At 37.6% G+C, this 128,778-nt stretch overlaps 1 protein-coding gene and 1 pseudogene across 2 annotated transcripts; both read left to right on the top strand.

The window, feature by feature from the left end:
• Nucleotides 1–14,566: 14,566 nt before the first annotated feature.
• Nucleotides 14,567–91,519, top strand: CYTIP (cytohesin 1 interacting protein). 2 transcript variants are annotated; one of them, XM_063595377.1, is made up of 10 exons: nt 14,567–14,664; nt 15,545–15,646; nt 16,146–16,248; nt 68,815–68,864; nt 69,136–69,190; nt 72,599–72,701; nt 72,909–73,002; nt 76,140–76,209; nt 84,977–85,043; nt 87,424–91,519. In XM_063595377.1, exons 3-10 carry the CDS (start codon nt 16,246–16,248, stop codon nt 87,888–87,890), a joined length of 909 nt encoding a protein of 302 aa, XP_063451447.1. In that variant the 5' UTR covers nt 14,567–14,664; nt 15,545–15,646; nt 16,146–16,245; the 3' UTR covers nt 87,891–91,519. The 2 variants fall into 2 exon arrangements, with proteins under 2 accessions (XP_063451447.1, XP_003832757.1); XM_003832709.6 differs by lacking the exons at nt 14,567–14,664; nt 15,545–15,646; nt 16,146–16,248 and adding an exon at nt 59,460–59,755.
• A 31,525-nt stretch (nt 91,520–123,044) lies between these two features.
• Nucleotides 123,045–125,089, top strand: LOC103784026 (protein FAM133B-like; annotated as a pseudogene).
• The last annotated feature ends 3,689 nt before the right edge of the window (nt 125,090–128,778 follow it).

The following is a 128,778-nucleotide window of genomic DNA, read 5'->3' as shown; positions in this document are numbered from 1 at the left end:
GAGTTCGAGAACAGCCTAGCCAACATGGTGAAACCCTGTCTGTACTAAATAAATTCAAAAATGAGCTGGGTGTGTCGATGTGTGCCTGTAATTCCCATTAATCGGGAGGCTGAGGCACGAGAATCTCTTGAACCCAGGAAGCAGAGGTTGCAGTGAGCCGAGATCATACCACTGCACTTTAGCCTGGGTGACAGAGCGAGACTCTGTCTCCAGAAAAAAAAAAAGTATTATAACCTGATAAAGATATAAACACATTTTGTACTAAACAATGTTAACAGCCCCCATCCGAATCTCTGGCTCCATTTCCAGTCAATACAGAGTTGTCCAATTTATTACATTCTCTTTGGATTTATTACACTGAATTTTCATTTTGTTCTAATGTTCTATCTTACAATAATTAAACGTAAGATTTTTATCATAGTAACCTCCCATTTTCTGGTTCCCTTTGACCACTGAGCCCTCTGTCCAGGAGTCATGTCTTCATTAATGTCACCGTGTGGTATCAGTACCTCCCTAGTCTCAAACTTTTCACTATGTCCGGCTATGTATCAGAAGTTTCTGGGCAGCTTGAAAATTTCTAAGGCCCGGCTGGGCGCAGTGGCTCACGCCTGTAATCCCAGCACTTTGGGAGGCCGAGGTGGGAGGATCATGAGGTCAGGAGATTGAGACCTTCCTGGCTAACACGGTGAAACCCCGTTTCTACTAAAAAATAGAAAAAATTAGCCGGGCGTGGTGGCAGGCGCCTGTAGTCCCAGCTACTCGGGAGGTTGAGGCAGGAGAATGGCGTGAACCCGGGAGGCGGAGCTTGCAGTGAGCCGAGATCGCACACTGCACTCCAGCCTGGGCAACAGAGCAAGACTCTGTCTCAAAAAAAACAAAAAAACAAAAAAACTTCTAAGGCCTAACCAGAGCTACTGTACCATAATGCTTTCATTTCTGTTCCTTCCTTTTCTTTCTCATTACCATAACCCGAGAAAAAAAACACCAGAGCTTCCTCTCTCTGCCATACAGCAAGATACAGCAAGAAGACAGCCATCTGCAAACCAGGAAGAGGGTCTTCACTAGATACTTGATATGGTTTGGTTCTGTGTCATCACCCAAATCTGATGTTGAATTGTAATCTTCAGTGTTGGAGGTGGGGTCTGATGGGAGGCGACTGGATCACGGGGGTGGTTTCTAATGGTTTAGTACCATCTCCCTAGTGCTGTCTTGTGACAGAGTTCTTATGAGATCTGGTTGTATGAAAGTGTGTGACACCTCCTTCTTTGTTCTCTCTTCCTCTTGCTCCAGCCCTGTAGGATGAGCCTTCTTCCTCTTCACCTTCTGCCATGACTGTGAGTTTTCTGAGGCCTCCCCACTCATGCTTCTTATACAGCCTGTGGAACTGTGAGCCAATTAAACCTCTTTTTTTAAAAATAAATTACCCAGTCTCAGGTAATGCGAGACTTTACAGCAATGCGAGAATGAACTAATACAATATTGAATCTTCTAGTACCTTAATCTTGGACTTCCCAGTATATCTTAAAGAGTGTGTTTCTTTAAGAGGGAAACAAATGCCTATTCAGAAAACCTTCCAGTGAGGTACTTTATTCTTTGCCATTTCTACTTCATGACCTTCCACTGCACAGCACAGAGACATGCTCTGTGTGTTAGCATTAAACAAACTGGAGGAAAGTCATTCTGCCATAGTTAAAGAAACAACATAATTGTCCTTTTCTCTCCCCACCTCACCAGTTTATTACATTCTATGTGATGATTATAGCAAAGTGACTTTGACTCTTCACTCTGCCACTGTTTGCTTCCCATTTTTATCATAGTAATTTCTCATTTTCTTTAGGCTCAATCTGGTTCCCTTTGACCACTGATCCAGTGGTCTAATCTTCATCTAGATCCAAGTCTAAATCTTCATTTCCTGGGTTGTTGTGATTATCTATTAACTGATGTCTCCAACTAGTATCTTGTCTCCCCATCTCTGGCAAAGAATGCCTTTGCCAGATTAATCTTTCTGAAATAATACCTTACACATGCGGTCCTCAAGTTCAGTAATTGTTAATTGTATCCGTATCGTCCCTGTAGTCCTCAGAAATACAGTCAATTATCCCTTAGTTTGGCATGCAAGACATCTACAACTTAGCATCTGCATACTTTTTCAACATTCTTCAGTTTTTATCTCATTTGACCTCCTACTATAACAAAAGTTTGGTGAATACTTCTGTGTTAGTTTGGGCTGCTGTAACAAGATACTATAGACTAGGAGGTTTAAACAACAATTTATTTCTCACAGCTCTAGAGCCTGGAAAGTCCACGATTAAGGTACTAGAAGATTCCGTATTTGGTGAGGGCCCTCTTCCTGGTTTGCAGACAGCTGTCTTCTTGCTGTACGTTCACACTGCAGAGAAAGGAAGCTGTGGTGTCTTTTTCTCTTCTTATAAGGGGACTCATTTTATCACTAGGCTCTACCCTCATGACCTCATCTAAACTTAATTACCTTTCAAAAGCCCCACTTAATACCATCTCATTCAGGGTTAGGGCTTCAACATATGAATCTAGGAAGGACACAAACATTCAGTCTACAAGGCTCTCCTGATTAAAGTGCTTTCTTTCTATATTTCTTTAATGTCATACATTCTCTCTCTCTCTCTTTTTTTTTTTTTTACCAAACTTTATGTTGAAATAATTTCAGACTTACAGAAAAGTTGCTAGTATAAAGAATTCCTAATTACCCTTCACTCAGATTCCCCATATGTTAACATTTTACCACATTTGCTATATCATTCTCTCTCTCCATATAGATATGTATGTGTGTGTATATATATACACATATATATGTGTGTGTGTGTGTGTGTATATATATATATATATATATACACACATATATATATCTCTGATATGATGCTTCTTTACTTCTCCCTACTTCAGTATGCATCTCCTAAACATAAGAATATTCTACTGGATAACCACATGGCAATTATCAAATAGGAAATTAACAATGACACAATTCTATCGTTTAATCTACAGAAAGAGGAACTGCAAGGCACCAAACAGGAAAAAAATACTGGCCAAAATCTATATCTGCAAAAGTGTTGCAATGAGAATATAAACAGAACTCTTATAATCCAATTATAAGAAAATAAATGCCCTCTTCCCCATTGGGCCACAGACTGGAACATCTCACAAAAGAAGATTGACAAATGGTCAGTAAGCACATAGGAATGTACTCAATATTTGAAATGGAGGTTAAAACCACAATGAGACACTACTGTATTCAGTAGAATACCTAATATTATAAAGACAACATAACAACCCCCAATATTGGCAACAATGTGGAGCAACTGAAACTCTCACACTTACATAACATTGTTCGACCACTTTGCAAAACTGTTTGAAAGTTTCTTATAAAGATAAAGATACATTTTCCCCATGACCCATAATTCCACTCCTCTTTAATTATCCCCCCAAATGAAAATGTATACCTACAGAACGATTGTGCAAGAATATTCATAACATCTTTGTGTATAAAAGCAAATAATTAGAAACCACCCTAATGACCATGAGTAGAAGAGATGAACTGTGGTGTACTCATATAATGCAATAGTACAGTAAAAAGAGACAAACTACTGAAAAAACTATATCATGAATCTTATAGACATGATATTGAGAGCAAGATGCAAGAAACAATAGAATAAAAACTATACAATTCAATTTATAAAAGTTTAAAATCTGCAAACGTAATCTGTGGTGATAGAAACCAGAATAGTGTTTGCCACAGCAGAGAGTGTATTGATTGGAGAGGGGCATGAGAAAAGTTACTGGTAAGATGGAAGTGTTCCATATCTTGATTAGAATGTGCATTTTCCCGGTGCATATATTTGTTAAAGTTGATTGGTTTATATGCATTTCACTATGTCAATTTCACCTTAATAATAAATGTAAAACAAAAGTCGTTCATAGAGTACAACTACACTACAGGGATAATGCAGGAACCCAGGTCTAAAAGCAGTGGAACTGCTAATATCTCTAGACAGAAGGGAATGGGTGGAAGAAGAGATATTCAAAATTCACGAGAGGCAATACTTTTCACTAGGCCACTGAATTGACTTCAATTAGCGATACAAATAATTCTTGATGAATTTGCAAGGATGAAACAAGTAAAATAAATAACTGTAACTCAATTTTTCTCTATTCCTCTTATTTCCTGCCGGGGTTCTCCATTGTTTGAACCATTTGAATGACAGAGGGCATAAGGCTCTGTTGGTGTAATCCTTATAAGATCAGCTTCCCAGAACATAGAATGGGGAAAAGAAGGGACATTTAATCATCAGGGGGAAATAAAAGGTATCTGGTATACATCTTGTTTTTATACCACTCTAAAGGGCACCATTTAATCATAATAATGGTGGCTTGGCCAAGGGATTGTACAAATTAAGAGAGGTCTGAGTGAGTTGATAATATATGAAAGAGAGTGATTGCAATGATTGATTATATAATTTAAGCTGTCTAGTAATGAAAATGAGGCTATGATGAGATGAGGGGCAGTGCAATTGTGGTAGAATCAGTGGGATATAGATCGTGATAGAATCAAAGGATTGCTTGAATTGGGGTACTAGAATGGATGTTTGCAAATGAAATTATGGAGGGATTTCAGTTAATGGTAGTGGAAGGTCAAGGGTATGTCTGTGGGAATCAGTGGCTAAGATGACATAGAACACAAAATGATTGTAAGAGGAAATCAAGGAACTAAGCAACTGGGGTAATGGAAGGAGTATCTGCATATATATTGAAATCATCAAGAATCATGGCAGCATAGAGAGAATGACAGAGAGCAGGAAGCTAAAAGCTCCAAAAGAATGAGGAGGAGTAAAGAGGAGAGGACCTGGGATGACTGCAAGGAGAAGTGGGTGGTGTAGTCTGTTAACCTGAGTCATCCTTGATACATTTCTCTCTCAGCCCCCAGAGTCTCAACCAATCATTAAGTCCTGTCAGTCTATTGCTTTTCTCAATATTAGCACCACTCTGGTCGCCAAGTAGGATTTTTAAAAAATCATGTTTCTGTGCTTCAGCACATTTGTCCTCTAATTGGTCTTCCACTAGCCACTTTTGCCAGTCTTTTGTGCGTGTGTGTGTGTGTGCTGCAGCCCCAGTGAACTTTTCTCAATAAATCTGACAATGTCACACAAGCCCACTTCTTCTCTAGTCTAGCACTTAATTTTTTCAGTGGGTTTCCAGTGCTTTTAAAATTGAGACCAAAATGCTTCAGGCCTAAAAGAGCTGGGGTGATCTGGCCTCAGGTCTACCTTTCTGGTCTTATTTAGCAACATATTTCACCATAATCTCTATGTGCACGAGGCACACCAGCCCCGCTGCAGGGCCATTGCCCGTACTGCTTGCTGTGTCTGGAATGTGCTCTCCTCTACCCACTGTGTTTCACCAGGTTAAGTCATAGTCATCAGTTAAAAAGGAGTTCAAATGTCACCTGCCTGAGGAAACCATTCCCAGCATTTCCCAGACTGGGTCTATGTCAGCCCCTTTATATACGAAATAGTATGAGTCCTTCTTAAGGGAGTCACTCAAAAGACTACCTCCTGTGGGAGATATTCAAAATATATGTTGACTTCTTTTTTTAGGATTATGCTCAGCTGGTTGCTGGGACAGAAGGGACCAATTGACATGAATAAGACAGTATCCTTAAAGAGGAGTCTGGTTTAATGTGAAATAGGTTCCACTGGATTTAAAACGGCAGAGCACTATAGCATTAAGAAAAGCCCTGTGCCTTCAAGTAGCAGGACAGCGACACCATATGGTAGTGAAAAGCATCAGCAATAATGACCTTGTTTAGTCACCTTAATCTCTCGACTATCATTAGAATCACATGGAGAGTTTTGAAAAGATAACAATACTGGTAATGCTTGCACAGCTGTATAAATTAACTTTAACGTTATTGAATCTTACGCTTAGAGTGAATTTATAGTATGTAAATTACATCTCAACAAAGGGGTACGAATTTAAAAAATAATACTAATGCCCAGCCTTTGTCCAATTATATTGGAATCTCTGGGGTGCAGCTTGGACATTAACAGCTATTAAAAGCCCCTAGAAAAATTTAGCAATAACTAACAAAAGTATACATGCATTTACCTTTTGACCCATTAATCCTATTTCTAGGAAGTTATTCCGAAAGCACAGCTCCAGCAATACAACTAAATACATGTGCACACTGTTATTCACTGAAGCACTGTTTGTAAATGCAAGTTATGGAAAAACACCAGAATGTCCATACTTAGGGGGAATGGTTGAATAAACTATGGCACATCCACACCATAGAGAGTATTATGGTGTTGTAAAAATGAGTGAAGAATCTCTGGACTGATATTATACTGGTATCCAGAATAAATTTTTTTTTTTTTTAAGACGGGTCTCGCTCTGTCACCCAGGCTGGAGTGCAGTGGTGCGATCTCGGCTCACTGCAACCTCCGCCTCCTGTGTTCAAGCAATTCTCCTGCCTCAGCCTCCCGAGTAGCTGGGACTACAGGTGCGCACCGCCATGCCCAACTAATTTTTGTATTTTTAGTAGAGATGGGGTTTCACCATGTTGGCCAGGATGGTCTTGATCTCGTGACCTCGTGATCTGCCCGCCTTGGCCTCCCAAAGTGCTGGGGTTACAGGTGTAAGCCACTGCGCCTGGCCTAGGATATACTTTTAAGTGAAAAAAGTAAAGTGCACATATATCTATAGTATGGTACCATTAGATGAGAAAGAAAGAGATATAAGAAAATACACGTATATTTTCTCATCTGCACAAAAAGAAATATAGGAGGGTAAAAGTAGAAACTACTGTGATTGGTTATTTACAGAGATCAGTGGGAATGGGGTGGAAAGAATAGGGGAATGGGAATGGTTAGAAGGAATGAGGTGGGACATTTCTGCAAGTACATCTTCTGGAATGTTTCTAACTTCTTGAACCAAGTAGTGTTTCACATATTTAAAAAACTAATTTATATTAACCAGGATGTGTGGGAAACCAAAATAGAACACAAACAGTAACCAATGCATATAACGCAAAATTAATACCACAACCATAATAAATGGGATAAAAAAGAATGAATCTAAGTAATACTGAAAAACAGCCTTTTAAATATATTCTATAAGGGCAAAGATAAAAAAAACTGCACAAAAATATTGTACCCTTCTCAGGAAATTCATTTTTCACAGGAAAATGTGTTAGTAATTCTAAAACTATATGTATTCTAAGATTGAACAAATAAGTAAACAAATTGTGAATAATGAGAGCCAGTTTCTCCCTATCAGACAAAAGAGTTACAGATGAGGAAACGGGGAAGGTGAGAATGACCCCTATGGATTAGATTCACATATATCAGTTTGAACTACTGTTTCTGTATATACTGGTTCTGAATACACACACACACACACACACACACACACACACACTCACAGAGAGAGAGAGAGAAAGAGAGTGAGAAAGAGAGAAAGAGAGAGGAGATAGTTACAGAAATACTTATAGATGTGCATGTATTTTTGTGTATATACGCTTGTCCCTAGGTATCCACAGGGAACTGGTTCCAGGGCACCCCACAGATGCTCAAGTCCCTTTTATAAAATGGCATAGTATTTGCACATAACCTATGCACATCTTGTATGCTTTAAATCATCTCTAGATATTACAATGCTTAATATAGTATAAATGCTATGAAATAATTGTACTATATTAATTTTTATCTTCTTTGAATTATTTTTGATCTGAGGCTGGAATCTGCAGATATAGAGCGCCAACTGTATATACATATATTTCTTAGCTCTGTTCACTTAGGACTAGAAGCAATGACACCCCAGCAGCAATGAGTATCCTAGTACTCAGAACTTGAATTCTAAGTACCATTTTTCAGTTAAATGGCTAATCTGAAGGCTGGGATGCAGAAAGTAAAAGATATGCCTGAACCTATCTATCTATCTATCTATCTATCTATCTATCTATCTATCTATCTATCTACCTACCTACCTATCTATTTACTTTTGAGAGCGTCTCACTCTGTTGCCTAGGCTGGAGTGCAGTGGTGCCATCACTGCTTACTGTAACCTCAACCTCTTGGCCTCAAGCGATTCTCCTGCCTCAGTCTCCCGAGTAGCCCGAGTAACTAGGACTACAAGTGCACCCAGCTAATTTTTTTTTTAAGAGATTGGGTCTCACTTTTTTGCCCAGGCTGGTCTCGAACTCCTGGGCTCAAGTGATTCTTCCCCCTCGGCCTCCCAAAGTGCTGGCATTACAGGCCTGAGACACTGCGCTTAGCCTTGAATCATCTTGTGATGCCAGAATGTGAATGCTCAAAAATGATGGGAGCATATTGAAAGGACTGGAAGCCAACCTAAAGGAGCTCTTGAAGGCTAAAACTGGGACAATATGGGCCAAAAAATAAATGAATTATAATCCATTGAATAAAATAAATATCTACTAATTCATACTGATGAAAACAAATAAATAAATAAATAAATGAGGGAGAAAGGAGGTGTCTTCCTTACAGTAGAATTCCAAAGAGTAAATATAGAAGAAGTGGTGGAAATATAAAGTTGCCATTTGGTTAATGGCACAGTAATAATTGTTTTAAGGACAATTCAATTGGTGTTAAAACTAGTGTGCAAAAATATAATTAGAAATAAGATATTTACACAGTTTCAGACTATCTTCACTAGCTAATTACAAGGGGAAATATTATCTTTATTGTGGAGAAACTTGGCAGACTAACTTAACTAAGCGATCAAAGTTAACATCATCAAAATGTGACACTTTGACAACATGGACTCCTGATATGATGCACTGAGAAGAGTATGGTATCATTTCTGGGGTATTCTTGCCAAAAATACATGAGTTTTATTTAATCATAAGGAAATATTAGACAAACAGATTGAAGAATATTCTATTAAACAGCTGACCATACTCTTCAAAAGTGTCAAGGTCATGAAAAAGAAAAGACTAAGAAACTGTCCCAGATTGCAGAAGACTGAGTAGACATGACAAATAAATGCAACTTGAGATCCTGGATGACATTCTGCATTGAGGGTGGAGAAAGGCCTAAAGAGAGCCAGGCTGGACTTTATGCAATTGGGACAACTAGATGTTTGAATAATTAATTAGACATGGCTGAAAGAATAATCTGGGAGGTGGTGCTGAGCATAGAATTTAATAACTCCCTTGTAGAACATTGTACTTCTCCAGTGTAACTTTTCTCAAATGATAATGACATGTCCATATCTTTTACTAGAATGTAAGCTCCATGAACACAGAGAGTTGTCACATCTATCCGGTTCGTCACTCTGTCCAAGCGCTCAATGCCTTGCCAATAAACGTGGTTTAAAACATAACCTTAATCTGTGGCTGGTTAAGTTCATGCAAGCAACTTTGCCCCTCACCTCTGCTCTGGGTGGCTTTGCTGGTTGGGTGACTCTTTTTACCTAAGAATGACTAAGGGGTTCATCCCTTTATTTAATGACTCCTTATCTTTCAGGCTCAATATAAGCCTCATCGTTTAGTCAAAAGTGTTAGGCTTTAGAGGCTAGATGGAATTCAAATTCCAGTTCCCTCACTGATCAGCCTACAGCTTAGTTTGGTCTTTCCTCCTCTCCAGGAATGGCTTCCTCAACAGTGAAGAAAGGCCTTTGAATTTTAGAGCAGTGATTTTTAAGCTGTTTTTTTTTTAAATTTGTTTTGTTGTTGTTGTGATTATTGTGGGTGGATTGTTTGCTTACTTGCAGATCTGCTTTCTTTAAAGGAAGTCTTTATGTAGTATCCAGAGGTGTACATAAATAATACAGGTTAAAATGGCATTGTTTTCATCTGGTTGGAGGTGGGGGGAAGTGAGGGTAGGGAAGTGGTTTTGGGGGTGGTACAAAGCCTGTCCAACTACCCATCCCTTCCCCTAATGCCACCTCGCCCTGGGAGCCTTTGAGGTCCTAATGACAAACTTCTAGTCCATAGTTTGAAAAATCTAGAAGTTTGCTACAATTATTCTGCCACCTTCAGAAGCACTGTTCTCTCCTGTGAACTGTGGCATTTATCCTTGCTGTTTTCCATGTTACATTTACCATGCTACTATCTGGACTGGAAGGAATGGGATATATCTTTTTAGACCCAAGCTCTAGTACAAAACCTTCACCCAATAGTTCGCTTACTGTGAAAGTTAATTACACACATTGATTTATTATTGTCATACTGAACTAAATAAGATTCAAGGGGTAAGGGAGAAAATGACTGGGGGCACATAACACCTACCCCAAGAATTGTCCACATGCCCAGTTGCTGAAACAACCTGCTGAGACTCTTAAGATTAATTTTACCTACCACCGTCACTCACCAATCAGAGCTTGCCAGTCCCCCAAAACTTTGCTAGTGCCAATGAGTTTTCTTTCAAGATAACATAACATTTCTCTTTCCAATAAAACTTCCAACCTTCTCTTTGTTCTTCAGACATACTGAAGACCACCTGTGTGTGTGTGTATAACTCAAATTGCAATTCTGTGATTCCCAAATGAAACAGTGAGTTTAAAGATTCTTCTTTATATTTCATTTGACTTTGACATTGGCAAATGTTTCTTGATGATGACCACTGGTTCAAGGACCTCCAGCAACTTCCTGGAGGAGGTGGCCCGTAAGTCAGGCTTGGGGAGAAGTTGAATTAGTGGGCAGGAGGTCATTGTTCTTGATTAGTGAGGGTTATGCAGGGATGACAGACAGAGGAGGCCATGCAATGGGTAGCTCTTAAGAGTTGTTAGGGACACAGGGAGATAGAAGGTGTGGGAGTGAGGCATGGAGCCCAATAGTGGAGTAGCTCGGCTATGACCTAAGATGGCCTAAAGCCAGAAACAGAAACTATCATGGTATATCTTAAATTAATTCCATAGTGTAGCATCCTCGGCAAGCTATTCCAGGAAGGTAATTGGAACTGGCTAGTTTCCAGGTATCTTTAGCTCAAACAAAATGTGAGCAGCCTCTAAGGCAAAACTTTTGTGGACATTTCCAAGGGTGCATTCCACATTCCCTATTTTCAGCACAAGCCTGCACTGTATTTCGGATCCAGGTGAGAAGATGATGATTGCTCCAGTGCAGGAACACTGCACCAGGCAACTGCACTGGCTTGGCTAGAGGCACTAGCCAGCTGCTGACTGTTGGTGGGAGTATCCTGCCCTCTGCTGGATTTGGCGGGAAACATGAATTTGCATTGCCTGCTAAAGAATTAAGGCTGAAAGCTTTTAGAACTGAAAATAAATATCTGCTTGTGTGTTGATGAGGTTTAATTAACTTGGGAATGCATTCCTTAAATGACATTGGGATTCTCAGGTAATTTCCAGGTGTCAAGGAAAAAAATCGTTTTATATCATATACAGACCTCCTGTTCAGTAAATTTGGGTGCATAATATAAAGTGCCAGCATTTTGTTCTGTAAAGAATAAAAGTTGCATCTATAATAATTCTTAAAGTGTTCACATAGTGTTGTAATTTGATGAAAGAATACCAAGAGTGCAGTTAGACTGTTGGGGTTTATATATTAATTCTGCAAGATACTGAATCTCTCTGAGACTCGGTCTCTCTATCTGTAAAAAGATGCCATACTCACCTTGAAGGGTTACTGTGAGGATCAAGTGAACTAAGAATATTTACAGGAGCACTTTACTATGCCCACTAAAAGTATGTGGTTTTAAATATACATGCTATTCACAGGTTAAATTATTGATTTCCCTGTTTATTTTGAGGAAAACTGAAAAACAGACATCAATGTTTCAAATCTCGATAATGACAGGACTCTTCCTAAAATACTGAAAGAGATCAGCAGCCCCTAATTTTTGCAAGAGCCTTTGAAGATGGGACAACTTTTTACTAAGTAGTATTTATCTCCAACTGCTGGTCATTCTGTTCTGTGCAATCAAGAGAAATGTCTCTATTTCTCACTTTCATAAAGAGAAAAATGGCAGAACCTAATTCTAAGGATAATGTTTTCCAGCAGCCATTCCCTTGGTTTCCTCTCCTCCTTTTCTCTTTTTGATCCTTCCCTATCCCTTTATTCTGTTCTCTTCCTATGTAAGTTGAAATCAGAAATAAGCAGTTTCAGCTGGCATTGTCATTGCTGTTGATGTTTAGCTGTTTCTCATCCTCCTGTAGAAGTTCCACAGGCATATAGTTTTCCCTTCAGTGCTATTATATTTGGAGTAGATAGAACATGGCCCAGGCTCTGAAGTTTTTTGCCATCTAAGGTGTGAGAAGCTGAGTAATAATGGTATTATTAATGTAGCACCTCCCTAATAAAAATAATAGATCTGTTTTCAACTTAATAATTTATTTAATTGATTTTATTCTCTTCATTAACAGCTCTGCTTAATAAAAAGATTTTTTAAAATCCAATTTGTGCAACCAGCTGAAGAGTAAACCCAAGTAATTGATCACCTTGCCAGCCTCAGTAAATGCTATATTGATGTGTTTTAGGAAATCCACGTTCAACAAAGATTTATACTAATTGCTGAAGATAAGAAGGAATAAGATGTGATCTCTATACATGATATATTTTGGGAAGAAATTGGCTAAGAAGATATCATGTGCTCTTGAAGAATGAAGTTTTTTAGGTAGAAAATGTGGGTGTGTGTGTGTGTGTGTGTGTGTGTGTCTGTGTCTGTCTGTCTGTCTGTCTATTGAAGCTGGGTGGGGGCAGGCTTCAAGACAGAGGGTACCAGGTAAGCATCACATACTGTTATGAAAACCTATGCTGTGGCCAGAGTGATAAGGAGGATGAAGATGAGGCTGAGGCTGGAAAGGTACTTTGGGGCCAAAGGAAGGTGCTACTTAACTGCTAAGATGTGGAGCTTGAATTTCATGGGGTATGTGTGTTAACCAATGCATTTGAATGTTGGATCAATATTATACCTCCATCATATTCTGGTTCGTCAGAGAAGTATTTTTTAGGGAGGAATGTTGGGTTTTAAGTGGCATTATAATTCCCTACAACTTTAAAAATATATGTAAATTTCTGAGTGAGAACCACAACAGCCTCTATGTTCAGTCCAAACTAGGGTGGGTTAGTGACTCCCTGTGTAACCCAGGGTGCCAGGTTTTTGGATATGCACTGTGAGGAAATCCCCACTTGTGTCTGTTGTATCTTGAGTTCTTATTTCAAAAATCTCTGGGAAGAAGCTCAGCCCTGGAAAAACTAAAACTGGCTGGATCCAGAGATGCCTGAGTTGGAGAGGAACTTTGGTCAACTCTCCTCATTAACCATAGTAACAAACCTTGCTCAGGGAGAAGTTTATTTGCCATTTTCTGTACATGCAATGTATGTAGAAGCATGATCAGCAGGCGACTGCACTGCCTTTATGCCACTTCCACATACAATGACTCAGCTAACCAGCCTAGTACAAGTCCTGCTTTTACTGTTGTTCCTGGAGGCACTGCTTTGGGGAACTATCCCAGATGTCCTCCTTCCTTGTTGCAAATAATAACATCTCCCTCTTAAATATTCCATGGTTGTGCTCATTGGACTGTCTCCTGCCTAGCAGTTTAACCCACCTGTTGTGTGGGTAACACCTGAACAGACTAGAATCCTTAGCTTGCATCTTTAAAAGACAACAGCTTGAGTCCCTTTCAATTCATCAAAAAGCCATGCATTTTTTAAAAGCAGCCACCAGCCTCTTTCGTCCAGTTAGTCTTAGACAACCATATACTCTAAAATATCTGGAGTCCAATGCCTAAAGAATAATTTAGAAACGGCATCAACCACTTTCTATATCTGACCTGCCATTTTGTCACATCAAATAAAAGGGAGATCATAAAAAGACACATAGATAAAGGCTCTCTGCATCACCAAACATGCTTGCTCATCTAATTAATGATTTAAAAAATACAGATTATTTATATAAACTATTCGGCACCATATTACTGATCTTAACTCCCCTTATTCACTATAGCAATTCCACAAACTTGAAAGAGACAAAGATTGCACACACTAAAGCTTGTTTATGGCACCTTAAAAGACAGCACTTTGAATTGCTATTCCCCAGTTCCTAAAGTGGTAATGAGATTTATAGGTAACTTTAAAAGTTTTTTCTTTTGTGTGTTTGCTTAGCACTTAGCACATTATAGGCATTCTGAAGAATGGAGCACATTGCACATTCCATTAAACAATTTGGGCAAAAATAAAGTGTAAATAAACATAATACCTAGTGTAGCCAAGTGCTTAGGGCCCCTGACTGGGTTGGCAAAAGAGCATGGAGTAGTGTGAGAGCCCATTGGAGCTCCTCCACCTCCAGTGCCCAGCACATAGTAGGCATTCAATAAATAGCTGAGGAATAATGAAACAATGAATGCATTCTTTTTTTTCTAGTCACTTTGCTTGCAGTGGTTATCTTAAGGGTGTAATAAAGTAATAATTGCTTCGTGACTATGTGGGCTCATAAGTTAATGTTTGCAAAGTGCTTTGAACTTCTTGGGAAAAGGGATGGTGTTTTTGTTGGCACTGTGTATTGTTTGCAGTGGCACACAAATTCCTCCTCCTCCTCTTCCTCCAGCTGCCAGCACTGTGCCCTCCCCCAGCTCTGTGCAGGGCCAATATCTCCCACAGGGCAGCCTCATGGCCTTTACTGCCTCTCTCCAGCCAGCTCCAGCACTACAGGACAGGTAGGGACAAAGCAAACATGGGAAAGATTTCTTTAAGGCCACCGAGGAGAAATGAAACTTGGGTCGATACTAATGATTCTTACAGGGATTGGTGTTTAGAGGGTTGCAGATGCTTGGCCACCCGTGGAAGTAGCTATTGGACAGACACACTCATCCGTGAGGACACATCAAGCTAGATCCTGAAGGGGAGATAGAAGTGTCATATAGGCAAACGGGGGTATGTGTGGAAGCAGCTGTTTTTTCAGTTTTATGTGGCCCATATACATAATACAAAACCTTGGCTAGTAACTGGCAACAAAATGTTACATAGTTCTGTTAGTAGGAACCCATAAGACAAGCCAGATTTATGAGTACAATTTTCCACTGCTATGATTTCTTTCCTCATTATTTTCTTTATATTTGATGATGGCAAATAACGGAGTTCTGTCTCACATACGGTTAGCCAAGACTGCAATAGTTTCCAATGCATTTGTTACTATTTTTTAAATTGCCATCATTGTTAGGAACTTCATAATTAAACAACTCACATGTGATTTGGAAAGCAAAAGCTATGTTTTCTGTTAAGAATGGATGTCCTTTGTGAACAAATTCAAGCAAAAGAGTTTTTTTTCTTTTGTGTTACACCAGGTTAACTTTCAACTGATCACACATGATAAATATCTCAAAATAAAACAGGGAGAGGCAGTTACAGGTTCAGAATAACTAGAATGACTATGGGAGGCGGATCTTGCCTTAAAGGCAAGAACACCTTCAGTTTTCCACAAGTTGGAAGTGACTTGTTTTCTAGACCACATCATGAGCTTTTCTTTGTGTGTGGAAGGTTTTTCATGTTAATTGCTGTACATGTGGCAAATTTACTCTCTCTACAAATTATTTCTAGAGATTGGAATTAAATGTCACGTGGAAAAAAGCCAACATGGCATTCTGTTAAGAAGATAGACAACCTAAGTGATGTCTATCCTGCTTCAAAGAAAAAACTCAGGTAAGTCTGACTTTAGTTGAACCACATGAAGTTAACCAAGAGCAAGGCTTAGGTTTTGTTTTTAAAAAAATATATAGAAGGAAAACTCCTTCCAACTAAAATACATTCATTATTTACCTGAAAACAAAAGTAGGTGGAGCTGAATTTGTAGTTAGATTACAGTAAGTAGCATTTGAAACTCTGAAAGCTTAGACTCCACATAAAAGCCACAAGTACAACATTTATATGGGAGTAACTCCAGATGAGAAATGGTTTCTTTTGTCACTTGATTCAGTATAAGATGAATTTTTTATTTGTACAGAGCTTGAGAATCACATAGGCATCGCTGAATTTTTCTTTTTTTTCCAATCTCTATTTGTGAGTATTTGATACTAGACAGTTTGTCCATGTCCTGAAATAAATGGATGAGAACTCATTTCAGGGAAGATAAGGTGAGCAGTCTGAATTAGGGGGAGGCTGTATTTCCTTTTCATTATGTTAATGACCTGTTGCATTTCAGGAGGCTGTACATTCATTTAGAGCAGAGTAGACGAAACCTCCTATGCTCTGGCTTGGGAACCAGGAGGAATCACTGACTGAGATTTGCCAACCAGACCTCTATGGTAAGTTTGAATTTGAAATGTGTGGGTTGATTTTCATTATTCATTATTTCTTTTGATCTTGGGGAGGGGAAGAAATTAACAAATTTTAATGCAGTGTTATATATTCAAATAAATATCATATTGAGGAAATTATTGCTGGAAATTTTTTATTCAAGTGTTTAATGAGTAAGCTGACTGACTTGTCATCCAAGTATTTTGGACTTCTTGTTGATACTAGGTTTCGCCTATTTTTTCTTATATGATCAGTGGATTTGCTATGGGGATATCTTATGTCAAGGCAGATGTCGAGTTTATGACATTTAGACATCTATTTTTGATAATGGAAGGGTTCAATAAATACAAGAGTGTGACATCAACACAAGGAGAAGGAAAGAGACAAGAGATTGGTCTAGGAAGTTGAAGGTTCTTATTAAGAAAAAAGAAAGGAGGGAGATGGTGAAAAGCCAATTTTACATTGGTTAAGCACTAGAACTCAAACATGATATTCTAATGATGAAGACAGGTTGAGTGGGCTCATGGGAGTGTGTGTGTGAAACAGAAAGAGAGGGAGGGAGGAAGGGAGGGGCAGAGAGAAAAACAGAGAGAGAGAGAGAGAGAGAGAATTGATTATTTTCTTATCTGTATCCACTCTAGCCTTTCTCAGGACAGGAACCCTGTCCTTTCACCTCTGTATTATCTGCAAAGAATAGATAATCAACAAACAGTTTGATTGAATAGGGTATCTCTTTTTGTGGCTGCTACAGAAAAGATCAGCAAACTAGTTGCTTTTATGTGCTTTCTGTGACATAGGGCTCAGAGCTCAGCCAGAGGCAGCTGAAACTTCATCAAATAAATAGCCAAAAGGTGAGCTTTGAGTGTTTCCCAAAGTATTCTGTCAAATTCAGATCATATCAGAGTTACGTTTTAGGGCTAGACCACCAGGAGTCAGGGCGTTGTCTCTGGGAAGACTTTGTTCAGTACACTTTAGGTGTCCTGTAAGAAAGACACAGGGCAGAAGATCTCAACTTTTAAGCACGTAACCCCCCCGGACAGTATTCAAGCACTGGTTCGTGGGTCTCGCTTCTTGTGATCTGATTCAGTAAGTATGAGATGGGGGGATGTGTGTCCCTGGGAACCTATATTTTGTAAAGGATGCTGGTGTTGAAGGATCTCAATTTTGAGAAACATTTCTGGGGTTTCTCTAGCTTGTTTATCTCATTAAAGGCTTATGAGCGCAGAACACATCAGGAACCTGGCTCTGAGACAGACTCAGGGCAGCTGGGATGAGAGGCACTGCCTGTGTCTCAGGGACTTGTGTTTGAACACACTGTGGCGTTGGAAAAGGCACCTTTCTCTTTCCAAGGTTCAAGTATTTTCTTTTTGAAAGAGGAGAACAGTATTGTCTACCTCGTGGGATTTGAAGAAATCGTGCATGCAAAGTGGGTTAGCAGAGTGACTGACACGTAATGAATTAGTAATTGTTAGCTCTTGCAGTGGGAAGAGAAGAGGGATGCCAGTAACAGGCCCTCTGTGGCCAGGAAAAATGGTTTGGGGCAGACAGACCCAAGGCATCACAATAGAGGAGGCTAGCTGTGGGATCTTGAGCATGCAGGGCCAGTGTCTAAAGGTAAATTCTAGACCTAACGATGAATAAACATGAGGATAGGAGACACACTTTCTCACTCTAACAAGTTTTTTCCAAGAGTGGTAATGAGCAACCCAGATGGCACAGCTAATTGGAATCATAATTGATCCCACAATGGTATTTAAGTCAATAGTTTAATTGATTTTCCTCAGGACAACCATTATGAGAACTTCTAAAGAGAACAAAGTGAAATGCATCAAATACTGTGACTGGTTCATATTTGCTACCCCCGGGCGGGTGTGGTGGCTCACGCCTGTAATCCCAGCACTTTAGGAGGCCCAGGCAGGCAGATCACCTGAGGTCAGGAGTTCGAGACCAGCCTGGCTAACATGGCAAAACCTCACTTCCACTACAAATACAAAAAATTAGCCAGGTGTGGTGGCGCGCGCCTGTAATCTCAGCTACTTGGGAGGCGGAGGAAGGAGAATCGCTTGAACCTGGGAGGTGGATGTTGCATTGAGCTGAGACAGTGCCATTGCACTCCAGCTTGGGCAACAAGAGCAAAACTCTGTCTCAAAAAACAACAACAACAACAACAACAACAACAAAAAAACATATTTGCTACATGCTGTGCGTGGAAGGAAGAATGAATAAAGAGAATAATGGTCAAAGAGGGGAGGGGATACAGGGATCACAAATCAAACAGACTGTCATGAGTCAAATACTTGTCTGGTCATTCAGTGCAATGTTAGGTGGTATTGAACCAGATGGTGAGGCCAAGTACTCCCCCGAAATAAAGTACCAAGAGCAGAGGAACCAATACTGGTATCTTAGGTGCCTTCCTTAAATGGCAAAGATGAAATTTGGTGGCACATAAATGTATGATATGATAGAGACAGCCAGCAAACAAACAGATGGGGCATACGAAGGATGAATGGAGATGAGGTATGATCAGATGTCTCTGAGCATATCATGTAGCCTCCTTTGGCCTAAATGTTCCCTCTGAGTGCCCTTCCAGTCCTGATAAAATGTTATAAGGCATATAGCATGGGAGAAAACCCATCACTTTATGTTTTTCTTACCTGCAGAGTAGTCCGTAAACTAGGGCACCTAAGTTATTGTGAAATGCTAGCTACTTTGAGGAATTTTGTTTACCCTGAATTATGATTTTTTTCCATAAGCCAAAATTTCCACTTAAATATATTTTTACCAGTACTGTTATGACTCTGGATGTAACTGATATCTTTTCAGTAAATAATCACCCTAATAGGTGGTAATTACGAATAAATGATGAAAAAAATGCTAACAACAGTAGCCACTGTTTTTCAAGTGCCTATCATCTGCTAGGTCGTATTTCATCATTAATCCTTTCAGTAACCCTGTTAGAAGGCATTATTGTGGCCATTTCCCATGTGGATTCTCAGAGGTCACAGAGGTAGTAAATACATCAGGACTTTTTTTAGATGGAATAATTTTTTATTACAACACCAATTTATTCCAAGTTAATATTACAGAATGTTAAAAATGTAATGGAATGACAATAAAATTAGGAATCCAAATAATCTGGATTTGACTTTTCATGTAGTGTTTATACTGAGGGATCTAGTAAAAGTCATTATTTATGCCTCAATTAATTTTATTAGTGAAAATAAGATGATGACACTTACTTCATAGTTATGTTTCAGAATAGAATACAATATTTTTGAAAAGATTTTAAAATCTGCTGGGTGATGGCTTTATAGCATCTTTATGCCAAGCTATGGGTTCCTATTCCTAATATATTCCTTCCTCTGCCTCTTTGCCCAATATATAAAGTTTCAACCTCTCTAGTTAGCAATATTTTCCTGTCTTGCAAAGCCTAGCTCAAATTCTTCCTGCTCAATTAATATTTCTTGATGACATTAGACATCGTCATGGCTTTTAAAAATTATCTAAACCATACTATCACGTTATTGTACTAGTCTATCATATATGTCCATATAATCTATTTATTGTTTCCATCTTCTCAGATGAGAAAATAATGCCCATGAAAAGTGTCATTGATATGGGGTAAAATGTGTGATATAATATGTTGAAAAAATACAATTTCAAAATTGTTTGAAGAAAATACTTTCAATTATGTTAAAATACAGTTCTGTGCTAGCCTTTCCAGTAATTTATGGCTTCAATCGAATTCATGACAAAACATCAGATAAAACCAAATTGAGGGCCATTCATCAGAATACTTGACTGAATCCAGGTCTTTCTTATTCGTAGCCCATGTTACTACTACTATAATGCGCTGTAAATCGGCTATACTGAGTGCCATCATTATTAATCTTGTATAGTTTGCTCTTTGATTTGAAGTCTCCTAATTATTATTAAAAATACAATATGGAGTGTATGTTTAGTGTCCTACTCCTTAATTTCTCACTTGTGATCACTTTAATGAAGTACTTCTCTTCCTAATGGTAATATCATATTATTTTGTTTACTTTTAGTAATGAGTTTGCTGAATATTCTGAATTTCCCTGGGGCATATATATGAAAGTAACTTTTTTTTTCAATTAAGCTTTGTCAAATTTCTCTTTTACTTGGGCAGATCCCATGATCTTTTGGTTAGGCTTCTATAAAAAAAAACAAAACCATAACAATTCAGTGTTAGAAAAGCTTCAATCTCAATCTAATTTAGAGCTATTGCCTCCAACATCACAGATCAGATATAAGGTGTCGGGAATAGAAGACGTGGGTGTGGTCTGCCTTCGGGATACTATCTCCCCTTCCCTCTTCTAGGGTTCCGCAGTTTGTGGTGATTTGGGAAAGAAAAGAAAGGACAAGTCTCTCACATTTAATAGTGCAGCTGAAGTTTGTCCTCTGTAAAATTTTGACTGTTTATCTGGTTAATGTGGACTGGGAGGCAGAGGTCTATATCTGGGAGTTTTCAGAAGCCCCTTAGGGACCTCACCACTGCACAGTCATTGATATCTCATACATGGAACACTCCCCAGCTCCTGCTGCTGAGGTGTGCTTTCAATGGCCAATCCTTGTGGGTAGAATTTGTCAAGATAACACAAACCTAGCTACTTCCCCCAAGTTCACATGGCCTATGGAGATACACATGTGGGTTGCCCCAGAGCTGTGCTCTCTCCCTTTTCTAAGTCACTTTTTTTTCCCCTCAGTTCAGGTAGGTACAGTGGCTTGATTGGCAAGGCCACTGTAGGTGCAGATGTCAAAGCTAGAAATGTAATTCTGGCCTTCTCTTCCTATAGGCACTCCTTCCAGGCTTTAAGAGTGGTTCTCATGGCAGCCCCGAACTTGGTTCAGTGGTGAGAGGCATGTCTTGGTGGAATAGATAGAAAACTGAAGCATTACTCCCTTCCCACCCCTACCAAAGCCACCTTACACCTCTAATCATTTCCTTCTTCTCTGTTCCCACCTCAGTCTTCCTTTCAGACTTGACTGGAGAGGGAGAAGGTCCAGTTTGGGGTGATGATTTAGAGCAGCAGAGCCTTTACCTGGTTGTGTCTTCGTAAGCCTTAAAGAAGGTGGTTAGCTCCAGTTGTTCTCAGTTCTCCAACTTCTCTATTTTAATATTGTGGCCTTAACTGCCAATTTTGGGATAACAGAAAAACTTGTACTCAGTAGCCTGTTACATTTGTGCACTTTGGGGAACAAAAATTGATATAAAATTGAAAACTTCTCATCTGCAACTGAAGCTGCCAAGAGAATGAAAAGGCAAGTCACAGACAGGGATACAATAATTACAAAAGATGCATCTGATAAAGGACTGTTATCCACAATATGCACAGAAATTGTAAAACTCAACAATAAGAACACAAACAACCTGATTAATAAGCGCGCAAAAGATTTGAACACACTTCACCAAAGAAGAACGAAAGATGGCAAATAAGCATATGAAAAGATACACAACATCATATCTCATTAGGAAATGCAAATTATTAAATGCCTAAGGTAGTCTTCTTTGGGTTAAATCTGCTTGGTGTTCTATAATCTTTTTTGGATTTGGATATTCATATCTTCCTCTAGGTTTGGGAAATTCTCTGTTATCCCTTTGAATGAACTTTCTACCTCTGTCTTTCTCTACCTCCTCTTTAAGGCCAGTAACTCTTAGATTTGCCCTTTTAAGGCTATTTTCTAGATCTTGTAGGCATGCTTCATTGTTTTTCATTCTTTTTTTCTTTTGTCTCCTTTCACTGTGTATTTACAAATAGCATGTCTTCAAGTTCACTAATTCTTTCTTCTGCTTGGTCAATTCTGTTATTAAAAGACTGATGCATTTTTTAGTATGCCAATTGCATTTTTCAGTTCCGGATTTTCTGTTTGATTCTTTTAAATTATTTCAACCTCTTTGTTAAATTTATCTGATAGAATTCTGAATTCCTTTTCTGTGTTCTCTTGAATTTCTTTGAGTTTCCTCAAAATAGCTATTTTAAATTTTCTGTCTGAAAGGTCACATATCTCTGTTTCTCCAAGACTGGTCCCTGGTGCCTTATTAGGTTCATTTAATGAGGTCATGTTTTCCTGGGTCGTCTCAATATTTGTAGATGTTCATCTGTGTCTGGGTATTTATCGTAGTCTTTGCAGTCTGGTGTTTGTACTGGTCCTTCTTGGGAAGGCTTTCCAGATATTTGATAGGACTTGGATGTTGTGATCTAAGCTGTATCTGCTTCAAGAGGTACCTCAAGCTCAGTAACACTGTGGTTATTGCATACTTGTAGAGGTACTGCCTTGATGGTCTTAGACAAGATCTGGGAAAATTTTTTGTATTATCAGACAGGGACTCTTTTTCTCTTCCCTTAGTTTCTCTTAAACAAATGGAGCCTCTCTTTCTATTCTGAGCCACCCAAAGCTGGGGGTGGAGTGATACAAGCTCCCTTGTGGCAATCACCACTATGACTGTTCTCAGTCAGACCTGAAGCCAGCACAGTACTGGATTTCACCCAAGGCCTGATGCAACCACTCCCTGGCTACTGCCTATGTTCTCTGCAATCAGCAAGTGGCAAAGACAGCCAGGCCCGTGTCCTTTCCTTCAGGGCAGCAAGTTCCCCCAGGCTCCAGGCAGGTCCAGAGGTGCCACCCAGGAGCCTGGGATTAGAGTCAAAACCCTTAGAAGTCTATTATACTGCAGCTGAGCTGGCATTCAAACTACAAGCTACAGTCCATCTCACTCTTCTCTCACCTTTTCAAAGGCAGAGGAGCCTCACCTCTTGGCCACCGTCACCACAGGCCTACAGGGAGTACTACCAGACTACCACCAATGTTCCCTTAAGGCACAAAGTCTCTTCAGTCAGCTTGTGGTGAATGCTGCCTGGGTTGGGACTCACCCTTTAGGGCAGCGTGCTCCCTTCAGGCCCAGGGCAGGTCCAGAAATGCCATCCAAGAGCCAAGTCCTGGAACTGAGGACCCCAAGAGGCCTGCTTTGTGCTTTACACCCCTGTGGCCAAGGTGCATGGCAAAGTCCCCTTTGCTTTTCCTTTCACTTTTTTCAAGCAGAAGTCTCACCCATAGCCATCATGGCTGGGAATGTGCTGAGTCACCCAAAGCCAGCAAGTTTCAGAGTCTCCCCCAAGACCCTCAATGTAGTACCTGCATATTGCTGCTGGTTTTTCAGGACCTAAGGGCTCTTCACTTAGCAGGTGATGAATGCTGCCAGGAATGCGTCCTTTCTTTCAAAGCGATGGGTTCCCTTCTGGCCCAGGGTATGTCTGGAAATGTCATCTAGGATCTAGGGCCTGCGAAGGGGGCCTCATGACTCCAATTGGTGTCCTATCCCGCTGTGGCTGAGCTGGTATCTAAGATGCAAGACAAATTCATCCTCACTCTTTCCTCTCCTCTCCTCAAGTGGAAGGAAAAGGTCTCTTGTGGAGCTGTGAGCTATGCAGCCTGGGGTTAGGGAAGTGTTAATAGCAGCCCTGCCTTAGGTGCTGCAGTGTCTCAGTAGGTCACATGTCCCTCCAGTCAACTGTCTCTGAGCCCAGTTTAGCCCTAGGACTCACCGAGGAATTGTAGTCCTTGTGACCTAGAATGCCTTTCGAGTTTATTTAGAGCCCCAGAGCACTTTAGACCATGGTGGTGAGGCTTGTGGGAACTCAAGTTCTTACCACTGGGATTGATGAGAACTTAGCTGATGCTCCTTCCTTGGGTGGGTGATCAGCTAAGTTTGGACTGGTTTTCCTTTCTGTTATAACAACAGCACTGAGTTTAATGCCTCACAATTGCTGCACTCTCCCTCCCCCAGTTCATGGACAAGCTTTCTGTACCATACCACTGCTGCTGGGGTGGGGAGGTGGAGGGGAAGGGTTATGTCTTTTTTTCTACTTTTTCAGTGCCCCTTTCAGCAATACAAAGTTAAAACCAAGTACTACGAGTGCTCACCTGATTATGGGTTCTTATGAAGATGGTTTTTTTGTGGGTAGATAGTTGTTAAATTGGAGTCCTTGGGGTTTGGGAGGGGAGCGATTGGTAGAGTCTTCTATTCTTGATCTACCTACCAGGAAATGTAAATTAAAGTGACAGGATACTACTATAGGCCTATGGGAGTGGCAAAAATCCAAAACACTGACAACACCAAATGCTGATGAGAATGTAGAGCAACGGGAACCCTCATTCATTGTTGGTGGAAATGCAAAATGGTACAGCCACTTTGGAAGACAGCTTTGCAGTTTAATGTAAAACTAAACATACTCATACCATAGAATCCAGGAATTGGTCTGCTTGGTATTCTCCCAAATAAGTTGAAAATTTAAGCCCACACAAAAACCTATACATGGATGTTTATAGCAGCTTTTTTCATAATTGCCAAAACTTAGAAGCAACTAAGACGTCCTTCAATAGGTAAACAGATAAAGAGACTGTGGTATATTTATATGATGGAATATTATTCAATATTAAAAAGAAATGAGCTATCAAGTCACGAAAAGACATGGAAGAACTTTAAATGTATATTAGTAAGTGAGAAAAGCCAATGTGGAAATGTTACATACTGTATGATTCCCATTATACGACATTCTGGTGAAAACAAACTGTAGAGACAGTAAAAAGCTCAGGGATTAGGTGGGAGGAAGCAATAAATAAGTGGAGCACAAGGCCGGGCGTGATGGCTCACTCCTGTAGTCCCAGCACTTTGGGAGGCCGACGCGGGCAGATCACGAGGTCAGGAGATCGAGACCATTCTGGCTAACATGGTGAAACCACATCTCTACTAAAAATACAAAAAATTAGCCAGGTGTGGTGGTGGGCGCCTGTAGTCTGGGAGGCTGAGGCAGAAGAATGGCGTGAACCCAGGAGGTGGAGCTTGCAGTGAGCCCAGATCGTGCCACTGCACTCCAGTTCGGGCGACAGAGCAAGACTCCGTCTCAAAAAAAAAAAAAAAAAAGGAGGGGGAGCACACAGGATACTTAGGGCAATGAAACTATTCTGTATGATATCACAATGCTGGACGTATCATTATACATTTGTCAAAACCCATAGAATATACAACACCATGAGTGAACCTAATGTAAACATGGGTTACATTTGGGTAAAAGTGATTGCTTGTATTTGGGTAAAAATGATTGGCTATATAGGTTCATTAAATATCTTCATATCAGTATCATGAAGGAAGTAATATTGGTATGCCCATTTCACAGGTAAGGAAAATGAGTCATAGAGGGGCTGTAACAAATGTCTCACTCTGGTGCCTAATGCTGATAGTGGGGGAGGCTGTGCAAATGTGGAGGCAGGGGATATATGAGAACTCTCTGCACTTTCCACTTAATTTTGTTATGAACCTACAACTGCTCTAAAAATAAAATATATTGAAGATTAATTGATAATAAAAATATTAGAGTCACAGGTAACCAAAGCAGAGAAATTGGCTTTCTAAATAGATGACAGATTTCCTCACCTTTGCATGGGACAGAATAAATTTTTTTAACTTTTATTTGAGGTTTGGGGTACGTGTAAAGATTTGTCACATAGGTAAACACATGTCACAGGGTCTTGTACATATTGTTTCATCACCCAGGTATTAAGCCCTGTACATGTTTTGTTTTATGACTCCATCCCTTGGACAGAAAATGTCTAGTGCATCATAGATGCAGTTGAGCCTTCTACCTTCTCTCTGCATTTTATTTTCATAGCTACTGATATGGAGCAGCTATTTCATAGCTACTAGGGAGCAGCAAAGGTGGATGAGAAGAGACTGCCTCTTCCTGGAAGGCTTACCCTTGATAGTGAATCTACTTCCAATGTTGCAGAGAACTATGTGTCACTGTTATTGTTCTGAATGATGCAACTCTATGGAGACTCTTTATTACCTAGAAAAACAGCAGTCTCTGAAAGTTGAGATTCTGTTTTCTTAGAATACTGTTTTTGGTGTTCACAGCTTTAGTTAGTCATGAAACCAGGTTATGAGAAATAGGAGCTGGCAAGTTGGACATGGCATAGCTGTAAGAAATGTCTTCAGCAAACTGATATTTGCCTACAATGTTATTCTTTCACATTTAGCTACATACATTCATTCTGTGCCTTGGTTTCTCAGACTTTTCTCTGTAACACGAGAGATTTTGCACAACTAACTCATTTAATCTTCATTGCAACCTCATGAGGAAAGTTAATATTGGTATGCCAATTCCACAGATGAAGAAACTGAGTCACAGAGAGGCCATAACTGGCCTAGTGTGAGATAGCTAGTAAGGGGTAGAGTTGAGATCTGAGTAAAAGCATCCTTGCTTCAAAGTAGGGTTCTTAATCACTCTACTGGGTTGCAAAAAGCCACAATAATAAAAACAACATGAAACTGGTTAAAAATTAGAACTATTTATGTAACAAAAATAAATAGATTGGAGGTAGAAACTAGGGTATAGTTTCATTATAAAATTATCGAACCCAACAAGGGTTGCTATTTGGAGAAATTGGTTATTTGGATTGAAAAGTCCAGTTTAGGCAATCCCCCCTTAAAGATAATTACCCATTTTATTCCAAGTGGATTAAAGAGTTAAATATAAAGAGTTAAACCAAAATAACTTGGAAGAAATATAGATGAATATTTATCTTATCTCTGGATAGAAAATGATTTTCTAAACATAAAAGCAATTAAGAAAATCACAGAGGAAAGACTGATGAATGAAATGAAATATTTCTGTATATCATAAACAAAATGAAGACAAATAACCAACACATGTAAGAAACTGTGATTTTCATATACATTTGAAGAAAATAACAAAAGAGAAAGCGGAGGTGCTTAAAATATGAGCAAAGTATGAAAAATACTCTTTTTTTGTAAAATATGAAGGGCAAATTTTTAAAAATGGAAAATCAAAATTAGCATTTTCCACAGAGCACATTTTATCAAAGACTTTTAACTGGTAATAATTAAAGCTGTTGGGAGTTCTGCAAGATCAGTAACTTCATGTACAATCTTTCTGCCAATAATTTAGCAATATCCATCAAGAGACTTAAAAATAGTTATATTTTTCAGACCCCTATTTTTTTAACTTTTAGTTCTGAGGGTACATATGAAGGTTCATTTACATAGATAAACACGTGTCATGGGGGTTTGTTGTACATATTATTTCATCATCCAGGTTTTAAGCCCAGTACTCAATAGTTATCTTGTGTGCTCCTCTCCCTCCTCCCCGTCTCCACCCTCAACTAGACCTAAGTGTCTGTTGTTTCCTTCTTTGCGTTCATAAGTTCTTATCATTTAAAAATGGGAACATGCAGTTTTTGGTTTTCTGTTCCTGCATTAGTTTGCTAAGGATAATAGCCTCTAGCTCCATTCATGTTCCCACAAAAGACGTGATCTTATTCTTTTTTCATGGTTGCATAGTATTCCATGGTGTATATGGACCACATTGCCTTTATCCAGTCTGTCATTGATGTCGTTTGGCCTGATTCCATGTCTTTGCTATCATTAATAGTGCTGCAATGAACATTCGCATACATGTGTCTTTATGGTAGAATGATTTATAGTCATCTGAGTATATACCCAGTAATGGGATTGCCGGGTTGAATGGTGGTTCTGCTTTTAGCTCTTTGAGGAATTGCCATACTGCTTTCCACAATGGTTGAACTAATTTACACTCCCACCAACAGTGTATTAGTGTTCTCTTTTCTCTGCAAACTGGCCAGCATCTGTTACTTTTTTGAATTTTTAACAACAGCCATTCTGACTGGTGCGAGATGGTACCTCATCATGGTTTTGATTTGCATTTTTCCAGTGATCAGTGATATTAAGCTTTTTTTCATATCCTTGTTGGCCACATATATCTCTTCTTTTGAGAAGTGTCTGTTCATGTCCTTTGCCTACTTTTCAATGGGGTTTAAACCACTATTTTTTAATGTAAGGATTTATACTAATAGTTATATGGACAAAGATTTATGTTCAAATTTGATCACATTATTATTTCTAACTGAACTATCAGAAATAACAATATTTAATAAAATTAGATTACTATCAAACTAGAAAATTATGGTTCTGCTATAGTATGGACTGTCATATCACTATTAAAATCATGTTGTGATTAGTTATTAGTGATAAAAGAAAATTATAGCGGGTAGTGTTAGTGTTTAAGTGTAACAAAATAGTGTTTTAAGATATACTATTTAAGTGTAATAAGAGAGTATACATAGTTATTTATGCATAATTATCTCATCTGGTTAAAATCAATAATAAAAAAGGACTAGGGAGGTTAAGACAAATGTTCATGATGATTTTTGGTGGTAGTGGGATCCTCTCTACTTTACAAATTATCCACAACAGAGAGATAATCATGGGAAAAATGTATTTAAATAAGGAAAAGAAACACATACAAAAGGAAATACCGAGACAAATAAAAAAGGGCAGATCATTAGAAATGGTGAGAGGCTCACGGATATGACTACAAATCTGAAGTGAAGGCAGAGTTGGAATGGAGTTTAGAGCAAATAGAAATATTGGAGTAATTCGTGCTCATGGCCAGCTCCTTCAAAGCACTGAAGTGTATAGAACGGCTGCAAGGAAAGACCTGAGCTTCTCTGTCTTGTGATGAAAGTGAGTTTTGTTTTTCTAAAACAAACCAGTTCTCTGCCCAAATTTACATTTTTATAGATGCCACATATATTTTCAACCTCTAAAATATTTTGGTTAAGATGTTTTCAAAATAATAAATCTTCAAAATCAGTCTCTATTTTCTCCTTATTTTGTTTAAGTCCATGACCTTTCCAATTTATGCAATATTTTAATTTTGGGGGAGGGGGGCAGCAAAAGTAGATGTAATTTGTCTATTAGCTATTACTTTGATTTTTATAGTCTAAATATGTGGAAGTTTCCAACTTTCTTATCTTTATTGCAGTTAGACTTTCTAAAATGCCTTAGAGGAGTTTGAAGGTCTCATTATTTTCTTCAAACACTTTATTTCCCAGGAAGGTAGATATTTGTATCTCTTGCCTGTAGAATCTGCTCTATGGCTAGGAGAATTTATGTCCCTATTTTTTAGTTCTCACTTGGATTTTTTGATACTGAAAAAAGCCTCCTGAACTCAGGCCTTTACATACTTGTTCTCAGCATAATGGATGCCTGGTCCACACACTCATGTTCATTTCTTCAGTTTCTCCCTCCCTCTTCAAATTACCCTGGGGCCTTGATCGTGTCTTCTCTTGCTATAGCCTGTCTACCACTACCTAATCTCATATTCCAGCAGTGAGTGATCACTTATGTAGGCCGAGAGGAAAAAAATGTTGTTTTCCTGAATTTCTTTTTAGGAAATAGCAGTATATTTTTGTTAAAACATAAACATAATTGCTTATGCCCAATAAACTTTTACAGAAATAAAATATACTTAAAACTGTGTTTTCCATTGAATTGTCACTACAACATTTCTTTCCTCTAGAACATTTCTTTGCATTTAGTCTTAGTAAGATTGCATTGGGTTCTCCGTCAGTCCAAGGTATGAGATGCTGGTTGTTGGATCTGCAAAGCATGACTGAGTCCCAGGGCATTAATCATCATGGCATATGCATTATTTTGCTGCTGTGCTCTGCTGAGCCAAGGAGATGATGCATATGTATTCACACTCCTCCACTCTCACTTTCTTCTTCCATCTATACTTTCTCTCTGAAGGCAGTTTTGGCTGCCACCAAGTACTGTACCCCAAATGCCACATTTTCAAATGCAAATGCCTGTTTACAGGAACATCTTGTCCCTTGGCCCAGTTCATCTCTCTGTGGTACATACCTACCGGTAGTACAGCTATAACTTTGGCTGCTGCTTTGTAAGTATAAAGTCACAACCAGAATTGTAACATGCAAATTTAAAACTGGAATGTCTACAAGTAGGCTCAAATACCTTTGGAGTCACTAAGTTTGTTTAGAGGCATGGAGCTATATTAGCCTGGGACTTGACTTCATGTCCCATAAACCCCTCTGTTCCCTCTTGGAATCTGTTGCCATTAACCTGTGATGTATGTACTCTGCCACCATTCCCTCTAGCTCTAGCACTCATCCATTCATATGGCAAATATAGAGAGAGCACCAACCATTGCTAGGCACTCTGCTAGGTGCTAGACATGCACAGTGGAAAACAGGAAAGAGCCTGTACCATGTGAGAGCTTACGATCTAGTGGAAATTCAGACAAGAGAGCTAATTAAAATATGCAGTGTTAAGAAAAATCCTCTGTGCTGTAATGGAACCCAGTCCACAGGAAGGACACTCAGATCACCCTTTAAAAGGAGTGATGAAGGAAAGTTTCCCAGAGAAGTAATCCAGAACCCAAAAAAGCAAGGCTTAAAGCTGTGGGTCTCATGCTTCCAGGTCTCCCCCAAAGGATACACTGGGATTCCAGGAGTGCCAGGGTGACAAAGCAGTCAATCATCCAAACCAAGCTTGGACAGGCTATGGCAAGCAATGGGGACATACAAATCTTTAATCTCTGTTTGCTGTTGGTGATGATGGCATCACTGAAATTTTTGAGGTGTATTCTCAGGGTTATTTAACACACATTAAAAAGAAAAATGTATTAAAACTGATTTTTTTTCATGAAGAAAAATCTTGAAGATGTTTCCCTGGATTGAAGAACTCTTCTGGGGTCTGACCACAGGTCTAACTTCTCTGGAGGTTGATTTGAGACCCACTGGAGTGACCTCTGAGAATGGACCCCACTAGTGAATAGCCTCATTAGAGAGGATGTGGGTGGAGAAGGCTGAAGTGATGCTGCCATTTCTCCAGGATGCCTTCTGTAGATTCATCTCTGCTCTCCTGGGAAGCAGACTTCACTGACTCAATTTTTTTTTTTTTTATATTTTAAATTTTAAGTTAGGGTCTCACTCTGTCACCCAAGCTGTAGTGCAGTAGTGCAAACTTGGCTCCCTGCAGCCTTGACCTCCCAGGCTCAAGCGATCCTCCCTCCTCAGCCTCCTGTGTAGCTGAGACCACAGGCACCCGCCACCATGCCCAGCTAATTTTTTTTTTTTTTTTTTTAGTTTTTGTAGAGATGGGGTTCTGCCATGTTGCCCAGGCTGGTCTCAAACTCCTGGGCTCAAGTGATCTTCCCACCTTGGCCTCCCAAAGTGCTGGGATTACAAGTGTGAGCCACTGTGCTGGCCTTCAAACTTCTTGAACTTTAGCATTCTCATCTTGCCACAATTGTTCTTCAGAGCTTGATTGGTCAGTGATATGCTGGGTCTCAGCTTGTTTCCCCCTTCTCATCATTGTTCTAATATCATTCCAGATATCTTTATTAATGTTACTGCTACTTCTAACTACTACTACTATTACAACGACTACTACTAAGGGTTTTGTTTTGTTTGTTTTTTGTTTTTTGTTGTGTTTTTTTTTCTTTTTTTTTTTTGAGATGGATTCTCACTCTGTCACCTAGGTTGGGGTGCAGTGGTGCGATCTTGGCTCATTGCAACCTCCACCTTCTGGGTTCAAGCCATTCTCCCACCTCAGCCTCCCAAGTAGCTGGGAATACAGGTGCACACCACCATGGCTGTCTACTTTTTGTATTTTTAGTAGAGACAGGGTTTCACTATACTGGCCAGGCTGTTCTCGAGCTCTTGACCTCGTGATCCACTGGCCTCGGCCTCCCAAAGTGCTGGAATTACAGGTGTGAGCCACTGTGCCCAGCCAGGATTTTTTTTTTTGAGTGACTATATAGTAGCCAATGTCCTAGGCATTTTTTTTCACATCTTCAGAACAACCCTGCAAAAATAAATATTATTATCTTCATTTTGTGGTTTAGGTGACTGAGGTTCAGAGAGTTTAAGAAACTTCAGTTTATTGAATAGTATTCTCAGCATACGGAACAAATATAAAACTTAATATACCATTGTTAACACCAGAATTCCACTGAGCACAAACAGTGCTCAGTACCCTTGATGCAGGAAACCTGTGCTGCCGTGCTTCCTGTTACGGGGACCACTGGCAGCAATTTGACTGGAACAGCCAGATGGGCCCTGTGGCTTTGACGGTTATTGCAGGTTTCAAGGCAAGAAAAGGGTCTTCTTGAGGGCAAACAGGCCCATTGGAGGGAAGCAAGGGTGTCAGACTCCAGAGTCAGCAAGCAGCAGGGAGGCCTGACCACTCCATCCAAGGGCAGAAGAGTCACTAGGTGCTGACTTTGGTTTCATTTTTGTTTGTACTGACTGCTGGATGTCAGTCATTATGGGCTTAGGGGTGTTAATTCTTGGCAAAAAATGATCTGAAATTCTGTAGTTGAAACCACCCTTCTTGGGGACAGGGAGAGAAATGCTTGGATTATCAAATCAAAATTAACATCAGCAACCCCTTTTTTTTACCCTGCCAATACAACGACCCTTTGGTATGCTGTAGAAGCTTTATTATTTGAAAAAAAATTTATAACAAAAAAAGTTTACTTATGTTTTTTTCTCTTTGCTGCAAAATTAGAATTGCTTATTCTAGCTTTCCAGATGTTTAGATCCTGAATAAGCAGGGTTTTCGTGTACTAATAAGCTTCCATTGTGTGGGCAGATACCATTACTGAAGGAAAGTTAGAGACCTCTGAAGTTCTCCACTGCATCCCAGGCTGTAGACACTAAGTTAAATTGACGAGCATACATGGCCCATACAAATGAGCAGGAAATAATGCATAAAAATAGAAGTTTAAATTTTTACCCTCTACCCTAGGTAAGAGGCTGTGAACTGGTGTGTGTGCTTTGGCAGATAGGTAAGAAAGTGTGGAATTCCTTACCTAGAGGGAATGAAGTTAGAGTAGGTGTCCCGTTGTTTCTCATCAGAGCATTGAAGAGATGGTTTCAGTGGTGGAGTAAGAGACGGACCCTGGGAGGCTAAGAATAGAAGCTGTGGTTAGCCCCAGACTATGGGCTAATGGGGCTGTATTTCTTGTTGTTTTGAAGTAATGTGAACCTCAGTGGCCTTTCTGTTGAAGCAGTCTGTGTGCTAATTACTTGTGATAAAAGGGTGCTTACAAGATATCAACAAGAGTCCTTGGCTTGTTATCTGAAGATGGTTTCCTTTTCCAAAATGAGGGGGAAATGGTCTGGAAGACCTGGAGCTGACTATGTTTTATCAACATGAGTTGACTGTGTAAATCCTACGTACAGCTTGTTTGCTGGTGATTTAAACCAGCGTTTAAAAGTCCCAGATAACGGTTGTCACAGAATTCTTGTAGGTGATTTTTTTCCTCTTTCAAGAACTTCATATAGAGTTAATTAGGAACTCTTCATGCCCTTATACAATTCAATTTAACGTATCAATAAGAACTTCAAGTATGCAATTTGTATAGCCCACTCTTCATATTCATTAAAATTCACATACACATTTGTTCATATTCACTGCACAGTGATGGAATCAGAGAGATTTTGTTATTTAGTCACTCTCTTGGTTTATTTAATCTCACCGAGTTTATGCCAAAAGGGATTTAAAGTGGCTAAATTAATAAAATTCAACAAAGTATTCCTGACCACACAGCATTTCTCTATTTTTTGGAAGGTTTTTCCTTCTAAAAAATTGTGGAGGTAAAGAGTTTTCTTATATTTTGAGTAGGTGAAATCATCCTCAAGTTGAAGAAAAGAAAACAAAAATTTTTTCCTGAAATGCCAGAAATTTGCATGGGGCAAAACACCTGGTTCGTAAGAAAAAAAAAAAAATCAAGCCCAGACTTCCTTACCAAGCTGAAACAATATTTCATGTTTCTAAGATACTTGGGTGAGTTAAACCAAACAGGAAGCAGCAACAGAAGTCCCTGAATCAGAGAGGAACTGATCATTACTCATTTGACTTTGCAAGCAGAATGATGACGCCATTACCCTGAAATCTAAAAAACTTAAAATAACTCCTTGTCAATTATGAAAATACTTATGGTTATGGTCTTCTGTCACGTAATCTCATGGGCAATTTCAACTTCTCCCTATCCCTTAGACTACTCCAACCCTTCATACTTCTAGAACTAGATCATGTTTTTGCAAACTTTTTAGAACGTGGAACACTTTGGGGGAGAAGAAGGCTGAATCACCCCACTCGATCTTTTAAGTGACTTAGCCCACCCTAAATAACTTGAATGCGAAACCTACACAGGAAAACAAATGAAAAAATTGGTAATTCTTTTACATAATTGAGATAATGTCTAGTTTCTTAAAATACAGGGAGAAGCTAAACATTAGATGTCAAACTATCGTAAACACAATTTCCTTGGCCACCTATGGATGACAGTCATCTGTAATACACAGACAACTTGTCACGCCCAGTGAACACCCTGAAGAAGGAGAAGCAGAATGGGGAAGTGGGATGGAGGTTTTAATTTCATGGTCTTTTGTGTTTTGGAAAATGTAAGTCAATGTGGCATTTGCAGAAGTTATCACATTGTTATCAGAGCCAAATTACACCTTCCCTTGCCATTGTATCTAAAATGCTGGCTCCTTTTTATTCTTTGATATAAGGAGAACAAAAGGTATTTCTCCTTAAAGTAACAGTCGAATTTTGCCACTTGGGGCCCTGTGTTCATATGCCATGCCAGTGCTCAGCAGCTCCAGGTTTCTTAGATATTTTTATTAATTTTTATTGAGTGCTTACTATTGTGTCAGGTAGTCCTACAGAACTTTAATTTCCACAAAAATCCTATGAGGTTGGCACTATTTTTTACATAGATGTGAAACTGAGACACAGAGATAAAATGCAGCTTTTCCCAACAACTTGGTTGCCTACTGTTCTCAAGGGGTATCTAACGTGTAGTACTCATGGGGTGCCTATAGGACTTGTTTAGCCTTTTTTCTCTTATTTTACCATTATTTTGAAACTTTAAACTGTTTTTGAAGTTATGAAGTAAGTACGTGTATAAAACCAGGATTAGAACATACGAAGAGACAAATAAAAAGAAGTCTTCCTTCCCTAACAACCCAGGACTACTCCACAGAGGTAACTATTTTTAATTTTATGTATTAGAAATTTTCTATGCCTAAACTAGATATGCATATGCATACACATTCATTTTTATGTATGGATCAATTAAGGTACATATGTCGTACCTTGACATGGTTGAGGCATCTGTGAACATGCTTGTCTCCCTGAATTCACTGTAAATTCTGAAGTCATACTATGTGTACCATTCTGGTTATCTGCTGTTAAGTAACAAATGATCCCAACACTCAGTGGCTGAAATTAACATTTATTTTGCCCACAGACCTGCAGTTTGAACAGGTCTTTGCTGGAAAACCTCATCTTTGGTACACTCGAGATCAGCTGGGGTGGTGCAGGGATTAAGGGCTGGAATCGTATGAAGGCTCAGTTGCTCACATGTGTGGTGTTTGATGCTGGCTTTCAGTTAAGTCCACAGGTGACCCTGTGGCTAGAACACCTTCATGTGGTCTTTCCATGGAGCTGCTTGGCTTTCTCAGAGTATGGTGGCTGGGTTCCCATCAGACGCCCATCAGAGCAGGGCCTGAACAACTGGTATCATTGATGTTGGCCCTCTGACGTTGAAACTAGGCCTGAGAACACATCTGAGCAAGCATAGCAAAGTAGGCTGTGCATATGAGAGATGTGGAGACAGGGTGGAAGGTCATACTCATGGATTTGTTTTGGAACTCATCCTGGTTATGTCTTATTTTGTCTTTCTTATTCCTCTGTATTCTCCTCTATAATGTCCTTCTTACTGTCACACTCAGTTTCCAAGTCAGCTCTCAGCCTCCTCCATTCCCTGGATATTGATACACGTGTTCTCTCCTGGCATCACATCACTTTAACTGATAGCCTGGAATCAGCCCAACCTGGCCCCTGGCAATACATCAATTCCCAGCATCACACACATGCATTCCCTTGTAGGTCTTCCCTCATGGCGGTCTTCATTTGGCCATTCAAGCTCCAAGGGTTCTACTCTCCTTCCGAGTTTGGCTCCAATAGTGTTAGAGTAAACAATAGGTAATAATGTGTTTACAAGGGCTTAGAATCAGAGACACTATTGAAGAAGACCTTCTTCTGCTCATCTTTAAGTGTATTTGAAAAACAATTATCAGAGGGCCAAGGCCAATATTGTTAGCTAAATATTTCCGGCTACTTATAGGAGATGTCTGCCATGCTACCTACACTATTTTCTTCACTCAAGTGGGTATCCATAGCATTGACTAACTCCATTTTCCTTTTAATATAGTTTATGATTATTTTTATAGCTTAGACTATTCTAAACCATTCCTTTGAACAGATCCTTAAAGGCTCACCTCCAGCTGCCTCACCATTGCCATCCAAGCACTTCTCCTACTCATAAGATTCAGTGGTAGAGTATGACTTCATGGTAACCACGGGGGGGTTGCCCGATAGAGGAAGATGAAGCAATTGAAACGAATTTCGTGACAGCCTTTTGATGTTCAGGCCAGATTCCCTGAGGGGACATTGGTCTGAAGAGATGGTCAGACCTTCCATTTTCTAGTTGAGCTCAAGATGAGTATTTTGCTTCGCTTTCAGAATGATTGTTTTTGGAAAGCTATGAAATGTTGTTATTTATTAACCTTCCATTGCCCATGGCTTCTGTAGTGTGAAATAAAGAAAAAATTAGATTTCCCAATGTGGCAAGGTTTTCATGAGTTAATTTTTGGGCCTCAGAAGTTGAACACTGTTTGGAAGAGCTTGGCTGTAGTGGTAGTAATGAAATTGGGTCACATAACAGAGCAAAATTCTTAGGTTCCCTGCCATCACTGCTTGTGATAGCATCATCCTCCCTGGTACCCAGGATGGTTCAGAGTTGCAAGTCCCTCTCCCATTGCTCCTTATGCCTAGGATTCACAACTTGCTTATCCTTCTGCAGTGTTTCTTTCTTCTACTCTGTCCATTTCTTATCCACGGACACTGCTGTAGCACAAACTTTTTTTTTTTTAGACAGTTTCCCTCTGTCTCCCAGCCTGGAGTACAATAGCACAATCTCGGCTCACTGCAACTTCTGCCTCCCAGGTTCAAGGGATTCTCCTGACTCAGCCTCCGAAGTAGCTGGGATTACAGGCATGTACCACCGCACCCGGCTAATTTTTGTATTTTTAGTAGAGTCGGGGTTTCGCCATGTTGGTCAGGCTGGTCTCCGACTCCTCACCTCAAATGATGCACCGGCCTTGCCCCTCAAAGTGCTGGGATTACAAGCGTAAGCCATCCTGCCTGGCCTCTAGTACAAGCTTTAATTGACTATTTTTAAGATGGTGGCACTAATTGAACTGGTCTTTAGCTTTCTTCCTTCCAATTATCTTATAAGCCACTGTCTTATCAATTTTCCTAAAATCCCCATTTAGTAACGTATGCCTTTACTCAGAAAGATTGGCGATTCCTTTTTGATAACTGAATCAAGTTCAGTGTATTCATTACACCAGTGAGGTGCTCGGTAGTTCTGTCTTACGCAGCTGCCCACGTTCCTGCCATACCAGCTTTGTTGCCAATCTCTGATAGCTCTCCCAGTTTTCTCCTCTTGATGACTCTCCTTATCTTCTCATTCACATGTGAAATGCTGGTTCTTCCCTGGTACCATTTCTGACTTGAAATTGTGCTGATTCTCTAAATTTGTCTTTCACCTTCAAAGGCAACCTCGGCTCCCTTCTGAAGAGGAGATGAATTTCTCTGTTGTGTCCTTTGAATGGCTTTGTGCTGTTTTCTGTCTTGTACTCTGTAGAGGTGGGCATGTTGAGTTATTTTGCTAGACTCAAGGCTCGTGCAGGGCAGAAGCTAGGCTTTGCTCACTTCAGCATCACGTTCTCCCACACTTAGAGCCAGACATGTTGTAGGCCTTTGCTAAATGCTGTTGATTTGAACAGAATATTCGCAGATTCTCTCCAGGAAATGGTTGAGTTTAATCTAGACCATCAACTCAAGTTTTTGTGTCTATAAAATGTGTAAAGCAAATATGATAAGAAAGTAGGTATGATTAATTTGATGTCAAGTTACTCTGATCATATTTCCTAAATCAAGACATCAAAACGTGATTTCATAAAGGATGTTTAAAACCTATAATTGACAGAGGACAATAGGACAGTTTCCTCCAAATTGGATATATTAAATTTGATTCCTTTTATATGTTAGCACATAACAACTAATGACTCTTATAGCTGCAAAAATATATAGTAATGCCAATGGTTGTTTACTCAATATGCTGTCATGGGAAGACTTTAAATATTTTGGTATATGTATCTTTTTAGTTTTTTAAAGAAAGCATACTTACATTTGCCTTTATAAAAACTTGTATAAATGTAAGGGGTACAAGTGCAGTTTTGTTACATGGTATATATATCTTATGCCTTTATTTTCCTCATCTCTTTTTAGAAGTGAGCTCTATCACATGGTACGTTTATGAGAAGAGGAACCAGCAATGTTTCCTTCCATCTTCAACTATACTAACAAGATCCATCTGATGTGTAAGCTAGTCTGGGAATTAGGGGCACAGAAAATTGCATATTAAAGTCATACAACGTTGTTTTTTAAGAAAAGCTCTTTCTGTGATTTGTTGCTCCAAATCTTTCTTCTCTTGTATTAAAAACTATAATGTTGAGAAATGATTCTCTTTGCACCTGGTAACAATATTTTAGTAAGCCTCTTTTCAGTTTTGAATAGTTTGTCATTTTTCCATGAGTACCTTCAGGTCATACATACTTGGCTTTTCAATTTTTTTTTGGAATGCTATTGTAATGGGCCTGCTGTTCAGTCCCACCACACACTTAGCTACTTCTTTTGGGTGCTTGGGTGCAGATTTTCCTTTGAAGCCAGTGGGAGCTACATGCACAGATGAAACGTGTGGCAGGAAGGGGACATTTCCCACCTTCTCCTCTCTTGGGCCCTTTCATCTCTGTGTGATAATGTTTTCCACTCCTCTGTAGATAAGAATCTTTTTGTAAATTTCCTATATTTAACACCAAGACTAAATGCTGTTAAGCAACATCAGTCATTCTCACCACATCCACTGAGATTAAAAGTGAGTCAGACAATTAGGTTACTCTGGCAGGAACTGTGGCCCCACAAACTGATGATTTTTGATAGTGTCTTCCAGCATGTTCTCTACTGCAAATGCTAGGATTCAGGCTAGGGCAATTTCCATTTTGCCTCCCCCTTTAAAAAAAAAGAGAGAGAGAATAAGATATATATTTTAATCTATTCTGGATACTTTCTCTGCTTTTTTAGGGCCAGATGGATGCTCAATGATACTGCTCAGTTCTTACGTGTGGTCACTGGATTTCATCTAACCCTCTTCCCCAGAGGTCTTGCTTAACACTGAAAAACTAAAAACTTAAGAAGAAGACTATCTTCCCCACCCCCCCCCCCACACACACACAAAATGGAATCTTGCTCTGTCACCCAGGCCGGAGTGCAGTGGTGCGATCTTGGCTCACTGCAGCCTCCGCCTCCCGGGTTGAAGCAATTCTTCTGCCTCAGCCTCCCAAGTAGCTGGGATTACAGGCATGCACCACCACGCCCAGCTAAATTTTGTATTTTTAGTAGAGACAGGGTTTTGCCATGTTGGCCAGGCTGGTCTTGACCTCGTGATCGGCCTGCCCCGGCCTCCCAAAGTGCTGGGATTACAGGTGTGAGCCACCGTGTCTGGCCCAGAAGAAGACTATCTACAAATTCCCTTGATAATCCATAGCAATAATGAATGGTCTTTCCTTTCAGGAAAGTGCCACCTTAAGTGATTGCTTGAAGAGAAATAACCAGTTGGTTCTTCTCTGAGGGTCTGAAGAGTGCCAGGTCTGCCATGTCCTGCACTCCTTTAGATCATCAGAAGACTTCACAGGCCAGTCCTCGTGCTGACCTGACCATTCCAGACCCTGTAACTGAGGTCTTCGCTTCTTCTTGGTTTCTTTCTCAGAATTATCTTCCAGATCTCTACAACCTAGGAAAGGCTAAAACTGGGGCTTTCTTTACCCTAAAATTATTTCCCACATTTAAGTTTCTCCTACACGAAGTAAACTCAGTGGAGGAAGCTTGCTTTTCACCAACCAGCTCCACTCCAGCTCTTTCAGTTCTGAAATTTAAGGATCTGGAAGGGACAGTCCAGAGATGTTTTAACGAAAGGAAACTAAACTTTTGACTAAAGGACATTATTTGCTTTTAACTAAAGGAAATTCTTAATTTTAACTAAACGAAATTCTTAGTGTTCCAACATGTGTGTTTTCATATATGCTTGGGGTTGAACATTGAGGGCAAGTGAAAAATGTTCTTTAAATATTCAGATATAAACTACATTTACTATTAAACTAATCTAAAGGACTCGCCTGCACCACCAAGAGTAATTTTCTTTTAGAATAAACAAAACAAAATTTTGTTTGGAATAAATTGCCAACCAGTAATTTACGTTTACTAACTTATTTAGGATAATTTTCCACGTGTTCTTCAGCAAACTGAATACTCTGTTACTAGGTAAGTTTCCTTATCTGTAAAATTAAGCAGAGGAAGTAGATTGTCCCAAAGATGTTTTTAACTATAATCATATTTTTTGATTTTGTGATCCTAGAAAAACTTCAGTGTTTATCCTAGATAAACTTCAGTATTTTCAGTGTGGATAGAAAGGTGATTAGAAGGGACAGCTGGGCAGAAAGACATAAAGTACAGAGTTCAAAGTAATTTGGGAGTCAAATTGGATCCTCTGTCTTCCTCTGAGGAAGTGTTTGAATGACTCAGGAAGAGCCTCCAACCTTCTCCCCTCCTGCTACTTTTTCTTCTTTCTCTTCTTCTTTGTCCTCTTGTTTTCCTCTTTGTTCCCCTTATGCTCCTCTATTTTCTTCATTCTTTCCTTTTTTTTTTTTGAGGCAGGATCTCGCTCTTTCACCCGGGCTGGAGTGCAGTGGCATAATCACGGCTGTCTGCAGCCTCAACCCCTGGGCTCAAGCAATCCTCCCATCTCAGCCTCCTGAGTAGCTGGGACTAAAGGCACAAGCCACCACACCTGGCTAATTTTTAATATTGTGTAGAGATGGGGTCTCAATATGTTGCCCTGGCTGGTCTTGAACTCCTGGAGGCAAGTGATCCTCCTGTCTCAGCCTCCCAAAGTGCTGGGATTACAGGTGTGAGCCACTGTGCCCAGTCAATGCAATGGATTTTTACTGGTTTGATATACGTATTTTATTTTTCAATGAAAGTCCAGTTACCATGATTAAGCCTATATTCTATCTGCTTTGCTACCCCATCCCACACAACTAAGCACCAAAGTTGTCTTAGATTTATTTGATTTCAAAGAACAGGAAAAAGGAAATCAGTAGTTCATTTAGTGATGTTTTCCCTTGGACATTTTCCATGTACCTGAAGAATGATTTTTCCACGTATGTGAAGAGTGATGACCTATTTTTTTTGTTGTTGCTTACCTAGAATTATGTTTTAATATTGATTTTTTTTTTGTCAGAGAAGATTTCAAGCAATTTGGAAAAGGTTTTAAAGTCATTCAGTCTTTAGAAAATTTGTCCTGTCAATACTATGAAATACATCTCTATATATTCATTTTTGAATTGATGGACAGATGACAGGAAGTAGGCAGCAGGATTCAGTATTAAACAATTCTTGTGTTAGGCTTCAGAAAGCTTAGCAATCTGATCTGTAGTACGTGAAAATAAGCTGGAAAAGAGCAAAAACAGATATATGCATGAGAATTTGGTCTCAAGTCAGAAAATAGCAAACAAGTACTTCTATTAGAATTTTTTTTTAAAAGTAAAGCTAGAAAGTGGGAATGTTTGATACCATTATGAACAAATGAGCTAATTATTTTATGTTTTATTGAAAAGTTATCTGTTGCCTTATGCCATGTTGAAAATTTTAGAGATTAGTTGAAAGGGAATAAGAATGATTAAAAGTTTGGAAGGCTGAATTTATGAGGAAAAATTTTAAAAAGGCAAAGTTCTAATCAAGATCTTCCAGTAAAAGGTAGTGTGGTTTGGTGGGAAGGGCAACAGTTTGGGAAACAGAAGATCAGTGCCTGACCGCAGCTACTCCCAATGGCCCCCTGTGTCAAATTGTCCATATTTGTCAAATGAGGGCACTGTATTGCGTGATTTTTTAAAAGTCCTCCCAGCTCAAACTTTATAATGGCCTTTCCTCTACCAAGAATATAAAACAAAAAGAAATATGCAGAGTGTATTGAGTTAGCCTTGTTAAGGGGGAAGAAAAAAAGATACAGCATTTTTAAAGCTAGGGATGAAACACTCATAGAATTTAGGAAATTTTATTCCATTTATAATCTTGGCATTTGGGTTCAGTGCTTATCTTCTTTTCTTTCCCTTCGCAAAGCCCATTGTGTCTTGCTTATTCTTGGCAGTGTTCAAACACAAGCTCTAGGAAAGAAAAAAAAGAATAAAAATAGAAAAATTAATGCAAGTACAATTTCTTCTGGGGAGTCCACTGGTTTCCTCTCAGCTTGCCCTACTTTTTCTCAAACCTGGCTTGCATACCAATGTGTTGTGTTTCTCTGCAAATCTTGTTAGAGTTTTTGCACAACAACAACAAAAGTTTAAAAAAAGAACGAGAATTACAAAACTAAATCAAACTGACAGGCTACCAGTACTTAAAAGCAGAATAAGAGCAAATTCCCCTCTGCAACCAAGTCCTTCAGGAACTCATGGAAATAAGTAAATAATTAACTACTTTTACTTGAAGTATGATAAAGAGGGCCTCTGGGTTTGTTGAGCAAGCACTAGATGATCTTCAGTGTCCTATGTGGTCCAAAGTTTCCATAACATGATTTCTGCCCTCAGGGAAATCACATTTCAAAAGTGGGGAAAAGGGAAGTTTAGACTAAGCTAGCATGGCTCATTTGAAAAATGACAAAAACTATTTTACCTCTGAGTGTGTCTCTAAACACCTCTGGCATTCCATACAAATACAATTATTTTCTCCCCTGGGGAGTTCACTGGTTTAGGTGGGTTTTTGTTTTCTAGTTGCTTGGGAGAGTGAGTCATGTTTCAAAAGCTAAACCATTAAGCAAAGAATAGCAAGCCATAAGCAAAGGACACAGTGTAGAGTGAAAAATCTATAATGGTCTATGCGCTTATGAACTATTTCGTATTTAAGAGAAGTTTTACTTTTTGAAAAATTCAAAGGCATAAATATAATATTATCAGTTTTCAGTAGTTGGAAAACAAATCAAAGTTAATTGTAATGAACACTTATTGATCGTGGAATCCTTGCACTTTAGAAAGGATTTCAAAGGCATCTATTATTTAAAAAAAAAAAATCTCTAAAATCCAGCTAATAAACTGACTCGCTAATCCAGGGAAAGAGGGGCATCAATACTTGGCAAAAAAAAAAAAAAAAAAAAAAAAAAAAAAAAATCACTCTGCTTGTTCTGGGTATAAGGCTTTGGGTCTGTTTTCCAGGGTGAAGAGAGAAGGAAACATTCCCTATGTGATTATGCATTTGTGTGTATTGTATACAGAATTTTTTTGTGAGGTGTTATAAATCAGACAAAAGAGAAAACGCATTTTACCCAGAAATAGCAATTACTTAGGGGGATAAAATACAGCAGCATAAGAAAGACTAGGAACTATTAACAATCTGCTTATCACCGAATGAAAGTGTTGTCCTACACACTGATTGTGGAGTTGAATATCATATCATAGATAGAAGTGACAGATCCATACAATCTGGCTTTTCCTTCATTCAGTTTCTTAACTTGTGGCTAGAAGCCAGTGATATATTTTGCTGTCTTTGTTCCTCCCTCCACACGTGCTCTGGTGAGCAGCTGTTATGTTTTCCTTTCCTTGCTTAGCCATGATCAGTGTACTTTTTTGAGGTCCTAGTAAGAATTTTAATCAGTCCTGGCCAGTAATTACTCTCTTTCCAGATGTAAATCTCTTACGCATACTTCATTTTTATTCTTCTCCAGTGTTACGAAGAAGGGTGAAATTCTGTTACAGAGCTTGTTGTACCATTAGCAGGAAGGGCATAAGTTGCTTCCCTCAGTCCTCCTGTGAAATGGGTGAGGGCGTCGTTTTCTGATACTGCTAATCTAAAACAGAGGTATTTTGGTGATTGCATATGCTTTGGTTTTTCTCCTTCCCTGAACCCAAGAATGTTCAGTGTTTTATTATTTCCACATTGTGCAGGTTCTACCTAGTTTAAAGAAGACAAATTTTTCAGGAACAATAGCTGTTGTATCTCTCAATGCATTCTCAACATGCCCAACGTACATCTACAAAACTTTTGAGTGTTTCACCCAGTGAGGGTATGAAATAGTTTAGAATAAGATTTTTAATTTTGGCCATTTTTATCAGCTTTGACTTTCTCCATATTATCTCAGAAACCATTATGTGACATTCAATTAACTGAATTATCTGCTCCAAATATTTTATTTATTTGACTTATATTTATGCAATTTTTACATATCATAGATATATGTAAAATGAGGTTCTTGTCCTAATAGAAGAATGCCTTGCAAACAAATAACTGCGGTATATGCTGATGTGTCAAGATCTATGTGAGTAGGGCAAAAACTAAATCTTATAGGAGTCCAGAAGTGGTAACGAGACATTTCTGGTTGCTTCCATCAGGGAATACTTCAAAGATTAGGTGGCATTTAAACTCAGCTCCTAAGTGAAAAAAATTTTAACAAAGATGGGGTGGAGTATATATTGGTCAAAGGATCCAAAATTTCAGTTACACAGGAGGAATAAGTTCAATAGACCTATTGTACAACACAATGACTATAGTTAATGGCAATGCATTATATACTTGAAAACTGTCAAAATGGTAGATATTAAGTATTCTCACCACAGAATAATATGTGTGATAATGCATGTTAGTTTGATTTAGCTATTCCGCAATGTATATATATTTTAAAACATCATGCTGTACACCATACATATATACAATTTTTATTTGTCAATTTAAAAAATCAAAATCAAGGGGGTAAAAAATAGAAATGGGGAGAATGGGGAGGGGTTTTAGAAAGAGAGCTGTTTAAACAAAGATACAGAGATATGATAATGCTAGATGAATTATCAGGAGGAAGGCTATCATATCTTGCAGCAGGAAGCCAATATATTTAGACTAAAAGCTAAGACTGAAAAATTAGGTACAAATTAGATTGTAGACGATTTTGAATGCAAGGCTAAGAAGTTTAAATCTAAATCAACAGTTATGGGAACTTGGCACTATTAGATAGGAATAGTTTGTTTGGGAAGACCATTTACGGGAGACCAGTTGCCATCTATTGTGTTGTGTTGAGGACTGAACTTTGGGCCTCAACTAGGAAGCTGCTGGTGGTCATGGAAAAGAAGAGAGAGATATCAGACATTCCAGAGGCAGAAGTAACAAAATGAGAAGTCTAACTGAAAAGAAAAAGAGAAGTCTGAGACAAATGAGATGGGAGCTGTGTTCCCTACAGGATTGTCCTGGTGAATCTTGTTCTTTCTCTACTTCAATGTGTGCATATCTTGGAGCATGGAGTGGGCTGTGCAAAGCACACTCTTCATTCTGAATGCTCATCTTCCCCAACTTTACATTTCTGAAATTAGGATACGTCTTACCATCTATGGATGTGTTTAATATGGAAATTTTTCTTGAAAGGCAGTTAGTAAATCAACAGTACATATTTTAATTGATGGTACCTTATCATCAAAGAAATAAAGTGTACATTATTGCTGTGTTTGGGTTTTGCTTTCAAAACAAAGTTATTGTTTTGGGTTTTGTTTTTCAAACAAAATTATTCTATAGTCTTACAATTAAGCCAAACAGCCTAGAATGCATAAATTACATTTAAATATTAAAGACACAGTAAACATTATCCAACAAACACCTACATTGCCCAAAGTAAAGAATCACTGCAAAAATAAGTCTACTGTCAGAGCTTTGGGCAGATTATGAATGTATTCATCAAATGTTTACTGATGAGCTCTTATGAAAAAGCCACTCTTCTAGGTGCTAGAGGGACAGAAAATAAATGAGAAAAGAATTCTGTCTTGGAGGTGGAGCTCCCAAGAAGAAAAAACAGGTATACATAATTTTAACAAGGCAAAATGTGATTTATCATAAGAGAGATCCCCAAGTTGTGCTTTGGATTATTTGAAGAGGGGATGCTCATGTTTGCTTGGGAATATCAGATGAGACTTCAGGGAAGATGTGGCATTTAAGTTGGGCTAGGAGAGTGGGGAGAATTTCTGTAGCTAGAGGTCAGAACCTGGAAAGGACCATGTTTCTTCAGGGAACACAGCAGTCCAGAGTAGTTGGAGTGTAAACCATAAGCAATAACAGTGATAACTGTAGGAAGCATTTGCTGAGAAATTACTATGTACCAGGCACTGTTGTGTTTTACTTTGTGATATGCAGTGTTATTGGTCCCATTTTACAGATGAGGACACAGAAGCACAGTTAAATAACTTGTGCAAGGGGCTAAGAGCCCAAGCATCGCCAGTAGGCTTTACTTCTTTCGTAAGCACGACGCATGTAAGAGCACGCACACAGTGATGTTCAGCTATGAAAGAATGCTGAACACAGGTCAGGGGAGGTGTTGCAAACTTATGTTAAAGAGTTTGGAGTTTATTCTATAGCCAAAGTGACAGCATTATCTAGATTTGGAACACTATGTCACTATCATCATGGTGTGTATAGTAGAATTGAACCATAATGGTCTTTAGTAATATGGTACCAGGGAAGTGTAGAATTGAACCATAATGGTCTTCAGCAATATAGTACCAGGGAAGTGTAAATTGTGTGTCAAATTCTAGCATCTTTCAGGGGACATTTAAACTCCTAAATTTTCATAAGACTTTGCATTCTCAAAGACCTTTTCTATTGCCTATGTCATTTATTTTGATTCTCATAATGATGTGACATTTCTTCCTGCATTGGTTATAAGGGGAAATGTACCCCAAACTGGCACTGATTTTCTCAAAGCTCTATGGCTGACAGGTGGTGGAGCCAGGGAAAGAAACAAGGTATCTGGAGCCTGGATAATTGCTACTGTCTTCTGTTTAGTCCTTGGCACTTTCTTCTTTTTACTGGTTTTGTCTCAACAATCCCCCTTTTTACAATCAGAGGTGTAAATGAGCATGTGTATGAGAACTGATAGGTTTGCTTGACACTGCAAGTCAGTTCTCCTAAGCAGAAGATAGTATTCTTACCAAGCAAGAGAAGTGGACCATTCTCTGGCTGACATTAGCAGAAGCAGGAGGTCAGGTGTTTGCCCTGTAGCTTCTGTACATTTCTGTTGATGAGTAGGGAGCAGTCCTAGCTGGCTACCTCTGGAAACTCAGTGTCTGGCTAACATGGTGAAACCCCAAAATTTATTTTCTTACAGTTCCAAAGGTTAGAAGTTAGAAATGGAGGTGTCACCAGGGCATGCTCCCTCTGAGACTCTGCACAGAAGCCTTGATTCCCTCTTCTCTGCTTCTTGTGGTGGCTGTCAATTCTTGGTGCTTTTTGACTTGCAGCTACAAAGTTTACAATCCCAAATCTGCCTCTATCATCACATGGGGTTCTTCCTGTGTGTCCATCTTCACATGGCATTTTAATCTTCTTATAGGACACCAGTCATATTGGATTAGGGCCTACCCTAATGACTTCACCTTAAAAAGACCCCATTTCTAAATGAGGTTACTCTTACAGGTACCAAAGGTAAGGATGTCAACATATCTTTTTAGGGGGACACAATTCAGTCCATAAAAGATAGAACCAATAATTGACAATCTTCCTTTTATTAAGGTTAGCTATATACTTGTCATATCACTTTCTCAAGATTGTAAACTTCTTAGGCATATGAGCTGAGCTCTAATAGAAGAAATACTTTGATCCTCTTTGGTAAATCCATAGTATTGTTAGAATTATTGTTTTAATTGTAATCACACAAAACCTTTTTTGTCAGTCTCTATCTTTCCTACTTGATTTTTTTCCCCATGAGGGCAGGGATCTGGCTCATTTTTACATTCTCACAGGGTTAGCACAATTAACAGGAGACAGTATTGCAGAGTGGCTAACCTTCTCATGTTTGGAAAATGATGATATGGTTTCTAATTCTGGCTGTTCTGGGTCTTAGCTGTTAACCTTAGGCAAGTATGTTGGCTTCAGAATCCTCATCTGAAAAGAATGATAAATATCATACTCTTCTTACGGTTTGTATGAAATTAGAAACATTTTGCATATTGCCTGTTATTATAATTATATACTCAGTAAGTGCTTGCAGAATTGAATTCAAGGAGGCCAAGCAGTCTAGTCATAGTTCTGCCATTAAATTACTCTATTCCTTTGGGCAAGACTGCCATCTTTTCTGAGCCTTCATTTGTTTACCTGCAAACTAAGGGAGTAGATGAGATGACTCTAAGATCCCTTCCAGTCTGTAAATTCAGCTAGTGTCTTCTTAGGACTTCAATAATACATATACACACTTATATATACATATATGTATATACATATACATATATACACATACATATACAGAAATAAATAAATATATGAGATATATATATATATATGCAGTCAGTCCTCTGTATCCATGGGTTCCACATCTGTGAATTCAATCAACAATGGATTGAAAATATTAGAAAATAAAAATGGATGGTTGTAGCTGTATTGAACATGTACAGACTTTATTTTCTTGTTATTACTTCCTAAACAATACAACTATTTGCATAGCATTTACATTGTATTAGGTATTATGAGTAATCTAGAGAGGATCTGAAGTATATGGGAGGATACGCATAGATTATATACAAGTACTACATTATTTTATATAAGGGACTTGAGCATGTGTGGATTTTGGTATCTGCAGGGATCTTGGAACCAATCCCCCACAGATATCAAGGGATGACTGGAGATATACAGATGGAGAGAGAGAGAGAGAGAGAAAGAAAGAGAAATATATATATGTATTTGATATATATAGCAAACCAATATATACTCGATTCTATTCTTTACTGAGGAGTCTAACAAATAGTATGGATTTATTAGAGGGCTATATTGTTATTGGTTTCTCTCCTGTGCTTACTACCCTGAACTGTATATATTTGACTTATGTCAATTAAATAAAATTTGAGAAATGTTTATGGCTGCCTATTATAAGTCAGGCTCTGTGCTAGGTTATGGGCACCCAAAAATGACTGGTATACTATTCCCTGTGTTACATTTGAATCTCAAAACAATTGAGATTTCATATCTTTTTTTTACAAATTGTAAACAGTCAGGAAAAGAAATAAAATAGAGGATTCTGGTTTTCTAAGAAGTTACCTTACTGCTCTTCTGTAGTTCCTTCTGCTACACACACACACACACACACACACACACACACACACACACACATAACTTTCTAGACTCTGAAAACAAAAGTGGAGAAGGTGAGGAACATTCCAACTGTTGCTTTCTGTTGGCCTTTCTCTGCCGATCCACTTACCATTCTCAAAGACAAGTCCCCTATAGGGAGCAGAGCGAATCCAGGCAGCTCCAGAAGGTAAGCAGAGTGGAGGAGTGTCTATTTGGGGAACACTAAGGTGAAAGTTCTCCCTAGAGCTCGTCCATCCACATCTGGATGTGACTTATCACCTTTATTCAATGGGTTGAGTTGGGACCTCCCTAGTCGGTAATATTTGAACTGGGATTTGCAGAGAGAGAGAGAGAAGACAAATGAAACAGGCCAAGGGGAGCAGTGTTTTGGGCAGAAGAAGCAGTGAGTGCAAAAGCCCTCAGGAGGAACTGCTTCCTGCTGGAGGAACAGAAGGAAGGCCAGCGTGACCAGGGTGATATGAAGTTGTAGGATCTGCTAGAACATGCAGGACCTTGAAGGATAGGGTAAGGAGTCTGGATTTTATTTGAAGCCCTGGGGAAAATCACCTAGATTTCATGCTGGTGTTTTGTTGTTCCAAGTATTACACAAAATTCCAGTCCCCAAACAGGTTTCTTGCTTTCTAAGAAGTTACTTTCTACAGCCCTGAAGCCCTTGCCGATTCTGTGGGGCTGCCTGTCCACGCCCATTGGGCACAAGTTAAGATTAAGTAAAAGCCAAGCCCTGAGTGTGACGCAGGATGCTAAGTAAGGGAAGAGGAAGGAACTCTGTCACTTGTTTACCTTGAATTTTGACAGAAGATTTGGATTTCGAAATGGAACTGTGTGTGTGGTAGAGAAGGGTGGGGGTAATAAGTGAATTAGACACTAGAAAACTGCCACTTTAGAAACAGTGGATTTCAAAAGAACACACCAATGCCCTTTACCATCACAAAAATTAATGGCTACTCTCTGCTACTACATTATTTTGTGGAGACTTCAGTAGATCTTTTTGAGGAGGAAAAAAAAGACAAAGAAATATGAAAGAATTGCCTAAAAGAATGAAAACAAAATCACATTAAGCAAAATAAAATCTTAGCCTGTAAACCAACACCAAACAGCCATTGGATAAACCAATAATTCTCATTGGCAAGCATAAACAGAGGTACGAGGACCTTTAAAACCATAAGACATTATGAACTAAATGTGATTTGCTTTTTAAAATTCTTTGTGAATTGTTGATATTTTTAAAGTTGACCAAATAATATATGAATGTGTACTTACTATAAAAGATTCAAGCCATATATGGCATACACTTTGAACTTTCCTACCCATCTTCTCCCACAATGGTTCAAGAAGTAACCACTATTCTATTAACAGGCTGGTATATATCTTACTAGTCTTTTTTTTAATGTCTGTACATGTTAGTGTACATATATGTATGTGAACTTTAAGAAAAAAGTATAAATGAGATCACACCATACCTATTATTCTACCGTTTTCTCCACTTTGTCTTAAAACTCTTTATCAGCATATGAATGTTTATTGTATACTTTTCAATAGGTGCACAGTATTCCATTGAATTAAATTACCATAAATTATTTAACCAGTTCCCTATTAATGTAAATTTAAAACTCCGGTTTTTTGCAATCACAAACAATGCCACAAGAATCATTCTTGAATTGTTTTTTGCACATATGGAAGTATTTCCATAGGGTCAATTCTCTCTCTTTTTTTTTTTTCTTGAGACAGGGTCTTGCTCCATCACCCAGGCTGGAGTGCAGTGGCTCCACCATGGCTCACTGCAACCTCTGCCTCCTGGGTCCAAACCATTCTCCTGCCTCAGCCTCCCGAGTAGCTGGGATTACAGGCACCTGCCACCACGCCTGGCTAACTTTTGTATTTTTAGTGGAAATGGGGTTTCACCATGTTGGCAAAGCTGGTCTCGAACTCGTGACCTCAGGTGATCCACCCAACTCGGCCTCCCAAAGTGCTGGGATTACAGGCGTGAGGCCCTGCACCCTGCCCTAAGGGTCAATTCTTAAAAGAAGATTCACTACCATTAACTGTCAAAAGTGTAACACATTACATGTTGTACATTTAAAATTTTGATACTGTCAAATTACCCCACTGTTATTATGTCTTTATTGATTTGTATTCCTACCAGAAGTGTTTAAGTGCTCACTTACTTGCAATTTTGCCAATACTGGATTTCACTAACCTTTATTATTTTTGTTTATTTGGTGAGCAAAAAGTAGTATCTATTTCAGTTTTTGCTTTCCTGATTACTAATTAGGGTGAGTTCCTTTAATAAATCTATTGACAATTTGTATTTCACCTGTAAATTATCTGTTCCTAGCCTTTGCTATTTAAAAATACTTTGTTGAGAAGTATAATTTTAAGAACTCTATTACAACCATTGAGCAATTTTCTGTCACAAATAATTTCTTGCTATCTTTCACTTAGCTTTCACCTATGAACATTATAGCTTTCATTGAACAGAAGTTTTTCATCTTTACATTGCTAATGCTTTCTGGGCTCTTATGTATTGTTAGGAAAAGCATTCCCAACCTAATTATATTAAATATTCTATATTTTCTGCTATTCTTTTATAGATTTTAAATTATTTTTACTTTTCTAACTCCTTAAGCTGCCTGGAAATTACTATTATATTATCATAAAAAGCTAAGATTTAATTTTTTTCAAATGGGTTCCAGTCTTATTTATTGGAAGATATATTCTTTTCCTAAGGCATTGAAATAACTTCTTGGAAATATAAATTTCTACATATGCATGTGTATGTTTGGGGCGTCTCTATTCTTTGGTAATATTGTATTTATAGACATTCTTTTTATTGACCTTTCCTGTTTGACAATACAGTTCTAACCCATATAATATTAAAGATAGATTTCCCAATGTCCATCCTTACCTCTATCTCTTACCTCTTTTATTTTCAGATTTTTCTTGGCTAGTCTTGTGCACTTTCTCTTTCAGATGAGTGTGAGAACGTGTGTCAAACTTTATAAACAAACAAGCAAGCAAACACACAAAACCTACAGAGATTTTGACTTGCAGTGAACTATTTTAGAACATTTGGGGATAATAAACGTATTTACAAGATGGGCTCTTCTCATATGAGAACATGGCATACCTTTCCTTAGTCTGGACTCTAGAATTTTCTTCATAACATCTTAAGAATGCTTGCTAAATTCATTTCTGTTTTATGACTTTTTGGCTATTTTGATGTGTCTTTCTCCCATTCTTATAAGTTCTTTTGTAATAAGATAATATTATAGTATAATATATTAACAAATATATAACATAACTGTTATTGTATAAGAAGCTTGTTTCTTTATATTTGTATGTTGTCTTTTGAATGCTATACTTCAGAAAAATTCTCACCAGGTTTTTGTTCTTCATGAATTGTCCTGGATAATCTAGTTATGAAGCCATATAATCAACAAACTTGACAGTTTCATTGTGTTTCTTTATAAATTCAATATCTTTTGTTTGTGATATACTGTAAAATTGTGAAGAGTGATGATGGTTATGGTCATCGTGGTCTGCCTTTTTACAATAATGAAAACATTTACATTTCAATATTAAGGTTAATGTTGGGTGGGTATTTCTGGTAGATACTCTTCATTATGGTAAGGTATTTTTCCTTCTATCCCCAGCTTACTTGGAATTTTTAAAAGCAAAAATCAATCTTAATAGCTGTGACATCTATTACATTGAATTTAATTTCTTTTTAATGCAGAAATTTAGTGATTTTATTTTATTGCCTAAGGTCATGCTCTTTGCCTCAAATAGATTTGAATGAACTCATTTCAGTAAACTATTCCTGCCAGGCGCAGTGGCTCACACCTGTAATCCCAGCACTTTGGGAGGCCGAGGCGGGTGGATTACAAGGTCAGGAGATCGAGACCATCCTGGCTAACAAGGTGAAATCCCGTCTCTACTAAAAATACAAAAAAATTAGCTGGGCGTGGTGGCGGGCGCCTGTAGTCCCAGCTACTCGGGAGGCTGAGGCAGGAGAATGGCGTGAACCTGGGAGGCGGAGCTTGCAGTGAGCCGAGATCGCACCATTGCCCTCCAGCCTCGCCGACAGAGCAAGACTCCGTCTCAAATAAATAAATAAATAAAATAAAATAAAATAAATTATTCCTATATTCAAATAGAAACAGCCCTCTTCACTGAAGCCAATTTCTATTGGGTGTGGTGAATACAATTCATTTATTTCATGGTTGTTATGGCAGCAAGATAAAGATATATATGCATCAGGTTAAAAATAAAACTAAATGAAAATTATCTATCCATTTCTCTATATAGACAGGTAGATCTCTATATGCCTCTATATCTTGATCTTGACGTTTATACTTGATTGGACATATTCTTAAATATTTTATTAATCAAGTAACTTTAAAATAAAAATAGCTACTTTTTAAAAAATACAATAGTCCTCAAAGAAGGAAAATACTCCGGGTAATAAGTGGTCAACCAATTATATATTTCTCTTAAAGCTTTAATCTTTCTTGGAAAGACATCTTCATATTATAGAACAATTCCCTTAGTACAAAAATGTTGTTCATTCCGGTTGAGTTAAACCCTTTCTACCTTTGTCTTAATAGGTTAATGAACAAAAGTTTGTTTTGAATGAATTTTAAACAAATCCAGAATTAGGGTTCCTTTAACTATTGGTTATCCTGGTTACTTTGTGTTTCTTTTTAAAGGGATTTTTGCTGTTAGGGCTTTATCTCTCCAAAAAGGTGACAGTCTGTAGAAATTGGGGAACTCATTAGAGGGCTGACGCTTTTTTTTTTTTTTTTACAGAGGGATTCAATAGTCTACTGTTCTTCACACTCTATGTGAAGAGTCTTTTCTGTTTTCTATAAGCCTGTATTTTCATTCAGTTTTATTTTTTAACCCGATTAAATTATGTGGTATGAATGGGAACACAATATAAAGCAAAGCAATTACAACTACAATGGTTGATGTCAGGGCTGAAAGTCTCAGAATCCCCCTCTCATACCTTTCTCTTTTTCTTCTTCTTCCCTTATTTCCCAGGACATTCAAAGGATCTCCTTACATTTTCATGAGTACAGTTTTAAAATCATTGCATAGACTACCTCTTAAGACTCAAAACAACCCGCATTCACAGAGCATTTTGTATAGATATATGGATAAGTCCACAGGAGAAGCTGCCTTTTAAAACCTATGCACATCCTGACTGCTTCCAAGTGGCCCCAATACTACTGTGTACCTTCAGCATGGACCCTTCAACATGAAGCCATCTCTGCCATATGCCCAACATGCTCAAAGTACTCCCCCTAAACCTGAAATAGATAAAGTTGCAAAAGGAATATTTAAAAGTGCAGTTAATGATGTTTCTAGGTGATAAGTGCACCAAATGAATGTGTCTACTTTTATATCTAAAAGAGTGTTGGAATTATCTTACTGAGTTATTTCATGAAACACTGATCTAGATAATCTATTTAAAGCCCCAATTGAATTTAGTGGCTTAATCCCTTGAATGATATTGCAATCTACCCATAGCTTCATGATTTGATTGAATTAAACTTGAATAAATCAGAAAATTATTTCCTTGCACTTGTATTAAAAACATAGTAGATTTGATGTATTGCTAGCTATTATTTATATTAGGTTTAAAGTTTTTCTTTGTGTTGTTTTAAACATGCATGTCACAACTCTAAGCCAATATTTGGCTTATATCACACTAGGATTTCTAATATAGGGTCTTTATGACCTTTGTTTCTGTTATTTTCCTTTCCTGAGCTGCCTATTTTTCAGGGCTTGTCCTAGTTACAAATTTTTAGTTTATCCTTTTCTGAAGAAGGCTATTACTCTCTGGGGAGTAGTGTTCATAATTCCAGTGATCCACACTGAGTTGGATGAGGACATCTGTCTACCCAGCTCCATCACTCAAATAAGGTGATACATAGGACAGAGCAGTTTTCACATTTAGTGGATCCTCATATATGAGAGTAACTTTACTAAATCAAATTTACCTTATATAAATTCAAAGGCACAATATTCAAATATTGTCTATGTGACTTTAACACATCTCCTACATCATTCCAGAGACCCAAATAAAAACTTCCCTTCCAAATGAAGGCAAAAGGCCAAAATAAAACAAATTAGCAAACCAAACCACAACAAAACAAAATCCTGTGATGTTCCAGGAAGCCAGATAAAATCTTCTTGTGCAAATAAAGGCAAATAGCAAAAATAAAACAAACAAAAAACTCAACAACTATCTTAAGATCAGAAAGGCATAGAGGAAGTCTCATTTTTTAAGCAACCAGTTACTCTTCTTCTGTGTCTTACAATAATCCAGAAATTTCACACATTGGCTCTGATAATGGTTTTCAAACACATCTTGATATTCGATGGTAAGGAATTCACATGTATTGTGTAGCCTTTAGACTTCTTCAGGGTGAGCAAGGGCATCCTTGCTGCACATAGAGGCACTTAGTAATGAATAGGGCTATTCATATAGAATTCATGTTATATCCTTTTTTAGCTTTTCCTTTTGAAGGCTTGTTACTTAAAGCAAAATTCAGTAGATATAGCTAACTTTATACCATGTGCTATTCATGGGCTATTCTGTCTATTTTTTCCTGCAAATTTTTGTTTTAGATATGTGAACACTAAAGTTTAGAGAGTGTATTAGTCAGTTCAAGCCACCATAACCAATACCATAGCATAACAAATACCATAGACTGGGTGGCTTTAAACAATAGAAATTTATTTTCTCACAGTTTTAGATGCTGGGAAGTCCAAGATTGAGGTGCTGGCAGATTCAGTTCCTGGTGAGGGCTCTCTTCCTGGCTTGCAGGAGGCTGCCTTCTTGCTGTGTCCTCATATGGTGGAGAGAGAGTCCTCTGCTACCTCTTCCTATGAGGGCACTAATCTTATCAGATCTGAACCTTACCCTTATGACTTCGTTTAACCTTAAATGATTCATTAACCTCCTTATAGGCCCTATCTCTAAATACAGACACATTGAAGCTCAGGGCTTTAATGTATGAATTTTTGGGGGATACAACTCAGTCCATAGCCTTTAAAGCAGCAGAGCTAGGACTTGAATCTAAGTAGTGTGACACTGGAACCCTGTTGTCAACCCTCTTACAGCTGCCTAAGATTTTCATGGATGATTGTAAGGTTGGCTCAGTTTGTCTTGCAAACCTTTCCACCTTTCTTTCTCTGTTCCGTGCTTTAGGTATATTCCTCTCACCTGACTCTACCAAATCTCCATGTTGTAGGCCCTCAGTGTTCATCTCATTTGTACTAAAGATTAATTCCTTCCAAGGGTATTTGCATATTTATGAACAAAATGTTCCAAATAAGAGCTTTGCCCCACATAACAAATATTAGCTTTTAGAGCATAAGGCAGATGAGACGTATTTTTAAGAGACTCTGTCCTCATCTCTCAGATCACCCCTTAGTGAAAATTGTAGCACTTTGGAATATGGGCTTGTAGTACATACATTTCCTACCAAATTAATTTTTTTCCTTATTAATACCACAGAACACTATTGTTTAATCATTTTGTTTAATACCTACCTTTCTCTTTTTATTAACATTTATTGAACAATTTTTGTATGTAGGACATAAAGTATACATTTAAAGATAAAAGATGTTCCTTGCTTTCAAGGAAATTGGACATTAGCAGAGAAACAGATTTGTATACAATTAACTATTGCCCTAACTAGAATATATTAAGTCTCAAAAGAAGAATCTAAAAAAATGATATGACATTTCAGAGAATGAAATCAGGCAATATAAAATAATTTTTATTTTATTTTATTTTTTTGTGAACAGTGAGATACTCCTGAAATCTTTTGAGTACCTAGGTAGCTTGATCCAATTCATTTCCAGAATCACCTCTCTAAAATAAACGGGAGGCTGAAGGGGAAGAGAGTCTGGTCTATTATAATTTTCCTAAGGTAAATCCTAAAAGAAAAGAGACGTTCTAAACAGTAGAACACCTTTGTAAGTCAAGGATTTGTTGTTTGGAAGTCACATTCCCCTTAAAAGATTACTGTTTCTCCACCCTTTATCACAAGGGACACTTTTGATCATGATATTAGTGACTGGCATGACACAGGCACTGACAGAACAGGGAAATGACCAATAAAAATAGACTAGGTCAAAAATTTGTAATTAACAGGTGTGACCACATTGATATGGGCTGGCTGGATGTCAGAGGTACTTTTGACCCTTGTTTTGTATCCAGGTATCCCATTATTTGAAAAATTTTACTTGTTAACACATTTCATGAGTTAAGTAATAAGTATTTTCCAGTTTCTTAATTGAATGATGATCTATGATTTACATCAGCTTAAGGTCAGTATTACAATGAATTGGTACAATTTTAGTAGTCATTTATAAAAATGGGTGAGTCAGTTGGCCTGAGTGGGTGGCCTTATATTAAGCAAATGTATAATTTCCATTTGGCATTTTAAAATATTAAGAATAAAAATTAAAAATATTTACCTAACTTTATCAGATTCCTAGGGTACAGTGGACTGCTGTCGTCCATTAATAGTGTTGATTTAATTTATGTGCCTCTTAGCCTGAAAATGTTTTTAAAATCAATCTCTCTCTCTGTCTTCCTAATACACACACACACACACACACACACACACACACACGCACACCCCACATATACCTGTATACATATCTGTACATATCTATAAATATAGATTTTATGTGAATATCTTTATAATTGGTGTATTCTTTAGTTGCCAAGGTATTTACCACTCCCTTTTGCCTTACACATTTATGTTACTTACCTGGCTTCTGAAAACGTATGTGTTTTTAATTCCTGATTTAGACCGTTATATGTTTGTGGTGATATCACTTTGTCCATGTCAAAATTCAATTCCAGTATAATGAGTCATGCTGTGATAGAGTTTTTAAAATCTATAATTGGCTTCAACTTTTGAAGCACTATTAATTCAGATTTTACTATTTATATTTGGCAATTTCTACTTGAGTTGAATTCATCTTCACTTCCAGTACACACACATTTCATTTTAGTTCAAAGATTTGCTAACTCTTTCAAATGCTAGTATTGATCTTCAGAGATTTTAAAAAGCACATTTGACTTTTTGTGCCATATAAAACTTCTCTTTTTGACTTTTGTTTCGATTCTTCCTTTTACTTGCCTCCCCTACTCCTCCACTGAAACCAGTTCTCTCAAAACTACCTGCCCCCAACCTCAGTCAAAGGAAAAAAAAAAAAAGCATCTGATCTTGAGTACTTGGTGATGGTGCCCTTGACCCATATGCACATGCAGGGACCAACAGGCAATGTTCTTGGTGCCACCTTGGTTTGCCTGTTACCTTCCTGCCCACTCCTTTCCTCCCCTGGGACCACTTGCTGATGCTGCCGCAAAGTCTCGTCTAAGAAATGGCAACATTGTGCCCTAAATGTGCTGGCTTTCCCTTCCCATTGTACTTTGTAAAGATCATGGGTAATTTTTGTAAGGACAAAGTAGTAAAAGGACAACCAGAAGAATACTGAATGGTTACAACCTCAGTGGCAGATATAATGTCTTTTTGATGAACATTAATGATCTAGGGTATACTTCAGGGAAAGTACAGTATTACAAGGACTTCGAGAGAGAACATTATGACCGGCACCTGTAATTCTTGCCCATATTCACAAGAACTGAATGTCCTCGTGTGCTGACTTCTGCATTGCATTGCTAATGTTAAGTAAGAGAATGGATGGGAAACAAATGGTAGCACTTGGGGACATTTTTCTTTCTTCTCTAAAGAAAAAAATGGCAAATGGTGGTGTGAATGCAACTTGCCACAGAACATAAAAGCGTAAGAATTCTGGCTGTTTGAGGTGAAAAAATAAGTTGATTTTTCTTTAAATTGTAAAAATTAGCTCCAGGTTCTCTCAGGAGCTTAAAGAAAAAAAGCTTTGAGAAATGGGAGTGAATAGCAAGATAGGGTTTGTGTAACAAGTTCCTCAAACCACAGAGGTCACATGGGCTCTTTCTGCTTTGCTACTTTTGATTACTTGTCAGAGTTGTACTTTTAGCTTCCCCCATCCTGCAAGGCCACTCAACCATGTGCTAGCTGGAGTGATCTTTATTCACAATGTCTTTACAAAGGCTCCTGCAACACAGCAGCAATGGCAATTTGGCGGACTTCTGCGCTGGGCCAGCGTATAGCTCTTACTCCACACTCACAGGCAGCCTTACAATGGACGATAATAGAAGGATTCAAATGCTAGCAGACACGGTGGCTACTCTGCCTCGGGGACGAAAGCAGGTATGATTGCTATTTTGTACCCTTTAGAGTGTTCACATTCTCTTGAGGGCAGAGTGATATGTTTGTCTGACTTCATACTAATGGTGATATTTTAGAGGCTTTGGAATTACTGGCTGATTATTATGGGTGAAGGAGGTGAGATGCTCAGGGAGCTAGGTGAACCAGTCCAAAGATTTGAGACCACAATCAAACTTTTTTTTCAAGGGAAAAATTAAGATTGTTTTTCTTATTTGAAGAAGTGCTCAGGTAAAATAAACATCATTAAGCATTAAAAACTTGAAGATGGTTTATACAGATACAACCAGTATGAGAATTAATGCTCTTTTCCCCATTGTGTCTCCACTGATTCTTTCCCTTCCATCCTTACTTGCAGTCCTTGATGGTCATTTCAGTTCATAATCAAATAAGAAATACTTTTTCTGAGGACAAATTTTGTTGACTAATTATCTTCAGCTCTGGGTTGCTGGCACATACCTCAGGCTATTGGAAAGTAAGATTTTTTTTTTTTGGATAGATGAGTGCCAGATTGAATATCAGCTCACCACTTAGTGTCTGTGGGATCTTGAGCAAGCCACTTGCCTCTCTAAGCTTCAGTTTTGTTTTTTCTAAAATGGAGTTAATAATAGAACCACCCTTATTGGGTTCTTATGTCGGTTAAATAAGGAACTGTGCAGTGCCTAACACAGTGACTGGCATTCAGTGTGTGTTTATTAAATGCTAGATTATGCCATTTTAATATTTTTATTGCAAAGTTTGTCTCTAGGGATGAAAACTCATTTGGAAAAATCTATGTCTAACTGAATTTATTTTGATTTTTTCGTTCTTCAATTTCTAACATGTAAAAATTTTTTTTTTAACCATAATACCTCCTCAGGATTTTTTTTAAACAACTTGCTCTAAATCCCCAGGTACATATTTGAATTTCGATGTAGCATTTCTACAGAAAATATTTAGAATTGCCCTAGAGCAAGAATTTTTGCGCTTAAGTCTTGCATGTACAATCATGTGCTTCTCTTAAGCCTTCTAAATTCAGGATTAGAGAGGTATGGCATAGTGGGAGAGACATGATCTTTTTTCAGTGATGTATATAGCTGATTCCTTGGTATTTTTCAGAGTGAAGATAAGGGCACAATTTTCCATGATTTGGATTATTGATTGTTCTCAATCTAAAGTGCTTTTATGATACAAAGTTTAATGTAATGATGAACATTTTATCAATCTACAACCTGTCTGAAGATAAAGCAACATGAGAAATGCTGACATCTTTTTTCAGTTTTCAGATATAAAGCAGTCAGATTTTCTTTATATTTGCCATGACACTATCACACCAACTATGGTTCACTTGATTAGGCTATGATTTTTTTTTTTTTTTGCTGGAGACTGTGGGTACTTTTTCAATCAGGGTGGGAACTTTCCACCCTCTATGTCCTCCATACCTGCAACCTTACTCATTTGATCTACTCTCTAGCCCATGCAATTCAATGCAACACATGGTTTCTGAGCACCTACAAGGAGACAGACATCATGCTAAGTGTAGGAGGTAAAAAGACGAGAAGGGAATGTTTCCTACCCATATACTGTTTACAATTCAGTAAGCAGAAAGAATGGGTTTTCTGCAAAGTAAAACAACATGAATACTCTCATCGAAGTGAAACATCTGTAAATATAGCCTTGGAAATAGATATTCGAGACATTGAAGGGTATTCCAGATATTGAAGGGTATTCCAGAGCAAGGGAGAAATTGAAGCTGAGGCATAGATCCTGGTGCCTGGAGGACTTTTTTGTGTAACAACACAATATTAAGTGTGTCAGGAGAACCTGGTTAGTGTGTAGGAGGTGAGAGGAGATCTCAGCGCTGGGCTGCTTTACAGAACACTTGGACAACTTCCCCTGAAAAAGCCGGCACGAGGGCCACTGAACGTGTTTGAGAAGTAGAGGATTTCAGGAACCTTATTGTAGAAATGTAGTGGATTAGTGAGTAGAGACTAGTGGTGAGGGAGGAACTTTTGCAGTAGTTGGAGAAAGAGGAAATGGGGGAACAGAAAGGAGACTGAAAGGCTTTAATATGAAAGGGACTGAAGACAGAGGAGTCACATCTGGTTTTAAGCCAGAGTGAAGATAGCGTGAACTGAAAGAAGGCAATCAGTAGGAGAGGCTGATTATCAGAGGAGGATAAAGAGAGGGATTTTGGCATATGAAATACACGTGTGTGTGTGTGTGTGTATGTGCATATGTACATGTACACATATGCACACAGGCATACACACATCCCCATACTAATTAATTTATGCAGATGTTCTCATCTTTTCTAGGTCTTCTCATTCCCCTTCTCTCAAATTCTTTCATGTGGTAGACTTTCCATATTCAAACAGCTTTTTCTTACTGTTGTGAGAATTGCTTTAAAAAATAGCAAAACAAAACTTCTTGTACATGATAGTTCTGATTCCGTACAATTATCATCAATGAGACTTGATGCAAGTTTATCCCAACATTTCACAATCTTCCAAATGGATGTTCATTTCCTTTAACTGGTTTTTAGAGAATAATCACCCATTTGGCACTGACTAAATTGCAGGCAACAAGATCCTTGTGAGGCAATCACATGAGCAGGTGTTTCTCTGCCTACTGTTATTTTCAACACTTTCAGGGCTGACGTCAACAGCTCATACTTCTTGTTGTTGTTGGCTTTGGTTTCTGCAAAGCTATATCTGGTTAGCTTGTAGTTTCAAATTAGTCTTCAGAATCTATTGGGTGTTTACATTCAGAATTATTTAAAAATAGATTTCTCTGTGTGCATATTATCTCACTACCTGTACTGATAGGAAGTGTCAGACACCCCAGTATGGCTTCTACTTGTGAACATAGTTTTAGGGCAAAAGAAAAAAAATCTTTGCAATGGAAAGCTCGGTAGGAAGGAGACAGGAGGAATTAAGGACAGTCTCTATCAATGATGTCAAAGAAGTAGTGATTGTCTTACCACCCACTCTCATAACTGTAGTACGTTGCTTTTGGAAAGCAGTTTTTACAGAATGCTATAGTGAGAACCAGGGACCTGACAAACAAGTCCACAAACTTCAGTGGTACCACAGACTGACTCTCTTTTCCTAATTTTCTTTTAGTTATCACATTATTGCTAAATAGGCAACTTCTGGCAGGCTGATTTCATCTATAAGTTCAGATAGGGAATGTGTGCTCTGCTCTGGGATGTGTACACTGCTGGGCTGGGCTCTGCCCTGCAGGAGCTTTCACGGTGTGTCCGGCAGCACACCCATCAGGTGCCGTAACTCCCAATTGTCCTGAACTACACCAGAGGATTTTAATCACCTCATGACAATTTTAGGTAGAAAACTGTGCTAATTTCACTACAAAAGACTTTGAAAATTATTCTTTAATCTGTATTGTGGCATGCATGGTCAATATCCAATAATTTTTCTTGAAGAGTCTGTGAGCCCACAATCAGACCTTACTTGGAAATGGCGGTATTGTATTTCGGTTTCTCCGGGCACTTAACGTCAGGAAATTAAGTTCAGCTCCATTATTTTGTTGCATCTTTGAATAGTCTGTGGAGCGTTGATATCCTAATGCTCCTTATTTAAAAGTGGGTGGGAGTTGCATGGAAGAATTGGGGAGTGAGGCAGGGGACTGGAAAGGGAGCAGAGCACATAATTTTGGGGCCTTTGAAACAAGTAACAGTGACAAAAAACCTCACTCTCGAATCGGTAACCTCTCCCCAGCACCCTCCCCAACACTTTCAGGAGATGAGTATATAGAGTGGGGACCAGGAGGAAGTAACCTCTGTAACCCAGAAGTGCCTAAAGTGTTGAACTTTGAGCTTCTCTAAGGAGAGCTGGCTATCTGGCTGAGCTGCCAGTTACTCCTGTCTTTCAGAAATTGACAGCTGAAGTATTTGGTCTTGGTTTCCCACTGAAGAGGAATGTGTGGAATCACTGCAGAGCAGAAGAAATTAAATTTTGAATATTAATGCCTGATCTTTTAAGTCATCTGACTAAAAACAGAAGAGTGATCGTAAGCCCAACCCTAGGTATCAGTGTATTATGGCTAGCAAGGAGTTAAGAAGCTTTGTCTATTCAGCAGTCATAATTGAATGTGTAGTTTGCAAGCCTGCCAAATTGCTAAACCTAGATTTCTCATATTAGATAATGTGTAATAAAAGACAGCTGTTGCCAGCATATGCTGTGAATTGCACACCAGTTCCTCATTCATGATTTTTGGTGCCATCACTACAACCCTTAGAAAAGGCTCTGACTGGAGGGCTGTCTGGGGAACGTAGACCCCACTGGTCAGATCCTTGAATAAGGCTGCTCGCCCTAGGGAAAGGGGGGCAGGAAAGACTTTTTTTTTTTTTCAAAGTGCAAAACCCTTGATAAGACCTTAGACACACTTCATTTCACTTTAGGCAGGTAGTTTGGTGTGTGAGCTAGTTTCGAACCCTGGGAACATTCCTTTCCACATCGCCTGAGTCTGACAGCCCAGATCAAAAACAAGTAGGCTTTGTGTCAAGACGTGGCACGTGTCAGAGAATTTGACGGTACTTAATTTATTTAAATTGTTTTTTGTTTAAGCGTTAGGTGCTTGAAACAGCCTCTTAGCTAATACCGAATGGAAACTAATTTGTAATTTGACTTAATCTGACTTTTGGTGTTGCTGATAACCCAAATTAGTCAGTCCACAGGAACTGAAAATCTGCTATGCTTCTCATGTTGTGCTAGACAAATATTTTCATCTTTAACTAGTCAATTAGCTAGATAGAAAGGTTAGAAGTAGAGTGGTGGGGGAAATATCTATAGAGGCTTCAGGTCTGTCCTGTGGTTTAAAAGATTTTACATTTGAATCTATCCAGAATGACTTTTGATTCAAAAGACCGATTGGATGAAATCTTGAAGTTCCTAATAGATGCACTGATTTCTGGCATACTAAAAGGGTATTTAAAATTGACAAGGCTCAAAATTTTACTAATAATTTATTAATTCTTGCCACCATTCATCCACTTAGCAGCTATGTACTAAGGCACTACTATCTTTGTTTTCTGTTAGTACTTTTTTTGCATTTCTTGTTTCGGATTGAATTTTTTTTTTTGTTCTTGTCTGTTTTCTTTCATTTAAAATTTTTTGATTTTTAAAATTTGTATTTATTCAGTTGATATATAATCATACATACTCATGGTATACATAGTGATGTTTTGATACATGGAATGTACAGTGATCAGATCAGAGTAATTAACATATCCATCACCTCCCTCACACAATGATCATTTCTTCGTTTTGGGACTGTTGAATATCCTCCTTCTAACTATTTGAAACTAGTACATGATATACTATTGTTAACTATAGTTAGCCTACAGTATAGAGCACTAGAACTTATTCTTCCTATCTAGCTGTAATTTTTTATCCTTTAACAAATGTGTCCCTATCCATTTCTTCCCCCAACCCTTCCCAGCCTCTAGTATCCTCTGTTCTACTTTTTACTTCTATGAGATCAACTTTTTTTAGCTTCCACATATGAGTGAGAACATGTGGTGTTTAACTTTCTATTCCTGGCTTATCTCACTTAACATAATGTCTTCCAGTTCAATCCATGTTGCTGTGAATGACAGGATTTCATTCTTTTTTATGGCTGAATTGTATTCCATGGTGTATATATGCCACATTTTCTTTATCCATTCATCTGTTGTTGGACACCTAGGCTGATGCCATCTCTTGGCTATTGTGAATAGTGCTGTAATAAACATGGGAGTGCAGATGTCTCTTCGATATAATGATTTCCTTTCCTTTGGATGAATTCCCAGTAGTGGGATTGCGGGATCATATGGTAGTTCTATTTGTAGTTGTTTGAGGGACCTCCATACTGTTCTCCATAGTGGCTGTACTAATTTACATTCCCACTAACAGTGTATGAAAGTTCCTTTTTCTCCTTATCCTCACCAGCATTTATTATTTATTGTCATTTTGATAATAGCTATCCTAACTGGTGTGAGATGATACCTCATTGTGGTTTTAATTTCCATTACCCCAATGATGAGTGATATTGAGCATTTTTTCATATATTTGTTAGCCATTTGTATGTCTTCTTTTTCTTTCTTTCTTTTTTCTTTTTTTTTTTTGAGATGGAGTCTCACTCTGTCGCCAGGCTGGAGTGCAATGGCATGATCTCAGCTCACTGCAACCTCCGCCGCCCGGGTTGAAGCGATTCTTCCAACTCAGCTTCCCTAGTATCTGGGATTACAGGCATCTGCCATCATGCCTGGCTAATTTTTGTATTTTTGTAGAGACGGGGTTTCACCATGTTGGCCAGGCTGGTCTTGAACTCCTGAGCTCAGTTGATCCACCCTCCTTGGCTTCCCAAAGTGCTGGGATTACAGGTGTGAGCCACCATACCCAGTCTTGTGTGGCTTCCTTTGAGGAACATCTGTTCAGATCATTTGCCCATTTTTAAATTTTTTTTTTCTGTTGAGGTATTTTAGTTCATTATATATTCTGGATATATAAATGAGTAGTTTGCAAATATTTCCTTCCATTCCACAGGTAGTCTTTTCACTCTGTTGATTGTTTGCTGTGCAGAATCTTTTTAGTTTAATATAACCCCATTAGTTTATTTTTGCTTTTGTTGCCTGTTTTTTGAAGGTCTTATTCATAAAATTTTTTCCCAATCCAATATGCTGAAGCATTTCCCCTATGTTTTATTCCAGTAGTTTTATTGTCTCAGGTTTTACATGAAGGTTTTGATCCATTTACTTATTCTCAGTTGATTTCTGTATAGAGTGAGAGGTATGGTCTAGTTTCTTTCTTCTGCATATGGATATACAGTTGTCTGTTTTCTTTCATTTTTAAAGCTTGCTACATATTTAAGATTTTTAAATTTTACTTTATGTATTTTAGTGATTATCCTTGAGTTTTTCCTATGATATTGAATTTAATAAAGGACAATGTTGAAGACTATCTTTACATATTTCTCCTGAACGTGAATATTTAATGTGGCTCTTCAACCACGTCAGTTGCTTCCATTTTCGTTTAGTAGTTTATTTATTTTTATCTATTTCTCTATTTTTAAGTTTCCATTCTATTCCAGGCCCTGTGCTGGGCATTGGGGCAGAAAGTAAAACAAATAACATTCCCCAAGAGGTCCAAATCACACAGATGATTATGTACAGATGTGAAGTATTTGATCCAGTATGCATTTCATATAAATATATACATATATGTATACACATATATATAGCTCTCTCTATATGGATATATGAATAATATGATGAATACTGATAGCAAGAGTAATACTTTAAAAATATAAGCCCTTATTTATAGAGGTATAAGAAACTTTTATAAAAAGAATAAAAAAGCCCTAGTTATCATTATGTAATTTGGCTTAAGGGCGGAAAACAAGCAGCTGAAGATAATAAAAATAGATTAAGAAAATATGAGTACAATATAAGGGAGAGACTGAGAATGCTTGGAAATATCAAGTTTGTGGCTCTTTTCTGCAAGGAAGCCCACTAACATAGATGAATAGTCCTTATCCTTGGTAACGGTACATACGAGGTACAAAATCAGGTTACAACAAACCATACCAATCCTTGTAGGCATTCCACAGTTAGTGCTTATAAATTGAAAAGAGATACTTTTTAGCAAGACTAGAGAATCTTTTTGGGTCTGAGCAATTTATTTCAGTCTCCATTGCGATATAAGTGAGTTGAAGCCCAGAACTAACAAAAGAGGAAAATATAATTAATTTACAGCAAATTGGTAAGAAGAGACCACCTCTCCATTACGTTAAGTTTATGGACTGGTGGCTGAATTCTTAACACTGGTCCATTCCAGGAAATTTGTGAAAATGCTGGCATTTGGTACCTGGTAATTCAAAATTCCTACAGTTATGTAGGCTTCACTCCTAATGAATGTCTTAATAAGCATTTCATTTGTGTAACTTGTCACATAAGCATTAATATCTCCTACATATTTTCCCCCTTCTAGTTTTCGTCCTTTACTTATTTTATTTTGCTTTGTCTGGACTGACTATGCATTGATCTCTTGATATTTTATGTGTTCATTTATATATGACAACCATTTCAGGTTGACAATTAAAAACCATGGGTTAGCTAGTAGCTTATGTTTTGGGCCCTTGAAGCAACATTTGAGAATAGGGCTAATAAACATTTCCTGAACAAAGAAACAAACCAACCAAAAAAACACAAAAACCTTCTGCAATTTTCCTAAAAAATAAGTTGTCACCTTTTGTTGATGCTGCTTCTGTTTACAGTGGTAGAATGTGTCCTGAAAGCTTATGTTTATATGATCTTTTCCAAAAGTGCAGAGGAATGAAGGTGATATTATTTATACCATTGACACTATTCTGAGGTTTCTTTCCTTTCTTGGCTGGAAATTTCACGTTAGTCTTCCAAAACTATTACAAAAATAAATCATAAGCAGAAATGAGGTTTTGAGTTCCTGGTTTTACCTGAATTGTGTGTGTGAGTTGGTTGTTTAGAGATTATTTTATCCTACTAAAAACAGTAACGTATTGAATTATTATAGTAAACACAGTCATTTCATCATCATCTCCAAAAACTATAAAGTATTTGGGTTTCATATGCCATTCTAAGTATGCTATTTTTCTTTGGATTTCAGTGTGATTACAAATTGCTATGGTTAATCTTTCAGAGGCTGTTTTAAATACAGACCAGAGAGGAAGTTCTCTTTGGAAGCTTTGGAGTTTTGCCACATTATTTTAACTCTTTTGCCACATTGTATTACTGTCTAAACCTCTTTCAATCTTTTAATTGGAATGCCTAGAATCCTGTCTCCCTACTCTCCTCTGCTATCACTAGAGAATGTAGAGAATGGAAATGGCTGCCTTTATGCAACAATTTCCCAGGAGCTGAGCCAAAGAAGGTGGTAAAGAACAGGTTTTGTGTGTGTGTGTGTGTGTGTGTGTGTGTGTGTGTATGTGTGTATGTGTGTGTGTGTGAGAGAGAGAGAGAGATTTAGAACATTTTACAGTGTATCTTGAAGACCCTGGGATAACTATATGCTTTTTGTGTTTTTCAGCTTGCTTTGACCAGATCAAGTTCTTTAAGTGACTTTTCCTGGTCTCAAAGGTAAAGAGATTGAATTATTTTTTGTCTCTCCCAAAATATTTAGGAACATAGCTCTCCAGACTGTTTTTTCCTCTCTCTCCCTCTCTCTCTCTCTCTCTCTACGCACACACACAGACGCACACATACAGACACACACACAGAATCTTACATACTACAATTTACATAAATGTCAGTTATTTTTAATTGTGACAGTTATTTTTAATGATAGATCTGTGCCAAATGTGATACTTTAATTTTCACGCAGTTTCTTTTTTAAACATTTTTATTACAGAAAGCTTGTTACTGTGGAGAAGCAGGATAATGAAACATTTGGATTTGAAATTCAGGTGGGCAGTTTTCACATTTTCTAGACTTCCAAGGAAGAAAGTGGCATTGGTAGTGTCATGTTATGTGCAAAGAAAAAATGAAGTTAGGATTAGAGAATGATGGAGCCTATGACTTTTATTCAGTGTGTGGCTGTTTGGGGGTAGTTTTTCAGTGTGTTGAGTACTATTAAGGAAAGAAAACATTGAAGATGATAACAAAACCTCTGCGATATGCTCAGCAGTTTGTGCTTAGTTGCTTCAGTCTTCCCTTACGTCCCAGACTGATCAGAAATGGTTGGTATCAGCTAGGTCTTAGATAAGAGAGTGAAATACATTTTACAGATGTGTACTTGATATATTTGCATGTGTTTTGTATAATCATATTGTTATACTGTGTATCAGATTTTAAGTATTTACTTTGGCATTCAAGAGACACTCGAAAGACTATACATCTGTGTATATAGAATGCATATATTCATGGATAGCTCCTGGTATGTTTTGCTACTAGAGTTCATATTGTACATAATGAGCAATCTGTAGCTTTTTTTCCTAATGACAATGCTTTATAATTGTTATTTGAAACACTTGAGAACATTTGGCTCTACTTGCAGATTGCCTCATGCTGTAGGAAATTTTTAAGTCTTTGTAAGTTTCAGCATAATTGCCTAAGAATTTCATTGCTTATTAGCTGTCTGCTTTTTCATAAGCACATTTGTAAAATGGGTGAGGTAGGTCAAATGAAGTCTAACCCAATTAAGTGCAACAGTAGTAGCTTAAGCATTTCTGTTTTTTTTTTCCATAGTACGTTTGCATGTCTTTTGGATGTGTTTTGCATAATCATATTCTTACACTCTATATCAGATTTTAGATCTTAGCTTTACTGCTGCTTTCAGAAAACTTTGGTGTGATATCAGCCCCACAATTGGAAAGTCAGTGTTTATTTTAAGATTAGGAACAGGAAACTGCTAAGAAAAACATGTTTTATGAGTAAAGAAACAAAATGGAACTTTAGCTGCAATGAAGACAGAGAAGGCACTTTGAAAAGAGGATCACTTCTACTTTCCTAACTCTTGTACTTTTAAATTTGGAGAAATCTGTAATTCACCACAGTAATTGGTGAAATCTATAGGTTTTAGAAGCATAGTACTCCCTCTTACTCCCCGGTCATATGAACTACTCCCTATTCTGTTGTAGAGACACTGCTTTTTGTCACTGCTTCTTTTTAAAGGAGAATTATCCTCAAGGATGTGCAGCAGTGGCTACTGAAAACTGGATAAACGACTACTCACCTTTCTTTATTTTTCTTATACTGCCATAATAATGTCACTACTTTCTTAAGTTTTTCTCCCATACCATAAACACTTATTCTCCATGGAGCAAGAGTCAAAACTATGTCAGGCCACAACACCACTGAACTTTTGTAGATCAACATGAACTAATGGCACCTCTAAATGGCAGCATGTAGGTGTTATCTCAGTGATGCAGGAACCCACACTCCTGTAAATTCCCTCTGGTATATGCTCTCCATTGTCAAATACACACCATAATCTATTCCCTAGTACTCATCAGATTTGCAGCAGTTAACAAATAGGAGACATGCTGCTGGGAACTTTTTGAAAATCAGATAGAACCTCATGTACCCATATTGTGCATGCAGTGTGAGTACATGTTTGGGATGTGGCCTACTAGAGGAATGACACTTTGGAAGAGACCAGATCCATGGTTCTCCATGGGAGCTAGTTTTATGCTGCTTATCAGAATCGTGCAGCCCGATAGGCATGCAGACTTTGGACTCATGCACACCTGAATTCATATCCTCCTAATGCCTTATGGGGTCCTTAGGAGTTTTAAATGAAACAATACATGCAATGTACCTAGTGATGTGCCTTACCAATAGAAGATCCACAAATGACTGGTGTTAGAATGAATGTCACTGGGCATGAGAAAGGACAATGAGATCTTCGTGTCTCTAAGAAATGCAGGTGATCATTGTGTCACTGATCCCTTAATGGGAGCTAGAAGACTGGGTAAGAGAAAAAAGCATCCAATTAATACTTTCTGTAGCTTTGGGGTTTCTGTTTTTTTCTATTTCTAACTACCATATTTTACACCCAATGTGAACATATATGGAGGAGCCAGCTACATAAATCAACATGTTTCCACTGCACTGTACTCACTTTGATCTCTGGGAATGGAGGGTAGGGTCTCACTGCTAATGAGAATTGTTAGAACAGTGGTTTCCCAAAGGAGTGTCAGTTATATATTTTATTCATGTACCACATGAACTAGATCAGTCTTTCATCTCCAGAAGGGTCTAGGCTATACTGAGAAGACCCCTGGCAGGAAAGCTGTCAATGAAGTTTCTGACATAGATGGGAACATAGTGCATGATCTTTTAAAGTCCCTTCTACCTTTAAGATATGGGGATTCTAAGTGCCTTATAGATTAGATAGAAGTCCTTTAGAGGTGAACAGACCCAAGTTTCTAGAAGTTGCTTGCACGTGGCTGACTTGTGGTGCCTCAGGGATTATTGAATAAGAAAGAATGAACATCAGACATCAATTTTTTCACACGGAAGTACTACTTTAATGTAGCTTAATTTTAGGAATCAGATGTTTAAAAGATGTACTCTACTCAGAACACTGATTTTGCTTCTAAGTGGAACTAGACTTCATAATTTAAATGTGTGAAAAAAAGAAAATTATATTTGTTATAGGTCATTGGGACACTATATCTAGCAAACATTTATTCAGTGTTTTGGTATAATTAAAAATAAAAAAACCCACCACCACCAAACTACTTGTGCCTAATTGAGGCAAGGGTTGAAGCTTAACTTTTTCTAATTTAGTTGGGTGACTAATGAACCGGTGAGGATTCAGGACAGGCATACCAGAGGGTGCTCAGAAATGAAGGTAATTGAGTCAATTATAGTACTTTTGAATAAATGCAGGGCAGATTGTCATTATGTGCAGAACTCTGATTTAAAATAATCATTGTTGGCATGTCTCCTTGCTGCATGTGTACAATTTCATACTCCTATAATGAGTGTTTTAGCTTGGGAGAACCACTTAGGGATTTTTCTCATTGCACTTGGCCATCGTTGTTTTATCCCATTGGGAAATGAGAAACTCAATTTTTAAAAATAAATCGTGACAGCATCAGGTGATATCTTGGGCTTGAAAATATAAAATCTTGAGCCACTCTCATTTCACTTTCTTTCTCATGACAGATGTCTTTATGAATGGAGTTGGCTACAGATTGTCTGGTAGAATTGCAAAATTGATACCTTGATTTAGTTTATAGTGGAAATCCTTTGTCCTTTGAACTCACCTATTATACTGCTTAATGATAATTGACATCATTTTAAATTTTGGCAAATAGATGTTGAGGTTGTTAAATAGTAACTATATATCATCTTAATTTTTACAGTCTTACAGGCCCCAGAATCAGAATGCCTGCTCCTCGGAAATGTTCACTTTGATATGCAAAATACAGGAGGACAGCCCAGCTCACTGTGCTGGCCTGCAAGCTGGTAACTTAAATTTTTGCTCATGTTAGGAATCATTTAAATGGAAAGAAAATAAAATGTTTTGAGAGTGAAGGTCAGGATGTATTTGTTGCTTTGAGTTTTCTTGGCTCCTTTATGTTTTTAAGACTTGGAGCTGCTTGTTTCATTTGCATGTCAGGAGGGATTATTTAACTAACCAACATAACACTCATTTTTCTTGGCATCTCCCAGGTGATGTCCTTGCAAATATCAATGGTGTGAGCACAGAAGGTTTTACCTACAAACAAGTCGTTGACCTGATCAGATCGTCCGGAAACCTGCTAACGTAACTATCTGTCTAGTTCCCGTGGGGCTTCAAAATGTTATGTTTTCTCATAATGCCTGATGAGTGAATAAATAGGCCTTTTGTTCAGCATTACAAGACGGAGTGAGGCAGTGCACCGGAGCTTTAGAGTGGGGTACAAACATTATCAGTTCCTTTTGTTTCTCAAGATTCCTCACACTTGAACATACTGTCAACATCTGAAGTCAGAGGACATCAATAGCCCAAACGTCTGTGTGGGAAGGATGGCCTTTAAAAATGTATTTTTTTAATGTCAAATTCAATTAAACTGGCACACATTCTCTTTAAACTGGGAAGAACTGATCCAATTTTCATGGTTGATATAATCCTGTAGCTAAAACAAATCAAAGGTCAGAAGGGCTGAGTTTTTCCTCTTATGTGACAAGCCACCTGTTTTTCTCTTCTAGTGTTCCATTTGGAAGGAAGAATAGTCTGTTCAACCCTCCCCACCCTGAAACACACATACTCACACCACATGTTCCAAATATTCCAAACTTCTTTTTTTTTTTTTTTGAGATGGAGTCTCGCTCTGTCGCCCTGGATGGAGTGCAGTGGCGCGATCTTGGCTCACTGCAAGCTCTGTCTCCCAGGTTCACGCCATTCTCCTGCCTCAGCCTCCCTAGTAGCTGGGACTACAGGCGCCTGCCACCATGCCCGGCTAATTTTTTGTATTTTTAGTAGAGACGGGGTTTCATCGTGTTAGCCAGGATGGTCTCAATCTCCTGACCTCATGATCCACCCGCCTCCACCTCCCAAAGTGCTGGGATTACAGGCGTGAGCCACCGCGCCTGGCCCCAAACTTCTTGATAGAACACTGGCTTTCCCAATTAGAGGTTTGACTGATTTTTCTACCATAACAATACTAGCACCTAATAAAATCTTATTAGGATAGTTAAATGATGAAATTCGCTCATTCATTAAAATCATATTTATTGAGCAAATACTATGTTTCCAGCTCTGTGATAGGCTCAGGAGAGACGAAGATAAAGACTCTCATAGTACGTTAATAGTTATGGAAGGAAATGGCTCAGAAAAGCCTGAAATTTAAGTAATGTGTATATTTCAGTTATTGATAACTACTATGAGAAAAGTGCAAAACAGCAATGGCCTGTCATGCTAGGTAAGAAGGCTGCTAGTTTGGCTTAGATGTGTAAAGTGGTCTTTTCTAGGGAGGCGATATTTGAGTTGAGATCTAAATGAAGAGAAGGATGGTCAAATGAACTCCTCGTAAGAGCACTTCAGGCAAAGAGAGAGGTCTCTGAGTGCTCACAATGGGCTTGGCATGTACAAGGGAAAGAGAAAAAGACAGTATAATTGGTATTTGATGGATTAGAGAGAGTATAATAAGAAATGAAGCCAGAGAGTTGGCCTGGGGGCAGACCATGGATCTCTTTGGACATGCCAACAAGTTTGGGTTTTATTCTGATTGAGGTGGGTCATATATTGTCTCATTTATTCTTCACAGCCACCCATGAGGTTAATTTTATTCATATTTATAGATGAAGTGCCTGAAGCCTAGAGGGGGCTTAGTTAAGGTCACGTAACTGGTAAGTGATAGGGCTGGGGTTTGACCACCTGCTCTGGATGCCAGGATCTGTCCTTTTCAGCTACAGCTGCTCCTTGGAAGCTGCCAGTAGAAAATCTGCTGGATGCTCTTCAGTGATTCTGGTCTAAAACTTCAAAGGATGCTTTGGGTGTTTGTGAGAGCAGATTTGAAAGACGGTGGTGGTAACAAATTGATCCAACTCTATAGGTCCTGTGAGTTCAGGGTAAAGGATGAGGTGCTCTTGCTCTAGAGAACCCTGGATCCAAAGGAGAGGAACCGTGCAGAGTCTGAGGGGAACTGCTGGTAGTTAGAGTCAGAAAGCATGTTCCACATGGGTGAAGAGGGTAGACCACAGGTAAATAGGGGTTGTAGATGGAGGTAACTGTTGGAAATCCAGGAAAATGGGAGACAGTCTGTACAAACACTGAGGAAAATGGCCAAATCAATGGTTGCAGTTTTGCCCATACACATCTATTGCTTCAGCAGGTCAAACTGACATTCAATCCCAATGAAACAGATTCATATGGATTCCCACTATTTCTCAGAGAGTCAAGATCACCTTAAGGAGAAAACAGACAGTATATAGCTTGCTACCACCTGATTATTCCTGGCATGATGCTATTAGAAGTAGAAGAAGACTGATCTCCACATTTAATGCTTTTACCATGCCTTGAAAAATTCCTTGCATCTTTATAGAGAGGTACAGCTTAATTACAAGAAGGAACTTGAACCAACACTTTAAAAATTGGTGTGTGATTCACAAATGAAATTTTTAAATCATATTCAGATTGACGGTTTAGTAGTCAAAATAAAAGCCTTTAACTTGAACACACAGAACAAATCAAATCACTCAGAATAGAACAAGTATTTTATTTTTAGAAATGTGTGTGGTGTGGGAAGAACAGAACACTGGTAAGTTGATAATTCTAGGATTAGAGTTTGTAAACTGAATGTTTTGAGATAAAGAATCATATGAAGGTTATTATCTCATAGTAGTTGTACTTCTGTTTCTTCTAGTACCAAAATTATAAGGCGATTTACAGAGGTAAAGCCTCCTAGAATCCTATGGAGGAAAGGATTTCTCCCTCTTTCAAGAAGTAGCATGTTAATTCCATGGTTGTGAAAGCCCCTAGTGCCTATTATTTCTGTTGTTGTGCCCCTTGTGTTCAGCATGGTTTCTAGAATCCAGGTACATAGTAGATGCCCAATAAATATTTACCAAATGAGTGAGGTCATTCAGCCCATCCCCACAAGAACAGATTCTAGTAGAGAGCAGCCATCATTGTCACATAGTGACTTCTATAAAATAAGCTATAGTTTACAAATTAACTAGGATCCTTTCTTTTAGCCACCTTCTCAAGGGGAGTTTTCCCCCATTTTCTTTCTCTGTTATCAGAAGATTTGGCTTTGGTCCAGCTACTCGAAGTGCCATGAGAACTGTAACATTTATATTTCGTTTTTAGTATAGTATGTGCTCAAAGTGTAGTACTCTGTAGTATGGTACTTATTTAAATGAATCACTCATGTTACTCACTCCCCACCTTCCTCTTTTTTTTTTTTTTTCTTAAAACAGGATAGAGACTCTTAATGGAACAATGATTCTGAAAAGAACGGAGCTTGAAGCAAAGCTGCAGGTTTTAAAGGTAATTTAATTTAATGCAGTGAGGCACATTTTTCATCCTTGAATGTGTGAGTGGTAAAATAAAGATCTATTTGAGGAACTGAGATAGCCCTTGAAAAAGAAATGTCGTGATGAATCTAAACTGCTGAATTATCAAGAGCCGCACAATTACCTTTGGAGGAATATCAAATTCTGCAAACCAGTGTAAATCACTTTCTTTCTTCCTCCTTCTGTGTGTCTATGAGGCTCAGAAAGGCAACAGGAAGGCACGCCACTTGAAGAACTCTTCATTAGTGCACCTGTGATCTCTATTGATTTACATTTTGTTTGGAATTAAAACGAAAAAGGTCATTATTTTCCCAAGTGTGTTGGAGGGCCTGGGTTTTTCACTTTTTCCGGGTCCTCTTTTGGTGTCCTTCTCTTCTGCCTCATCCTTAAAACAAAAACCTTATCCGTCTAATCCTGTGACTGTCCTTGAATCTGCTTTCATTGGCAAATACACTAGCAAATTCAAAGGAGGAAGAAATTAGCGTCCAAGAGATAGTAAATAATGCAGGAGGTCCAGTGAAAATTCCCTGGGATGGTTTTTTGAGGCTTTTAAAAATCTCAGTTTTCTGGGCTGATGAGGGTCTCCTAAGCCATGAAGTCCAGACCCTCACTCATGCATCTGAGTCATAGTTCTAAAGACCTCTCTGTTTGTCTCAGTGACCTCTGCATCCCAATCTCCCCCTTGCAGAGCAACCAGGTAGCCAATCTGAGCAGAGATTGTAGTTTACTATAAGCAGGTTGCTTACTTCAGCTTTATTTAGAAATAGCTGCCATTTGTTAGTTTTCTTCATGAAATATGAGCTTATTAATTATTGAGCCCAAGAGAGTGGATTTTATTTTGTATCTTTTTCTTCCTCCACATCCAACTCATCAACAAGTCTTGCTTTCTTTGTCAACATTGGTTTGGATACTCTTGCCACTGTGCTTATCTCTGTGCTTTGTTAAATCAATTTATAAAATCCCTTGAAAAAACCTCTGCTCAAATTTTGATAGGAATTGAATTGTATTTATGAAATAAATGAGAGCAATTAAAATCTTTATGGCTTTCACTTTTCTCACTTTGAATTCAGGATCTCAATCTTTTTATTCAGATCTTTTATGGACTTAAAAAATATTTTGTAATTATCTTCCTATATTTTTACATATCATTTATTATATTCATTCTTGTTTACTTCCTCATTGTTCTTGCTATATTAATCTTTTAAATTTTCAGCCACTTATTGCTAATGATTTTGTTTAAATTTTAAAAATCCAGTTTTGTTGAACTCCCTTTATTCTAATAATAATTTTTATAGATTTCCTTATATTTTCTATATAGATTTCTTATCATTTGCAGATAATAAAATTTTTTGCCCCTTTAGCTCAATTATTGAAACTAATTTATTTTTCCTCTCCTATAGCATTGGCTAGGATCATCAATATACTGTAAATAATGGTAATCTTATGGTTGACTCTAAAGAAAACATTTCTAACATTTTTGTTGCTACATTTTTATGAGGGGTAAACAGTGGTTCATATTGTACTTGAATTTAAAGTTAATTTGTTTTTGCAAAAGAAAGATAATCTTAGTGAACATCTTTTTTAAAAAGTTTAACTTTTTCACCTTTTCTTAGAAAAAAGAAATATTGAAAACAAGAATGAAAAATAGGGCTATATTCTATGGAATAAAGTACTAACTTGCACAAATCATTATTTGATGCCTTGAAGCAATTTCTATTCTTTGCATGTTTTTGCCTTAAGTTTTAATGTACATACTTACCAATGTATGAATTTTTCAGTATCTCCATCCTCTTCCAGAACATCACGAGCACCATACAATGTTTAAAATGCCCATTGAAGACCCTATATTCCTTATTATACTTACTTTAGAGAATTTGCATCAATTTTTTTAAAGCACAAAATACAGATTTTTGTTCTATAGCTGGTAGTGAAGAAATACACCAACTTGTTCGTTTTGATATGTTTGCTGTTGTTTGTTGCATTGTACTCCTTACCTCTAGGTTTACTTTCTTTCTTGCTATAGTCCTTCCTTCTGTGGGGATAAGTAGATTTTTGTGGAAAAATGTTTTTATTTCACTGCTACTATTGGAAGAGAGTTTTGATAGGTAATTGAATTATTCTAAGTAGGTGTTTAGCTCCCTTAGAACTTTGAATATATTACTCCTTTAATATTTTTGTTTATGAGAGAGCTCCTAATTATTTTTGGCAGGTAATCTATATTTTCTGCTAAAGCTTTTTAACATTTTTCCTTTTTCCTTTAAGTCCTTAATTCATCCAGAATAAATTTTTATATATATTATGAGGTATGGGGAAAATTCCAATTTAATTTTTTTCCATATGAATAACCAGTTCTTCCAGTACCATTTATTTTGTAGTCCCCCTTTCCCCTTCAACTGACTTGCAGTAAAACCTCTATTTTTAAGCAAGTTCCACATATGCATGGATTTGCTTATAGGCTTTCTAATATGATCCATGGGTCAATTTGTTTATCCCAAACTGTTTATAATGAATCTTGATATCACATTGGGCACAGTTATTCTTGGTCCTTTGATCATCTATATAAATTATAAAATCAGATTATATGTAAATAAATGTTGGTGTTTTGATTGACTTCAAATTTTATTTATCTATTTTTGGAGACAGGGTCTCGCTCTATTGCCCTTGCTGGAGTGCAGCAACGTGATCATAGCTTACTATAGTCTCAAACTCTGGGCTCAAGCAGTTCTCCTATCTCAGCCTCCTGAATTCCTGGGATTACAGGCCTGAGCCACCATTCCTGGCTCTGATTGCACATTATATATATATATATATATATCAATTTGAGGAAACAACATCATATGGTATTCTGTTTTTTTATTGATAGATGATCTTACCATTTTTTGTTGTTTTCTTTAAAGTCTTTCTAATAAAGTTATAATTTTATGCATATAGGTCTTATACATCTTCTGTTAGACTTAGTCCTCTGTACCTTATGTTTTTTGTTCTTATTATCGTTTCTTTACAAAAATGAATGCTTTGATTGACGTTAATAGACATGTGAAATAAATTTTTCTGTGCTGTGACTATATTCAAACACTTTGCTAAATTATAGAATAGTAATATCTATTCTAATAACTCTAATGAATTATCTGTAGATTATTTTGGATTTACTGTAGAGATAATAACTATCTGTTATGAATGAGTTTTGGTTCTTTTTCTTACTTTACTTCACAGCTTAGGCGCTACCATACAACAATGAATAGAAATTATGGTTGTAGGCATCCTTGTTTTATTCTTGATTTTAAAGGAAATTCTTCCTAATTTCTTTTCCACTAGGAATGAGCTATCTTTCAGATTAAGGAGACTCCCTTCTATACGAAGTTTGCTGGTAGTGTTTATAGTGCTTGTCCATTAAACTTTATCAAATACTTTTTTATGCATCTGTTAAGCTGGTCTTCTCATTTATTCATTTGAAAAAATTCTGTCAATATGTGAATGAAATTTAAATATATTCTAATATAAAGCTACCATTTCATTTCTATGATAAACCCAACCTGGCTTATTCTTGAAATTTATAATTTGTAAATGTAATTACAGGTTCGATTTGCTAATATTGTATTTAGGATTTTGAAAGAGTTTCATTTTTCAGGTAGACTGGCCTGTAATTTTATTTTCTTAGATTATCTTTTTAAGTTTTGGTATCAAGTTTACTAGACTCTTAGCATGACCTGGGGACTGTTTTCCTCTTCTTATTTTCTGGCAGAATTTTAATAATACCATCTGAATCATTTTGTTTTAGGATTCTTTTTTGATGGGAATACTGTTAATGTACTGTTTCAATTACTTTATTAGTTGTGAGACTACTCAGGATTTCTGGTTTTTTTAAAGACAGTTTTAGCGACTTATGTTTTTGTTAACAAAGTTTTTAAATTTATTAACTGAGTTGACAGTAAAATATTATTCTGATGTTTTAAATTTTTGTCAAAAATTGTTTGAGTGTGCCCCCATTTTTTTCTTGCAGTTTGTACCACTTTTTATGCTTCTTTTTTTTTCTTGATAACTCTTTCTCTACGGGATTTTCTATTTTTGGATCTTCTAGAAAACCAGTATTTGTGGCCATCTTTAATCCTTTTTCTGGTTGCTTTAAGATATTCTTTTGTCCTTATTGATCTACGGTTTTACTACAATGCAATTAGTTCTGGATTCATTTCTAAATTTATACTATGTAGATCTTATAGTGCTCTTTCTGTTTAAAGACTTTCTTTAGCTTTGGAAAACTATCAACTCAATCTTTTTGGAATATACCTTCTACACCACTCTTGTATTATCTTCTGGAATTCATGTTAGGCATAGTTTCTTGATTTATCTTTCATGCTTCCTAATGACTATTTCATAGGTCTTTATTTATATTTTTGTGTTATATTCTTTCTGAATTCTTTAGTAACATCTCCAGAAATGTTATTGCTAGCTGTTCTGTACAGAATGTGTTCTTTCTATTGAGTTATAAAAATTACTTTCTTATTATCTTGTAGTTCTTTTTCATGTCTATCTGTTCTTGTTTTGTCATTTCAAATTTCTTGTTCTTATAAACATTGATCTCTCAGAGGATTATATCTCTCAGAGGATTATAAAAATTCTTATTTTAAAGTCTTTTTTGGACACTTTTCTTTTTTCTTTTTTTTTTTTTTGAGACAGAGTTTTGCCCTTGTCACCCAGGCTGGAGTGCAGTGGCATGATCTCGGCTCACTGCAACCTCCACCTCCCGGGTTCAAGGGATTCTCCTGCCTCAGCCTCCTGAGTAGCTGGGATTACAGGCGCCTGCCACCATGCCTGGCTAATTTTTTGTATTTTTAGTAGAGAGGATTTTCACCATGTTGGGCAGGCTGGTCGCGAACTCCTGCCCTCAGGTGATCTGCTCGCTTAGGCCTCCCAAAGTGCTGGGATTACAGGTGTGAGTCACCGCACCTGGCCTTGAACACTTTTCTATTTTCATTTTGTTTAGAGAGAATCTATGCACAAATTATCAATTTTATTATCTTTTTTATCATTAAACATCTGTGTTTGGAGGTTTAGATTGCCTACTTCTCTTGCATGGCATATAGCCTCTCCCTTCAGCACAATGTGATAATTGGATGCTTGCCTCCACTTGGCACTTCAAGGCTATCAATCCAGAGCCAGGTCTGGGGGCTTCCGTGCCTTTCCTGAAGACTCAGTGAGCTGTTTGGCTCAGGTCATGAGGCTGTGTTTAGGTATTCCTGCCTTTCAACATACAAGCTCTACATGAGCCATAGCCAGCAGCATCAGCTTTTCTCAGCCCCCTTTCCCAGTGATGGAGCTTCAGCCAATGTTTTTTTCTTAAGCAGAAAACCTGTCTCAGACCTGTGTTTCAGATAGGTGTATTTAAACCATATATTGCCATAGAATTTATTTCTGCTTCTCCATATCCAGAAGACTTTAAGTTTCATTCTGTTTTCTATCTTGCATGTCTGTCCTGTTTCTAATCTTGAAATTATGAGACTCCGTTTAACTCTTGAGCCAAAAATGTCTTGGTCTGACCCATAGCCAAGGTCAGGCTGGTTTCCCCTCCAAACAGTGACATTTATTTTGTGCATCCTGTGTAAGTGAGCTTTCTTTCCCTCAAAGACTCTTCATTGCGCCAGGGGCTCTTCTTTAGAAACAGTGGTCCTTTCTGATCCACATTTTCAGGGATTCCCTTTCTTCTGACCTATGATTCAAATGTTCAACATGAAAACAGCACATCTAGTGGGCTAGCTGGGAAAGCTAGTTTGTAATCTACTTCTGCTATTTACTGGGTTTATATTGCTTGGGAAATATTTTGTTACATTGAATATTCATTTTCGAATCTGTAACTTTTTAGGGAAGTTATGAAAATTAAGTATCATGTTATCAGTTAAAACACAATTGAAGTACTAAAGTGCCATGGAAATGTTCAGCTGTATGTCTCCTGTAGATTGAAAGCATTGGAAACTTCTTTGGAAGCAATGTGTGATAGCTGAGAGTTGTTTTAGGAAGCCATTATTTTCACGTATTCATTCAACCATTATTTACTGAGCAGCTGCTATGTAGCTGGCACTGAACTAGGCACAGTGAGGTGATGCTGCCCAGTGGGGTTAGATCTCACTTGTGCTTTAGTTCTCATCTAATGAGAGCTCAGATATGTCTAAATAAACAATTGTGATGTCAGTAACACAGGCAGAAACAGACCCAAAGGAAAATAGGGAAGCTTGGTTACAGTTGAAAAACCCTTAGTCACTTTGACACATCTGCTCTTTACACTGGTATTTTCTTGGTTTAAGTGATGACATACCGAAATGACTGGGTCAAATCAACAACTCAGATATTGCAAAACCAGTATTTTTCCAAAAATTGACTGTATATATAAAGTCAGCCAGTGCTGACTTCGTATTTTTAGATAGTAAGTGCAGAAATATAACTTCCTCTTCTTTCTGTCTCTAGTTTTTACTGTTGACCTATCCCTATGCTCCTCAACTGGACGCTAGTCTCTTGTAGGAAATAAATCTCTTTAAGAAAGATGAAAGAGGTTGGTATGTATGCCAGGCACTTGCTAGCCTTATACTCCCTACGTCCCTAATTTTGACCTTCATATAACCACAGATTTACACAGTTAAAAGCTGGGAATAAGGCAGCATAGCAGTCCTTTTTTTTTTTTTTTTTTTTTTTTTGGTGGCAGGGTCTTACCCTATTGCCCATGCTGGAGTGCAGTAGCATGATCATAGCTCACTGTAGCCTCACCTCCCAGGCTTAAGTGATCCTTCTACATCAGCCTCTTTTTTAAAAAAATTATTTATTTATTTTTGAGACAAAGTTTTGCTGTTGTTGCCCGGGGTGGAGTACAATTGTGCCATCTCAGCTCACCACAACCTCTGCCTCCCAGGTTCAAGCGATTATCCTGCCTCAGCCTCCCGAGTACCTGAGATTACAGATGCCTGCCATCACACCCAGCTAATTTTTGTATTTTTAGTAGAGATGGGGTTTCGCCATGTTGGCCAGTCTGGTCTTGAACTCCTGACCTCAGGCGATCCACCTGCTTCAGCCTCCCAAAGTATTGGGATTACAGGCGTGAGCCACTGTGCCCAGCCTCCTCAGCCTCTTAAGAACTGGTGTGCACCACCATACCCAGCTAATTAGAAAAAAAAATTGTAGAGATAAGGTCTCACTATGTTGCCCAGGCTTGTTTCAAACTCCTGGTCTCAAGCAATCCTCCCACTTCATCCTCCTAAAGTGCTGAGATTACAGGTATAAGCCACTGCCCTCAGCCCTCAAAGCAGTATTAAAGCTAGTCTAGACTATATTATGGTACAGAAAGAACAAGAAGTTGATTGAGTCGAGCATTTGATTGATTTATTGCTCGATTTTATATTGGCAACCATAAGGGTTGCTGTTAAATGTTACTAGTATCAAAGTTTGGAAAATTCTGCCCAGTTATTGTTCAATCTTTGAAGACTGAGGAACAAGCCATGTTCCTCTTAAGCATTTAATGATGTTCTTGCAATTTTATTATTTTCTTTCCTTTAATCCTTCTCCAAATATACATTTTTTTCCTCTTCCTTTTTAGCCTTCATCTACTCCTTGCAGATTGCTTTGTGGCAAGGATTGCTTGTTTCAACTAGGCTGTCTTTCCTTTGGCCTAAGAGTCCACAGGCAAACCTGAGCTGTGCCCACTTGCTAGGCTTGCTATAGGGACCTGAATTTGCAAAGGAAGGGGAGCAGTAGAGAATAAATAATGGGAGACAGTGAGCCTATGGCTATGTCTTTTCAGATGCCTTCTGCCTGGTTTGTTTTAGATTGCCATTGCCTCAGTCCCCTCTGTGGGATAGGCCAGGACTTGTGTGCTGTCTTGACCCATGTGGCAGCTACTTAATTCCCACTGTGGGTCTCAGCTCTCGTGTGCTGGGGCAGCCAAGAAGGGAGGCAGTTAAGAAGTTAGGGTGCTTAGCAGTGTTCTAAGTTTAGCCCACTAAGGAAGCATTTCAGATAGTTCTGTTCTCCTTTTTTGTGTGGAAAATAAATAGCTGTCCAAGCCAGGCATGGTGCCTCACGCCTATAATCCCTTTGGGAAGCTGAGGTAGGCAGATCACGAGGTCAGGAGTTCGAGATCAGCCTGGCCAGCATGGTGAAACCCCGTCCCTACTAAAAAGACAAAAATTTGGCCGGGCATGGTGGGGCGTGCCTGTAATCCCAGCTACTTGGGAGGCTGAGGCAGAAGAATTGCTTGAACCCAGGAGGTGGAGGTCTTTGGGCTTGTATGTTGATGATGATATTTGTAGAGCATTAACTAAGTTCTAGTCACTGTTCTAAAAATTTTACATCTATGCACTCATCTAATCCTCATAACATTTCTGGGGTTTAGGCTCTATTACTGTCTTCATCCTACAGATGTGGTAATCCTAGAGTATAAATCCTTGCTTAAACAGCAAGTACATTTTCACAAACCCAAATAATCTTTTTAAAATAATTGTTTAAATAAAAATATATTTTATTGTTTTTCTTGTTTTTTAAAAGAAAGCTTGTTGGTACTACTAGATTATTTTTTGAGGGCATAGTATTCTCAATATCCTCCTTTTATACAGCAAAAATATTTTAAATGGATGAGATGGAATGGTAGTACTAGAAAGAAAGGTAAAAAATTTAATGACAAATCTCAACACCTAGAATTAAATTGCTAGCTTCACTGGGGTTTCCTAATAATAAAAACTTTTTTTTTTTTTTAAATCTCACAGCAAACCTTGAAACAAAAATGGGTGGAGTACAGATCTCTGCAGTTACAGGAACATCGTCTGCTTCATGGTAAATGCAATTTCCTGTTCAGAAACCACACTAACATTACTTCTTTCAGTATTTCTGCCTCAAAGTTGGTTTAAGATTATCATCATTATAAGAAAAATTTGTCTAGTGCTGGTCAAAGAAATGGGTCTGTGTTTCTTTGGCATGAGCTTTGGAATGGCTGTATTTGGAGGAGGGGTAAGGCAAGTCAGACCCACTACTGCGTATCATGACGCAGATGCACATGCACACAGATGCACATGCTCAAAAACAGGCATCTGGAGATTTTAGAAAATCATTGGGGAAGATTGCCTAACTTTCCTTCTACTTCAGTGAATGAATTACATTTCTGAAAACAATCACGGCTAAGGGGCTGTATAGTTTTTAGAAGCTATTAAAGCTGGAATGGTTGCACACTTATTGGGTAGAGCTCCTGTCTTTTGTTTAAATTGCATAAGTTGCATTTATGCAGAGAAATTCTTTTTCATGGCCCCCAAGACAAAGACATAAATGCGTAAGATGAATACAACAGTAAATGCATAGCTCTTGCCACTGAGTGCATTTTTAAGGGAAGGGTTGAGTTTAAAATGTGTTAATTCGCTATTTGTTGTATGATAGATGTAACCAAAGGAATGAACTTTTGTGTACAAATAATTCACTGAAACCACTACGTGGGTGTGAAATATAGCTTATCTCTTCTTTAAATAGCACCAAGCTTAAGTCTGTAACCTAGAATATCTGTTAAAAGTGATAATCAATTTGTTTACCAAAAAAGATAACAATTTAATCCTTAACTAGTCACTAATTTATGGCTTAGAGTTCTGGTATGAACTTCTGTTTTTTTTTTTTTAAATTGAAGTGTTTGAAACTTATGTACAAGTTACTTCTCTTTTTTATGTCTTCATTTAATATTTTTAAAAAATTCATAATAGTTCTTTTGGGTAGTGAAGTTTGTTAGAGAGGCAGAAATATTTAATACAAAAACTTCTTTATGGCCTTGTAAATTCAGCCACCTCCTTGCTTTCTTTAGACATGAGGGCTTTTTAGCCTCATTTCCACTTCTGGAGCATCCTGAATGGCCCAGTGAATATAAATTCTTGCTGTTCTATAGAAACAGCCTTGTATAGACAACATTGTTAGGTCAGGATCCTCATAAAGTCATTGTTGTACGTATTTTTTGAGCAATTGAAGGAGTTCTGCTTTTTCTAGATGTATAGTAAACATCCAGGGCATGTGATTCTATAAGGCAATTGCTCTCCAATCAAAAGAAATTCATCACTTATTGCAAGATGAAATGAAGTAGGTTGTATTAGCAAAAAGGAAAGCATTATGACTAGTCACCATGGGGCTGGCTGTACTCAACCTTGCAAATCATCTGAAAAAAACAGTTTCTTTTTATATTGTCAACCGAGGACAAAAGACAGCAGCAGTGAAGATAATCAGTACAAAATAAAACCATTTTAGAGTGTACCGTATTCTATTATTTTTTCTGAAGCATAGTGACTTACTGATTATGTTTTTCCAAGGCTGGTATTACAAGTTCTCTCTCTCTCTCTCTCTCTCACACACACACACACATACACAAGATACCAACCAACTCAGTTAGTGTGGAAGCAGGGAGGGTCATATTGGTATGTGATTAACATTAGAGTTTGAAGAGCCAGATGTACGTTGTTAAGGATCAATGAAAAAAATTTAGCCAAGCAGATAAAATTCAATTTCTTCAAATAAATTATTACTTACTTGAGGACAAGGATGATTTCTGGGTACAGTATCATTCCAGAGAATTTAAGTATTCCAAAACGAAACTGGGAATATTGAGGTTGGAAGATACATTTGATTTCACAAATCCTTTCTCTAAGAAACACTTTTGAATTACCTGTTCCATAACTGTTTTCTATTTACTTCAAATGGTTTTATAATAATTTTAGAATTATTTTTAAAAGACAGTACCTAAGAATCAGAGAAACTAAGTGGAGAAAATCATGATAGTATTTCCCCAAGTGTATTCTATGGAACCCCATTTCTGTGAGAATTTTAATAAAAGGTTTCAGGGTTATTTAAATTTAAGAAATGATCATTTTGGAGGTTCAGATGCCACACTGGTAGACTGTCAATTGGGCTGAACTGTTCTCATATGAAACATCTTGTTTAAATTTATTCTAATATTATAATTTTTGTGACCATGGAACCTTGGTCTATGAACAATAGTTCAGGAAACCCTACTATAAGGTTTATCAAATGGTCTCATAAACAGTTACTTATTCAAGCACACCAAAGCTCAGTGAAAAGTATTTTTCACCCTTACTCTTTCTCGTGTCATTCAAAGAGAAGTTTTGATGTAGTGTATTTATTTGTAGGGAGTAATGAACAGATCCATTTCACAGTAGACTTTGTGCTCTAGGTGATGCAGCTAATTGCCCCAGTTTGGAAAACATGGACTTGGATGAATTGTCTTTGTTTGGACCCCTGCCTGGGCCAGGCCCAGCCCTTGTGGACCGGAATCGATTATCCAGTGAGAGCAGCTGTAAGAGCTGGCTGAGCTCCATGACGATGGACAGTGAAGATGGCTACCAGACGTGTGTGTCTGAGGACTCCAGCAGGGGTGCCTTCAGTCGGCAGACGAGCACAGATGATGAGTGCTTTATCCCCAAGGAGGGGGATGATTTTCTGAGGAGGTCATCTTCAAGGAGGAACCGGAGCATCAGTAACACCAGCAGCGGATCCATGTCTCCCCTGTGGGAGGGCAACTTATCAAGCATGTTTGGGACCCTGCCCCGGAAGAGCAGAAAGGGAAGTGTCCGAAAGCAACTCTTGAAATTTATCCCTGGCCTTCATCGTGCTGTGGAAGAGGAAGAAAGTCGCTTTTGACGGATTGTGGTGTCCTTTCAAATTAGCTTATTTCACGAATATCTCTAGACTCACCCGGATCCCAGCTTGGTGGGAAAGTGCAGAAGAATTGCAAAACTGACATCCCATTTCACAGCAATAGTGACCTTTATTTAAATTGTTGTGTTATATTTTTTGCTTCTTAAATCATTTTTCAACCTAAACAGCCAATTTCTAAGCAGACAGGAAAACTAAATAATAAGTTAATTAATATAACAAAGATGCAGGTGCCTGCTCATTCCAGTAATGTCTTTGAAAGCAAAACTAATATTTATTTTCTAGATTATCCCTGTGAATAATTGAGAACTTTTTGGAGTCAAGTATGAATAAAGGTGTGGCAGAATATAATAATCTGGACTATTTTCTATAGGATAATTGCTGGGTTATAAAATCTTAGGTTTGCTTATGCCCAGTAGCTCCTGGGGAGGCTTAATAATAGGCAATTTTGAATTTGTTCAAACCTGTAATGGCTTGTAAACAAAGATGACCATCAGCTGTTTCTCACATCTATAGTGACAATAAAGCGGGAAGTATAAGATTTAATAGGAGGGGTTAAGGTTCATGAGAACCATGGAAAGATGTGGTCTGAGATGGGTGCTGCAAAGATCATAATAAAGTCATTTTTATAGACAGTCTAAACAAAATGGGTGGGGATGTCATGTTTTTTGCCCAATTCAACTTTTGTTCTGCCTGAACATTAATGGCAAGTCTAGAACTCTCTGAATCCTACAGCTTTGTAATTTTTTTTCTACAAATGTCTAACATCCAAAACTGAGGGTTGGGAAAAGGACTTTCCTCCTGTAGTTTTTTTCATATTACTTCTCACTTTATATCATATATTCTAAATAGCTATCGCCTCAGCAGTCTTTTGCCTATTGGTTATGTTAGTATCACATTACTTCTAGCCTTTCAATTACTCCATGTTTTATTTAATATCCATTAAAGTCTATGAATTCTCTGTTCTGGTGGCACAGCTATTCATAACCTATATTCTAGAGTAGACAATCTGGACTATGTAATAAATAGTCTGCTGATTTTAAGTTCTCTCTCTCTCTCTCTTTCTCTCTCTCTCTGTGCGTGTGTGTGTGTGTTTGGGAGAAATAGAAACACTTCACTTTAAGTAGAGCTGCTAAATTTAATTAAACTTCTGGTTAAGAAATGAGTTATTTTGAGATAAAAGAGGGTAGGGTAAGGAAGCATCTAAGATAAGAAAGAAATGATAAAGTATGAAAAGATTTCTAGTTGGGACTTGCCTTCTATTAACTCTTTGAACTGAGAAACATCCAGTGGCCTGTGCATGACAGTCACTCATATGAAAGGCAGGGTGTCACACCTTTCACAGAAATGATAGCAATACTGTCTACCATTTACTGAGTACCTAGTTGGCTAAAGACACTTTACGTATGATCCCCACAATTACTATATAGTAGGTGTTAGGCATACAGATAACAAGTCAGGAATTTGGAAATGTTCTCAGGGTCACAAGGCTAGTCAGTGGCAGGGCTAAAATTGGAAGCCAGTTCTTCCTTGCTCTAGTCTATTCCAGATATCTTTTACTCTTTTGGTTCTGTTTAGTGATCATTACAGTACTTTTTATTCCACCCAACAGGAATACTTAAAATGTACAATTATAGATGCTGCACAGATAAGTGCATTTCTTTGGGTAAATAGGAAAACAAACATTTCTCTGTTCCTCATACACAAGTTTCAGACATAGGTTCTTTAATAACTACATGATTAGCAGTGCATTTATTTTCAACAAGAGCTTGCAAACCAGTTATGATTCAACTGGTATTGCTTATTTCTCATCATAGTCTAGAATCATCCTGTTAAAGGTCTACTTATATGAATTCAGCATTTCTTGTTATCCTATTTCACAAAGTCCAGGGGAAGGAAACACCACATTTATTTGAGGAAAGATGACTTTGAAATCTTCTACAAGGTGAAAAAATGCTTTGAGAACTACATAGAATGACATAGGTCATACGGGAAAGCAGATCATAGATCATTTGCTTTTCTTGTGACTTTAATACAGAAGTGTAATATTGCTGTATGACAGTAGACCTCAAATGCAAAAAAGGGGCAAGGAAGGGACGGAGCAAGCATCACTTTAGTTTGCGGTAAGAATTAGAGTCGAGGTATGTTCTGAGAATAAAGAAAAAAGTACTGGTTAACCAAAGTACAGGAAGGAAGGGTATGTCATGTTCTATATTTCACAAGCTGTAAGAAAATTAGCTTTTGTTTAGTAGAAATGTGGGTAAATTTCTCACAGTATAACTTTCAGACTAATTTATGACTTCAGTCGGGCTTTAGAAGAAACTTCTGGTGCATAGTGATTCACTCTGATATAATTTACTAGGAAAAAAATTGAAAAGTGTTTTTTTAACTTGAAAGTTCTCAAATATGTATTACTGGTGAATTCCATTAATTGGCAACCTGTTATGAAAATGCATTTTTCTAGAAGGGCATTTGATAAACCAAATTTGAATCAAGTAGATTGGGAATTACTTTATCATGTGGCTGAAGAACACAACCATGACAAACAGATTAGTAATATATTTTTGGAAGTGAACTTTTATTTATGACTTTCTACCTTGTAATAATTTTATATCTTAAGTGCATGATACAGATAGCATTTAAAATCCCAGTTTGCACTGAAGAGATCAAACTTGGAAATAGTATGTGTGTCTTGATTACCAAAGTACAGACATTTTTGAATGTATACATACTAAAAATAGTAAGTAATACATAACTATATTGAGCCCCTCAGATCATAAAAGTATTGTTATTTTATATCCATTTCCTTACATACCTATGGGCTACAAAATCAAAATTTGATGCCTTTATGAAATAAATAATGCTATTTTTCAGTGTCAGGACTTTCTCTCTCTTTCTCTGTCTCTCTCTCTCTCTCCCTACATTTCTCTCTACCATAAAGAAATAATTGTCTTAAAAGCAGATTTTTAAAAAAACCTAGGTGATTCTCAACATTTACTTCTTTGAGGACCTTAAAAGACACTACTTACTTAATTGAGACTTTGCACTATTAGCTTTTTTATTGCTATTTAACAAATTACTGCCAGGCACGGTGGTTCACACCTGTAATCCCAGCACTTTGGGAGGCCGAGGTGGGTGGATCACCTGAGGTCAGGAGTTTGAGACCAGCCTGACCAAGATGATGAAACCCCATCTATACTAAAAATACAAAAATTAGCCGGGTGTAGTGGTGCATGCCTGTAATCCCAGCTACTCCGTAGGCTGAGGCAGGAGAATCGCTTGAATCCGGGAGGCGGAGATTGCAGTGAGCCGAGATCACACCATTGCCCTCCAGCCTGGGCAAGAAAAGCGAAACTCCATCTCAAAATAATAATAATAATAATAATGATAAAATAAAAATAAATAAATAAATAATAACCACAAACTTAGAAGCCTAAAATATATTTATTATCTCAAAGCTTCTGTGGGCCAGGAGTCTGGGCACAGGTTAGCTGGATCTGCTCAGGATCTCACAAACCTGCAATTTACTGCAATTTTGGTGTTGTTATCTGGAGGCTTGATTGGAGAAGGATCTACCTTTAAGCTCCTTCAGGTTGTTGTCAGAATCATTACCTGGTGGCCATACAATTCATGGCAGCTTGATTCTTAAAAGCTGGTAATGAAGAGGAAAAAGGGAGAGGCTACAAACAAGACAGAGTCTTAAATAATACAATGTTATCGCCTTTGCCATGTAACATAACCTCTTAAGTGACTTCCCGTCACCTCGCCTAATAATGTAACATTAAGATGGGAATAGTATCCTATCAACTGTACCATGTTCTGTTTGTTAGAAACATGTCACAGGCCCACCCACACTCAAGAAGCAGGGATTACACAATCATGAACATTAGGAGGTAGGGATCAGGGGACCACCTTAGTCTGTTTGTAACACCATTCAAGGAGTTCACAGACTTGATAATATAAGGGTATTGAGCTGTCTCTAAATCTCCTTGAGTAAAAATTAGTGACTGTCATAATAATTTCCACATAAAGAAATGGAAGCATTAGTGAATTTTGGAATGAAATAAACTGGTCAAGATTGCATAACTAGCCAAAAAGTTGATTAAGAAACTTTCTGGCCTCCTGACTTTGTCTCCTTGGTGCGTGAAATGATAAAAGAAGATTTAAAAAGAATAAGAAAGAATGAACTAGTTACTTGCTTTCAAATTTTACTTGAATCTGAATGCATTTAAGTGAATAGTGATTGGCATACTGAAGTTTGCCACTTCTAGGCAGGCGCATCTTTATAAGCAGATGATAGTAGGAACTTTTACACAGAAAAGTAAACAAAACACTTATCAAAACCACAAAGCACAAAAGGAAAGATCAGCCATGAGCAAAAGTTAGAAGATATCACAAAATTATCAGAACTTGAGGGAAAAAAGAAGTTTGAAAGAACAAAAAATGTATATCTTAGAAATAAAAGATAACTTCCATAGCTTGATAAAGAACATCTACAAAAAGCCTACAGCTAATATTATAATGGTGGCAAACTGGACACTTTCCTTAAGATCAGTTACAAAGCAAATACATTTTCTCTCACTTCTCCTTTCTACATTGTATGAAAAATCTTCGCTAGTGCAATAAGGCAAGGAAAAGCAATAAAAGATACACAAATGAGGAAGGAAGAAAAGAAACTCTTTATGATGATATGTTGTTTATGTGAAAAGTCTCAAAGAATCAACAGTGCAACAAAAAATCCTGGCACTACTAAGTGAGTATAGCAAGGTCATGGGATACAAGGTTAACATACAATAGTCAATTGCTTTCTTACATATCAACAATGAACAACTGGAATTTGAAAAAGGAAAAACAATATGTTGACAGCATGCAAAAATAAAATACTTAGATATAAATCTAACAAAACATTACAGGATCTCAATATGGTAAACTATAACCCTAAATAGAGAGTCAGTGTTCATGGATTGGAAGACTCCATAGTTTTACAATTCAGTTCTTCCCAACTTAATCTGTAGATTCAGTGTAATCCCAATCAAAATTCTAGCAAGCTATTTTGTAGACATCAACAAATTAATTCTAAAGTTTATACGGAACGGCAAAAGACATATAATGGCCAAGAAAATACTGAAGAACAACAAAGTTGGAGGAATTACAATATCCTTTTAAAGACTTAATATAAAGTATAGTCATCATTACAGCATGGTATTGGCAAAAGAATAGACAGATAAATCAGTGGAACAGAACAGAGTGCCTAGAAATAGACACACACAAATATAGTAATTATCTCTGACACAGAAGTAAAGTCAATTAAATGTAGAAAGGACAGTGTTTTCAACAAATGGTTCTGTCAAATATGCAAGCTCTTATATGTTTCACAAAAATTGACTCAAAATGGATCATAGACATAGGTATAAAACACAAAACTATAATACTTCTATAAGATAGCATAGGAGAAATTCTAGATTTCCTTTGGTGTGGTAATGAGCTTTTAGATACATCAAAAGGATGATTTATGAAAGAAAAAGTTGATACATTAGACTTTATAAAAATTAAAACTTCTGCTTTGTGAATGGCACTGTTCAGAGAATCAAAAGACAAGTCAGGCTGTGAGAAAATGTGGATATACAAACGGTTACATCTATAAGATGCAATATTATTCATCCACAAGGAAATAAACTATCAAGTCATTAAAAGACACTACGAATCTTAAATGCATGTTGCTAAGTGAAAGAAACTAGTTTGAGAAGACTAATACTGTATGTTTCCATTTACATGACATGATGGAAGAGGCAATACTATAGCAATAGTAAAGATATGAGTGGTTTTAAGGAGTTAGGCGTGGGAGGAAGGCATGGAGATGGTTGAATAGGAGGAAGACTGGTGAGTTTTATATAGTGATGAAACTCTCTGTGTGATATTGTAATCTTGGATACATGACTCTGCATTTGCCAAAACCCATAGCACTTTACAGAATGAAGAGTTATCCTTAAAGCATGCAAATTATCAAAAAGTCCACTTAGGTGGTTGGAGGATCCCAGGATAGAATGAAGAATGTGACAAAAACAATCTAACTGTATCAAAAATGTATAAAACAACTTAAGAGCGTGGAAAAAAAAGATGCTGAGCTAAGTAGCTCCGGAAATGATTGGAGTTTATAAAATGAAAGACAAAATAAAACACACAAAAACATTCTGCTCTAACAGAAAAACTTAACAGAAAAACTTGCTTTCCACATGAATACAATTAATAACTCTGACAGTGCTACATATGTATACTGCAATTGAAGAGTTAATAAATTCTTATGGCTGATAATGGGAGTCAGATTTCTTACTGTTGGATTCAAAGTTCACAGATAAGTAAGGGAGAATGCTAGATTAGACATCCATATGCACTCAATATTAGCTTAATAAAAGTATGGATGATTACATACATAAATATTTATAGATATCTGTGTATGCATGAATTAGTTTATACACATTTATTTCCTTGCTCTGTCAGCTGAGAGGTCAAGGAAGTAATGACACTTTAGCAGCAATGAACACACATAGCACCAAGATCTTGGCTTCTAATACCATTCCCCAATAAAATAAACCAGAGTTCCTTGGAGAAATGGCTTATTCTAGGTCTGGGGCAGGGAATGAACAAGAAGGGCCTGCAGCATCTTGTAATGTCAGAAAGTAATAAAATATTTTTTAAAAACCTTATAAAGATTGAGATATGTCAAAGGGAAATAGAAGTCAATCAGAAGGGCTCCTAATGGCCAAAGATGAAACACTTGGAGCAACAAATAAAACAGTATTAAATTATAACCCAAAATATAAAATAAGTATACATTCATGTGTCCATAGCGATATAAATAAATGACTGAGTAAATAATAAATGGAGTGAAGAGACAAACCTCCTGTATGGAAAAATTTCCCGTTACTTATGTAGATACTCCACCCTCAAGGAAGAGGAGCAGAACTCCTCATTCCTTAAGTGTGGGCTGAATATGATGACCTTTTTCCAAAGGGTATGGTATGGAAAAAGGGGAAAAGTAATTTAAGAGTAGTGAAACCTGACAAACACTACTCCAGCCAGGTGATCGAGATCAACATCAATTGCTATAGGTTTATGTTGCTAATATGTGTCCTTGATATTATATAGTGAGAATGACACTTTGTCTCAGTGGTCCTCTTGCCCAGTACCCATAGCTTCAGTCTAATCATGAGAAAAACACCAAACAAATTCCAATTAAGAGATACTCTATAAAATATCCGCCAGCACTTCCCAAAACTGTCAAGATCATTAAAAATGAGTAGAGTCAGAGAATCTGTCATAGCCAAGAAAAGCCTAAGGAGACATGATGACTAAATAGAAGATGGTATCCTGGAGAACAACCTGGAACAGAAAAGGACACTAGGTAAAAAGGAATTCTGAATAAAGTTTAAACTTTAGTTAATAATGTGCCAATATTGGTTCAGTACTTGTAACAAATATACCATAATCACATTAGATGTGAATAATAGGAAACTGGGTACAAAGTATTTTTGCACTCAGTTTCCCCTATTCACATCTAATATTGGGAACCCTGTGCTATCTTCACAATTTTTCCGTAAATATAAAATTGTTCTAAAAAATAAAGTTTACTAAAAAATAAGCACATTTTAATTAACTAAAAAGAGTAAAACGAATAAATAAAAAACCACAGTGGAATAATAAAATATTTGAATTAATTGAGAAAATTTAAATACTTTTTTAAATTTTATGTAAAATTTAACATAAAATGTAAACAAAATTTTATTTTAAAAACATTGGCAGACTTGGGCCGGGCGCAGTGGCTCACGTCTGTAATCCCAGCACTTTGGGAGGCCGAGGCGGGTGGATCACTAGGTCAGGAGATCGAGACCATCCTGGCTAGCACGGTGAAACCCCGTATCTACTAAAAATATAAAAAATTAGCCGGGCATGGTGGCTGGCACCTGTAGTCCCAGCTACTCGGGAGGCTGAGGCAGGAGAATGGCGTGAACCCGGGAGTTGGAGGTTGCAGTGAGCCGAGATCGCACCACTGCACTCCATCCAGGGCGACAGAGCGAGACTCCGTCTTAAAAAAAAAAAAAAAAAAAAAAAAAAAAAAAAAAAAAAAATTTGGCAGACTTGTGGCTTCTGGTCGGGCATGTAAGGAAGTTGGAAGTCACAACTCTGTCTTAACAGCAAGTAAAAAACTTAACAGCCGGGCGCAGTGGCTCATGCCTGTAATCCCAGCACTTTGGGAGGCCGATGCTGGTGGATCACGAGGTCAGGAGTTTAAGACCAGCCTGGGCAAGATGGTGAAACCCCGTCTCTACTAAAAATACAAAAATTAGCCAGGCCTGGTGGTGGGCGCCTGTAATCCCAGCTATTTGGGAGGCTGAGGCAGAGAATGGTTTGAACCCGGGAGGGAGAGATTGCAGTGAGCCGAGATTGCACCACTGCACTCCAGCCTGGGCAACAGACTGAAACTCTGTCTTAAAAAAAAAAAAAAAAAAAAAAAAGGAAAGAAAGAAAGAAAAAAAAACTTAACTGAAAAATCAACAGCTCTTTTTAGATGCATCAAAGAAGTGAGGTCACAGGGCAAATCACTGTCCCATTAATTGCAGACAGGCACATGCAAAGAATCATGATGGACTAGGGCAGGAACCCATAGCAGAAACTTATATATCTCTTTATAGAGAAATAAATATGTTGTGTACATGAAATCCACTTTAAATATAGAATTTAAAAGTATATGATGGGAAAGTACATACCATGTTTTTACTACTTTAAAGAAAGTGGGAGCATCTGTATTAATTTCAAACAGAAGAGACTTCAGAGCAAAGAAAATTATCAGGGATAAAGAGGAACATTGTATAATGATAAAGGGACCAATTCTGCAAGAAGACATAGCAATTTTTAATGCATATGTGCCTAGCAAAGCAGCAAAACACATGAAATGAAAACTAACTGTAGTCTGTTACTTTAATCCACTATTACAGTTGGAGAATTCAACACCCTCTATCAGAAATGGACAAATACAGCAGGCAGAAAATCTGCAAGGACATAGCTGAAATCAATAACATCATCAATCAACTGAATATAGCTGATATCTATCAACTACTTTATTCTAAAACAGAAAAATACACATTCTTCCTCAACTCACATGGATTATTCACCAACATAGACCACATACTGGACCATAAAATATACCTTAACAAATTTAAGAGAACATAAATCTTCCAATGTCTGCTCTCAGATCACAATAGAACTAAAGAAGTAAATTAGCTAGAAAATTCCTCAAATACTTGGAGATTAAACAACACACTTCTAAATAACACAGAGGTCAATGAAGAAATATCAAGAGGAATTAAAAAATATTTTAAAATAAATAAAAATAAAAACAACATATAAAAAATTGTGGTATGCAGCAAAAGCAGTGCTTATTGGGAAATTCAGAAGATTTAATGCATGTATTAGAAAGGGGAAAAGATCTAAAATCAATAATATAAGCTTCTACCTTTGGAAATTTAAAAGAAATGCAAATTAAATCCAAAATATATAGAAGAATATAATTAACAACAATTAGAACATAAATCAATAAAATAGAAACTAGAAATTCAGTAGAGAAAATCATGAAACCAAAAGCTAGTTCCCTGAGAACATTTACAAAATTGAAAAGCCTTTAGCAAGGCTAACTTAAAAAAAGAGAGAGAGAACCATAAAAACCCTAGAAGAAAACCTAGGCATTACCATTCAGGACATAGGCATGGGCAAGGACTTCATGTCTAAAACACCAAAAGCAATGGCAACAAAAGCCAAAATTGACAAATGGGATCTAATTAAACTAAAGAGCTTCTGCACATCAAAACAAACTACCATCAGAGAGAACAGGCATGGGAGAAAATTTTTGCAATCTACTCATCGGACAAAGGGCTAATATCCAGAATCTGCAAAGAACTCAAACAAATTTACAAGAAAAAAACAAACAACCCCATCAACAAGTGGGTGAAGGATATGAACAGACACTTCTCAAAAGAAGACATTTATGCAGCCAAAAGACACATGAAAAAATGCTCATCATCACTGGCCATCAGAGAAATGCAAATCAAAACCACAATGGGATACCATCTCACACCAGTTAGAATGGTGATCATTAAAAAGTCAGGGAACAACAGGTGCTGGAGAGGATGTGAAGAAATCCTCTTTTACACTAGAAACACTTTTACACTGTTGGTGGGACTGTAAACTAGTTCAGCTATTGTGGAAGTCAGTGTGGTGATTCCTCAAGGATCTAGAACTAGAAATACCATTTGACCCAGCAATCCCATTACTGGGTATATACCCAAAGGATTATAAATCATGCTGCTATAAAGACATATGCACACGTATGTTTATTGTGGCACTATTCACAATAGCAAAGACTTGGAACAAACCCAAATGTCCACCAATGATAGACTGGATTAAGAAAATGTGGCACATATACACCATGGAATACTATGCAGCCTTAAAAAATGATGAGTTCATGTCGTTTGTAGGGACATGGATGAAATTGGAAATCATCATTCTCAGTAAACTATTGCAAGGACAAAAAACCAAACACCTCATGTTCTCACTCATAGGTGGGAATTGAACAATGAGAACACATGGACACAGGAAGGGGAACATCACACTCTGGGGCCTGTTGTGGGGTGGGAGGAGTGGGGAGGGATAGCATTAGGAGATATACCTAATGTTAAATGACGAGTTAATGGGTGCAGCACACCAACATGGCACATGTATACATATGTAACAAACCTGCATGTTGTGCACATGTACCCTAAAACTTAAAGTATAATAATAAAAAAAAGAAATGAGTTTGCTAGACAATGCTATTTATTATTATAAAAATTGCTTAATTATAATAACTCTACCATTTTTGGTTATCAATAAATGATGTAAGTAAATTTTAAAAGTATTTATAAACTAAAAATAGGAAAAACATGGAAAATGATAATGAGTAGGGATCTGATCCCAACCAGCTGTATTTGAAGACATGGTTGTTATTTCCTCACCACAATATGTGACATTTTATTCTGAGTTTCAAAACTACAGACAGAACCACTGATTAAAAACAGGATGTGGGTGAATAGTCATGCATGAGACTACCTGGATGAGACATGAGCTAATCTAGTGGTTCTAAAACAGCAGCCTCCCATCAAATGGTGGCTTGCTGCTTCAGAATCACCTGAGCAACTCGTAAAGGTGCAGATTCTCAGGCATTGGGCCCCAGAGATTCTGTTGAATAGGCCTGGGTGGGTTTCAGAAGTCTTTGTATAAACAAGTTCCCTAAAAGATTATTGCATTAATAGCTAGGAACCATGTTTTGAGAAACACTACCCTGGAAGTTTATAATTTCTCTGTTAGCTCTGGTGTTGGTGAACTGTAATCGGGATGGAGTATAAGCAAAATGATAAAAAAATGTCAAAAATATTAAAAGTGTCTTAAGAAGAAAGCTACCTCCTAATAACCTCCTCTTAGATTTTCCAACATGAATGTATGAAATTTCCACCCTTTTCAACATCATTTTCTGCATGTAACCATGACTCCTAGCCTGCTGAAGTGGAAGCCATCTAGAAGGAGTTCCCTCAATTCCCTTGCCTCCAATGATTTCTATCTCCTTTTTCTCTTTGCTGCTATTTCTAACTGAAATGAATGCATGTCTTTCCCACTTCTTACATCTTTACTTTCCCACAGACTTCTTTCTTCAGGCCAGCAAATACTTTTTATTTTTACCTATTCTGAGCTTAACCAGTAAAACCTGCATTATCAGCATGAACAGAAGATCATATCTCTTCAATATGTAAATTAATTTCCTAAGCCCCTGATTGCTAGATTCAGCATTGGAAACTAACCTTTATTGATCATGTTTCCATTTTCTGTCCTAAATCTTTTGAAAATGCTGGGATCTTACTTGGTGGTGCTTCCACACTTCTGAAAAGAGAAATGGATAATTGAAAAAGCCACAAGTCGGGGAGGTTACAAGACAGCCGAATAGGAACAGCTCCAGTCTACAGCTTCCAGTGTGAGCGATGCAGAAGATGGGTGATTTCTGCATTTCCAACTGAGGTACCGGGTTCATTTCACTGGGGCTTGTTGGATAGTGGGTGCAGCCCACGGAGTGTGAGCTGAAGCAGAGCGAGGCATGGCCTCACCCGGGAAGTGCAAGGGGTCAGGGAATTCCCTTTCCTAGCCAAGGGAAGCCGTGACAGATGGCACCTGGAAAATCGGGTCACTTCCACCTAATACTGCACTTTTTCAATGGTCTTAGCAAATGGCACACCAGGAGATTAGATCCTGTGCCTGGCTCACTGCTAGCACAGCAGTCTGAGATTGAACTGCAAGGCGGCAGTGAGGCTGGGGGAGAGGCATCTGCCATTGCTGAGGCTTGAGTAGGTAAACAAAGTGGCAGGGAAGCTCGAACTGGGTGGAGCCCTCTGCAGTTCAAGTAGGCTTGCCTGCATCTGTAGACTCCACCTCTGGGGGCAGGGCATAGCTGAACAAAAGGCAGCAGAAACTTCTGCAGACTTAAACATCCCTGTCTGACAGCTTTGAAGAGAGTAGTGGTTCTCCCAGTATGGAGTTCGAGATCTAAGAATGGACAGACTGCCTCCTCAAGTGGGTCCCAGACCTCCGAGTAGCCTAACTGGGTGGCATCCCCCAGTAGGGGTGGATGGACACCTCATATGGCCGGGTGCCCCTCCGAGACGAAGCTTCCAGAGGAAGGATCAGGCAGCAACATTTGCCATTCCACAATATTTGTGGTTCTGCAGCCTCTGCTGGTGATACCCAGGCAAACAGGGTCTGGAGTGGACCTCCAGCAAACTCCAACACACCTGCAGCTGAGGGTCCTGACTGTCAGAAGGAAAACTAACAAACAGAAAGGACAACCACACCAAAACCCCATCTGTACATCACCATCATCAAAAACCAAAGGTAGATAAAACCACAAGGATGGGGAGAATTCAGAGCACAAAAGCTGAAAATTCTAAAAATGAGAGCACCTCTTCTCCTCCAAAGGAACACAGCACCTCATCAGCAACGGAACAAAGCTGGATGGAGAATGACTTTGACGAGTTGAGAGAAGAAGACTTCAGAAGATCAGTAATAACAAACTTCTCTGAGTTAAAGGAGGGTGTTCGAACCCTTTGTAAAGAAGCTAAAAACCTTGAAAAAAGATTGGATGAATGGCGAACTAGAATAAACAGCATGGAGAAGACCATAAATGACCTGATGGAGGTGAAAACCATGGCACAAGAACTACGTGATGCATGCACAAGCTTCAGTAGCCGATTTGATCAGCTGGAAGAAAGGGTATCAGTGATTGAAGATCAAATGAATGAAATGAAGCGAGAAGAGAAGTTTAGAGAAAAAAGAGTAAAAAGAAACGAACAAAGCCTCCAAGAAATATGGGACTATGTGAAAAGACCAAATCTACATCTGATTTGTGTACCTGAAGGTGACAGGGAGAATGGAACCAACTTGGAAAACACTCTTCAGGATACTATTCAGGAGAACTTCTGCAATCTAGCAAGGCAGGCCAACATTCAGATTCAGGAAATACAGAGAACGCCACAAAGATACTCCTTGAGAAGAGCAACTCCAAGACACATAATTTTCAGACTCACCAAAGTTGAAATGATGGAAAAAATGTTAAGGGCAACCAGAGAGAAAGGTCGGGTTACCCACAAAGGGAAGCCCATCAGACTAACAGCGGATCTCTCAGCAGAAACTCTACAAGCCAGAAGAGAGTGGGGGCCAAAATTCAACATTCTTAAAGAAAAGAATGTTCAACCCAGAATTTCATATCCAGCCAAACTAAGCTTCATAAGTGAGGGAGAAATAAAATCCTTTACAGACAAGCAAATGCTGAGAGATTTTGTCACCACCAGGCCTGCCCTAAAAGAGCTCCTGAAGGAAGCACTAAACGTGGAAAGGAACAACCGGTACCAACCACTGCAAAAACATGCCAAATTGTAAGGACCATCAATGCTAGGAAAAAACTGCATCAACTAACAAGCAAAATAACCAGCTAACATCATAATGACAGGATCAAATTCACACATAACAATATTAACCTTAAATGTAAATGGGATGAATGTTCCAATTAAAAGACACAGACTGGCAAATTGGATAAAGAATCAAGACTCATCAGTGTGCTGTATTCAGGAGACTCATCTCACATGCAGAGACACACATAGGCTCAAAATAAAAGGAAGATCTACCAAGCAAATGGAAAACAAAAAAAAGCAGGGGTTACAATCCTAGTCTCTGATAAAACAGACTTTAAACCAACAAAGGTCAGAAGAGACAAAAAAGGCCATTACATAATGGTAAAGGGATCAATTCAACAAGAAGAGCTAACAATCCTAAATATATATGCACCCAATACAGGAGCACCCAGATTCATAAAGCAAGTCCTTAGAGACCTACAAGGAGACTTAGACTCCCACACAATAATAATGGGAGACTTTAACACCACACTGTCAACTTTAGACAGATCCATGAGACAGAAAGTTAACAAAGATATCCAGGAATTGAACTCAGCTCTGCACCAAGTGGACCTAATAGACATCTACAGAACTCTCCATCCTAAGTCAACAGAATATACATTCTTCTCAGCACCACATCACACTTATTCCAAAATTGACCACATAGTTGGAAGCAAAGCACTCCTCAGCAAATGTAAAAGAATGGAAATTATAACAAACTGTCTCTCAGACCACGGTGCACTCAAACTAGAACTCAGGATTAAGAAACTCACTCAAAACTGCTCAACTACATGGAAACTGAACAACCTGCTCCTGAATGACTACTGGGTACATAACGAAATGAAGGCAGAAATAAAGATGTTCTTTGAAACCAATGAGAACAAAGACACAACATACCAGAATCTCTGGGACACATTTAAAACAGTATGTAGAGGGAAATTTATAGCACTAAATGCCCACAAGAGAAAGCAGGAAAGATCTAAAATTGACACCCTAACATCACAATTAAAAGAACTAGAGAAGCAAGAGCAAACACATTCAAAAGCTAGCAGAAGGCAAGAAATAACTAAGATCAGAGCAGAACTGAAGGAAATAGAGACACAAATCCCTTCAAAAAATCAGTGAATCCAGGAGCTGGTCTTTTGAAAAGATCAACAAAATTGATAGACCTCTAGCAAGACTAATAAAGAAGAAAAGAGAGAAGAATCAAATGGATGCAATAAAAAATGATAAAGTGGTTATCACCACTGATCCCACAGAGATAAAACTACCATCAGAGAATGTTATAAACACCTCTATGCAAATAAACTAGAAAATCTAGAAGAAATGGATAAATTCCTCGACACATACACCCGCCTAAGAGTAAACCAGGAAGAAGTTGAATCCCTGAATAAACCAATAACAGGCTCTGAAATTGAGGCAATAATTAAGAGCCTACCAACCAAAAAAAGTCCAGGACCAGGTGGATTCACAGCTGAATTCAACCAGAGGTACAAAGAGGAGCTGGTACCATTCCTTCTGAAACTATTCCAATTAATAGAAAAAGAGGGAATCCTCCCTAACTCATTTTATGAGGCCAGCATCATCCTGATACCAAAGCCTGGCAGAGACACAACAAAAAAGAGAAGTTTAGACCAATATCCCTGATGAACATCGATGCAAACATCCTCAATAAAATACTGGCAAACTGAATCCAGCAGCACATCAAAAAGCTTATCCACCATGACAAAGTGGGCTTCATCCCTGGGATGCAAGGCTAATTCAGCATATGCAAATCAATAAACATAATCTAGCATATAAACAGAACCAACGACAAAAACCACATGATTATCTCAATAGATGCAGAAAAGGCCTTTGACGAAATTCAACAACCCTTCATGCTAAAAATTCTCAATTAATTAGGTATTGGTGGGACGTATCTCAAAATAATAAGAGCTATTTATGACAAACCCACAGCCAATATCATACTGAATGGGCAAAAACTGGAAGCATTCGCTTTGAAAACTGGCACAAGGCAAGGATGCCTTCTCTCACCACTCCTATTCAATATAGTGTTGGAAGTTCTGGCCAGGGCAATCAGGGAGGAGAAAGAAATAAAGAGCATTCAGTTAGGAAAAGAGGAAGCCAAATTGTCCCTGTTTACAGATGACGTGATTGTATATTTAGAAAGCCCCATTGACTCAGCCCAAAATCTCCTTAAGCTGATAAGCAACTTCAGCAAAGTCTCAGGATACAAAATCAATGTGCAAATATCACAAGCATTCCTATACACCAATAACAGACAAACAGAGAGCCAAATCATGAGTGAACTCCCATTCACAATTGCTTCAAAGAGAATAAAATACCTAGGAATCCAACTTACAAGAGATGTGAAGGACCTCTTCAAGGAGAATTACAAACCACTGCTCAACAAAATTAAAGAAGGCACAAACAAATGGAAGAACATTCCATGCTCATGGATAGGAAGAATCAATATCGTAAAAATGGCCATACTGCCCAAGGTAATTTATATATTCAATGCCATCCCCATCAAGCTACCAATGACTTTCTTCACAGCATTGGGAAAAACTACTTTAAAGTTCATATGGAACCAAAAAAGAGCCCGCATTGCCAAGTCAATCCTCAGCCAAAAGAACAAAGCTGGAGGCATCACGCTACCTGATTTCAAACTATACTACAAGGCTACAGTAACCAAAACAGCATGGTACTGGTACCAAAACAGAGATATAGACCAATGGAACAGAACAGAGCCCTCAGAAATAATACCACACATCTACAACCATCTGATCTTTGACAAACCTGATGAAAACAAGAAATGGGGAAAGGATTCCCTATTTAATAAATGGTGCTGGGAAAACTGGTTAGTCACATGTAGAAAGCTGAAACTGGATACCTTCCTTACACCTTATACTAAAATTAATTCAAGATGGATTAAAGACTTGCATATCAGACCTAAAACCACAAAAACCCTAGAAGAAAACCTAAGCAATACCACTCAGGACATAGGCATGGGCAAGGACTTCATATCTAAAACACCAAAAGCAATGGCAACAAAAGCCAAAATTGACAAATGGAATCTAATTAAACTAAAGAGCTTCTGCACAGCAAAACAAACTACCATCAGAGTGAACAGGCAACCTACAGAACGGAAGAAAATTTTTGCAATCTACTCATCTGACAAAGCGCTAATATCTGGAATCTACAATGTACTCCAACAAATTTACAAGAAAAACCAAACAACCCCATCAAAAAGTGGGCAAAGGATATGAACAGACACTTCTCAAAAGAAGACATTTATGCAGCCAACAGACAAATGAAAAAATGCTCATCATCACTGGCCATCAGAGAAATGCAAGTCAAAACCACAATGAGATACCATTTCACACCAGTTAGAATGGCAATCATTAAAAAGTCAGGAAACAACAGATGCTGGAGAGGATATGGAGAAATAGAAACACTTTTATACTGTTGGTGGGACTGTAAACTAGTTCAACTACTGTGGAAGTCAGTGTGGTGATTCCTCAAGGATCTAGAACTAGAAATATCATATGACCCAGCCATCCCATTACTGGGTATATACCCAAAGGATTATAAATCATGCTGCTATAAAGACACATGCACACGTATGTTATTGTGGCACTATTCACAATAGCAAAGACTTGGAACCAACCCAAATGTCCAGCAATGATAAACTGGATTAAGAAAATGTGGCACATATACACCATGGAATACTATGCAGCCATAAAAAATGATGAGTTCATGTCCTTTGTAGGGACATGGATGAAATTGGAAATCATCATTCTCAGTAAACTATCACAAGGACAAAAAACCAAACACCGCATGTTCTCACTCATAGGTGGGAATTGAACAATGAGAACACATGGACACAGGAAGGGGAACATCATACTCTGGGGACTGTTGTGGGGTGGGAGGAGGGGGGAGGGATTGCATTGGGAGATATACCTAATGTTAAATGACGAGTTAATGGGTGCAGCACACCAACATGGCACATGTATACATATGTAACTAACCTGCACATTGTGCACATATACCCTAAAACTTAAAGTGTAATAATAATAAAATAAAAAAAAAGAAAAGAAAAGAATGGAAGAGAAGAGAAACAACAACAACAACAAAAAACTGGATTAAGAAAATGTGGCACATATACACCATGGAATACTATGCAACCATAAAAAATGATGAGTTCATGTCCTTTGTAGGGACATGGATGAAGCTGGAAACCGTCATTCTCAGCATACTATCGCAAGGACAGAAAACCAAACACCGCATGTTCTCACTCATAGGTGGGAATTGAATGATGAGTACACTTGCACACAGGGTGGGGAACATCACATACCAGGGCCTGTCATGTGGTGGGGGGAGGGGGGAGGGATAGCATTAGGTGATGTACCTAATGGAAATGGGTATACATATATATACCTAATGTAAATATGAGTTAATGGGTACAGCACACCAACATGGCACATGTATACATATGTAAGAAACCTGCACATTGTGCACATGTACTGTAGAACTTAAAGTATGATAATAAAAAAGAAAAGAAAAGAAACAGCCACAAGTGGGCCCAAGTTGCCCTTCTGTTGCTTCTGTTGCTATCACAAAGTGCCATTACTGAGATCCTGCCCTGCAGCATTCAAGGCATTTATAACTTTCATGGTCCAGAGCCTTCCATATCTTTGTATTTCATGGAAAAAAATCAATCTCAGTCATCTGGTATGTGTTCAGTCCTGAGAATATGAGCTCCCAAGATGGCAGTTCTAGTTTTCATTCACATTCTCAGTTTTTTGTCTTCAATCCCCCTTCTATATGGCATGGCCAAATTGGAAGGCGCTGTGGTCTTAGGAATTCTTCTCTCAATAGCAAAATCATACTCCAAGACAACTTGCTGTCTTTACTTCTACACTTAGAAAAATTTGTCATAATTTTACATGCCTTAAATATATGTGTATTTCTGCAGATATATACATGTATACATACCCAAACGTTTATGTGTATGTATACATATGTATACATGCATCTTCTCTTGACTAATTTTCCCTTTAATCTGTTTCTGTGTCTTTTTCCTTCTCTTAACAACCAATCTTCTTGGAAAAGTGTTCTACTCATTCACTATCTCCTCTGTCTTTTGACTCAGTTTTTCATTGGCTTATCCTCTGTGATCCAGTTTTTGCCCCATCACTCAATTATAAAACAATCTCGTAATTAGCAACTTTCTAAAGAACAATGCTATGGCTTTTTGTTAAATCTTGTCCTTATCAGGCTCTTTGTAGAATTTTACATTTTTTATTAGCCTCTTTCCTTTATGAAATAGTCTATTCCTGCGTTCTTGATTATTTTCAAATTCCTCTTTCCGTACCTGAATGGAGCCTTCTGCAAGTTCTATCCTCTTATCTCTACTTTTCCCCTCTCTATGTATTCTTTTCCTTGTGGTTTTTATCCTCAGTCACAACTTTAAATATCACTTCTCTATACTTCTTTCATTTTCCCAGACCAGAATTCCTCGCTCCTAATATAACTCTTTGACCCTATTGCTCTCTTTCTCCAGTATAGACCCTGTATTTCAGTTGTATTGAACAAACAGTTTTTGCTGTCTCCATGACTACAGAGATAAGAGAAAGTACATAAAGGAGTGACGTGGGCCAGGTAAAGACAAATTATTTTGTAATACACACTCTGCCTCAGTGTTAGGACAACAGGGCGAGGTGGAGACTGTTGTAAACTGAAGAACTCATGCCCAGATGGTAAGCTGTTACTCAGCTCCAGTGAATTGTTTTTCAGGTTTCTTGATTTTCATAAAAATTAATTTAAAAAAAATTTTTGAGACAGTGTCTCACTCTATTGTTCAGGCTAGAGTGCAGTGGTGTGATCACGGCTAACTTTAGCCTCGACCTTCCAGGCTCAAGCAATTCTCCCATCTCAGCCTCCCCAGTACCTGGGACTACAGGAGAGTACCATCATGCCCCGCAAATTTTTTTTTTAAAGTTATTCTGCAGAGATAGGGGTCTTGCTATGTTTCCTAGGCTGGTCACAAACTACTGGGCTAGAGTGATCCTACCACCTCGGCCTCCCAAAGTGTTGATATTATAGGCATGAGCCACTGTTCCTGGCCTGAAAAATAATTTTTACATTGTCTCCTGGCTTCTAAATGTTGACAAATAAATTTTAAGGTTTAGATAACACTGTACAAGCCAAAGAAAACATATTTATTAGGCATATTTAATCTTATGAACACCAGTTTGCAACTTCTAACTTACACCTAGATTACTGAGGAAACTCCCTACATAATCCATACTGTTACTCTAGGTGCTGCCTCCTCCCTCTCATTCTATGACAATAGCTTGATTAATCTTTTTAAGTCTAAAGTGAACCACAGATCATGCCATTTTCCAAGAAAAATATTTCATTGTTGATTAAATTAAGCACAAAACTTCAGCTGAACTCTAGAGCCTCTTCTCACTGTACTCTGAGCTCTCCTTTGCAGCCTTATCTTTCCCTGCTTCCCTACATGTATTTCATGCCTCTGGACTGCAGTGGAGACTTAAAAGACCTCTGCTTATCTGCCCCATGAGCCTAAGTCATGCTCCCCATTCCCTTGTTAATTCACATTTGGTGTGCTCAGGCACCTCTGTTCTCTTTGGTTGAATTGTGTGTTACTCAAAGTTTGGTTGATTTTGTTCCCAGCTGTATTTGTGATTTAAAAGTTGCTTCCAAAACCGGGCAGGATAATATGAAAGACAGAAAAGAAATAGCAAAAATCCAAAATTCTGTACTAAGATTGCTTCACAAGGATATTTTAGTTCCTTTTTTACTTTAAAGAAACTGAGACTGGATGTTCTGGATAAAGGTTTGTATAAAGGTGATAATATGGGGATTCCAATTAGTGGACTCATTTTCAAAGGAGAATAGTTGGCCATATGGCAAAATGCTGGTGAATCTCCACCTGTACATTTTAGGTTAAAATAAAACATTTTCAGATATATACACCATTTCTATGATTACCTGCCTTGATAGACTTTGTAGATCGACCAATTATGTGTCAAAATTATCTTAGATTGTATTTGGTATTTTGCGCTCTCATTTCACTCCCAAGCTTCCTTGGCATTAGGGTTTTATTTATGCTGTTCTATCAGTCTACATACAGATCCCCTTCTCTTCATTTCTAAATTTTTGAAATTCAACCTGTTATGTTCAAATTGGCTCAAATGCCACATTCCCTATCATCCCACACATGTGTAAATGTATATACGCATACACATCCATATCCACACTCACAATTTCCCTTTGATTTCTCTGCCTTGATATGAGTTCACCATCCTTACACATCCTAAGTCTTTATGATGTTCTTTCCTAAAAATATTGATTATATTCCTTTTTTTATACTTAGTATAGAAATTAGTGTTCTTATGCTTCTGAAAATGCCACATTCTTTGAAGGCAGATTTGTGTACTTATTCATTTCTGTGCCATCCCACAGTACCTGTCATTGAACACATAGGAAATAAGATGAGCTTTATTTCTTGTCCCCCCAAACTCTTATGTCTTCTTTCACTTGAGATCAAATAATGCTGACTGGCGAGCTCAACTAGGCTTCAGACTTGGTGGGTACTCAAAACTGTTGGTAATTAGATGGTTTTTTAATGTATTGTATTTTGATACTCAGGAGACTTAGAATCTGTCTCAGAACTTAACAGGCCATTTGTAATAAGTGAATTTCTCCTTTCTCTCTGTCTTTGGAGATGGCACCTGAAGCAGCCCTTGGCAAAAAGATATACTGAAATTAGGAGTGGTACATTGCTAGACCAGTGCAATGAGATGATGTTTATGTTTATTGTCATTGATCTTGGCAAAATTTTTGGATTTAATATGTGATTGTGTTTGCATTATCTATGCTGATTTTATAATTGTAGAGATTATAATAATCAATTTGCTTTATCTTTGTGTAATTAGAGGTTTTTGATTGTTACTATTTTAGGATGAAGAATATCCCAGTCAAAATGGTCCAAAAGATGTTTGACATTTTTGCCCTAGAAACAAAAAAACAAAAAATGTTGTATATGCATCACTAAGAATGAAACAGACAAAAAACTGGCAGTCATTTTAGAAAGCAATAGAAATATGTGTTCCCTTTGGGCTTATTTTGGAAACAAAAAAGAATTTGAAAATGTCAGGTTTATAAGAGCAAAATCTCCTTGTGAAGTGCCAGAACAGGGAACATACTTAACAGGAGTCAAGTATGGATTATTGAACATCCTCAAATGAGAATGTTCATGAGCATAGTTGCCTGGCAGTGACAAAACAATTTTTATATATTTATTAAATCAAATTTAAAATGTTCTCAGTTGACTCCTACTCATTTCTTCAGAAATACTGTTGTTAACACTTTAGTGAGTTTTCTTATCAGCCTTTGTCTAGGTATTTATATATGCATATAAACCCAATATTTAGCATATATATTTAAATTAAATGATATCAGATATACAGCTGTACAACTTAATATTTTATATTTCATCAGGAGTATATTTTCTAAGTTTTTGATATCTGAAAATGTCTCTGCTTTCCCATGTGAATACTATACTAGTAGAAGAGAGCATTTTAGGATCACAGTCCTTTTCAAGATGGTAATAAATATCATTTGCTCTTTTGACTTCTAGTTTTATGGATGAATAATCCAAAGCCAGTTTATTTCTCTTGTAAAAGTGTTTTTTTTTTCAGTTTATTCCTGGAATTAAAATTGTTTGCCAATATATCAAACTAAGAGTGTGAGTGGTGTGCATTTTTATTAAAGAAGTCTAGATTTGTCTTTTGATCTGAAAAATAATCTTCCTTTTCATCTAGATAATTTGTTTCTATTTCAAAATGATTACTGCTTTTTCTTCAACTATTTTTTTTCTTAAATTCTTACTTTTTATAGTTTAAAAATCTGAGTATTCAGCTAACAACACAATGCCAGGATCAAATTCACACATATCAATACTAACCTTGAATGTAAACAGGCCCCATACTCCACTTAAAAGTAACAGAGTGCCAACCTGGATGAAAAAACAAGACCCAGTGGTATGCTGTCTTTAAGAGACCCATCTCGCATGAAATGATACTCATAGTAAAGGGGTGGAGAAAAATCTACCAAGAAAAGGGAAAGCAGAAAAAAAAGCAAGGTTGTAATCCTAGTTTCAGACAAACACACTTCAAACCAACAAAGATTTTGAAAAGAAAGAAGGGCATTATATAATGGTAAAGAGTTCAATTCAACAAGAAGGCTTAACTATCCTAAATATATATGCACCCAAAACAGGAGCACTCAGATTCATACAGCAAGTTATTAGAGACCTACAAAGAGACATAGAATCTCACACAATAATAGTGGGAGACTTCAACACTCCACTGACAGTATTAATCAGGTCATCAAGGCAGAAACTTAATAAAGATATTCAGGACCTGAACTCAACAATGAACCAAATGGATCTGATAGACCTCCACAGAATTCTCCATTGCAAAAAGACAGAATATACATTCTTCTCATTGCCACATGGCACATACTCTAACACTGACTACATAATTGGGCATAAAACAATCCTCAGCAAATGCAAAGGAACCAAAATCATACCAAACACATTCTTGGACCACAGTGCAATAAAAATATAAGTCAAGATTAAGAAAATTTCTCAAAACCAGGAAATTACCTGAAAACTAAACAACATGTTCCTAAATGACTTTTGGGCAAATAATGAAATTAAATAAGAAATCAAGAAGTTCTTTGAAACTAATGAGAACAAAGATACAACATACCAGAATCTCTGGGACACAGCTACAGTGCTGTTAATAGGGAAATTCATAGCATTAAATGCCAACATCAAAAAGTTAGAAAGATCTCAAATTAACAACCTAACATCATAACTGAAAGAATAAGTGAAGCAAGAACAAATCAACCCCAAAGCTAGCAGAAGATAAGAAATAACCAAAATCAGAGCTGAACCGAAGGAAATTGAGACACAAAAAACAATTTAAAAGATCAATGAATATAGGAGTTTGTTTTTTGAAGAAATTAATAAGATAGATAGTGCTAGCTAGAATAATAAAGAACAGAGAGAAGATCCAAATAAACACAATTAGAAATTACAAAGGGAATGTTACCACTGACTGCACAGAAATAAAAATAATCTTCAGAAACTACTAGAAACACTTCTATGCACACAAACTAGAAAACCTAGAAAAGATGGATAAGTTCCTAAACACATACAACCACTCAAGATTGAACCAGGAAGGAACTGATTTCATGAACAGAACAATAATGAGCTCTGAAATTGAATCAGTAATAAATAGCCTACCAACGAAAAATAGCCCAGGACCTGATGTATTCACAGCCAAATTCTACCAGATGTACAAAGAAGAGATGGTTCCATTTGTACAGAAAATATTCCAAAAAATTGACAAAGAGAGACTCCTTTTCAATTCATTCTATGGACCAGCATCATCTTGATACTAAAACCTGGAAGACAAACACAAAAAATAAAACTTCAGGCCAATATCCCTGATGAACATCAGTGTGAAAATCCTCAGCAAAATACTTGCAAACTGAATCCAGCAATACATCAAAAAGCTAATCCACCATGATCAAGTAGCCTTCATTCATGGGATGCAAAGTTGTTTCGACACATGGAAATCAACAAATGTGATTCATCACATAAACAGAACTAAAGACAAAAACCACCTGATTATCTCAATAGACGCAGAAAAGGCTTTCAATGAAATTCAACACCTCTTTATGTTAAAAACTCTCAATAAACTGGGAATTGAAGGAACATACCTCAAAATAATAAGAACCATCTATGACAAACCCCCAGCCAATATTATACTGAATGGATAAAAGCTGGAAGCTTTCCACTTGAAAACTGGCACAAGACAAGGATGCCTTCTCTCACCACTCCTATTCGACGTAGTTTTGGAAGTCCTATCCAGAGCAATCAGGCAAGAGAAAAAAATAAAGTTCATCCAAATAGGAAGAGGAGAAGTTAAACTATCTTTGTTTGCAGATGACATGATTCTGTATCTAGAAAACTCCATAGTCTAGGCCCAAAAGCTCCTTCAGCTGATAACTCCAGCAAAGTCTCAGGATACAAAATCAATGTACAAAAATCACTAGCATCAACAACAGTCAAGCCAAGAGCCAACCAGAAAGCCATTCACAGTTGCCACAAAAAGAATAAATTACCTAGGAATACAGCTAATGAGGAAGGTGAAAGATCTCTACAATGAGAATGAGCACTGCTCAAAGAAATCAGAGAGAACACAAACAAATGAAAAAACATCCTATGATCATGGATAGGAAGAATCAATATCATTAAAATGGCCATACTCTCCAAAGCAATTTACAGTTTCAATGTTATTCCTATCAAACTAACAATGACATCCTTCACACAAAGACAAAAGACTATTTTAAAATTTATATGGAACCAAAAAAGAGCCCAAATAGCAAAGGCAATCCTAAGCAAAAAGAAGAAAGATGGAGGCATCATGTTACCTGACTTCAAACTATACTACAGGGCTACAGTAACCAAAACAGCATGATGCTGGTACAATAAAAAATGATGAGTTCATGTCCTTTGTAGAGACATGGATGAAATTGGAAATCATCATTCTCAGTAAACTATCGCAAGAACAAAAAACCAAACACCGCATATTCTCACTCATAGGTGGGAATTGAACAATGAGAACACATGGACACAGGAAGGGGAACATCACACTCTGGGGACTGTTGTGGGGTGGGGGGAGTGGGGAGGGATAGCATTGGGAGATATACCTGATGCCAGATGATGAGTTAGTGGGTGCAGCGCACCAGCATGGCACATGTATACATATGTAACTAACCTGCACATTGTGCACATGTACCCTAAAACTTAAAGTATAATAATAATAATAATAATAATAATAAAAACAGGCACATGGAACAGAACCAATAGAACAGAATAGAGAGCGCTGAAATAAGGCCACACACCTACAACCACCTGATCTTCAACAAAGCTGAAAAAACAAGCAATGTAGAAAATACTCCTTATTCAGTAAATGATGCTGGGATAACTGGCTAGCCATATACAGAAGCCTGAAGCTCAACCCTTTTTTTTACACCATATACAAAAATCAACTCAAGATGGATTGAAGACTTAAATATAAAACACAAAACTGTAAAAACCCTGGAAGACAACCTAGGCAATAACATCCTGTACATAGAAACGGGAAAAGATTTCATGACAAAACACCAAAATCAATCACAACAAAAGCAAAAATTGATATATGGGATGTAATTGAACTAATGAGCTTCTGCACAGCAAAAGAAACTATCAACAGAGTAAACAGACAACCTACAGAATGGGAGAAAATATTTACAAATTATGCATCTGACCAAAGTCTAATATCCAGCATCTATAAGAAACTTAACCAATTTACAAGAGAAAAACAAGCAACCCTGTTAAAAAGTGGGCAAAGGATGTGAACTGACACTTTTCAAAGGAAGGCATGCATGTGGCCAACAAGCAAATGAAAAAAAGCTCGGTATCACTGATCATTAGAGAAATGCAAATCAAAACCACAATGAGATACCATCTCACACCAGTCAGAATGGCTACTATGAAAAAGTTAAAAAATAACAGATACTGGCAAGATTGCAGAGAAAAGGCAATACTTATACACTGTTGGTAGGAATGTAAGTTAGTTCAACCATCGTGGAAAGCAGTATGGCAATTCCTCAAAGAGATAAAAGCAGAACCACCATTAGACCCAGCAATCCCATTACTGGATATATACTCAGAGAAATGTAAATCATTCTACCATAAAGAGATACATATGAATGTTCACTGCAGCACTATTCACAATAGCAAAGACATGGAATCAATCTACATGCTCATCAATGACAGATTGGATAAAGAAAATGTGGTACATATACACCATGGAATACTATTCAGCCATAAAAAAGAACAAGATCATGTCCTTTGTGGGAACATGGATGGAACTGAAAGCTACTATGCTCAGCAAACTAATATAGAAACAAAAAAACAAATAATGCAGGTTCTCACTTATAGGTGGGAGCTAAATGATAACTTATGAGCACAAAGAAGGAAACAACAGACACTGTGGTTGGCTTGAGGGTGGAGGGAGGAAGGAGGGAGAGGAGAAGGAAATAGAACTATTGGGTACTGCATTTAATACCTGGGTAATGAAATAATCTGTATAACAAACCCCCATGACATAAGTTTACCTATGTAACAAGCCTTCACATATACTCCTTAACCTAGAATAAAAGTTAAAAAAAAACTGGATATTCTGTTCTTCAAGTCTTATCTTTCTTTTCTCTTGATTTCCATTTTTTCTTCATTTTTGCTTTGTTTATAATCTTCACAAATGAATCTCTCTCTTTCTATTCAGTGTATGTTTGTTTTTATAAAATTCAGAATCAAGTTTTTAATATCTAAAATCTTTAAAAATTTACATTAATTATACATATTTGCATAACTCATTCAGCCATTCTATATGTCTTTTAGTTGGACAGATTAGTCCATTTACATTCAATATTATTATTGATAAGTAAGGACTCACTCCTGCCACTTTGTTATGTGTTTGATAGTTGTTTTGTGGTCTTCTCTTCCTTCTTTATTTCCTTTCTGTCTTCCTTTTAGTGAAGGTGATTTTCTCTGGTGTTATGATTTAGTTTCTTGCTTTTTATTTTTGTGTATCTGTTGCAATTTTTGATTTGAGGATACTATGAGGCTTGCAAATACTATCTTATAATCCATAATTTTGAGTTGATAAAAACTTAACACTGTTTGCATAAACAAGTAAAAAGAAAACTAATAAAAATTTACAATTTAACTTTGTCCCTCCGCCTTTTAACTTTTTTTCTTACTATTTACATTGTATTGTACGAAGTCTTGAAAAGTTGCTGTAATTATTATTTTTGATTGGCTCATCCTTTAGTCTTTCTGCTTAAGATAAGAGCAGTTTACCCACCACAGTTACAGCATTATAATATTCTGTGTTTTTCTGTGCACTTACTATTTTTTTTTTACCTTCAGATGAGATCTTATTGTTCATTAAAGTCATTTTCTTTCTGATTGAAGTACTCCTTTTAGCGTTTCTTGTAGGATAAGTCTGGTGTTGATGAAATCCCTCAGCTTTTGTTTGTCTGGGAAAGTCTTTATTTCTCCTTCATGTTTGAAGGATATTTTAGCCAGATATACTATTCTAGGATACAAGTTTTTTTCCTTCAGCACTTTAAATATGTCATGCCACTCTCTCCTGGCCTGTAAATTTTCCACTGAAGAGTTTTCTGCAAGATGTATTGGAGCTCCTTTGTATGTGATCTGTTTCTTTTCTCTTGCTGTTTTTAGGATACTTTCTTTATCCTTGACCTTTGGGAGTTTGATTTTTAAATGCCTTGATGTAGTCTTCTTTGGGTTAGATCTGCTTGGTGTTCTATAATCCTTTTGTACTTGAATGCTGATATCTTTTTCTAGGTTTTGGCAGTTCTCTGATATTATCCCTTTGTATAAATTTTCTACTATGGTCTCTTTCTCTACCTCCTTTTTAAGGCCAATAAATCTTCGATTTGCCCTTTTGAGGCTATTTCCTAGATCTTGTAGGTGTGCTTCATTGTATTTTATTCTTTTTTCTTTTATCTCCTCTGACTGTGTATTTACACATAGCCTGTCCTCAAGCTAATTCTTTCTTCTGTTTGATCACTTCTGCTTTTAAAGAACTCTGATGCATGCCTCAGTATGCCAACTGCATTTTTTCAGCTCCAGGATTTCTGCTTGATTCTTTTTAATTATGTCAATCTCTCTTTTTAAAATTTATCTGATAGAATTCTGAATTTCTTCTCTGCATTATCTTGAATTTCTTAGACTTTTCCCAAAACAGCTATTTCAAATTCTCTGTCTGAAAGGTCACATATCTCTGTTTCTCCTTGCTTAGTCCCTGGTGCCTTATTTAGTTCATTTGGTAGGGTCATGTTTTCCCAGATGGTCCTGATACTGGTAAATGTTCATCTGTGTCTGGCCATTGATAAGTTAGATATTTACTGTAGCTTTTGCTGTCTGGTGTTGTTTGTACCCGTCCTTTTTGGGAAGGCTTTTCAGATATTCAAAAGGACTTGTGTGTTGTGATCTAAGCTATATTTACTTTAGGGGGAACCTTAAGCCCAGTGACATTGTGGTTCTTGCAGACTCATAGAGATACTGCTTTGATGGTCTTAGAAACAGAGTGGCATCTGCAATTCAAGTCTGTCTTTCTTACCTCTTCAGTGTCCCTTTCAGTGATACATAGTTAAAACCAGGTACTGTGAGTGCTCATCTGACCTACTTATTGATTCTTTTTTTTCTTTTTTTAAAATTTTACTTTAAGTTTCAGGATATATGTGCAAAATGTGCAGGTTTGTTACATAGGTGTATATGTGCCAGGGTGGTTTGCTGCACCTATCAATCCATCACCTAGGTATTAAGCCCCACATGTATCAGCCATTTGTGCTGATGCTCTTGCACCCCCCACTCCCACTCAGTGTGTTGTTCCCCTCCCTGTGTCCACATGTTTTCACTGTTCAGCTCCCACTTATGAGTGAGAACATGCAGTGTTTGGTTTTCTGTCCCTGCACAGGACATGATCTCATTCCTTTTTATGGCTACGTAGTATTCCATGGTGTATATGTACTGCATTTTCTTTATCCAGTCTATCATTGATGGGCATTTTGGTTGGTTCCATGTCTTTGCTATTGTGAATAATGCTGCAATAAACACACATGTGCATGTATGTTTGTATGTATCTTCATAATGGAATGATTTCTATTCCTTTGGGTGTATATCCAGTAGTGGGATTGCTCGGTCAAATGGTATTTCTGGTACTAGATCCATGAGGAATCACCACACTATCTTTCACAATGGTTGAACTAATTTATATTTCCACCAATGGAGTACAAGCATCTGTTGCTTCCTGACTTTTTTTTTTTTTTGAGACGGAGTTTCACTCTTGTTGCCCAGGCTGGAGTGCGATGGCATGATCTCGGCTCACTTCAACCTGTCTCCCGGGCTCAAGTGATGCTCCTGGCTCAGCCTCCTGAGTAGCTGGGATTACAGGCACCCATGACCACACCCAGCTAATTTTTTGTATTTTTAATAGAGACAGGGTTTCACCATGTTGGCCAGGCTGGTCTTGAAGTCCTGACCTCAGGTGATCCACCTGTCTTGGCTTCCCAAAATGCTGGGATTACAGGTGTGAGCCACCGTGCCCAGCCACTTCTTGACTTTTTAATAATCACCCTTCTGACTAGCATGAGATGGTATCTCATTGTGTTTTTTATTTGCAATTCTCTAATGATCAGTGATGCTAAACTTTTTTTCATGTATTTGCTGGCTGCATAAATGTCTTATTTTGAGAAATGTCTGTTCATGTCCTTTGCCTAGTTTTTGATGGGGATGTCTGTTTTTTCTTGTAAATTTGTTTAAGTTCCTTATAAATTCATTAACTTAATCCATCTTGAGTTAATTTTTGTATAAGGCATAAGGAAGAGGTCCAGCTTCAGTTTTCTGCATATGGGTAACCAGTTTTCTCAGCACCATTTATTAAATAGGGAGTCTTTTCTGCATTGCTTGTTTTTGTCAGGATTGTCAAAGATCAGATAGATGGTTGTAGATGTATGATCTTATTTCTGAGGTCTGTATTCTGTTCAATTGGTCTATATGTCTGTTTTGGTACCAGTATCATGCTGTTTTGGTTACTGTACCCTTGTAGTATGGTTTGAAGTCAGGTAACATCATGACTCCAGCTTTGTTCTTTTTCTTAGGATTGTCTTGGCTATATGGGCTCTTTTTTAGTTCTATAAGAAATTTAAAGTAGTTTTTCTAATTCTGTGATGAAAGTCAATGGTAGTTTGATTTAAATAGCATTGAATCTATAAATTACTTTCAGCCATATGGCCATTTTAATGATATTGATTCTTCCTATCCATGAGGATGGAATGTTTTTCCATGTGTTTGTGTCCTTTCTTATTTCTTTGAGCCATAGGTTGTAATTCTCCTGGAAGAGGTCCTTCACATCTCTTGTTAGCTGTATTCCTAGGTATTTTATTCTCTTTGTAGCAATTGTGAATGAGAGTTTACTCATGATTTGGTTCTCTGCTTGTCTATTGTGGGTGTATAGGAATGCTTGTGGTTTTTGCACGTTGATTTTGTATCCTGAGACTTTATTGAATTTGCTTATCAGCTTAAAGGGTTTTTGGGCTGAGACAATGGGGTTTTCTAAATACAAAATCATGTCATCTAAAAACAGAGACAATTTGACTTCTTCCCTTCCTATTTGAATATACTTTGTTGTTTTTTCTTGCCTGATTGCCCTGGCCAGAACTTCCAATACTATGTTGAATAGAAATGGTTAGAGACAGCATCCTTGTCTTGTGCCAGTTTTCAAAGGGAATGGTTCCAGATTTTGCCCATTCAGTGTAATGTTGACTGTGTTTATCAAAGGCATTTGATAAACAATACAAGTATGTGATGTACATAACAATTATTGTTTAAAATTAGCCGAGATTTGTATTTTGCTTGTTACATGGCCACTTTTTACTGTTGCTTCATGTGCATTCAAGCAGATATATATTCTCTCATTTTGGATGCAGAATTATACATAATTTAATTTTTAATGCTTGGCCATTAGATTGAAATAAGTGTTTAGAAGTCTTCCACTTTGAGTTACATTTGTCAATTTCTCACATTTAAGTAAAATTTTGCTATATATATTCTGAAGCATAAAGATGCATAAAAGTTTAGAAATATATCTTTATGATGACTGGAAACTTTCATCACTATGTGATGTGAAAGAGAGGTGTTTATCTCTAATAATACTTGTATTCAAATCTACATTTCTAATATAAATATTATGGGGTTTCTTGTTATTTTCCTGGCATATTATTTTCTATGCTTTCAACATTTTTGGATCTTTATTCTTACATGTGTCTCTTGTAAATAGAATATAGCTGGATTTTGAAAGGTCATCCTTACAATGTCTGTCTTTAATTTGAAATATTAGATTGGTGCAAAAGTAATACTTAGTGCTATTTTATTTATTTTAATTATTCATTTATTAGTAGGTGTCCTAATATATTGTGCTATTTATTTTGCTTTTCTATGCTTGTCACAATTATCCCTTTTAAGATAATGAATTTTATTTTTTGTTTCTCACTCTATTGGGTTTATTTGGAGAGTATATATTCTATTTCTGGTCTTTAACTAGATACCCTAGAACTTGTACCTTGTGCATTTAATTACCTAGCAAATTCTGAAGTTAATAAAAACAATCTCTTCTTTTGAAGGAAGTAAGAATGTTACCCATTACCTCTGATCACTCTTCTCTTGACATACATGATATTGTTTTCTGATATTTCAACTCTGTTTTTCTAGCCATACAAGTTAAATATAATAATAGTTGTTACTTTATAAGGACAAATATTTATTACCCTCATCTTTATTAATTTCTTACTGTTTCTTTTTGTATCTCAGACACTACTTCTAAGACCATTTTCTTTCTTCCTCATATTGATACTTTAGAACAAGCTTGTCCAAACTGCAGCCCACAGGCTGCATGTGGCCCAACAATGGCTTTGAATGCAGCCCAACATAAATTTGTAAACTTTCTTAAAACATTATGAGATGCTTTTGCGTTTTTTGTTTTGTTTTTTAGTTCATCAGCTATTATTAGTGATACTTTATTTTATGTGTGGCCCAAAACAATTCTTCTTCTTTCTATGGCCCAGGGAACCCAAAAGATTGGACACCTCTGCTTCAGAAGATCCTTTAGTGAAAATCTAGTGGTGAACCCTTTTTTAATTTTTATTTTCTTTAGTCAGGATCTCACTCTGTCATCTGGGCTGGAGTACAGTGATGTGATCACGGCTCACTGCAGCCTTGAACTCCCAGGCTCAAGCAATCCTCCCTCCTCAGCCTCCCGAGTAGCTGAGACTACAGGGGTGTGACACCATGTCCAGCTAACTTTTGTGTTTTTTGTAGAGATGGGGTTTCACCAGTTTCCCAGGCTAGTCTTGAATTCCTGAGCTCAAGAGATCCACTTGCCTCTGCCTCCCATGTGTATATTAGGCACACATGGTGCATGGCCTAATATACAAAAATATTTATTTTATGTTTTCTTAAATAAGGATTTTCTGGGTTTATAACTATAGACATGTAGCTTTTTCTCACAACATATTGAAGATTTTATTTCACTATTTCTTTCTTCAGTTTTTGCTTTTTAGAAGTCTGATTTAGTTTATAATTCTTTCAAAGTGTATTTTTTTCTGTTTTAAAATTTCCTTTTTTATATTGACAATAATAATTGTACAGATAATGGGGTACTTAGTGATTTTTTGATATATATTATGTATAGTGATCAGATAAGTGTAATTAGCATATCCATCATCTCAAACCTTGATCATTTATTTGTGTTGGGAATGTTCAATATCCTCTTTCTAGCCATTTAAAACTATATAACATGTTATTGCTCTCTATAGTCATCCTACAGTGGTATAGAACACTAAAATTATCTAGCCATTATTTTGTATTGTTCAACAAATCTCTCTCTATTCCTCCCTTCCCCCTGTCCTTCCCAGCCTCTAGTATCCTCTGTTCTACTTTTTACTTCTATGAGATCAACTTTTTTTAGCTTCCACATTCGAGTGAGAATGTGCAATGTTTAACTTTCTATTCCTGGCTTATCTTACTTAACATAATGTCCTACAGTTCAATCTATGTTGCTGCAAATGACAGAATTTTATTTTGTGAGGTATATGCATCACATTTTCTTTATTTGTTCATCTGTTGTTGAACATCTAGGCTGAGTCCATATCTTGGCTACTCTGAATAGTGCTGCAGTAAACATGAGGGTTCAGATGTGTCTCCGATATAATAATTTCCTTTTTTTGGATAAATTCCCAGTAGTAGGATTGCTGGATCATATGGTAGTTCTATTTACAGTTTTTTTTTTGAGGAATCTTCATACTGTTCTCCAAAGTGGCTGTAATATTCTCCATTCCCATCAACAGTGGATAAGAGTTCCCTTTTCTCCCCATCCTTGCCAGCATTTGTTGTTTATCATCTTGTTGATGATAGCCATTTTAAATGGAGTAAGATCATACCTCATTGTCGTTTTTATTTGCATTTCCCTGATAATTAGTGACATTGAGCATTTTTTTTCATATACCTGTTGGCCATTTGTATATCTTCTTTTGAGGAATGTCTGTTCAGATCATTTGTCCATTCTTTAATCAGATTGTTTTCTTTATTATCTAGATATTTCAGTTCCTTGTATATTTTAGATACTAAGCTCCTGTCAAATGAGTAGTTTGCAAATACTGTCTCCATTCTGCAGATTCTCTTTTCACTCTGTTGATTGCTTCCTTTGTTTTGCAGAAGCTTTTTAGATATTAATCTCCAGTCAAATGAGTAGTTTGCAAATATTTTCTCCATTCTGCAGGTTCTCTTTTCACTCTGTTGATTGTTTCCTTTGTTGTGCAGAAGGTTTTTAGTTTAATATAATTTCATTTGTCTTCACTTTTGTTGCCTAGGCTTTGGAGGTGTTATTCATAAAAACTTTTCCAAGTCCAATGCCCTAGGCTTTTTGAAATATAAGATAAGATCATGTCATCTGCAAACAGAGACTATTTGACTTGCTCTTTTTCAATATGAATGCCATTTTTTTTTCCTTTTTGACAGATTGTTCTAGTTAGGACTTCTAGTACTATGCTAAATATGAATGGTTAGTGTGGGTATCCTTATCTTATTCCAGTTCTTAGAGGAAAGCCTTTCAGTTTTTTCTCCGTTCAGTATGATGTTAGCTAAGGGTTTGTCATATATGGACTTTATGATGTTGAGGAACTTTCCTTCTATACCTAATTTATTAAGAGTTTTTATCATGAAGTCAGAATAAATGTTATCAAAATCTTTTTCTGAATCTATTGAATTGAGATGATCATGTGATTTTTGTCCTTCATTCTATTGATGTAATGTATAACGTTTAGTAATTTGCATAATTTGAACTATCTTTGCATTCCTGGGATAAATCCCACTTGACTGTGGTATATTATTGTTTTGATGTGTTGTTGGATTTGGTTTGTTGGCATTTTGTTTAAGATTTTTGCGAGGCAGCAAGAGGACCTGCGGCAGGCCCTCTTCGGCAGTCTCTCCGGCCCGGTTTCCCTCGGCGTGCTACTGTGCGCTCGATCCAGCACCATGGGGAAGCGGGACAATCGGGTGGCCTATATGAACCCAATAGCAATGGCGAGATCAAGGGGTCCAATCCAGTCTTCAGGGCCAACAATACAGGATTATCTGAATCGACCAAGGCCTACCTGGGAAGAAGTAAAAGAGCAACTAGAAAAGTAAAAGAGCAACTAGGAAAGAAAAAGAAAGGCTCCAAGGCTTTGGCTGAATTTGAAGAAAAAATGAATGAGAACTGGAAGAAAGAACTGGAAAAACACAGGGAGAAATTGTTAAGTGGAAGTGAGAGCTCATCCAAAAAAAGACAGAGAAAGAAAAAAGAAAAGAAGAAATCTTGTAGGTATTCATCTTCTTCATCAAGCTCTGATTCTTCCAGCAGTTCTTCTGATTCTGAAGATGAGGATAAGAAACAAGGGAAACGGAGAAAGAAAAAGAAGAACCGTTCACATAAATCTTCTGAAAGCTCCATGTCAGAAACTGAATCAGACAGTAAGGATAGTTTAAAAAAGAAAAAGAAGTCAAAAGATGGAACTGAGAAAGAAAAGCATATTAAAGGACTCAGCAAAAAGAGAAAGATGTATTCTGAGGATAAACCTTTATCATCTGAGTCCTTGTCAAAATCAGAGTATATTGAGGAGGAAAAAACAAAAAAGAAAAAGAAGCATAAGAAACACAGTGAGAAGAAGAAAAAGAAGGCTGCTAGTTCAAGTCCTGACTCACCGTAACATTAAGAAAAATCAGGATTCCCTTATAAAGAAAGTGCAATGTCTGAGGAAATTTCAACTGTGAAAACTACAACATATTTACTAAAATGCATGAATTTTCTTGTTTTTAGAATTATTCCTGGACTATTCAGTAGCCACTCAGATGCCACTGTGTGAAAGGGCCATAAATGTTGCCTGCTGCTTGAACATCTATTTTTTTCTCTTCCAGTGCTTGATAACTCTGGGAGATAATACACTGCAGTCGTACTAGTGGTTAAGATATTTGGGAATAAAATTAATACTTTTGACTAGAAGCGTCTAAGGATAAACCAACAGAAATTGAATCTGGATACATCTTTAAGATGTAATCAGAAATGTCCAGATGACTCTAGTTAGAATTTTTGAAGGAGGGATTACATTAATATTTCAAAACCCTTACTCTGTAGATAAGTGTATTTTAATTTTTTCCCCTCGTATACTTTTATTTACCTGGGGAAGGAGCTTTTAGGGTTGGGGGGTGGTTTGCTATCTCTTTAGCTAGCAGAATAGTGTGCCTTTGATCCTCACACATCCTGTATTATGGACACAGTAGCCATGCTTCACGGGGAGGTCAGAGCTGGCTACCAGCAGTCTTGCCCTTTACTGAGCTTAGTGTCATCTTTGGATGCTGTCATATGCTGCTTTGAGTGAACCAGAGAAACAGCCATTTGCAGCATGAGAAAGCCCCAAAAGCTCTGGGATTTACCTCCACTTCAGTAATAATGAATATTTTTTAGCATTAGAATGTGTTATGTCATTTGAATTAATTTTGACTACACTTTGGCTTGGGAGAGGAATTATTTTAAATAGACATTGGTACTTTTTGAACTTGATAGCTAAAGATTCTAAAATGCATGTTTTATACTAAGTTTTAACCAGTCAGGAAAATTTTATGTAACTAGTGATAGTTTATTTTTTTGTATGAATTTTGTTTAGGCTGCAATGTTTAGCTTTTGTTAACTCCTCACTCTTGCTGTCTTAAGTTCATTACCATGTTTAATGGCCTACTTGCCAAGATATTTAGCATGTAAAAAGCAGGGTTTTGATTAAAAAAAAAAAAAAGGCTTCATATTGAAGCTGAGACTTACAATAACAAGTTGAGTGGCAAGCCTGGTATGCTGTGTCTTATTGCCAGAATCTTAGTAAATGTAATGTTTTAAAAGTTTGTTGTCTTTGTATATTAATAACAAATTATGACAAGTTTAAAAAAAAAAAGATTTTTGCATCTGTGTTCATCAGGAATGTTGAACTGTGGTTGCCTTTTCGTTGCTGTGTCTTTTTCTGATTTTGGTACCAGGGTTATGCTGGCTTAATAAAATGAGTTACGAAAAATTCTCTCTGCTTTAAATTTTGGAATAGTTTGAGAAAAATTGGTATTAATTGTTCTTTAAAGGAATGCTACTTTACAACTTCTACTCATCAATTCAACATCGTTATCTGGCACATTTCCTTTCAGCATGATCAGGTGAACTAGTGAGAGTTTACCTTGGGTTTCAGTAGAGTTACTTGGCTTACAAGAGTTTTAGAAGTAATCATTCTGGATTTATTTCTGCTCAGCTGCATTCATTTTTAGCTGCAAATCTGGCCGGTGTTTCTCTTTGATTCTTCTCCTCCTCATATTACCTCCAGATGGTTTCTGAGGTCAAGTTATCCTAGCCTCAGAGGCAGTTTTTCTTATGCTATTTGCAGTGTTGACTTTGACTTATTTAGAGGTATCCCCCGAGTCTTTTGTGGACTTCACATACTCTCATTCCTCCTTATTTTACGTAAAATGTCTTTGGAAGAGTCTTTACAGATCTTTTGTGTTACTTTAAGATGTACTGGTTTGCTGCTTTATCCCTCATTTTGGTCCACATTTTATTGAAATCAGTAGACTGTGTGTATGTTCCCATAATTATTTATTTGTTTTGTCACTCATTTCTGAACTTGTAGATATTACATTATTTAAATTTTAAACTGTTTTTGGTACTTTTGGTAGATTCCAAGGAAGGGTGTAGAATAAATATGTCTTTAATATGATATATTTTCCTTAAAATCAAAACCCAATTTCATAAAGATAGCGCTAAATGTAAGGCCCAGGTTGTTTCTTTTTAAATGTAAACCTGGAGAATAGTCTTTTGATGTTAGTGTGGTATAATACAAGAAGCTAGCTGCAAAGTGGCCAAACCAAATAGCAGAACAAGAAAAAGAGTGCATGCACTATAAACTTCTCCAAAAAAACATCTTTAGAGGAATCCCTTTCCCTCATGTTATTTGTATCATGAAGTAACACCTTGCATTCCAGTTTTTATCCTCCAAAGACTTATAGACATTTTGAATACAAAAACATTACATGAGCTTTCATTATACCTGACCCTCTCTGTAAAACTCAGACACTAGTTCACATTGAGAGTGGGATTTGAGCTAAAGGACAAACTCAGGCAAGAGTAATCTCCAATAGAAGCATTTTAACAATACGTGATCATGTTGAGGTCTTCTTAAGATGTTTCTCTGTCTTGTCACTATGGCAACTTGATGCTCCATGGGACCCAAGATATTCCTGACTATGTTTGTATAGAGTTGATAATTTCTATTCAAAGAACATTATTGGGTGGAATTAAAATTTTAGTCAGAATTTGTTTAATACTTACTATATATACTCCAGTACTCTTCAACTCTAAGATATATGTTATCTTGGCTGGGCGAGGTGGCTCACCCATGTAATCCTAGCACGTTGGGAGGCTGAGGTGGGTGGATCACGAGGTCAGGAGATCGAGACCATCCTGACTAACACAGTGAAACCCCATCTCTACTGAAAATACAAAAAATTCGCTGGGCATGGTGGCGGGCGCCTGTAGTGCTAGCCACTCAGGAGGCTGAGGCAGGAGAATGGCATAAACCCGGGAGGCGGAGCTTGCAGTGAGCCAAGATCATGCCACTGCACTCCAGCCAGGGTGACAGAGCAAGACTCCGTCTCAAAAAAAAAAAAGTATGTAGCATATCCCTACTCTCTCTCTCTCCCTCTTGCTCTGGCCATGTGAAGTGCCTTACTTCCCCTTTGGCTCCTGCCATTATTGTAAGTTCTCAGGCCTCCCAAGAAGCAGATGCTGCCATGCTTCCTGTGCAGCCTGAAGAACTGTGAGCCAATTTAACCCTTTTTTTTTAATAAATTACCCAGTCTCAGGTATTTATAGCAGTGCATGTGAACTGACTAATATAGAAAATTGGTACCAAAGAATGGGGCATTGCTATAAATGTACCTGAAAATGTGGAAGCAGCTTTGGAACTGGGTAACAGGTAGAGGTTGGAAGAGTGTGAAGGGCTAAGAGGATAGGAAGATAAGGAAAAGTTAGGAACTTCCTAGAGACTTGTTAAATTGTTGTGACTGAAATGCTGATAATAATATGGACAGTGAAGGCCAGGCTGATAACGTCTCAGATGGAAATGAGGAACTTATTTGGAATTGGAGCAAAGGTCACTTTTGTTATGCATTAGCAAAGAGGTTTGGATTGTGCTCCTGCTCTAGGGATCTGTGGAACTTTGAACATGAGAGAAATAATTTAAAGTATCCAGAAGAAGAAATTTCTAAGCAGCAGAGTGTTCAAGATGTAGTCTGGCTGCCTCTAACAAGCTAAGATAATATGCATGAGCAAAAAAACGACCTGAAACTGGAACTTATATTTAAAAGGAAAGCAGAGGGCAAAAGTTTGGAAAATGTGCAGCCCAGCCATGTGGTAGAAAAGAAAACCCATTTTCAGAGGAGGAATTCAAGCAGGCTGCACAAATTTGCATAACTAAAAGGAAGGCATTTCAGAGAGGTAGTTCATCCCATCATAGGTCAGAGGCCTAGGAAGGAAGAATGGTTTCATGGGCCAGATTCAGGGCCTCATTGCCCTTTGCAGCCTAGGGACATTGAACATCCCAGTTGCTCCAGCTTCAGCTGTGGCTAAAAGGGGCCCAGGTACAGCTTGGGCCACTGCTTCAGAGAGTGCAAGCCATTAGCCTTGGTGGCTTTCTCATGGTAGTAAGCCTGTGGGTGTACAGAGTGCAAGGATGAGGCTTGATAGCCTCCAACCAGATTTCAGAAGATGTATGGAAAAACCTGGAAGTCCAGGCAGAATCCTACTGGGTAGGTGGAGCCCTCAAGGAGAACCTCTACCAAGGGAAGTGTGGAGGAGAAATGTGGGATTGGATCCCCAAACTGAGTCCCCATGAGGGCACCGCCTAGCAGGGCATGAAACTGCCCAAGACCTTGGGAGCCCACCCTTTGCATCAAAGTGCCCTGGATGTGAGACATAGAGTCAAAAGAGATTATTTTGGAGCTTTAAGATTTAATGACTGCCTGCTTGGTTTCAGATTTGCTTGGGCCCTGTGGCCCCTTTCTTTTGGTTGATTTCTCCCTTTTGGAATGGGCATATTTACCTAATGTCTCTACCCCCATTCTATCTTGGAAGTAACTAATGTGTTTTTTATTTTACAGACTCATAGGTGAAAGGGACTAGCCTTGTCTCTGATGCAACTTTGGATTTTGGAACTTTGAGTTAATGCTGGAATGTGTTAAGCCTTTGGGAACTGTTGGGAAGACATGACTGTATTTCAAAATGTGAGAACATGATATTTGGGAGGGGCCAGGGCAGAATGGTATATGGTTTGGATCTGTGTCTCTGCCCAAATCTCATGTTGAATTGTAATCTTCAATGTTGGTGGTGGGGCCTGGTGGAAGGTGATTAGATGATGAGGGTGAATTTCTCCCTTTAGTTCCTTTCTCATGATAGAATTACAGTGAGATCTGATTGTTTAAAAGTGTGTAGTACATCCCCATTCTCTCTCTCCCTCCTGCTCTGGCCATGTGAACTGCCTTACTTCCACTT

This window comes from Pan paniscus, chromosome 13 (assembly GCF_029289425.2).
Source record: "Pan paniscus chromosome 13, NHGRI_mPanPan1-v2.0_pri, whole genome shotgun sequence".
NCBI lineage: Eukaryota > Metazoa > Chordata > Mammalia > Primates > Hominidae > Pan > Pan paniscus.
The sequence above is the reverse complement of the archived record's forward strand: the minus strand, read 5'-3'. Positions and strand labels throughout refer to the sequence as shown.

Excerpts from the sequence above, each read along its gene's own strand:
- CYTIP (XM_003832709.6), top strand. The coding sequence starts at position 59,582 with ATGTCTTTACAAAGGCTCCTGCAACACAGCAGCAATGGCAATTTGGCG. Across the intron at positions 72,702-72,908 it reads CTGTGCTGGCCTGCAAGCTG|GTGATGTCCTTGCAAATATC; the intron begins GTAACTTAAATT and ends GGCATCTCCCAG. Across the intron at positions 73,003-76,139 it reads TCGTCCGGAAACCTGCTAAC|GATAGAGACTCTTAATGGAA; the intron begins GTAACTATCTGT and ends TTCTTAAAACAG.